This window comes from Oenanthe melanoleuca, chromosome 4, assembly GCF_029582105.1.
Source record: "Oenanthe melanoleuca isolate GR-GAL-2019-014 chromosome 4, OMel1.0, whole genome shotgun sequence".
NCBI lineage: Eukaryota > Metazoa > Chordata > Aves > Passeriformes > Muscicapidae > Oenanthe > Oenanthe melanoleuca.
In genome coordinates, this window is record NC_079337.1 from 56,991,909 (window position 1) to 57,136,087 (window position 144,179).

At 39.7% G+C, this 144,179-nt stretch overlaps 2 protein-coding genes across 6 annotated transcripts; one reads left to right on the plus strand and one right to left on the minus strand.

The window, feature by feature from the left end:
• The first annotated feature begins 4,433 nt into the window (after positions 1–4,433).
• SLC2A9 (solute carrier family 2 member 9) lies at positions 4,434–102,854 on the plus strand. Of its 5 annotated transcripts, none has more exons than XM_056490361.1 (14): positions 4,434–4,600; positions 18,311–18,398; positions 22,613–22,698; positions 28,177–28,275; positions 32,437–32,597; positions 36,184–36,308; positions 37,426–37,571; positions 49,812–49,944; positions 57,608–57,795; positions 63,235–63,345; positions 71,381–71,482; positions 73,339–73,414; positions 89,057–89,184; positions 99,207–102,854. In XM_056490361.1, exons 3-14 carry the CDS (start codon positions 22,636–22,638, stop codon positions 99,462–99,464), a joined length of 1,590 nt encoding a protein of 529 aa, XP_056346336.1. In that variant the 5' UTR covers positions 4,434–4,600; positions 18,311–18,398; positions 22,613–22,635; the 3' UTR covers positions 99,465–102,854. The 5 variants fall into 5 exon arrangements, with proteins under 5 accessions (XP_056346336.1, XP_056346337.1, XP_056346338.1 ...); XM_056490364.1 differs by lacking the exon at positions 4,434–4,600 and adding an exon at positions 5,430–5,635; XM_056490362.1 differs by lacking the exon at positions 18,311–18,398.
• Positions 102,855–135,061: 32,207 nt separating this feature from the next.
• Positions 135,062–137,202, minus strand: DRD5 (dopamine receptor D5). Its single transcript, XM_056490366.1, has one exon. The coding sequence runs from the start codon at positions 137,167–137,169 to the stop codon at positions 135,712–135,714; it is 1,458 nt and encodes a 485-aa protein (XP_056346341.1). The 5' UTR covers positions 137,170–137,202; the 3' UTR covers positions 135,062–135,711.
• Positions 137,203–144,179: the final 6,977 nt, after the last annotated feature.

Here is a 144,179-nt window from a genome sequence, read left to right on the forward strand (position 1 = left end):
CTCAGAACAAACAGTATAAAAGAGGGTTGGCAATGATGAAGAGGAAAGACTGAAGACTTGTTGGGAAAATGAGTAAGAGAATAATTTTCAGCCTGAATTAAAACCTTTGTAAGTAGAATAATATATCTAAAAATCACCCTTGCTTTTTTTCCCATATATTCGTGTATTTTACAAGCTGGGATTATAAACTGAGCATTCTGAGCAAGGTAAGAGTGTATGTGTGCCAGGGGGAGGTAGGTGGTTTGTGCCATCTTCATTTTGTGCCCTCTTCACCTGTGTGTAAATAGAGTATGTATGTATATATATCTATATATCTATATATCTATATATCTATCTATATATCTATATATCTATATATATATCTGTTGCATAGATTGTGATCTGTTTGAAGCTTGTATGACAAGATTCCTTATGAGATGACTAAATACTATCTTCTTATAGGACTTTGATTTCTCCATATATATGTGTTTGTCTTTAATTTTATTGGGTTAATTTATTGGATTTGCATATTTTTTTTAACATACCTACTACAATTATCTTGGTACACTTCACATTCCAGGTCTTTCTTCTATTTGTATGTCCATCTTCACATCTGTTAATCCATTAATCTGTTCAAATAACTCAGGATAGAGCTTCTAGGTAAAAAAAAAACCAACATTGTGGAGCAATAGTAAACTTCTTTTTAAATTTATTTTATTCTATTTTATTTATAAAATACCTTAAAACTGTGAAAAGTTTATGTTCCTGCCTACAGAACACAGACAACTTCCAGGAAGAATCTTTTCCATTGGATTTCTTTTTAATTACTATCCCTGCTGAATAACTGATATTACAGCTGTTTGAATAAGCCATAAGAACCCCAGAACTGCCATCCTTTGAGACAGATAATTAACCACAATTTATTCTTGAATAAAACTTAACATTTGCCATAAAATCCCAGAGGCATATTTGTATTCCACAAAATCTTAGTTCATCACATGACACAAAATGGAGCATATTTATTATCATAGTCTGCTCCAGTACTGCTACCTCTCACATTAGCATGTATTTAGTAGGATCAGAGAGGACTGTTAGAAAGGAATTTCTCATGCAAGACTAAACTCTGCTTTAGGGATAGATATGCTTCCTGAGAAGAAGGAAAAACCACAAACAATGTAAATACTAATAGGAGCAGGGATATCTGTCAAATGGATGTTTTGTTACAAAATAATGGATATAGCTTGTCCTTTTTATATTCTCAATTAAGTATTTGTGCATAGTTACATGGCTGTTGAAATAGAAACCAAATTAATTTTAAAGGCCAGGTCTTCTATTGTTCAAAGTATAAATATTATACACTGAAAAAAGGTTTGGGCTTTTACTTATCTTTCCAGTTATCTTCTTCTCCTTGGTCTGTGCTCCAGGATCAAGTATGGCGTGTTCTGGTTCAGCCCAAGGTCCAGACATATACAGAAAAAGATTCCCTGTGGAAAGTAAGAGCATGTGGCTGGGCTGCAAATATATTTGAGTGAATATTGAAGCCCATGAAATTTCTTCATTTCATCAAAGTTTTTTCTCTGAATCAAGTTCTTGTGCGTTTCCACAGAGAATTCATTCTGGTACAGGACTCATCAAGTACATGAGCACGCTGTCCCTGGAGATCAGAGATTAATCACTGAGTTAAATACCTGAGTTTTTTCAGCTGTGGCTTGTCCTTTCAGGATATATCTAAGCTCAGATTAATTTAACCAACGTGGGTTTAGCAGCCCTTGATCCTTACCCTACTGGCTCAACATTTTCACCATAATGTCTTGTCAATAGGAAAATTCCTTCAGACTTATTTCAGTGCAGTCTGTCCCCAGCCTATTTTTCCAATCTGCAGCTACCCCTGCAGTGCCTGTAGGAGCACAGTGGTGAGACTGCTGCACCCACACAGTACAAACCCCCAGCCCAGTGTGAGGTCTCAGGTCTGGTTCTGTCCTGTGCCCTGCCCCACGTGCAGCTCTGGGGCCATGGGGCTGCTGTGCCTAACACTGCTTTTTGTCTCTGAGCCAGCTTGGAGACTCTCCACTCTAATCTCCTGTAAATCCGGCTCCAGGGTGGAATGATGATCACTTGGTGGCTGCAGATTAACAGGATTATATGGTGGTTTATTTGGCATATTAGGTTAAATTCAACACAAGACTTGTATGGAATTAGAACATTCAAAACTGATTTTATGAAGTCAAGCCAGATTTTATTTTAAACTTAATTGTGTGAACTGGATAGCCCTAAACACACTACACAACCCTGTATTTTTCTGCTGTTTCTGCAGTAGCCATAGTGCTCAGTTTGGGGTGAGGTGATAGAAACAGTGTAAGTAGGAATGTGCTCTGAGCACACTGAAAAGTTCTCTATGCCTCAATGCAGCCTCTAGGAGCAGACCTGACAAAAAGAGACAGCCTTGGACATGAGCTGGAGGAGCAGCTTCAGTAACCTCTTCAGTGACTTTCAAAGGCTTGCCCACCCCAGGACACAGGCTGTTGGCTGCTCTTGTGTGGCTGAAGGGCTCAGGGCTGTATCACTCTGCAAAAGTCTCACTAAAAGAAGTTTTCCTTTAACTCTGTGTGTGAGAGTGACTCCAAGGCTCTGAACCTGGCTCAGTGTGGAGTGCCATGAACAGTTATGTCACAGCCTCAAGCTCTCCTCTGGCTATGCTTTTCCCCCTAGAGAACCTCCTCTTCATCACTGCACACTCTACCACTCCAGGACAGGCTGTGGAAGTGCCTTTCCAAGTCTCTACTTGTCCAAAGCTGATCTATAGGAACTAGAGGAATGGGGTTGAACCTCCTTATGCTGAGTATGAGACTGAAGCAGAGTTTCCCACTTCCTGATGCTGTTACAGGGGATTATAGTGGCATTGCTCGTAACGTTAACACCTTAATTTTGGGGGGGAAAAACAAACAGGTGTTAGTGTGTTCCCACAAAGAATGGCAGCTGGTATTGTCCTCACAGCAGGTTTCTGAGCTGTAAATCTCAGAAGCTATGTGTATGTCGTGGTTACAAGAGACAAACTCAGCAGCAAGTTACAAGAGACAAACTCTGTGACTCACTGTCCATGGTATATGTTTGTCTTTATAATGTTTGCATAGTCCTGAGATGAAAACTCCTCAGCAAACTTCTCGTGGCTCAGCCACAGTCTTGAAAACTAGCACAACTGTTTAGTATTTTCTGAAATACCATACTGATGCTTTAGAATTATTCCCTACTATGCTGGTCAGAAAGTTCCAGGAGAATAAGATGGAAGTGTATTGCAAGACTGACTATCTGGGACTTGCCCTTTCTTCTTTTGTTTGTTTTTCTCACATTATTTTCCTCACCCCAAGTGCAGTGAACTCCCTGTGAAGAAGCTCTTTATCTGTTGGACAGTGAAGCAGAATGCCAAACCTGGGGGTTGTAGTCACTACTGTGTAAATATTTAATATCAGTGATAATGGTTCTTTGGGAATAAAGGGTGTATCACCCATAATTGTTACTGGCATTGCTATTATGGTCTCCTGGATCCAAGCCAGGAGGTCTGGCAGATGCCAGAGGGAGCACACTTAGACCCTTAAGTGAGGCACTAATGTAAATACAACAGTGTGTCCTCTGTCAGTGCCTATTCAAGCACTGTGTGGTCCCTTTGACTGGATGGTGCTGAGTCTGAGGAAGTTGCTGTGATTATTGTGAACCCAAGGCTGAATTCAAGTAAAGTTCAGGCAGAGAATTCACTACAATTATTTTATTTTTATTATTTTGAATTTACTAAATTTATGAGTATCCATGTGACTAAAGCTTAAAAATGCAGAATTTCTTTGGTGTGTCAATTCTTTAAATATTCAGCTTGTGTGTTCTTCAGAATGCTGTGTAAGGTAAGATCAAATGAAAAGCAGCAAGTACAGAACTGGGTATTTCAATTAATAATAATTCTGTACTAATGTATTAATTCCTTATTTAAAATGCCTGTTCTTTTTTTCTTAGCTCAAAGGCCTCTTAAGACCAGTGTTATTGTCTTTCTAACGCTTTTGGTGCAGTGAAACAGACTGTCTGACATGAAAACAAATTAAATTAAGCAAAAAAAATGCTTGTTTTCTCTGAGGAATTACCTCACTAATTTTTCTTCTTTCAACTTTGTTCTAGTACAATTAATAGCATAATATTAAGGCAACAGATTATCTTATCTGCTGTGCATTTCTTCCCCCATCAGCTGACTTTGTTCCTTACATACTACTCAGTTTCTTCCCTCCTGAGGAACTTAAGGAAGGCTAAGAACTTATCATCCCAGTGCAGGGAGGGAATGTGCAGGACATAGTAGGAGCTTTCCTGGGGAGCAGAGAGGTGTGTCTGGTGATTGCCCACAGGAGGGACAGAGTGAGCCCTGAGCAGTCCCTACCCCACTGGGAGGGCAGTCACGCCTCCCCCGCCCCCATCAGCCTTGCACTGACTGAAATTCCACTCGTGGGCAGAGGGGCTGGCTGCCCAGAGCCCTTTCTGCTCCCTGGGAGGGAAGGAAGAGGTTCTTCTCTTTGTCATCCTTTCTCCTGGGTGCCAGCACAGCAGAGGATGCCCAGCAACCCCCTGGCTCTTTACTGATTCACAAAAGGTTTGTTTTTATGGGGAATCTTCTGACTGAGAGGAGCCTGTGCATGTAATGTCACAGCTTTTATCTTCTAGAGGAGATATTCTGTAACCATGGCATTCCTTGGAGGCAAAAAAATTCTTTAGTGCTTTCTTTAATTGATGTAAGTATGGATTAATCATATGCTAACTTGGCAAGTGGCTTTATTAAAAATAATTTCTGTCTTCAGGCAGTAGAGTTCATTGTAAAAAATAGCAATAGTTTCCTTATAAAAAGGAAACAAAAAGTCATGGGGAGTTTCAGTTTCATGGCACAAATTCTGAGTTGCAAACTTGGGGTCTGACATAAGTATTCTAACCAATATATAAGGGGACAATCTTGCAATCATCAGATCCAAAGAATAGGTATTGTGGTTTCTTAGAGTGTGCAGTAACTTATGTGAAAACTCAGAACAGATTGATGGGGATTCTTGTATCCTTGTTTGTTTGTATTTAAGAGAGATGATCAAAGATTTATGCTAATGGGAATTTTTTCACTCAATCTTATGGGATCTACTCTGAGTCTAAATACAGTTTGAGAACTGTGAAGGATATTTTCCTTGCACCATATCCTTCTTTACAAATTAAATCAAGGCATTCCTTACTCAGACAAAGGTCCTAATTCTGTTTTACATATGTTACTTATGGTGAGGCAATTCAGGGGGAAAAGATTTACAGTGATCTCCTGAAAACACTGAAAAGTAGGCTCAAGTTGAGGTTGTGATCCTGTATTTATTTTTATCCATTATCTTTTTGAGTCCAAAGGTAGAAGAAAGTCATTCACAGAGAGCACCCTTTGCTTAGGCACAGTGTGAAAGTCAAGCAAAGATCACAGACTGCCTCAAGTCTGTCAAGCACATCAGAGGAACAAACCCATCTCTTTATAATAACCTTCAATAAGAACTGATTTGGAGTTAATTTTCACTTGAAGATTTTTGAGAAGAATAGATATATGCCAATACCCAACACCTGTAAAATATTTTCCTCCTGCAGGCACTTTTTGGATCATCTGTCCTCGGAGGTAGGAGACAATAACTGGCAGTACCACAGACTTTCTTACCTGCTTGCTTTGAATTTTGTTTCTGTGTTTCTGTTCTAATAGTTCTAATGTTCTATCATCTGACTGGTTGTCCCCAGTCTTTTGGAGTGCAACATAATGCCTAAATCACCACAATTCTTTACTTGGAAATTCCACTTCTGCTAAGTCATAGAGTTCAAAACTCTAAGGCTGAAAAATTCAAGTTAGGCAGGTCAAGAACCTGGTTTGACAGTGGATACTTCCCTCTTGTACTGGTAGGCTCTCCTAGTGAGTGTATTTCATGCTAATCATAAGAGGATGGATCAAAATGAATACAAACTGTGTGTAAAACCCAAATCCTTTCTTCTCAAATACCTGTGATAGTTGGTCTGACTCGCTCATCCCACTGTCAGGGAAGTGGACATCCAGCTGATGCCAGGGTCTGCTTGCTCCAGAAGCAACCTGATCCTTCCCAGGCTCCCAGCCCAGACAGGACTGATTCTCTCTCTCACTAACCTCATATTTCTCATTCTTCCCTTCCTCTGCTCCTCATGTGAGGAAGGGTTTTGCTCCTCTGCCTGAAGATGAGATCTGCTCTTTGTTGCTCAGTCATAGTGCTGAGAGGGCAGGGGTAGAAGATGAGGAAGCTAATGGGAAAAAGTCTGCTTCTCAGTTCTCATAATCTGGGGTATGTGCTGTGGTGGTGGTGTAGTGGGTTTGTTTTTTGTTCTGTTTCGTTTTCCAGAGCATTCTAAAAGCATTCCAAGCTTTCTAATGTCACATCCTAAACACTTGGTTCTCTCTCTGTTCTTCAGGGATGTGTGTTTCCCAGTGTGTCTCATGTTCTAGAAACAAAAAGTCAAGTTATAGGTTCAATATTTTTTATGTATGTATAGGTACAGCAAATCACTGAAGGCTAATCTACAGTCATTTTTCATAGTAAAAAAGGGCTGATAAGAAACTACTTATTTCTGCTGCTAGTCTATAGCCCAAATTGCTTAAATGCAGTTAATCTCTATTTCTGGATTTCCAGTCAGACAAAACTAGTCCATGAATAAAGAGGAAGAAAATGAACAATTAAGGGAACAAGGGGTTTTCCCTCTTTTCTCCACTGCAGAGGGACCCTACCAAGGGCTATGGACCTCTCATGACTTTGTTTTAGCAGAAAGTTGTTCCTCATTCCTAAACTGTGTGTTACAGTGGAGGGGGAAATTAAGCTTTTGGCTCTTACTAGAATATTACTAGGAAGAGATTTTATGAACAAACATCATAGACAATGGGTAGAAGGAAAAGTAGCAGAGATTTGTTTAGAAAGGGAGTTGTCAAATCACCTTTCTCTAATTGCAAAAGGATTTTGAGGTGTGCTACAAAGTTTAGGGAAGATGTTTATTACTGTTCCATAACTTTATTAGTGCTTCTTAATTTACAAATTGGCAAGAGTCTCTTGCAGTCATACAATGATACATTTTAATTTAAGTTTAAAAGGAAGAACAATTAGGTAATATTGGAAGCTACCAGATTTCCAGCCAAAAAAAAAACCCCTTCAGATTCTGCAATAGGAAGCTATTCCAGTACAAATCTTGATTGCAAGCTGTTTTTAAAAGGATTTAAAAAAACCCTATTTGAGCTCTTGAGCAAGTGAAGCAGATAGAACGAGATCATAGCAGAGTGCCAGGAAAATTTGAAGGGAGTGGTATCAACTCTTGGACTTGGACAAATGGCTTGGAGTCATTCTCCACTGCTACAGAAACTGAGTTATTTCATTTAATGCAAAAACTCCTATCAGTAACTTCGTAGAAGAGAAACTAGTTAAATATTTTGTCTGCCCAGATGTCAGTATTTCAAGGCAATACCTGCAAAAATGAAAGAACATGTTGTAGAGAACAGGACAACCTGTAAGTCACAGCCAGATTCCTCCCTCTTTGGATTTTTGAAAAAAAAAGTTAAGTGATCTAAAGCTGTGGGATCTTCCCACAGATCTCCACAGTCTCCACAGTTGCTTGCAGTTGTCATGTTATCATCTAGATATTCATTGCTTTCATATCTACAAGATCCCTCATTTGAGCTACAAGTATTTCCTTGGGAATCTGGGTAGAAGAATTTGTATCAGTAGTTCAGATCACTTCAGCTTAGAGGCAACAGTGAATTAGGATAGGTTTGGATGGTCAGTGTCCAAATGCAGTCAGAATCTTCTCCATGTTTGCTTTCACTTAAGGCTTACCACAAAAGAAGTGTATCCAAGTTATCCAAGGAGTAAGATCCAAGAAGTAAAAACACATGTAATCTGCTGTCTCTAAAATCTGTGGTCAGTCAGAGACTGACAAACAAGACACAAACAAGTCTTGATTTGGCCAGAGGGCTGTGGCTTCCGTGTAACTATGTGTGCAGGCATGAGTCAGAGGAAGATGTACATGAAAATGTGGTGCAATCTAACCTCTGATCTGAGAGATTATCTTGTCCTTGACTTATCCTGCCCACAAAGAATACTAGACCTTGATCAGCTGATGTAGGTCAGGACAGAAGTCACTAAATGAGCTCTGAATGCCACAGGGCCTGTACAGAGTCTTTGGCTGTTGTATCTGCTGTGGATTTTCAGGTAAAGGATCAGTAAAGTAACGTCCCCATAAAGAGATAAGGAACAGCATAGTGTGTGTTCATTCCAGCAGGAACTGAATTACTTACACACAGATAAAGGAGTTGAAGAGTTAAATCTAGGGTTTCAAACAAAATTGAGGCTGGGTTAATTACAGACACCAGGATATTGGGGCAGTGCTTTGCACCTGGAGGGAAACAAATATTAATCAAAATGATTGAGAGACAAATCAGGCCACAGGGATGGGGGGCATGAGGCAGAACTGGGCCTCAAACACTATGTTATAGTCTTGCAGAAATAGGAGGAAAGGCAAGATGGGGAGGGCAGCTTAAGGAGTTTCATGAATTAATTTCATGCTTTAACTAAATCATTCGATGGGTAGGCAGGAAATTATAGTAACAGAAGAATAGGAGAATGAATAGAGAAGATCACAAAAGTTTTCCAAATTTCTTTTTCAAGAAAATCTCTTATATCTGAAGAATATACCTTGCTGCCCTGAGGTCTGTTGAGAGCATACAAACTACAGCTGACACCAGCATTTAACCATTTCAAGCAGTTAGATATATTCAAGATGTTCCATGAAAATAGCATATATGTTTGTAGTGTATAAGCTTATGTGTCCACTCTATGCAGCTTTGATGTCAGGTCCTGTAGAGAGAAAAGTTACTATGGTACATCATTGTTTTCCTTCCTTTGAGACAGTAAGAATTCATACATGAATTGTGTGCCTACAATTCAAACATGAAATGTTTGCCTACCTTATTCTGGCACACCAGCTGTGGCTCACAGGCTGGGGAGAAGCTGCAAGCCTCTTTTGCAACAGCAATTACACAAGACAGTTTTTTAGTGTTCCTGCTTCCCTAGGTAATGTTTTTTGCAGTCTCATGAAAAAATCAGGCAAGTTTCCAGCTTAATTAACTGCATGTGAATTGATTTTTTGAAGGTGAAATATCAAACAGAGTCTGTACTAACTAGGGCAACACCATCATGAGTTTCAGTTTACACAAATTCATGGTGTTTCCCTTTTTTATGGTAATTCTTCTCTCAACATCTGTTAAAATCTCGAGTACAAAGTTGGAAGAACTGAATGCAGTGGCATTGTTATCATGTTTGCTTGCAGATTATTAGCTCGCTTTCACACAGCTGATAAAACAGTAATGGTTCTATTTAAATGTCATACCGTATGTTAATAATCAGTTATTAAACTACTGGTGGATATTTGCTCTCAGTACTTCTGCAGAACACCATCTGATGCCTATTAAACTGTTTAGTCTGAAGCTTAAATGCCACACAGCAGATTCTTTCAGGGACAGGATTAATTATGTTGTCTTCATCTCACTAATTGATACACGACGTATTATGGAACAACAACAAACAGTTTTAGAATTAACCATCTATGGAGCAGACCTCACAGTTGCATTTCAGGCAGTTTTATGTTCACAATTTAGCTGTCAGGAGGGTGAGGAGAAGAAGAAGAGAAAATGTGCATAAGACCAGAGAAGGATTTTACTATACCTACTGCTAAAAGCTCTCAACAATTCCTAAAAGAGACATCTATTTCTGCTGCTACAGTTACCTACCTGGCTGACCTCTTGTTTTTGACCAGACCTAGTCTCACTAATCACTCTATTTAATAAAATAAATGAAGGGAAAAAAGTTAATGAGTTTGCCTATTTCCCTTGTGCCCCTCCATAGTGAGATTAGTGAGTCATGGTATTGCAGCAGTTTGTGGGGCTCCAGGGCACACTCAACACTCATGACATGCACAAACCTTTGCTGAGCAATGCCAGTAAACAAAAACCACTCTGAAAGCCTGATGTGCACACTCTACTCTTGGAGAGGGGTTGGGCAGGGGGAAAAAGGGAGCAGGCATGCCAGACACTGGTATGTAACACCCTGATGGGTTGTATTCCTCAGCCACAAAACCAGGCAAGCACAATATCTATACACAATTTCTTTCTCCAGGACTTGAGTCATGGATGGTCAGAAACCTGGGCCCCTTTCCTCCAAAGACACTACAAACCTGTTGTATGACAACTGAAGTAGAAAGAGTATAAGGAGTCATCAAATAAGATGGGATTGAAGGGGAAAGAACTTTAAATTAACCTTTTCTGAGAAGGAAATAAACACCTGAGCAAGGAATTTTTTTTCAGGAATCTTGAGAGGATTAAAAATAAGCAGAAAAAAAGAAATTAATTAAATATAGTCCCAAAGGCAAACTAATAACTCAGAGCAGTCTGGTAGAAGTGCAGTCTAGATTGTGACCGACTGCCTCTGCTCTTCACTTCTTGTTCTCAGCCTCTTGCTCTGAGAGTATTTACATTGAGGACTCCAGCAACAATAGACTGCCTCTGGAGGCTGGAGTGCTCCATTTTATTGATAATTCTCCTTTGCTATTTCTGATGCCCTGCTGTTTCCTGTTCTGGAGTATCTGGCTCCAGCTCAGGTTTGTCTCAGCACTGAGTAGCCTTGGAGCATGTGAACTGGATGTCTTGTAAAGTTTAGGAAAATGAGAACTATTTTAGTGACTAATATAGATACAGCCTGTGAGGTGTAATTGCCTAATGCAGCACAATAGGAGTGTGCCCAGGGAACCAAGGCAATAATGTAGGAATGTGCAGGTAAAACTGCGCAACTTCACTTAGGAAAGGTGATGGCTGATAGGTCTCACAACACAAGAACTAGGGAAATTCCAGATGAGTAATCAAAAAAGAAGTTAAAATTGACAACCTGATGTATGAGCCCTGTCAAACTCTGCCTCAGGAAGCTGGAACAAACAATATAAATAAATTAGGCAAGTGACACAGAAGAATGGAAGGTGAATCCAAATACATACTCTAATTTAGGAAGTTGTTAAGAAACCAATTACCAGAATCTGGACTCATTAACTTTCTTTGTTTCTCATTGCTTGAGTAGCCAGTCCTAGCCATTATAAGAATTTGACTACAGGGCTGGACCAAAGGTAGCACTGGAAAGTTTTATGGAAGTGAGATTCTTCGTGTAATTGTCTATACCTTGCTAAGGTTCTGCAAGGAAAGGACAACTCAGGAAAAACATCCATAACTTGTGTCCCTCTCTGCATCTGCTGTGAGAGTAGAGGCCCATTACAGGTTCTACTGCTGGTCACAGTGTGAAACAGTATCAGAATAAGGACTCCTTTATTGAGATAAATTTTATTGTTTTTCTTGGTTTTTCTGCTTTAGAGAACTCAACTATCAGCTTTCTAAGACTATTCACCCTGGTTTCAGGGTCTTTCAAAAAAATACGTGTGAGTTCATTTCTGTGTATTTATTAAGGGTTTTTCTACATTAATGGGCATGTAAACCAATTTTTTATCTGCCACTTAATGCACAAAGTGACTTTCTACAGCTCTTTGTAAACAGCCTTAGATTTGATTGTCCCTAGTACACTTCTATGTGAACTTTCTCCTCACCTTTGCCCTCCTTTTCAAAACAACTCAATGATAGGTTGAGCAATACAATTCTCAGGTAGCCATGTTATTGTTGTTGTGTTGTTCTTTCATTCAGTGGAATTAATTTGACACAGAAGTAGCTCAATTCAGCAGTATAAGCAAGCTCCAATTTAGCATGGTGCTTTAGCACTTGCATAACTTGTTTGTGTGCTTAGATAGCACTGACTTGCATCCTATACTGGTCTGGAACACTGAATGACCTTTCAAGTAACAAGGCCACAGGAAGTCCTTAAAACTCTGATTTTTATTACAACCATAAACGGGAGGTAAGGGGATCTATAACCAAAACTCTGCTGTGCAGCTACCAGTAATTTCAGTAATGGCTTGTGAAATAAGATGATTACTTTGAACATTCTTCTAAATGGCTTAATGTGCACTACCTATAGATTCCTGTTTCTGCTCTCAGGTTAATGTTTTATTAATTGACAACATAAGTCTTAACATGAAAATAATGCCCCTTGAACCAACAGCAAAGGGGAATGCAATAACATAGTGTAGTTACAGGATTTTTTTGCTATACATGGCATGATTCATGCACTTGGACATAATTCAGTCACATCACACCCTGTTCATATAATTGGCAATAAAACTAGAAACAATCTCACTGTTAGTGACTTGCCTTATGTTGGTGTTCTTGCTTTCACATTCTAGTTTACAGTAAACTACAGTAAATTACAGTAAATTACAGTAGCTTGTTCAATTTTCAGAACTTTAATAACAAGATTGGGCAGAGGTCAACTCCAACTGAACTTTAAAGCCAGTACTTAAGTATGAAGAGACCAAAAGGTTGCTGCAATGAGAAATGCTTGAGTACAACTGAGGCAGAAAAGCTGGAATACAGTAGCTGTCAGTAGCAATGGAAACAGAGGATATTGGGCTATATAGGATGTTACATTAATTTATAACTTGGGATTTCGTGTTGTCTAAGAAGCTGCACATACATCAGTCTGGATACTTGTGCAGTTCCAGAGTAGGTTATCACAGAATCATTCACTTTGGAAAAGATCTAAGAGTGATAAGGTCCCTCCTGAGCCTCCTTTTCTCCAGGCTAAACAGCCCCTCTTCCCTCAGCTGCTCCTCTCAAGAGGAGCTCCTGCCCCTTCATCAGCTCCTTTGCCCTTTTCTGAACTTGCTCCAGCACCTCCATGTCCTTCCTGAACTGAGGGGCCTGGAACTGAACACAGGATTCCATGTGGGATCTCACCAGTGCTGAGTACAGGGGGATGCTCCCTGCTCTAGCCCTACTCTTTCTCCATAGGAAAGTCTGGCCCCAAAATGATGGTTTTCTGTCAGTGTCCTTTTATTTCATAAAATGAGAAAAAGAGTATCTCATTCACTCGAAATTACAGTGACATTAATTTCATTTCTAACATCTTCCTAGGATATGCTGTTCTGCTTACAAAATTATTTCTATGAATGATTGGACAACCTAAATAATTAGGTGGTTAAAAAGTATTACCATCCTAAGCAAAGCTCAACAATGAAGTTTACTGCAGAAGAATTGTTTTACAATTCGACTGCAATGGAAGCAAAGATGATCTTTTATGGACAATTCCTTTTGCTGTCACTAGTGCTCACCAGCTGAGAGAGTCCTGCTTTTGACAAACAAAGACAAACTGCTCTAAACTTCTGCAGTATCTTCTACCTCCCTGTCTAGACATCACAGTTCAAATGACTGGCTTTCAGAGCAGAAAAACATGGAACAGAAACACTGCTCTAAGCATTTTTTGTTGTCAAAGAGTAAACACACCTCAGATCTATTAAGAATTTACTGTTAACTGTGAGCCTGTTTCTATAATGGAGGTTTTAAGAGTCTTGCTATTAGTCCAGATGTACTTATTACAGAGAAAGGGAGAACAACAATGCCTCAGCAATGTTGCACACACTGCCCAGATCCTGCTCCTCTCCCTTCCATCACACTCATCCATCCCCTGCTCCTCCCAAGGCTGATGGTTTCACCCTGGTGGGGGGTGGGTTATGACAACTCACCTTCACCTCCAAGACCTTTGGGATTTTTTTTGTGCAAGTCCACAGCATCTGAATTTATGATACAATTGTGTCTTTTATGCAAGTTTGATACTATTTCTTTGACAATTTCTTTGACTTCCAGTGGCCTGGTAGCAGTGATCAGGCTCAGCCTGACCTGCCCTGGTGACGAGGCAGGTCTGGGGCTCAGGTGTGAACTGAAGTCACCAGATCAGGGGCAGACACAGCCCTGTCACCAACAGGCAGGTCCACATGACGAGACAGGTGTGAGTTAGCCAGGCCCATAGTCAGGGTAAAGGTCTGGATCAGTTTTCCTGGGCTGGGGACAGTGGCTGAGAACCCCAGGGTGAGTGAGGGAAGGGCAGGGGAGTCCCCCTGCTCCGGGAGGTTTCCTCACGGCTGCCTGCCATGAGCTGCTGAAAATGGTAATAACTAACAGACTTTGATCCCAATGTCTTTTGAAATGCAAAGCAGGCACTTCAGCCACCAGCCTTCCCAGAGTTTCATAAGCCTTGGCAATCTAAGGGAGTTTCGTATCTTTACGTTCATGCAATTGAAACTTACTGAGTGTGACGAAGCATTTTTTGTACCATTTTTTAAACTGCAACAAAAGACATTTAAATGCCTCTGGAAATCAGAGCTAAATTTTGAGAGTGGAGGGAGGACCTACCTTACTAGCCTTTTTATTATTCCCCAGCTCCTCAAAGTGGAAAAAAAACACATATGTCCAAAACATGCAGAATTTCACCATATTTATATATCAAGAGTTAATTACACAAATTAAGGTACATACATTGAAGACTATATTTGTATTACATTATCCACCTGTACTTTTAGAGGGGAATACTTTGATAATATCTCTTAACCTTCAGGAGGATAAATGGTGAACCGCTGCTTGCCAGGATTCATGAATCTGAAATGGGAGAATAATTTGTAACACAAATATCTCTGATTATTTTTAGTCCCTAGATGAAGAAAAATGAAACTTCAAATCTAAAACTACAGCTAGACAAATGAAAAGGGTTTTGTAACTTGAAGCAAAGCTGGGATTGGGGTTATTTAAAATAGCTGGACTGGTTGGATAGGGCAAAGTTTGGCAAAGTTTATTTTCCTAGCTTGATTTCCAGGACTGACTTCCACAAGAAAGTAACATGAGTATGTATTTCTACCCTGGCCTTGCTCTGCATCCTTTTTAGGCACATTCAGCCTTGTGAGGAATGTGTGTACTCCAGGCTCAAGAAGTGCTGCTGCTCTCAGGGGACTGAGCCTTGCAACTCCAGATTTGAGCAAGCCAGTGACTGGCTGAGTTTGCAGTGCATGCAAAGGCATTTTGATTTTTCCCTCTCCTCAGAGATCAAGAGTGATGTCAAAGGCTAGAAGTTATTTCATCAATGAGGATGATCCTTGAGTCAGAAAGCAGAGCTTGGTCTGTAGGGTTAGAAATTCAAGTGATTTTTCCAAAAGATCACCAGTTCTCTGAAGATTTCAACAGAAGTAGTAAACTATTCCTGAGTGTAATAACACTGCTCAGATGTATTGGCCTCAGGAATGCTGAAATATTCTTTGATGTTCAACCAAAAGGAACATAGGTGCTTACTCTGCTTTCAGGTTTGAGTCTAAATTTCCTATCCTAGGACAGTCTCATTTTGTGGCATCATCCTTCTTTGTAACACAAATTACTTTACAAGTGTTTCCTTTCCCCCTGCAGTGAACATGTGCAAAGCTGCAGCTCTGGTCTTACCTCAGGGCATGACCTCACAACATAAAAGCCTTCACTTGTCAATATTTAATTCAACATTCACTAAATGGTACATAGATGCTAGGCTGATTTCACTGGAAATAACTTTGCAAAGGTTTAACTAGCTTTACTCTACATGGAGGGTAATGTTGGAAATAACCCTAACATAATAAAAACATTAAACTCATGGCTCATAAGATTTTTCCTAAATGATGACATACCAGACTTGCATACATAAGAAAAAATAGTTAAGACAACACTAATGACCAACACAGCAAAGGGTAATTATTAACCACTTTTGCTTGCAAAATAGCTGGAAAATACTTTCCTGTAGCTGATCCAATGAACTGTCATATAAAATCAGCAAAAAATATTTTAAAATATTCAGGACTCTTGTTCTGTTCCCCCCAGGTCTGTTTGATGTCCTTGTACAAAAGCATAAGTATTTGGAACTTTGAGGTTTTTAAGATGAAAGAACTACTAAATAAAAATGGTCAGTGTCCTGGCTTTTCTCTCAAAACTGAGGTTTTAGCAGTGCAGGAAGCACTGCATTTCCATCAAGGAAAGGACATGCAGCCATAGAAAGACACCAAATTCCAGTTTTGGTGGTTTGACTAAGTGGGCAGCTAGATATTTTCTCTTCCACTGCCAAAGTATTTATGTATATGGTTAATTTTCCTGTGGAATTAGCTTAAAACTAAACTGCATGCTATTCCTTTGCTAGATCAGAACATTTTTGTAGACCCAAAATCTTAGCATCAGTCTGAGCCTGCATTTCCAAATCTGCATACAAACCAACCACATCTTTATGTGTGAATGAGCACTCACACACATAGTTACAGACACTGTACACTCTCTGGTTATCACATTTTCTCTAGCATTTGTGTTTCCAACATCCTAACAATGAAAAAAAGCATTGTGAACACTAAAATGTAACAGCCTTCTGCTTGAATAGTCACTTTGTAAGCTTTTAACATAGGCTTGCTTGTAACATTCTAATTTTTCTGTTTTGTTTATGATTTCTTTCTTGTGTGGTATCTAACAAAGAAGTTCATATTTTGGTTGTGCTGTTTCTTGGTCATGTCGGTGTAAGTTGCCCTTGAGATGGTTTCTTTGGATTCTTGCTCAAGATGAGACAGGGCAAACATAAACCTGAATCTATAGTTTGGGAAATCTTTGGATCAAATAGGTAGTTTGTTTAGTCTGAATTAGTCTTATGATAGAATGAGCAGCCCTTCCATGACCATTGAATTAATGCTCTTTGAGCATGCATGTGTGTCCAAAGCATACATAACTGTGTAAAACTTGTAAAGCAGTGCCAGCTTTACAGCCATTCTTGCTTATTTTCCTGTCCTTATGCTGATCAAGGGTCATGCTGAGCAACAAGTCCTTTCCAGTAGTGGCAGATGCTACTAGGATGTAGAGTATCTTGGGTTTAGTTTTCATAACCTAATCACCTTGGATTAATTATAAAGCTGTAAAAGTTTCCATTAAAATATAGATTATTTGAAATTAAAATTAAAGGTATACAAGTCTAGAAGGTATCATCTCTCACTTGTAGCTAAGATATAAGATTTGGTTGAAACTCACCTGTCTGCTCCCTCATTTTCACCCCAGAGAATGAATATCCTGTTTTCTTTTAGCCACCATGTTTCATAGAGCTGAAGTACAAGACTATTTCCTGTTAATTGCAAGATATTGGATTCCAATAGACACTTTTGCATAAAATATGATAGGGGATCTTAAGGAGAACTTCCTTCCTGTTGCTCAAAAGTGGTGTTTTCATTGATTAGCATCTTGTAACTGGAGAAGGATGCCTATGTTAAGCTGAAGTAAATCTGATGCTAAAAGCTTTTGAGAACCTCAGCAAGGTTTATGTAAGAAGGTCAGAGGTGATCTGCAGGAGCTGCCAGAACATACAAACCAAGTTCCACATGCTCAATAATCCCACTTTCACCAAAAGAACAAGGTTACTTCAAATCCCAGCCAGAGTTTAGTTTCAGCCAACTCACCTCTGTACACCTGCTTCTCTACCTAACATGTCTTGGATAACATCTGAAAATTTAGGAATAATCCAACTAAATTACCTATCAAGGTCCTTAGAAAAATGCTGATTAGACTGATTTAACATACCTTGACTTTTCCAAGAGTGCAACACGTGTACCAGCAGGGAAAAGCCAGGTAGCAGGTAGCACCTTTTCACAATGGAGTGTTCTTATCTCTCTTATCTTTGGGATGTAAGGAATTTATAACAAAGTCAGAACTGCTACACCCTTGTCCTGATCCATATTCTGTTCAATTTTTAAACTAACACTGATATGGAGCTCCTCTATGGCAGAAAGCCAGAAGAGCAGACAAGGTAAATCTTTTTGTTAACTACTGAGAGGTTAATTACTGTACAGTGTGTTCTGTTACAGTACTGCCCCAGCCTTCTACAGTCTTGTAAAGGGGTGACTCCTCCCAGGTACCACACACCATTCACAGTGAAAAGCTATGAGTATTGGCCCAAGACATCAATGTCAAAAGCCATTACAGCACGTGGAATGCTGTGGGTGTTCTTCAGCATAGTCACTTGTAATCAAGTAAAAGTATAAAAATGCAAGTCCAACCCTTAGGCACTTTCATTTCAAATGTCTAATGGTTCAAATATAGGAAGCAAAGGTTTTTCATGGTTTGTGGTACCTGAAACAAAGACCTCTTGTAGGGTATCACAGCCATACAAGGCAGTTTGTTTTCTATTGGGCAAAAAAGAGACATTGCATGAATTCCAGCTGCAACGTCATACTATTCTTTGTTTCTACTGTTAATTATTTATTACTTCAGAAATGGTATAAAAGAGTTCAATCTGGCTTTACATTTAGTTCAATGACTTAGTTGTCCCTATTTTAGAGAAGAAGGCAACAGCAGCAATTCTGAAGAGGGTTGCTTCTGAACTGCACTGGACTTCACTGGAAGTGAAGAATATTTCAGACCAGTGGTGAGTAGCATCTAGAAGTGGGACTTGACACTTTGCTGTGAATTTGACAGAGTTCTCAAGGGATTGGCTTGGGGAGTGAAGAATAGATTTCTCTTGCTATAAACCAATGTTTTGAAATTTATAAATAAATAATTTCCTGTGCTAGCCAAGTACTCAGCTTCTATGTAACTGACACTCTAACTGTAACTCTGAAATCTGTCTTCATCTCTTAGTGTAACATATTTCTATGGAAAACAGCTTTAATTTTCACCAGAATTCTTTAGAAGAAAATCCACCAAAACTCAGCAACAACCCACAAACAACACTTCATTTTGAGGTAGAAACTTAATCTTTCCACTTGTCAGTATAAGAGATCAGATTGTGACTTGTATGAAATATTGAAATGCAAATATAACAATTCATCATTTTGCAAAGGCACTTTAGGATGGATAGTACAGATACAGGAAAAAAAGACATATGTGTTTTTTTCCACTATTTTAACTAATTACTTACGAGACAGGTAATTCTGGGAGCTGATGTGTCTACAGTATTTGAGAATAACTTTTTCTAAATAGTTCAGTACCATTCCTCGTCAATGAGATTTTAATATTGGGACTGCAGACATTTTTTATAAACAGTGCAGGAAACATTGACTTGTGCATTCTCACTAGAACCAGAATAGATCTAGATTAACAAAACTGCTTGAGAAAAAAATAATCTCTTCAGTTCTTAATGGAGTTCCATTGCACCTATTTTAACCAGATGGTTATTTCACTTACTAGGATCTAATACATAAACTGTTCCTGCTTTGGGAATACAGAGACTCAAAAGGCGTTCTTCACATTCAGTGCTCTAATTAATCAATCTTTTAATTAATCATTGGTGGATTTCTTTTATGTGAGTGTGTACGTGTGCTTTACAGTACCAGGAGGAGGAGCACATTCATTGCAGTACACACCAAAAACTAGGGGCAGAGGCATCTGTCTTGAAGCACAGGCAAGTCCCCAGCTTACATCTCTTACACTGCAGGAACAGCTCTGTTTTGGAAAGGCACAGGCACTCAGCCATAGAAAACTTCTGCTATAGCTGACTAGAAAAAAAGATAGCAGCACACAAGCTATGGAATAAGACTGAAAGGCGAAAATTTTCTCCACCTTGCTCTTTTGCCAGAGTTGTTTTAGTTGTAGGCAATTTTGCCTCCCAAAGGCAAAAATTATTAGATGTCAGTCTATCATGGACAACAAGACTCACTGAGTCTCTTTGGGTTATTTTTACAGCAGTGTGTTTTCCAGACTTTGCCATTCACACCTTATTGTGGTAGTGTCTTTTTTGCTGCTTCTTTTTCCTGCTTCTAAAAGAAAGCAATTCTGTGCTATGGTTGAGAGAAGTGTGTCCTGAGGGGTAAAAAGCCCTTTTCAATCCTGAGATGTTGTACTAGTTTAAAATTACAAGTGAATTTTGTCAGCTGGAGGCTGCTCTTCCACATTTCTCTTGTCCATAGCAGTGCAATGTTGACACAGACATTACTTTCCTATGGAGATAGTATAATTTGAGAATAGTGGAGATAGGGAAGCTGTGCATGCCCATCATGAGGAACTTATGACAGGAGGAGCTTTTATATCTGAGATAAACTGCCTGAAGCTTGTTTGTGTTTTTCTTTGGGTGGAGTGGCTGGGGCCTTGCTGCTAGTCCATGCTCATCTGATGAAGATGGTAAATGGATCCTCACTGGCCACAGCCTTATGCTCAGACTGACAGCAATAATTGGTCTAGTCCAGGTTTTAGACACTTCTTAGTCTGGCTTGGTCTTGTTGGGTTTTTTCAACATCTGTGTTCTTTAACTCAGCTTTTCTGAGGTGGTCATCTCCTTGGTGATTTCATCATCTGACTTGGCAAATATGGCTGTTTAGAGTCTTAGTTCACCTGAACTGCACCCTTTGCATATTTGTTTTTCTGCACGCGATAGCTTTCCAAAAGCTTTCCTTTTTCCTGACTTGCAGTCAGTAAATGAAAGTCGAATGTTCAACAGAAGATCAAAATTAAACCTGGATTACAGCAGGTTTATTCATACCTCTCCCTAGTCAGTTTGCTGTGCCAGTCATAATGTTCCTTTTTGGTGAACTGCTGAGCCTTCCTTGCCAAGGCTAACAATTCATAGGACTCAGATGGATTCCATGTCCTACCAGTGAACTCAACCCATACATGCTAAATAAACTGTTGGATTAGTAGATAAACAAGCTGTAGCTGAAATGGAAGATGTCCCCTGGCCTGACATAAGTGAGCCTTTCCTGATTTGTGAGTTGCCTCCTTATTAACTGGACAAGCTATGGAGCAGAAAAATCTAATCTGCTGTGACAAAGAAAAAATAATGAATTAATATCTTTGGGTTGACATCTTTAGCAACTTTAGCTGGTACTAGCAGTATGAACTTCAGAGGGAAGGAATACTTTTCCACACTATCTATTAAAATGTTTCAGTACGTTGTAAACAACAGCATCAGAGCAAACATAAGCTTTTCATTCCCCTAAGTGGATCATCACTTCCTTAGATTTTGTTGCACTCTGCAATCTGAAGATCAGGTTTCTGCTTGTTGAAATCATGTCTCCTCCCTGCACACGAGTCAATAAGATGCAAAAATAACATTGACAAATCCATGCAGGATTTCAGTGACTTCTACTCCATCCCCAGTTCAGATTTCTTATTTTTTGCATCAACTAGAATGCCTGTTCTGGATATAGTAGCATTCCTTTTGCTACAGTCAACTTGTTATCTTAAAAAAGTAAAAGAGCATTACCTGAGATATAGGAAGAATAGCTCAATCTTAACACTTACACTGAGGTGCATTGCTAGCAATTAAACTTTCCAGACACAACAGAAGTATCTTAAAATGTTTTGAAGATGTTCTGAAATAAATTCAGCCACATAAAAATAAGTTCAGTGAGGGAAGGCAGACACAAGTTATCCCTGCTAGTGGCTTGGCTGTGAGGTTATGTCTCCTTAGATGCTTAGCAGATTGTTTCTGACTTTGTTGTTTCTGTTTCAGTGCTATGACCCATATACTCTTTATCTTGACAGCTCTTAAATTCCAGTTTGATGATGCTTTGTTTGTGCTCTGTCAGAACCTTCATTAATTTAATTATCTACTTTTATCCATATATGAAATCTGTATGGGATGTGGGAGCCTCAGTGAACAGGTCATGATGTTATTTTTCATATACTTGTTAAATGTGGCATGGGACAGGAGAACTGTTTGATGAGACTAAACCTCTCTCCTATAAAATGAAATACATTTCCATGAAAGCCCTTTTTGAAGAACAATTTGGCAGGAATTGTCCTAAAGCCCCTTGAAGCAGAGGAATAGGAGTTTGTTTGCAGGTTGTTGGTATTGATTGCACTGGTAAGTAGAGAGAGAAGAAGGTAACTTTCTGGCATTAGTGCTTCTAGGTTGTTGTTCTGTCTCTGGTTTCTCTTACTTAAAAGCACAGACTGAGTGCTTGGGACCATCTGATATAATGGCCCCTGTACTGCCAATGTCTCACAGAAGTGATTTCATCCTAAAAACCTCCTGTAAGTGTGATGGGCTCAACAACCCAGTGTGCTGCTTCACCAAACCTCCTGTTACCCCCCACGTCTCATAGATCACTGTCTTGTAGACTCCTGTCTGAAAGACAACTTGTGTGCAGGACTGGATCTATCATTACCATAATGGCCACACAGGCAAAAATCTTGAAATGTGCTGTCATCTCAAGATGTTGAAGCAGAATAACACAGTAATCCATGTTCCAAATTAACTGAACAAACTGGTAGACTGCCCAAGACCATACAATGAGGCTCACGTAAACAACAGCATCAGATCCTCTCTGAAACACCAGAAATAGTTTTGTTACTTAATAAATTAAGATTAAAATACCCTTTAACATTATTTAAGTACATATGGTGATGTAAAGCCAAGAATTTGCTTGATAGAACAGTAAATAAATGGACTCCTCCTTTGCAAATGCACAATGACCTAGCTAGTATAAGGTCTAATAATCATTAGAATCACACCAACAATTAATCCAAATGCCCTGGCTGGAAGCAAGCCATAGTAATGTAGTTCCACCTGATTGACTAAACTTCTTTTGTAGTTGCTGTGGGTCTGATGTTCCTCCTCTAATAGTGACAACATGTCTACTAAAGAGCCTGTAACTTTTCTCTCCTGAACAGTAACACAATTTTCCCTCTTTTCTTCTTCAGCTATTATTTAGCAAGGTAACAGAATGGAGAACAAACAGCAAAGCAACGGCATGACGAAAGAAAATAGTGCAGTAAAGAAAAAAATGGTGAGTGAATTCATAAAATCATCTGTCAAGGCATTTGTTTGCTATTTGGAGACTGGAGGTAGAAAATTATTATGAAATAATTATTTTGGACCTATATGAATAGTTACCTTTATTTTTTTTTTTTTTTTGAGTAGCATATGTTTAATTTCTGTAACTAACCAACAGTGATTGGAAACAGTCAAAAATTCTGTGTTAAGGTGAGAAATTATGTGCATATTAATCACATGTAGCCATGGTATTTGTATTTGAGTATGAACTGAACAATTTTCACTGCTATTTAACATGAAACAAAACAAAACACAGGTGTCTAATTAATCTCAAATACAGCCTATATATTCCAGGGGCTTGATTCTCCTAACTTGACTGATCACAACAATTCAGAGATTATAAGTGTTGTCCAGATCTTCTACCAACATGTACAATAATTGTAGACATTAATGAGTAACATTGGCTTCCTATTCAAGCACCAGTCATCTGGATCTGGACCAATGACACTCCAAAGTTGCTGCATCACAAACTGCTTTCCAGCCTCTATTGCTCCATTACTTACTGTATCTTTGAGAGCTCTGAGCTAGTTCTGGGGTATGTAGCATATCAGGAGTGAAAACAGCTCAGATTTACACCAATATCAGCTACAGTCACTTGGGGACAATTCCCAGATGCACTTAGTACTCATCATTGCCAACTAGAAGGTGTCATTTAACTCTTAGCAGTTCAAAATTCCATGATTGCAAGTATATACCTTCAAATATAATAGCTGAAAGCTTTTATCTTCCCCAGGTGGCATGTCTAATCCCCATTCTTAGCACAGCAGTAGTGTGGCATGTCAGATCTAAACCTCCTAAGGCTGTGGAAACATCCTTAACATCTTGATTGGCTACGAGCCTTGTGGTACCTTCACTTTCCAGCCTCGGCAACAGGGGAATAGCCTTCCCCGCCTTAGTGTCGAGTCTAGCTCCCAGACAGGCTGCCCAGGTGTCCAGCCGGGACCCCGCAGGGGTCCCTGAAAGCCGTGGAGCCCCAGCCCCAGTGGCAGGCGCTGGCGGGGCTGCGGTGATACCGCGGCATTCCTGCCCAGCCTCGCTGCTGGGTGAGTCCCTGAGCAGGGACAGGGCCCGAGCAGCCCCAGCACGGCCGAGGGAGGGCACGCTCAGGTGTGAGCTCCTGCTCCCCATCGCTCCAGTGCTGCCCGAAAACCGGGCACCGGCTCTGTCCCCTCCCGGGAGACAGGGGCAGGAGCAGGGGCAGTGTCGGGGGCAGTGACAGGGACAGTGAAAGGGACAGAGACACGGGCACGGGCAGGCAGAGACAGGGCAGGGACGGGGGCTGTGTCAGGGGCAGTGATAGGGGCAGGAGCTGTGTCAGGGGCAATAGCTATGCCAGGGGCAGTGACAGAGACAGGGGCTGTGTCAGGGGCAGTGACAGGGGCGGGGGCTGTGACAGGGACAGGGGCTGTGTCAGGGGCAGTGACAGGGGCAGGGGCAGTGACAGGGACAGTGGCCACGCCAGGGGCAGTGACAGGGGCTGTGTCAGGAGCAGTGACAGGGGCAGTGGCCATGCCAGGGGCAGTGACAGGGCAGGGGCAGGGGCAGGGGCAGGAGCTGTGACAGTGGCCACGCCAGGGGCAGTGACAGGGGCTGTGTTAGGGGCAGTGACAGGGGCAGTGGCCATGCCAGGGGCAGTGACAGGGCAGGGGCAGGGGCAGGGACGCGCCGCCGCCCCCCGCCCGCCCCCGCGCTGCCCCGCGCTGCCCCGGCGATGCGCGGCCGCTGTGCCCGTGCGGAGGCGGCATGGCCGGAGCGGCGCAGCCCGAGGCGCACACGCTGGTGCAGCGGGGAGCGGAGCGCGGCGGCCGCGCCCGCCGGGGCGTAAGTACCGCGGGGCAGATTCAGCTTTCCAGCTTTCCCAGCCGCGGCATCGCCCGCAGCCCGCACCGCGGAGCGGCAGCCAGCCCGGGGCGGCGGGCGGGGAGCTCGGCCTGCGCTGCCCACAACTCGGGAGGATTAACGGGAGAGGGGGCGATCCCCATCCTGTCTGCCGGGGTGCGGAGGGTGGTGCGCGGAGGCTGCGGGAGCCGGGGTAACATCCCCGGGGGCTCCCCCAAAGCCGGGCGGAGCTGGTCGCACAGCCCTTCCCCGCTCGGAAAGTTGTGGGTACCGGGGCAGGGTAGGCCGGTGGTGGGCAGAGCTAACTCATGGCAGCGGCCGAGCCGGGACCCCAGGACGGGCGGGGGCAGCGCGGGGCCGGTGCGGGGCCGGTGCGGGGCCGGTGCGTGCCCGGCTGTTGCGCGGCCGCCGCCGCGGGTGAAGCGCTGCCGGCAGAGCGGAGCGAGGCGAGGGCTGCTGCTGCTTCCTCGCTGCTCGCCAGGACCACCCGTGCTGGCAAGCTCTCAGGGCAAGGGCAGAGCCAGGGAGAGAGGGACGGAGGTTTCCATTCATCGCCCGCAGCCCCGGGGGCAGATGCCGGAGGGCGCTGGGTCCGCGGGCACTTGGGTCTCAATGAGGTGTCCCCAGTATGGTGCTCCAGGGAACAGCTTTCCTGTGTCGATTCTGTTGAACAGAATTCAATATCTACTTTAAAAGATTAAACTTCCTTGTGCATGCATTCAATGTTTACCACTAACAATTGTGCTTAATTTTAGTCTGAGGAGAGGGCTATAACTAACCAAAGTACAATGCTCTAAACTGTGCTTTGAAAACTGAAATGCAAACTGTCATGCAGTAAAAAAAAAAAAAAAAAAAAAAAAAAAAAAAAAAAAAAAAAAAAAAAAGAAAGACTATTTGAGACTTATGGCAGCCAGCACAAATATTTCACTGCATACTGAACAAGAACTGGAGTTACGAAAAGCATCTGCAGACCACAGTGCCCTGGGATCTGTGATTAGACAGAAAATGTGGGCTTTCACTAGTACGCAGTCCTGGGTACCTGCAGGTCTTTCTGCGAGCTGACATGCAGCTCTCCTGACTGAGCACTTATTGCTGTGGTGACGGTCACACGCTCCTGCCCCCGGGCTGGCGGCAGCGACGCATGAGCGCAGGCACGGCCGTGAAGGCAGGGAGCACCTATGGAGGAGGCGTGGTTTTCTTGTTTCCTGGCCATTTTAAAAGACACTATGGGTTGTGTTTATCTTTCCTTTTACTAATGTTGCCACAGGGTAAATTTTTTTTGAGCAACAGTTTGATTTTTTTGTTGTTTTTGCATTCTTGCTTCATTTTGCTTTTGTCTTTATCTGGTATTGCTGAAACCTGAGCAAATATTTAAAATACTGAACAAGGAGACAGGTCATGGAGAAGTTGAAGTTCTCATTCCAAGTTCCAAAATCTCCGAACTGAGTGAGTCTTCTGCAGCAGCCTGTATACTTAAAAACTTCATAGTATTGAATAAATTTCTAAATTCAGCTATTACAGTGTGAGGTTTTCTAGGTGCTTCTGTGTTTTGCCCTGAATGATCTTCCAGTTAGCCTCACATGCATATAATTTGCCTGTACTGAAAGTTTTGTGCATTCATTGGCATTTTTAATGACCGTTAGGTTATATGTTCCAAATATTTTCACTTGCAGGATTTTTCTGACATGTCTAACGTTGTTGCAGTAGAGCCCTTTAGAAATACTGCATCAAGATTACTGCATAACACTTGGGAACTCACACTTATTGTTTATGAACCCTTTGGGAGCAGCCTGGTAGAACACTAGAAATATTTTTCCCAGCATCATTCATTCAGAGTAGTAGCAATTTCTTCTAAGTGCAGGAATGCTTCCGTATAGCACATAAATAATAAGCACCTAATATGAGGTGTTATCATCAGAAGTTAAATAAATCCTTATGTCAAATTTCTACATTTTGTTAACAAAGTAATGGCACAAACTCTGTGTGTGTGTGGCAGGCTCATTTTAAGAAGCTGGCTAATAATAATAAATTGTGTTTGGCTTATGTAATGATCTCAGCAGGATACATTTCTTATACAAGTCTTTTCACCCCCTGCCCACTTCCTCCTGACCTGACCAAAAACAGGCTGGTTAATGAACTGTGTAATCTCTTAAAAGGTTCCCACATCATGTGGAAGAAGTTAAAAACACTCAGCCATCCTGCAGGGTGCATTTTGAATGCTCATTATTGGCAGCTGTGAGCGTGGCAGACCCCACAGGTTCTGGGTCGTACACTGATCCCCACCCTGGCACCTGGGTGTCTCATCCCTTCTCCACAGGTCACAGAGTCCATGCCAGCAGTGTGGCACAGGAGCTCTGCACATGCCAGCATCCCCAGTGTGTTCACAGCCCTGCTGTGCCTGCAAGGCTGGTGGAGCTCGTTCCAGTCCACTGCCACTGCAGCTGTGCCATGAGCCAGCTACACCAACCTCCTTCAGGCTCAGGAGCTGCGTTTTCCAAAGCCAGCACACAGCTTTGTGCAGTTGACAGAATGCATTCACTCATTAACCTGCTGTGGTGTGGTGGGTGATACAGCAGAAGCTGAGTTTCCCAGGCCTGCTTAAGCTGGTCTTATTCCTTTTGAAAGGACTGAGGCTTCAGTGAGCGGGGAGGCTGGACGTAAATAGCAGTGAGCTGTGCCCAAAATACTATATTCTTGTCATAGCTGTTTTAAAAATTGAAAGCACATTAAAATACATCCATTTTAACATATTCAGAGTTGTCTTTCATTACCTACACAATGGCATCTGCAATTGACCTGTCACCAAAACACTGACTTCAGTGTCTCAGGAATGGCTGGCAATGGTCCCTTCTGCCGCATTCTGTAATCCTGCAGGAGAAGTGAGTGGCAGAAAGTAATACTAGGGAAGCTGGAAAGGAATGCAAATGCAAAATCTCTCAAATCAAAGCAGTTCTACCTTGTATTCAACAGCTGATGTGAAAGCAAAAATTCCAGAGTTGGCATAAAAAGAGTATGAGGAGGATGAGGGGGGGAGACCTGAAGAGGGAGAAGTACAGGTGTGCCACTGGGAAAAGGGCACTGGAGAGTGTGTGCAACAACTTACTGTTGCAAACTTGCATTTGGCTGACAAAACCTAGTAGCCATAATTTTAATTTTTTTGGTCACAATTTCACACCATCTCATGAGTTTTCATCCAAGTCAGATCTACCCACAGACCTGTGTATGACATATATGCTATACCTTACTTCACTGTGCTACTGATACACTGTCAACAATTTCCTTTGCTGAGATTATGCTTCTCCAGCATTTTACTTTTTTGGTGTGGGAGCTACTAGAATGCTTGCAGCAGAACTCTGTGAGGTTGAAAGAAGTTCAAATGTTCACTTATGCCTCCATAGATGTTAAGTGACATGCTGTCACTTCAAATGTAATGTTTCTCAGATTGAGCAAGAGAAAGTGTTTCAGGCTACTACTCTGCAGCAAGGACATCTGCCTGCAGGAGCTATGCAAGATAGCTAAGGAGACTTTAAAACCTGAGGTACATTAATTTTGAGAGTATTAACAATGGCTGCATCTTTTCTTTGTTTTCCAGAATTGGTCTGGAAGTCTTATTCTAGCCTCCTTAACTGGTGCTTTTGGGTCGTCTTTTCTTTATGGTTACAATCTGTCGGTGGTGAATGCTCCTGCAGTGGTAAGTGATTGATGAAAGTGGAATTTAAATCAGTAGAGGGCAGCCTTGTCCTACTGTTGTGCTCCTCAGCATCCTGCCTTTATAGCCCTGATTACATAGTAGAAGGGGATTAAATCTCTTGTAGTAACATTCCTTTGCCCAAAACTTTCTTTCTGCTTTCCATGAGGTTTTCATATGAATTCAGGGACTGTCAGAGAGTTAAATGCTGCTGTGGAGGGTAATGGGTGCACACGGTTTGCTTCTCATTCTCCCAGGTCCAAGCTAATCCTGAATCTTCTTGCACACTTTTATGTGATAAACTCAAGGTTAAATAAATTGGATGTAAGCATGACATATCCAAACATGACTTTGCCTTACAGCCATCAGAGGATAAACACAGCTTAGAAAAAATCAGCAAGAAGCCATGGTATTGATTGTCCTGATGGAAAAATCCTTCCTGCACTGCCTTAGGGCTGTCAACAGAGTAGTGAGAACAATTTGTAAACTTTGAAGTACCATTTCATAAATGGACTGTCCGGGTAGTCTGAGCTTTTCTGTCACTTTCTGCAGGAGTAAAGGAAAGAAGAATGATGGGATGAGCTCCTTGGCAGCACTCACAAAGTTCTCTTTGAACCATGTAATGGATTACAGTGGTATGGGTGGGAAGGTTAAAAATGCAACCCCATGACAAATGCTAAATTCCAGGTTTTGTACTTAATAACACTTCCAGGATTGTCTGGTTTTGCTTGAAATCTTTAGTGTGACTTTTGGGCTAAAACTGGGCACCATGCTGATGGCTTTGGTCCTACCATTACAGGCACGCATGAAGTCTTTCTTGGTTTCAGTGTTTGATTGAGAACTTTGTATCTCTCTTATTCATGTTAAGCCATACATTAGCTAGGGCTAAGGAGTAGTCCTACTGACAAGGAAGTGGTGTAGTTCAAGAATAAAATACCACTCTATCCTCTGGCTCTCTCTCTAGCTCCAGCATTAATGTGTGTCTTCCACTTGCCTACGACAGACCACTTTCCTGTCCCTATCCCTGGAATGTGGTGGTCAGATTGAAGGGAAGAGCATAGGCTGAGGTCACAGCCAGGGTGGGAACAGTGAGCCACATCAAAGCTGTGCTTCTTGCAGCACAAGAAAAGGAACCTTTGCCCCATCTGTTTTCACCTGTGTTACTACATCAGCCTGCTGCAAGGTGACCCTTTGGGAATACTGATATGAGACGACTGGGAAACACCAAAGCAGAGTATCTTGTAGCTGTAGATAAAAGCAGCCTTGTAAGAGGTTGACTGGGAGTGCAGTAGTTCCTACAAGTTGTAAGCTAATCTCTAAACTTGGTAGGATGAATAACTTCTTGTGGTAACATGCAGCTTACAGCCAACATTGTCAGATTGTCCTTCTCTCTGTAGGATGCTGGGTATCTTCTGCCCATTTACTTCAGTAAAATTCCTCTTGATGCTGAAGTTCTCCAGCCTTAGAGAAGGACTGTATAATCCTTTGAGAAGTAGGGAAAAAAGGCATGATGATGAAAGTTCACTAAATCACAGGATGTTTCTAGGATTCTCAAACTGAGTATGTCATCAGGATGTCAGCAGGAGCTGACAGAGTGAAGGAAGTTAATTTAAGACTGAAGTGTTGAAGAACTATTTGTAAATTTTTGTGTCCATTTTCCTTCAGTGCCACAAATTGTGTCAGCTCATCAAACCACAGGGGAATTCTCCAATAGTTCTCACTGGTGGGCTTTACTTTAATAAAGTAAAACTTTTAGTTTTAGTTTACTAACTTTAGTTAGTCTAACTTCCTGATTGTTGCAAGAGGGAAATAAGCTGCACATACTCTGTTCAGAGCTAAAATTGCTTCCCACTCAGTTGCCTGTAGTTCTGTGGGAAAGAGCATGGCCCATCACAGGTATGATTCCCTGAGAAACCCAGAATTACAAGTTTCCATGGGCTTGTTCAAAGAGTTACCAGAATTTATTAAAAACCTATGGGAGCACTTGGCAGTAGGAAGGCAAAAGATTTAATTGGATACAAGATGAAGCTGTCTTTTTCTGAGCTGGATTTCTGCAGTTCATGTCATGGACTGATGGTGGGCAATGCCTGTGAGACAATGATGTGCTCTGTGCCCTGCACGGGATCAAAGTGCCTGTGGCTGTGCCTTGAGCCCTGCAGGAGGCTGCAGCCCTGAGCTCCTGTGCACAGACTGCAGCCTGCTGGGGCAGCTGCTTCAGTGGCTGTCACTGTGTGTGAACCACCCCTGTAACTGTGGTAAGGCAAGGAAAATATCTCTCTTGTTTTTAAAATACACCCATTAGATTCATATATATAAAATTTATATATTCCTTATATTCCTCTTCTCTTTCTCATCCCAGCACTACTATCATATTGAACTGAGGCAGTTGATAAAAAAAAGATACTGATATCAGTCAGCCACCATTTTTTGTAGGTTTTGTTTAGGGGCTAAAGCTTTTGTATACAGTTTTATTCCTTTAGTGTTATTGAGACATCTGATCAAAATCCCAAAGGAGCTTCTGCACAGAATTCAATGGATTCAAATCCAATGGATTTGTCTACTGGGTTTGTTTTGTTTTGTGTGCATCTTCTGAAAACCTCTGTGTAGGTTATAGCTTCATATTTATTGGCAATGTGAGTCCAGAGAGAGGTGCTAGTACATGTCAGAACATCCATCTATCTATTACTAGTGAGTGTTTTAGTTTGTACTTTCTTTTCATGAATATTTGCTCTGCTGATAAAATTAGTCATAACACAAGGGGAGAGTAATTTACATATTATTTTTAGCCATTATCATTAAGAAGAAATGCTAATAGTGTTCTAAAAGTGTTTTCTCTTAATATTCATTTCTATCAGAAATTAATTTCAAATAGACTAGATGTCTGAATCTAAATATAATCTGAGTATCGGCATTAAAGAACAAAGATCTTGATTTAATGGCAAATTCATTTGGAATCTTACTGTAAGACCTCTAAATAATTCAAGTACCAAATTGACTTTTTTATTTTTATTTTTATTTTTATTTTTATTTTTATTTTTATTTTTATTTTTATTTTTATTTTTATTTTTATTTTTATTTTTATTTTTATTTTTATTTTCTTTTAATTATTTTATATGTTTTTTCCCGTGTATGTTTAGAAACATTTAAGATAGGATGGGAGAAATAACCCTGTTCTCCTTTTAATTCAGGACACAAGAAGTTTACTAGAAATTTGATAGATGGAAGACAGGAAATTGTATATTTTACCTTCACCTTTCTTAGATATTTTATAGATGGAGAGGTGATGATTCAAACTAAAAGCCCTCAAAGAGAATATTTCATGTGTCCAAGGCCAGACTTTCGGTAAAGTTTGAAGTTCCTGGCTTGAACAAGGAAAATGTAGTGGCTTTTTATGCTGGGTCCTGTCCCAGGGTAATTTAGGAGCTGATACATTCTGAAGAAAATTGGAGAAAAACTGGGAAGAAGTGCCAAGATTAAACTTTTGATACTGTAGAGCTTGAGAGCTTTTCCCAAGTGTGTTGTGTCCTTCTGCTGGAGTGACTGCAACTTCCTGGTGCTGTGTCCTTGACAGAGCATCAGGCACACGGTGGCATTTCCTTGGTTTTGAAAAGGGAGCAGCATAAAAACAAGGAAGCTTGACTAAATAGAAAGTAAATAGGTGATGTCTCTGCAGGCAATACAGAGACTGTGTTAAAATGCTATCCTGGAGCTATGACATCTTTAACTTTTAAAAAGATGAAGAACTTAGTCTAATTAAACATTAGGAAGCTGTTAGAAGGCATCCTTTAAAAGCCTGTAGTTGTGCCCATGTGAGGAAAGCAGAGGAATAGTATAAATTTTGGCATGTTAAAGATTAAAGAGTGATCTCGTCCTGGACATTCTTGTCTACCTGTGGGTTTTTTCCCCCACCTGGTTTGGTACTGCCTTGTAGTTCTATGCATATATGCTTGGACTGATTCAGTTTGATTGCAGTTGTGTCTATAAATGAGGCCCCATTTTTTGGAGGAGGGAGACAGAAGAACAAGAGTAATTCCTGCAAGAAAGCTGCTGGGGATTTCTGAGTTTTTAATTCTGTTTCTCTCACTTGTATTCTGAAGTGCGTGGTTTTTTGTTGGTTTAGGTTGGGGGGTTTTTTGCATATTTTTATGATGTATTTTCTTCCAGTTTATCAAGAAGTTTTACAATGAAACTTGGGAGAGGAGATATGGGTTCTCAGTGGATGAGGGCACGCTGACGCTCCTCTGGTCCGTAACCGTTTCTATTTTTGCCATCGGTGGCCTTGTGGGTGCCATTATTGTCACCCCAATTGTGAAGTTCTTTGGAAGGTAAGTTTGCAATTTTTAAAGTAGCTTCCCATTTAGTCTCTCTAGAAGGTTTTACTTTTATTAGAAAAATAAAAAACAAAAAACAACAATAACAAATTTTTAAATTCCAAAAACTTCCTGTGCACCATTGGAGTCACAGAAACTTTGCTCTGAATGGGCAGTGGGCTGAGATGTCAATGACTGTGACTTGTCAACTGTGCCAAAGGAAAATGCCATAAAATGGAAATGATTTCACAAAGGACTGGCAGAACCTTGTTTCATGAGTCTGCTGAGTACCTTACTGTAAACAAAGCTACCAGCATATCTCAATTGTTTATTAACATCATTTGCTGTCATATGGTGATAAAAATTTACCCTTTTTTCAATTCTTGGGTCAACTTGAAATAGAGTTTGAAGAACTGGACTAGGATGAAGTTCATGCATGGTCTTCCCCAAGGAGGGGGTATGCCATCCATTCTGCACAATGCAGTACTTGACCAAGTCTTGACCATGGAGAATATGAGTATTTTAGGAATGTTTGTATTGGTGTGTGTTTACATTTTTTACTGCAGGTACTGTCAAAGTTTTGTGACATAAAATCTTCCAAATAGAATTTTAAAGGTAATTTTTAATTTATCTATATTTAGAAGGGCATAAAAAAATCCCCACCATTATAGCATTCATTATAACTGCTTATTTGGACTTTCTTAATTGTAAATTCAATATTTTTGATTATCTTTTGGTCAGTTAAATCACAGGAGAACATCATAACGGAGGCTCAAATATCAGTGTAAATCTCCAGTGTTCTTACTTTCCTGTTTTATATTTTCACTGTTTCTATTAGATTGTACTTTCCTAGGTCTATTTTTATCCTAACTATTCTCCTAACTTGTCCATATGTAATTTTTCATCTCAAAGGGTATATTTTCAAGTTCTTCCATTTCATGCTTACAGCAGGTCAGTTTTCTTAGCTGTTACCCATTCTTCATGAATCTATTTTGTCACTTCAGCACTCAATTTTCAATTTTTAAATATTTTCCATAGTTACATTATTTTTTTCTGTGTTTTCAATTTCTTCTGCCAAATCATACATTTGGCTTTAACATACTTGTTAGAAATATGAAACTTTGCCTGACTCAGACTGATTAATTCTCAAAATATTGCTGAGAAAAGGGAAGTAAAAATGGGTTCACTAGAATTTTCAGTGAAGAGTAGAAGAGCGTTGTGTGCAGGTTTGTGAAAATGGTGGCTGGTCTCTGTCACAGATACACCACTTCTACTGGAGCTGGTCAGGTTTCCAGGGCAGACCTTTACACTTGCAGACTCTGCCCCTGTTTATGATGTTTATCTCCATTAAGCCATGAAAACAGCTCTGTTACAGGCACAGTGGGTGAGTGCTGGAGCACAGATGGGAAGGGGCTGTGTGGATAAAGGCTGCTCAGCAAAGAATGGTTCTCAAGTTTGCTGTTCACCCTGCAGTGTGGTTGTCTGGTCTAGGAACCCAGACTGACATGTCATTATGGTAATTGAGGAGCACATAGTGAAATGTTGGCAGAACAATAAAATACTTTGCTGTTAAATTGCTCAAGTGTAGGTTGGAGGGTTGTGTGTATGATGAAGCTGAGCTCCATATACACTGACACAGAATAATGAGCTAAGGGGGATTAAAAGCTCTAGTCAGAAATAATGTATGACTTCAAAAGAACAATTTTGAATCATATTGCTGTAAGGTTAAAAACATAAATTCCAAATTATTGGATTCCTAGGCCCTATTTACTTCAAGAGACATGTAATTTTTTGAAAGGGAACCTTAATCCACATAAACATAATTCCCAAGATGTGACTTTGACACTTCATAATTTAAATTCTCCTCTTCCAATGAAGAGGGTCTGCTGTTGTTTATCCTTAGCACCCAGGCCAAAATGCTCAAGGGATTCTTTAGGTCACTTCTAGGGAGACATATTAGTCTGAGCATCACAACAGGCTCCTCTCCTTCTCCTTGATACCACAGCCAGTGGTCACACTCAGTGTCTTCAGTGAAAGGAGAGTGCAAAGGGATGGAGCCAGTGTGCAGCAGTTCCTCTGTGCCACTCCTTGCTCCTCACTCCTCCTGTGCTCCAGTGTGGGTGCCCATGGACCACAGTCCCTCTGGAATGTCCCTGCTCAGTCTGGATCACCCTCTCCTCCACTGACCTTGTCACACTCCATCTCCCACAGAAGCCACTCCTGCAGCCCCAGCACTTCCAAAACCTTGCCACAGACACTTTTTCTCAAAAGATGTGTATTTTATAGCTTTTATTTAAATTAAAGGAGAAAAAAGCAATATCTTCAGGTGAATGTATAATGTTTGTTTGACCTGAATGAATATTTTCTTTCCATTTTTGTCATTATTTGTATCACTTCAGCCATCTCAGAATCCATCTGAAAAATCTATTCCAAATAGTACAGTCATCACTCTGATGGTTAGTTGTACAGATTTGAAAAGAATTTAACCTCATTTTTCAATCTTCAAGCCGTGCTATTCAGTCAGTACTTAAAACCCACTAGAAAGCAGGAAGAGTAATTAAAAATACAAGTGTTAAAAATATTTCCCTTCAAAAAGGTGCACATCTGTTGTGACAAGATGGGTGACTTTTTTCAAAGGGTGTGAAATTTCCAGTTGATACTTACATGCTGAAAGAAATTAGAACTGGTGGGAGAGTTTGTGTTTTTCTCTACAAAGGAAAGGACCAGCCTTCCTGGTCACTCCTTTTTAACTGATCCCTCAAACTTGAGCAAAAAGTTCTGAAAGATGAAAACTAAAATGAATTATGCTGTTGGCAAATTAGAAATTTAGATGTTTTGGAAATTTTAAAATATGTTTTTGTGATTTTATTTGTACTTTTTAACAAAGTAATAGTTTGCAGTAAAGAGCATTTATTTTATTTGAAAAAGACTAATGTTTTATTTAACTATTATAGAATAAAATAATTTTAAAAGATGGGAAAAAATATGTAAACCTACATTTTGGTTAATTCCAACAATTTTTTAAAAAGTGTTTATTTTTATTACTTGAATGAGCCCAAATGCTTTTTGTAACTCTACAACTAGGAAGTAATTTTCCTCAATGTATGGTATTAATACTGAGAATTTAAGGATGAATTTTATTGATATAGATGATGTCACAGTTAGAAAGTTCTTGAAATGTCAAAAACTGTATGTAACATTAAAGTGCCTGTAGTTATATCAGCTTATTGCTATTTGAAGTATGTTCTTTGGGTTCTCCGTACAGACATCAATCCAGTGTGTGCTTATTTATATTCATGTACAGAGCCTCAGGTCTGGTACTTGGGTTTTTAGGATGCATAAGCTGGCTCCTTGCTGTGCTTCTGAAGTACAGCTCTTTAGTTATCTATGTTATGTTTTCATTTAAACTGTGGTATAGGTGTGAAACTGTATCCATGTGGGTATAGTGCTGTTTTTGGGAACACCACACACCTAAGAGGCAGTGTTTATTAGGCACTTTTAATTTATAGATATTTAAGAATAATAGCTTAGTGTGCATCTGGTACAGCTAGATCTGACTGCCATGATGCTGGTTTCCACCTAAACCATCTGTGCCTTTCAGGAAATGCACCTTGGTGCTCAATAACGTGTTTGCAGTGGCAGCTGCGCTGTTGATGTCCCTGTCCCTGCTGGCAGGGTCCTTTGAAATGCTGATCCTGGGCCGTGTTATCATGGGTGTCGATGCAGGTAAGCTTTGGTCACACCCTGAAATGCTTGTGCTGTGCACACACTTCCTCCCCTTCCTTGGCTCCTTCCTTCCTTTGCTTTACACCAAAGAGGTGCTCCAGGGGCTAGCTGCAGCCACACTGATTTCACTGGGACAGAATGGCACACGGTGGGCTGGAGGATCTGACTTGGAGGAGACTCTGGAATGGATGCTCCCCTCTGCTAACAATGCTGGTTGTTTCCCACCTTTCCTCTTCCAGCCCTGTAGAGGGTATTTAAATTCCATGAAAACCCCTTGACTAGGAGAGTGTGTTCTGTTATCAACACTGCTTTTTGCTGTGCTTAGAGGTTGTTGGATCCCATGCTGATACCTGCAGGACTAGGGAAGGTTTGGTACCTCACCAGCTGTTCCTAGCAATATGGTCTTCCCAGTTTGAAAGTAAACCATGGAGGCACTGCAGCACCAGAATAATGGTGCAGATAGAAGGAAAGGTTTCTGCTAATTTTGATCTCAGATTACCATCAAGCAACCAAATTTCTGGAGCTATGCAAACATTGCCATTGTACTGACCAGGGTCATGCATTTGTTTATTCTGTTCCTGGCTTTAAGCAGCACTCTTAGTTTTATTTTATGCCTATTGTGAAGAGTTCATTGCAGCTATAATCTTGTATTGAGAGGAACATCTGTTAATAGTGTTTACAGTAAAACCACTTCATCTGAAAATGTTTGCTCTGTCTGACTGATGCACTGGGCTTTCTTTCCCTTACCCACACCAGTGTTAACATCACTTTGCTTGCTTTGGGATGAGCAAATTTAAAACATAAAATCTGTTCTGCTGGAGATTCTCATCTCTGAGTAACCTTTGGTGCTCCACATCAATAAGCAGCCTACACACATCTCTGTAGATCTGTAACAGATAATGAATCCCATAGTTATTAAATGGTGTGAGAGTAATTAGACATGCAGGGAAAATAATGCATGTTATGTATGGATAGATATAATTCTGTTCCTTGCAAATTTTTATGCCACCCTTGTGAGCAGATTATCACTCAGGCTCCTTTCAATAGAAATTTGTTACATACCTGACATAATAAAAATGTTATGACTTAATATATGGGTTTTGTTCTTCCTTTGTAGGCATTTCCTTAAGTGCCCTCCCCATGTATTTGAGTGAAATATCTCCTAAGGAAATCCGTGGTTCATTGGGTCAGGTCACAGCGATTTTCATTTGTATTGGTGTTTTCACTGGTCAAGTTCTGGGGCTGCCAGAAATATTTGGGCAAGTAAGTATTTAACAGACCTTTTCTATCAAAGAACACAAGCATGCTCTAAGTGTCATATTTTCATATTTTGACTGGACTCTCTACAAAAGTGGAAAGCAGAAATATTTCTTTTTCATTTTGAAGCACTTTGTAAAGTAGTTTGCTCCATGCCTTCCAAAAGCACGTACTGAAAGCATGACTAAGTTTGGTGGATGTGGCTGGCAGCTCCAACAGCTTCAGTGGCTCATGTGTGTCCATATGCAGATCTTCTTCTCCCCCTTTCTCCATCTACATCTATTTTTGCTGGTTTCCAGTTTCTTTGGACACCATGTAAATGCTTAAGAGTTTTTATATTTTTGATCTCTAATTTTTCAATGTGAGATAGAGTTGAAAAAGGCTTGGATAGAGTTATTATGAGAACCTGAATAGAAAGACTCTTGCTTAGTGATTTTAGTGTTCCTTTTAGTGCAATCCTTACTTGTCCTGATTTTAGACTAAGTGGTAGAAGAGCACAGTTAACACACACCTTTATGGAAAGATTACCCAAGAGGTTGTCTTGCTGTCATGGGCTGAGATTAACTTGGTGGCCACTGGATGTCATCATTACTCTGAATAAATGAACTCGTTTTGTTCAAGCTGGCAATTGGAAATACAGAATCACACAATGGGTAAGGTTGGAAGGAACCACAGTGGACACCTGATCTGACCAGGTGCTTTCCATTCAGAGATGAATCTTCAAAGCAAGAGGAAAGGTGTGGAGGAAAGGTCTGCAGCAATCCTCTCACATTGAAACTTGAACACAGAATCCCTTCTGACAACCAGGAAAAGTAGTAAAGAGTTGGAAAATGAGAGGAGCTTGTCCTTTTCTGTCCATTCAAAGGCAACTCCTTTGTAAATACATGATACCATCCTCCCTGACACTTTTATTTTTGCCTGACCAGCTTTCTTATTCTGCCCATTTATTCTGTTCAGCTCTTCTGAAGGTTAATGATTTGATTCAATTTACCCTTTATCGAAGGATAGATTTCTCCCCTGCCTGTCCAAAGCAACAGATTTTAGGAAAAAACTTAAAACAGCTTTTATTTTGTGGCTTCTGCAGATGTCCCTTCTCTTGCCTGGGAATCAAGTCTATTACAAATGAATGTAGGAAATTTCAAGAGGAGAATTTGATTGCTTAGAATATGGGAGCCCTTGTGTAGCAGGAGGTTTTTTTTAATTAGGGTTTTTGAAACATGCATACACTTTCAAAGGTGAATTTTATTCCTTGATTTCAGCTCATTCTTGCTGGTTTTGTTTCTCTTCTTGCCTTCCTTTCTTCACCATTGCTGCCGCTAGCAGATTATGGAGGGAGTGTTTCTGCTCTACAACCTGCCTTAGTGTGAAGTTAATTAATATCACACCATTAAAGACAGACATTAATTTATGCAAGAAGAAATATGCTTTATCTGTGGAATTAGTTTTTTCAAGATGGGTAACATCAGCATGTAAAAGAAGCAAAGTTTTGGCTGATGTGAATTACAATGCTGTCAGCCAATTTATTGGAGGCAGCTTGAATATGTTGGGCATGTGGGTGGGTTTTTTCTATTAATTTCTCTTGGTTTCAGTCAAGCCAGGATTTTTTTCCCTAGCTTTATGGAGGTCCCATTGAAACTCCTTCAGTGGGAGGTAGTTTTTATTTTGCTGCTCTGTAGTTGCTTTTTTCTTATTAGAATTTGTTGTGAGTAATACTAGTTAGAAATACTTGTCTTCTGTCATGGTTTCATTAATTTTCTGCTGAGATCTGCCATGTGTCTATTTGTAAATTGAGCAAATATCTAAGAGGTTATTAACCATAGTATCTAAGCAGTGATGGTTTTGAAGAAAGGAGGCACAAAAACAGATGAGTGTCTTGCTGGAAGAGACTGAAAAAGGGATGGGCATGAGAAGGGCTGTCAGCATGGGTGAGAGGAGGTAACAGCAACATTGCTTTGTGGTCAACAGAGGAAAGGGAGAAGAACTGACTGCACCTTGTTAACATGAGAAAGGGAATAGAGTGCCTTAATCTCAAAGACAATGTGTCTACAAGAATGAATTTTTATACATATTGTGTGAATAATTGCATGCTGAGATTCATCAGAGTGATGTTTGGAACAGACTCCTGGCTGAAGTAGCTTGAGCAGAAAATTTAAATTTCAAATTGGAGCTTGGTACATTTATGTGGATGATATGAGGTTGTTGCCTTCAGTGGTTCTGTGGAAGTTTCTCCACAGAAAAGGAAAGTGTTTATGTTGGCTGTGGGGCACAGTGTTAACAAGCATTTATTAACAACCTAAGTGATGATTTCCTCTGTTATCAAATGCAAAAGTATCTCTTAAATGTGACATTGCTATAAAAATAGCTCTAAAGCAATGTGTATTACTTAAATTCAAAAGTCCTTACTGCTTTTTGTATCAAGTAGGTTAAGCAGCCCTAAATCGATTTTTTATCAATCCTTTGTTTGTCAAGGTTGGTCGAGGTGCAGCAGGAGGCACATGGCAGCCCCAGGTGCATGCTGAGGGGCAGTGGTCAGCTCTGGCTTAAGGCTGGATGGATGTTTCCTATCCCTTTAGTTTTCCCAAGCTTTCCACTGGAAGTGCTGAGGATTGACAATCTTCTCATTTCCTTCTAATACCTCTTCATGCCAGTTCTGTCAACTTATTCTCATGATTCTTTTGATCAACTGTTATTTATTCCTTAGTACTGTTCTGTTCCTTTTTTTTTTTTCCCACCACCTTCTACAGTGTACTTCCTCTCTCCTCCCCCATCACTTGTGATCTTTGTGTTTCAGGTTAAACTTCTCCTCCACTAGCAGCACAAGCTCTTTAATCTCTGTAAACTCTGTAAGCTGTTCTCTCAAATAATTCTTGGTTTAAATTTGAACCCAGGAGAACAATAACCCAGATGAAACAATACTTAAAAAAATAGAATCATATTAAATGTTTCCTGTTTTTCCTGAAAATATTTTGTCTGAGATATTGCAGAAATGCATTTAATTCTTTTCTGTGCCATATTGACATGAACTGGACAAATACGACTATGTTAAATTTTTAAGTTATGGTATAAAAGAGCAAAGGCAACAAAAAAATTTGCAATCTGATAAAGATTGTAGCACCTGAATATAGGCAACTTTTTTATCCTGAATATATAGAATTTTATTTTATTTGACCCCAAAGGTACTAATTTTAGAATGTATTTCCTCAATATGTAATGCTTACCAAGAGTGATTATTTGAAGGAAAAGCTGCAGTTGTGACAACAGTCTTCTGCTGCAGTGACTTGATCTTACTTGCTTTCCACAGTCCTAATTGCCTCCCATCCAACAAATCACAGAAATGCTTTTTATTCAAGATTCTGATTCTTATAGGGCATAACCTATGAGAAAACCTGTCTGCAATGTCTCCACTGGGGTTTGGGAAATTCCACCATGGAAAAGTGGGCTGATCAGAGTACAGAGCAGGATGACTTCATGTGCTGGTGACCTGCTCCTCCCAGCACCCCAGCTGCTGAGAGCTGCATGCTCATTTTCTCGTGCTGGCATCTTGTGTTCTGTGAGCCAGAGCCCTTGATTCTTCAGGAAGCCCTGGCATCTGTAGTGACAGCTTGGTGCAGGCCCCCAGGTGTGCAATGATGTTATCTGCTGTAATATAGGCACTGAATTATTGCTACTGGCTACATGGTTATTTAATTCAGGCCATTTTCAGTTGTACAGCTTGTGCAGCTTTCCATGTATCTGACTGAAAGAAAAAAAAAAAAACAGATAATAAGGTAAGGACAAACTATCTTAGACCTGTCACTTCTTCAAACACTGCCCTTCAGGTATTTCCATTCTCTCTGTTTCTGTGATTCTGCAATTGAATCACCCAGCCTATTTTTCCTGACAGATTGCTCCTGCAAAGCAAAGGCCAGTGCACTGTCAACTTCAGTTTTGAAAGTTCAAATTTATACTTACTATCTAGGGGGAATATTGTCTGGCCTGATTCTGGCATATTCCATGAAATTTAAGCTATCTCTCTAGCTAACTCATCTAGTTCCTCCTTCATGGAATGTCCTCCACAGGTTTTTCTTACCATGGTAATGTCTTCTAAATATTGTAAACTGTCAGACTGTCTATTCTACAGCTTCATTTTGTTTAATGAAGGTGGGCTTTAATCTTTCCTTAGAATTTAGAGGATTTTTACTTCAAATACATTTGCAGTAGCCACAATGTTCTTATTTTTAATATACATTAAGCTTAGGTATCTCTTTCATCTGCTTATTTTTTTTACACAAATGAGCTGAGGAATAGTTATGATAAAATTAAAAACTTCTGTTGATGCTGTGTTAAACTCTGATTTTCTTTAGCAGATCTCTTAAAATGATGCATTTGATGTGACAGATAACTGTGTATATAGGAAAGTTTATATAGGAATTTTTCATTTTGCTCTACCAAGGTCTTTTAGAAGTATTCCTTCACTTGCTCGAAAACAGACAGTGATGGAATAGGTTGTACAGCCTGTGCAGTTGAAGGTTGTTCTGAAAATAAGCTTTGATTTTACATGTCAAAGCTTCATTATCAGAGTGATTTTTCTTTTGTTTTACTTTTTTTTTAACTGATCCTTCTTTCTAAGACTCTTGACTCAGATTCAAGGATTCCTTAAAAACTGTCTCAAATAAAAATTATAGATGAGTAGAGAAAGCAATTCCAAATCATTCTAGGAATCTGAAGCCTGCAGGTAGACACCAATGGCAAAATGGTCTGTTGGAGATGCTCTTGAATGAATCTGACACATAAGCATGATAAGAAGACCAGTTTCTTAATATTTTTCTGTGACATCTTTTGTTCTGTATGTTTATCTTCTCCTTGAGCCATGATAGTGACTACAGGTAAAGATACTCTTCTTTAAAATACAAGTGAGAATGTCAGAGTATAGAACAGAGAGCTCTTGTGGCAATAAGAGACAGGTGAACTCTTGCAGCTTCATGCAGCAAGAAATTAAATTCATGAAAATTAAAGCAGCTTCTGCCTTATGCTGTCTACAGAATATAACAAGGCATTTGTACTTTCCATCAGAATAGGACAAATGCCTCCACCAGTTTAACATTTTCCAGGATCACTCAAAATCCTAAAGTGTCCTGTTTGTAATAATTTCAAACATCTGGCTGTGTAGAATAAATAATCTATAACATCTTCATTCTGCCTAGTTATATTCTAAAATATAGTCAACTGAAGCAAAGACTAGTTTGGAAGCCAGTAATTAGTGGTGTAGCCCAGAGTTCCAGTCCTCTTCAGTATCTTCATTAATGGCCTGTATGATGGTGGAGCAGTTTGCATTTGTAGAAACATGCAGCTTTGTGGAATCTATTTTATTATATAAATTGCTAGTTCTTAATGAGTTCTTAAGTACAAAGGTTAGTGTAGGACTTGGGAAAAGTAACACAGGAATTTTTCTCATCAGCTCTGGTTACCAGTTGTGGGGGTTTTTGGACAGCAAGAGCAAGAGTTTGAGGATGTGGTCTCACAGACTCCTGGAAACCATTCTGCTACTAAGCCAGGCTTGCAAAAGGTGACTCCAAGTTACCTTGGTCTCTGCCAATTCACTGGACTGCTGAGCTTGTACAGTAATTCTTAAAAACACAGAAGAAAAACTGCCTTACATTCGTGTAGTAAAGTGCAAAACTGAATGAAAAGCTAAAGCCTTCCCTGAGGAAGTTTTAAAACTTCTGCTAAGGATACAGGAGACACTTTGGGGCTCATAAGTGGCTGCTCAAATCCTTAAGGGAATGATATAGGAATAACTCAGAGAAACACCCTCACAAAGAAAGGAATTTCTCAATAGGAGGAAGGGAGAGAGGGAGAGGAAGAGAGAGAGGAAGAGAGAGAGAGGAAGAGAGGAAGAGAGAGAGAGAGAGAGAGAGAGAGAGAAAGGAAAGAAAGAAAGAAAGAAAGAAAGAAAGAAAGAAAGAAAGAAAGAAAGAAAGAAAGAAAGAAAGAAAGAGAAAGAACGAAAGAGAGAAAGAAGCCAAAAATACTTCAGTGCTCATTCAGATAGTCACTAATTTCTGCAGGTGTTTGATGTCTGCCTGCACTTCCTGCTAACTGCTACCAGACATGCCAATTAAGAACTGCTTGAGGCAGTGATTTGAAAGAGGGCAATCCTTTTTCAGATAGTCTCAGTTCTTTCCTTTTCTAGCAACGGAACTTTTCTGTTCTTTTCTTACAGTAACACATAATGCAGAAAATCTCTTACTGCTGAAGCAATTTCCAAGTCTTTTACCAATACACAAGCACTTCAATACAAGCTGTGAGTTGCCAATCAGGGTCATGAAGGTCAACTCACCCAAGGGTTGGTTGATGCAGTCAGGGGAAGCTGCTGTGCAGGCAGCAGGCACAGCCTTGGTGGTGCTGATAAAAGTACAGAAATGGTGCCAGGACCCTCTGGAGTGTTGCATATTCATAGTTCAGTAGGATCCATGGGAAGAGGTCTACTCTGTTATACCAGCCCTGCTGGGAGAATGTGGTGCATGTTGATGTATTTCTGAAGGAGACATTAAGTGAGGTACTTTGGTTATATCTAGTGTGGATCAGCTGAGATTATGTATTTACTGGAGATTATAAATCAACTTTTTATTGGTTCCTGAGACAGACACAATAGTATTTACTCATCCCTCTTCTGTACAGAACTCATTAAGTAATGCATGGGAAAACAGCTGTGTGTCTTCATATTTGCAAATGAGTTTCAGCCCATTAAAGTTGTGCTGTGAGGCTTCAATTCCCAAAGTTTTAACAACATATGGTTGATGGGCCATATGTAATATTGAAATGTTGCAGTTTTGCATTTGGGAAGGAGAACATCTTACAGGAGAGGAGTTGTCTGAAAGTAGAAGTGTGGTTATGGAAACAAGAGCTCTATGGAGGTAGATATATAATTTAGATTCAACAATGAACAAAAGACTTAATGGCAGAGCATCTAATGTTGGAATGAAAGATTATCATCAGTGAGAATTTCTGATCATAGACAGTGAAACACTGCTCATCTGACTCTTGAGAAGATTTCTATGTAGCTGTTCTCTGCTTGCTTAGGCCAGTTGGAAAAGCAGTAGACAAGCTTTTCTGGAAAGATATCCTTCAACAGATGTGAAGGAAATAAAAGCATCAAACACCATGGAGGCTGGTAGCAGTTGCTTATAATTTTCTTCTTATCCACTGAAACATAGCTAACACATGTATCTAAACTTTGTGCATTTGTTTATACTAATATTTAAAATATGACTTTCTACTACTTTGACTTAAAATGTGAGTTTGTCACTTACTGTAGCTGACCCAATAACAAATATATCTGTCTGTAAAACTCATCTTTCCCTGTGTAAGTTGGACTCTGCTTCAGGTGTTTAGGAGTAAGTGAACATTTCAGATTTGCCTGTTTCCTTAGTGCTTGACTATATGATAATATTTAAAAATCTGTTATTAAGCAATAAATCTAAAACAATTTGACCTGTGAGTTCCTTCCAAGTGTGTTTCACACACTGGGGAGACAACCACCACTTAAACATTTTCAAAGGTTCCTAACCTTCAAGATTAACATTTTGATTTTACTTTCTATTATACATTGTAAAACCACCCATTATTGCAAATTCATGTCCTAATATGTAAATTTGTCCTTTACAAATTAGGCATTAATGCCATGATAAGTTGGTCAAGCACTGTAGGATAGCATGCAGTCATCATATTGAGTAGGAGGATGTGTTTCTACTCTTGGTTGTCTTTGCTTTTGAAACTGCTGGCAAAAGGAAAAAAATGGGAGGTATATTCTTGATTAGAATTTTGAGGGTTTTTTAATACTTGAAGTAAATGTCAAATTAAAATGAATTGTTTTTTTTTTTAAATCCAACCCAGATTTGTTGTCATTAAAGAATTGTTAAGATTAAATATTCAACCATTTCAGTTTTTTTTTTAAAACAGCAAACATGCTTTAGGTATTTTTATGTTTATTTTTCTCTTAGCCTTGATTTACCTTAGCCTAACTTTCATAACTTCAGTTTGGCAAAATATAATCACATAAAAAAAGATTTGCAACTAATGCAATTTCTAGATGCCATGGAGCACTTTTCTTCATCTCCTACTGCAGTCCCAAAAGGATGCAGGTTTTGGAGTTCTGTGTTGCATCTGCCAGTCCCAGGGACATCTGAGGCACCCAAGGGCATCAGAGTGATAGCATGTTCTCATGTTTGAAAAACTGAGTCTTATCCTCCCCAATTATTTTAATTTACTATTTTTATATTTTGTTATTTATGGATGCTAACCTGAGTCTAAATGCATCACTGAAAGGAAGTTCTGTCAGAAAGTCTGCCTAGCTCCAGCATACCTCTCATATTTCTTCCTAAAGAAGCTCAGTTATATATGCTGGCTGCTGATAATAATCCTACGTGAAAGCTTCCCATTTCCCATTGCTTTTCTCTGAAATTTTTACTTCTCTCAGAGCTGAATAAGAAATGAAGACATATTAGATGGCATATAAGTGTGGAGTAAGAAGATAGTTGTTACTCCAATAAAAATTGGACCAAAAAAACCGTCTGGGGGCCTTGTAGCAGATACTTTAATTCTCCCTCTCAACATGTACATGATCTAACATGCCATTTAGTGAAGAGAAAATCATGGGACTCAGACACCAGACACTTTTAAAGCTGTTTTAAGTTCTCATCCAAAGGCCATTTACTCAGTAACAAAAATCTCCTGCTGATTTCTGTGAATTTTACATCAGACTTGTACAGCCTTAAGTCTGGTGACTCTCTGTATTGTGATTATTACCTGGGAAGATACTGATACTTGAGTAATCTTCTTGTCAGAATTATAGCTGTAGTAGTGACCTGTAAAAATACACACCTGGGTGCAGAACAGAGGTGAAATACACATATTATCTGAGTTGCCCCTGCTTTAAACAGGAAGGTAAGCAATCTGTAACTCTGCTATTGAAATACACATTTTGACAAATTGGGTTACAGAAATGGTCATACAAAGAGAAAATTGTGTCCAGCAGGGATATAACTGTGAGATTAGCATCCTCTGCAGCCAGAGGAGGATGTAGAGCAGTGTTTGCAGAGGTACAAAGAAGGTAAGGGGAAAGCAGTTGTCCTGCATCTTGCCTAAGTAGCTGCTCTGAAGCCTGAGATGTAGAAGTTCTCTTTTCTCAGATTCCTCATGATCATCACCACTGTGCCATACCCTTGACTAAAGGAAGAAAAGACAGTCCTAATTCTAAGAAATTAGTTCCATCTCAGTGCTTTATCAGTCCTTGGCCCCAGGCCAGCATGGTTGTCCTTTACTTTGAAGAGTGTTTTATGTGGTATGGTAGCAGTTTAACAGAGAAATGCTGAATTTGTGCAGTATTCTGGGCTTTGCATGCCTAAGTAAGTTTACCCAGTCTGTTCTAAGTATGGATACTTTTTTCTTTTTTGAGGGGCAAATGGATTTCTGATATGTGCTTTTTGTGCCAGATCTCTACAAGAAAGGACAAAATTCAATTGCTTGAATATAAGCACATAGTATTATCTTGATGCCCTAAGGTACCTTAGATGTCCCTGTGGGACTGGCAGATGTGACACAGAATATCACAGAGACCTGCATTCTTCTGAAGCTGCAGCAGCAGGCTGAGGCAAGATGCTTCAGGGCATCTAAAAATGAGACTAGAGAAATTTCTTTCTCTAGTCTGTGCTTCTCTGCTTCTGTGAAATTAGTTAGAGACAAACAGAGAGAGTGGAGCCTGTCACAGTTGCATATTTCCTTACTCAGTCTTTTTGATCCTATTATCAATCTCATACTGGGATATTTAATTTACACTAAATCTTTCAAAAAATGGGTGCCCAGCTCCAGGGCACTACAGCTCTGCTTCCCACCTCTGTTGCATGACCCTGTTAACAATTCTGTTCTCCCTTTAAAATTTATCTATGTGTTGAGAGTGTCTTCATATTGTATTAAACTCTTCCTAATTGCTGAGAACATTAAATGTAACTGGTGCTTCAATAGATTATTGAGTTTGATAGGGATAGTTCAGCTGGCCTGTTGACATTTCCCCACACCAATTTCTTTTCTGCCTTTTGATGGTTACAATAAATTCCATTTTCTGCATTTTAGGTGAGAATTTTCTGACATGGTAGCATTTTCTTTTCTGTATTTCAGTGCACCATAATCGTGTCTCATTTGCAGCTGATAAATCCATGCTACACTTTATCTCCCTCCCTTCCTCCCAATCTTCTGTCTCTGCAGCTTTGCACTTTATTACATCAACCTTTGAATGAGTCTGTGATTGTCAAACTTGCTCTACTGTTTAACTGTCTTTCGTAAATACATCAAAGCCAGATTTTTCATGCTCCAGCCTAAGCAAATATCCATAATGTGACAGTTTAAAATGAAAATTTTACCATCCTGACATGTTATTTGTAGCAATTCTGTGCGGGTGATGAAATCAGGTCCCCTGTAATTAAAACATTTAATGCTCCTTTAAGTTTTTCCTGAAATAAAATGGGATGCAGTTGTTTTCATTTCTCCCAGCAGTGCCTGTATGCTTCTCCTTACTGCTGATAATTGAGGCAAAGTGTTTTAAGTGTCTTCTAAGCCAGCTACACTGTCTTTCAACTTCAGCTTATTACTGCTTCTGAGCACTGTCCCAGTATATGTCCTGCTCTATTCCTTCTTAAAAAGGATATGAAATCTTCCTTTTCCCTGTTTCTCTTAGTTCTGTTTATAGGGTCTCGCTCAGCCTGATTTCCAGCAATTTCCATGAATCCTTTAAATTTATATTAGTCCTACTATTTCTTTTCTGTGGCAGGCAGAAAGAGCCAAGATTGATTAATGTAAATTAAGAGAAAAGCAAGTAGAACTCACACTGCATAACATTGAATAGACATGATATCTTTTGAAATGGATGGAGAAGTTTCCATTGGCTTCAGTGACTTCCTGATTAGTTTATGTTAAAATGGCAAGCGGGAGCATATTTATGAGTATTTATGAGTTTACCTTAAAGTTTTAGAAGTTAGCATAATAAAAAGTAAAACAGAAATGTTTAATGGAGGAAATAAAGGAAACTCGGTGTCTTATCTGGCAAAAATAAAGGGATTTTCATTATAGTAACAGGGTTTGCTATTTATTGTGAAGGGTAAGTTCAGAGTCTTGTTCATAACTTTTTCAAAATAACAATTGCAAGAAGAGTTATTTGAGATAAATGTGACCAACTTATAAACCATACACTCTAGGAGACTTTGAAAGGAGTGTAAGCTTATTCTATGGAAGTCTCCATAGGTAGGCAGAATTCTGGTAATAAGAGTATATAAAGAATACTTTTTTCCTTTAAGCAGCATCCTTGACATTGTGGAAAAAGTCTACAGAAAATATGACATGCTGATCAAGAGTAAGATTTTTATCTGGAAGTATTGTCAAAAATTCTAACACTCTATACATTTTTTATATGGTACAGAGCAAAGAGGTTTATATTACAGGAAATTATTCCAGGCAGATATGGAATGAAGGTGACAAGTTATACTGCCTGTTTTCCTTAGTTACTCTTTACAAACCAGTACCCACTTTGATTATGTGATTATTGATTGGTTTTAAAGTCTTAACCTTAGTTTTCTAGTTTTTAAAATACGATCCAGGCTTATTTGTCTACAAACAGTACTAATAACTTTAGGTTCATCTACATTGCATGAAGTTTTTCATTCAAGGGGAAAAACAGAAAAAAGGAATGAAGAATTAGGGTCTTGAAACCTTCATGTTAATGCAGGCTCTTAGGGAGATCAATTACCTCAAACTTTAAATTGTTTGGAAAAACACTTTCTCAAGTCGTTTTCCCATACTAGGAGAAATTTTTAAAAACACCTCTGTCACCTAAATGAGCAAGTGAAGAGTTAGGTTAGGAGACACCCCACCCATTATTTCTGGGAGTTATTTGGTTATCTTGAGCCTCATTTCACGTTTGAGGTGTGGATTACATCCCATACCATGCAGAACATGGTGCTCTAGGCCTTGCTGAAGTGAAAGAATGTAAAATAAAGACTGTCAATGGAAAGTAGTTTGGGGATTTGGCCCTTGAGTAAGCTGATCTGAGAGGGAAGTGCTCAAACCTCTTTCTAAGCTCAGGAGGAACACACCACTCTGGTGGTGGACACAGTACTTGGAATGATGAAAAATTAAAGTGTTTTCTATCAGAGCTATTTTTCTTGCAAGGCTCACTATGGGAGAGTATTACTGACTCCTGTTTGCATCTGTTTGCAGGAATCTCGGTGGCCTTTCCTGTTTGGAGCAATCATTGTTCCCTCCTTGATACAAGCCGTGGTTCTGCCTTTTCTTCCCGAAAGTCCTCGGTACCTCCTACTAGAAAAGCAAAACAGGAGCAAGGCAGAAAAAGGTATGACATGTTACCTTCTTGTAATAAAGGGTGTTTATTGTAGGGATTCAGGTTGGAGATACCTGATTCTGGTACCACACTAAAAGCAGAGTATTCTCATAGGTGAGATTCTCTTGGCAATCATTTTTCTCCCCTTTTTTGTTTATCTCTGTATGTGTAAATATGGCTGTAGCTTTGAAGTTTTTATAAATTAAATTCTCCAGCAAGGTAACTTATATAACATTACACATGGTGATACAGAACTAACCAAATCTGCTGCTGTTGTGTGCCAGACACTCTGTGCAGGGTTCATTTGGAAGTGAAAGGTTATTTCAGTCATCAGGACTTTCCTTTATCTACATTCTTTGCACTTTGACTAATAAAAACACTTATTCTATTGCTGCTTTTTTTTCACAGTAGTCAGTGTGTTTGACTCTGTGTTCTGTAACTCAATAACCTTTGTAGATCTAATAAAAACCCCCTACATCTGTTTAACTGAAAAATTCCAGTGCTTCCATATTGCTTCAGCTTCACAGACAGTGAATATTTTGTCCTTACTTTACGTTCTAGATATAAAACAATTCACTTGTGTAATCACAGTTGCTGTATTCTCCACCCCAGTAAATTTACTATGATCCCAATATGGCTGAGAGAATGCTAAAAATTTGGTTTAGCTTATTATAAAGACATATTAAAAACAGGTGTGTACAAAAAAGGAGTCTGATTATAATAACAAAATACCAAACATAACTGCTTTACAAATTACTCTTAAAAACTTTGAATACAACATTTAACATTTTCAGTCATGAGCTAGTTACTTGCAAAATTACTTTTAAAAGGTATTAACACCTGAAATACAAATTTAATAATGTTTTAGCATGAAATTAATGCAACTGTATCCAGTTTCTTCTATTTTGAAACTAAAAAAGACCACCCAGCACCCAGCAGGGCAGCAGGACCCAGCTCAGGTTGGCTCTTGGGTGGAAATTTCTGCAGCGCCATGGCTGGGCAGGGAAGAAATGCTTTTGGGTGCCAAGTTTAATCTGGCTCATTTCTGCCTGATAAAACTGTAGATATATTTCCAGAGCTATGGCTGGCAGAGTCTGCATCTGCAATGCTGTTGCATAATGTCACACTTGCTACGAGGAACTATTGAAAATCCTGCTTCAGTACCTGGAGACCTCAACACTGACAGTGAAACGGGACCTCTCATAGGTAGAGTTTAAAAATTATAAAACATGACACTAAAATAATACCACCTGCCTTGAAATTCACACCATTTACTGTTGCTGGTGTTGTGCCTACTGCACTCTGGGACATTTTCAGCATACATGTTCTGAAAATAATTCAAAATCTAATCCAGAGGCATTGGAGGTAGGTTTTGGAGTAGAGGGCATCAGGAGAGCAGTTGCCTGGGGAAATGAGCTTTAGCCACTGGCTTGCTGCTTACAAGGAGATGGTTTTCATGAGCTACTCTAAGAACTATAAATTGAGATACTCTGAGAAAAAAGAGACAACTGATATAAAAAGCTTTTCAAAGTAACTGTATACAAATATATGCTTTTGGATTTTATTAATTCTACAAGAAAAGACCCAATTCTGGAGTATGTTGTAGTGTAACACAGTGTAACTGGTTTTGAGTGTAATCTACAGTGGAATTCAAAAAAGAGGAGAGTGAATCAACAATCAAGACAAATTATCTGGATACTCGCATTATCAGCAGAAATGAGGGAGGAAAAATCTAAGTATTAAGGAGACTGGGGAGTTGTGATTTATTAAAATTCCCTCCTGCTTGTAATTCTTATAATGACAAAGCAGAATTCTTCATTTTAATGATGACTACAGTAATGCTTCTAAATGATTTGCCTCTTAGCTTAAATCTACATATTAATATTGGAAATTTGCAACTCTTTCTACTGACTAAATCCCTTTTCTTTCCTGTAATGGATCAAGGCTATTCATGCAAATATATATTTCACTCTGGATTATACCTTGCCAGACAGATATAAAACTATTATTTGCAAAAGGTCTGCTGGATTTAAAGCAGATGACTGTTAGTCTTTATAAAATACTCTAAAGTATGCATGTATGTCAAAGCTCCTAAAATGGAGCTGACTGCATTAATCTTCCTAATTGTTTTAGAGCAATAATATCCAGTGAGATAATGTAGGTCATTGAGTTTCCACAAAGTTTTGCCCCTGCTTTCTTCCCTGCCTTTTCATTTCTGTCTCAGGAGATAACCACTGTATAACTACCAAAACACAAGCAGTGTAAATCTCTTTTCTGGCAGTTGTCTTTAAGGGGCAAATAAGAGACTGGGAGAAGGGGAAGGAGGAATATGTGTTGTGTAAACAGTGAAAAATGAAGGAATGAGGGTAGAGGGCTAGACAGACATCATGTGCTAGCCTGAGCCACACCAGCATGAGAGAAGCTGTTCTTTGGGGCACAGGGGCAGGGATGGCTGAGTGAGGTGTCCTGAGCCCAGCAGCAGGGCTTTCCCAGGCCCTGCTCTCCCTTCCAGCAGTGCAGGCAGAGCACACTGTGCTGAGCCCTCCTCCGGCCGCTCGGACACACGGACACCGTGCCTGACCTGCTGCTGTCTGCTGCCAAAAACAGCCCTGACACATGAGCTTGGCTCCCTTCCTGGAGGTCAGCAACCTGTATCCTACCCGCTGAGACCCAAAGGAACTGAGCTATCTCTCATATTCCTGTCTCACTCCTGATCCATGTGTTCTGGGGAGAGAACTGTCCACTGTAGACCTGCTTTGCCCAAGAAACTAAGTCTGGTAATGGAACAAGGGCAGAACCATCCCAGCTCCTCTCCCAGGTCCCTAAACTAATATTCTTTTCATTTGATAAGAACAAAAGGGAAGAAATTGCCTAGCATTTAACTGGTGTGATCCTTCTTCTTAATCAAGACTAGACAGCAGAGGACAAATAGGTATTTAAGTGTTTGAAGAGAAGGACTTTGGATGGAGATTGTGGAAATGAAAAGTGACAGGGATAGAAACAGGAACAAAAAGAAAAACCTGCTGCTATAATTATATCAGTTTACCATCCAAGTCCTAGGACAGTAAGACAGGGATTTCACATTAGCTGTCTATTAGTTGCATGCCAAGTGTACCCCTGATCTGTGAGTATCACACTGATGTAAAATAAATAAAACCAGTAGTAGCAATAAAATGGAATATTTTTTAAAACTATAAACAGTGGTTATAAACACTTTCAGTGGGAGAGTTGAGGTGTCATGTTTGAAGTGCACTGTTACAAGGAGGAACCTTGCATTTTCTATGCAGCTACAGTAGCAGGTCATGTAAACCAATAATGGAATTCAGCTGGTATCCCAGCTTGCCAGAGAACAAGAATAGTGTTATGTCTTAAGGGTCCAACAACTTGGATAAAATGTCACAGCAACATCTGTTGGTGACATACAAAATCTCTTTATCTAGTACGTGCAGTCATACATTGAAAGTCCCATGGCTGTGAAAGAATAATTACAATAAGTATAACAAGAAGTACAGATTTAAATTTTTAGAAAGATGAATTAGGTTTGATAACTTTTCATGTGACAAAGACCAAGGCCACTCCTGATTTGAAAAAAAGCAGGTAACCAAATTTTTACAAAGCCCTTCAGGGGGCCCACATGGACTGGAGAGGGGTTAAACCCAAAGTTACAGCAGGAACAAGTTACTGCAAATCCAGTGATTAAAATAAGTTGTTATGACTGACACCAAGCATGTATATGGTATGTTTTTGTTTCTCTGTGAGTTTTGTACGTCTGTAGGAATTATAAACTATTCTTTCTGGAAAGGAAGAGATAGCCATGACTACTACACTTGCTGGCTTATGGTAAAGGCTTCATCTCAGATGCTTGCCTGCCAAAAGCTGGAGTGATTGTGGTGTGTCTGATTTGTTTTTAAACTTTTCTTAAATCTCCTGTCTTTTAGAAAGGATATTGGGTCATTGGACCTTTAATACAACTCTGTTTACCAATTCATGTATTATTTTAGGGTGACATGTATTTGCTTTGCTTTACCTGTACATCTTGGCTAGTTTCAGGTGAACCTGAACAGGCCTATTGATGTGTGTAAAACCACACATACAAACAGGTAAAGATGTAACCCTTAACTGGATAATAACTCAAAAAAGATCTGTGTGTTCTTTACTTAGAAGAAGAGAGAGGTGACATGTGGGAAAAGCCTAAAGTCATTTGCCTGCAGTTATATTTCCTGAGATTTTTTCTTAAATTTTGCTATGCTGCATTCTGGTAGATAATCAATATATTTCTAGATTTAAATAGCATTATTATACTTATATCTCTTCTAGGAAGATACACCTTAATTATTATTCTGGATATCCAGTACTCTAATAAAATTAGTTTATATGAAAATAACTGTTAGTTAATTTTGTAAGTTATTTCTGTATTGACATGGAGTTATTACAGGGAAATTTCCACTGTTTTCAACAGTGGCCAAAGAAGATGCTGTTTAAGCAGAACTTAGACAAAGATGTGTGAGACAGTGTGACACTGGATTTATATAAAAAATCATCAGGGAAGTGAATGTGTCCATGGGAAACAGATGATAATAATACTCCTGCAGCTTGTTTTAAATTTAACCACTTCTGTCATTTTGTGCCCCATCTTGGCTGGTGCTGGCTTTATACTGTAAATCAGTCAATAGAATTTTGATCTTTTAAAATTTCTTCTCAAAGTTTACATGCTAATTCTGTTGATAGCAACTGCTTTCTTTGCACTGTCCTGGAAGTCCTGTAGAGAAAAAAGAATTAGTAATTCCCCAAGTAGCTGAGATGTTGAGTGTCCATCTTCAGATGTTTCACCCTTACTTAGGTGAGATGAATAAAAACTGGTGGTGTAAATGGAAGAGTTTCTTGACTTCTTTCCCCTTGACTGGAACCATCCAGTTCTTTTCCTATTTATGAAGGCAGTACTTCAACTTATGAAGGCTGAGCTTTTATAACCTTCTGATCCAAGGGAATTAAATAGGAATCTGGAAAGTTTTAGAAGTTTCTAGAACTGCAACTCCTTAGAGTTTTAGGTGTCACATAAAAATAAGGCTTCCCTATAGAGAGAAGCAGCCAGTCACAGAGGGAAATGAGTCATTGCAGAAAGGAGAGGAACAACTGCTGTGCTTCCCAATGCCAGTAATGCCAGGATTTAGAATGTAAAATTAATAAACTGAACACCACACATTGAAAGACTTTTGAGTTTTCCTATGTCCCTGCTAATGCAGAATTTATTTCCACATTATTTAGATATAAAATTGTGATTCTTACGGTACTGAAAAGCTGGTAATGGAAGAAAATTATAGATGTTGAGTAGCAGGAAAATGTTTTTCCAAGAAGTTGGGTGATGTCTATTCAAAACTATGCATGTATAGCCTGGGAATTTCTTAGTATTTCTTGATTTGTTGATAATTCTAAGTATTCATCAAAGTTGCCCAGTGGCATTTACATCTCTTTACCTAATTCCATGAAGGAAAGAAAATAAATCGGGTGTCTATGTTTTTCCTGCCTTGTACTTGACAGTTTTGGTAATTGCAGTTTTTTAGTTCCTGCAATTTAAGTCCTGGTCCCTCCAGAAATGCAGCAATCTCCCTTGTGCAGAAAAGACAGATTGCTATCTTTTTACTTGGCTGCACCTAGATTTTTGATTTGTGTGCCCTAAAGTAATGCTGAGGATTCTAAGGACAGGAAAAATAAAGAAAATTGTGCACTGACCTAATTTACACTGATAAACCAGATGCTTAAAAATATGAGAGAATCCTTCCATGGAAGGCTATGGTGATATATGTTGTTTCTCTTCAATTTTGCCTGAATTTTTCTTCATCACCATTCTAGTAGTACTGAAGAAAGTGTAATTTCAGCATGAAACACTAATTTGAACATACTGTAGGCATACATTTTTCTAATTTGATATTTCTTATCACTGTCTTTAAATAAATCACACTCATTAAAATGAGTGTTTAGTATGTTATTTGTTAAAAATGGGCAACAACAAAGGAAAAAATTGAACAGTTTAAAGTTTTCATTCTGAGGTCTCAATTTGTTAATTCATTTCTGATTGTACAGCCTGTGTGAAAAGATAAATCTCATGCTTTTACTGAGAGATTTAAAAATTCTGACCTCTCCTCTCACAAGGGAGGAGCTGGTTATCAGAATATATGAATGTTATGAATTGACTCAACACCCAGAGGTGGTTCATCCCTTTAAAAAATGATCCTTCTTGTTAAGCAGGATCATATGGGGCCCATTAAAATGCATTAGAAGTGCTAAGTGCCTCAGAAAAACTTGGCCCAGAGCTCAAGTTAGACCCCTGCTCTGCCAGACCAGAAGCCAGGCAGAATGTGCAGCCTTGTGCATTCTCCAAAGTGTCAGAGAGGGATGCTCTGGGGGGGCCACCAGTTCATTCGTGTGACCTGTCCCTCACAACAATGAAATGCCACTAATTGGCCTTTTCACCTACTGGGTAAAGATAAAATTTTGTAACTTCAAAATCTAAACAGACTCTGGATGTATTAACCATGACTAGTCAGTATTTCTAGTTTTCTTGACCATCAAAGTGCTTCTTATGATCCAAAGTTGTGTAAAAATACTGAAATATGTGGTCATTTGTTTATAGGCAGTGTTACGCAAAGCTGCGGATAAGAAAAATTGATTTGGCTTTTAGGTGAACTGAACAAACTTATTCATTTTATAAAAATAACAATTTTATGTGACCTGCTGTGTAAAGGATTCTTTTGAGTGTTAGCATCCTACTGAGTCACAAAGCCTTGTTGCAGGGGTGTGTGTAATGTCATTGTTTCTCTGCAGTCACTCTGAGATGATGAGCATTTTAAACATCTCTCAGAATGCCAACCCCTGGGGTATGCTCATTAGATTGTGACTGAAGTATCACCTGCATAGACAGTATCTGTCAAACCAGGCTGGTGGAGGCACATCATGTCCAGTTGGAGGTATCTCAGAGGATGTGTGAAGTGGCAAGCCTGTATGATTCACAGTGCAAGGATATTGCAGTAAGCTATAGTGTGCAATACTAAATGGTGTCTTGCTTACATTGGCCATGTAAATTTGCTCCCATGATTCCAGCATTGGCAAATATAAAGTCTTGAACTGCTCTGGGTAATTATTTTTGATATTAATCTCCTTGACAAAGTGAATTCTTGCCTTGCCTATATGCTAGTAAAAACAAGAGGTAATGTGAAGAGGAGTAGCTATTTCTTTCCAATATCTGCCTTTTCTTGGTTTACCAGGCTTACATGCATTTTTACATCTCACTACTTCTCTATCCAATCTATCTCCAGCAATAAAGCCAGCTATACTGTTAGGCTGCAAAAGTAGCCAAATCAAATAATGTTCTGAATATTTTCAAGTCACAAGGGGTTTTCACTCTTCACTGAACCTGATGCTGTATTGTATATGAAATAATATAAGAGATCATGTAGGGAGCAAACAATTTATGGTTTTGTTTCAGTTTCTGAGCCCAACAGCAGAAATTAACCAAATCACACCCAGAGCAGAATGATACTGTTGGCAGAAGAATAATTAAGTTGCAGCCCGTGTATTCCTCGTGTTTGTGTCAAACATTTCCATTTGAAAGAACAAGACAGTTATAAATGCACACGGTGCAAGTGTCTGGGCTGAAGCCCATGTGCTCTGTTTGCAGCATTTCAGAGGTTCCTCGGGAAGGGTGACGTGTCTCAGGAGCTAGAGGAGGTGCTGGCGGAGTCCCGGGTGCAGAGGAACACCAGGCTGGCGTCGGTGGCGGAGCTGCTGCGGACGCGCGCGGTGCGCTGGCAGATCCTGACCGTGGTCGTCACCATGGGCTGCTACCAGCTCTGCGGGCTCAATGCTGTGAGTGTCCTTCCAGCAGGCCTCTCCTGGGGCTCCTTTCCCTCATGGCAGGGTTTGGGTTACACCTGTAACGTGGATGGTGCTGGGTCTGAGACAGAGACACAGCGCTCTGTGATCCATGTGACAAAAAGCACTCTATTGTTCTCAGCTTCACCTTAATACCCTTCTTAATATTCCTCATCATAACTTGTGATTGATCTAAAGTTCAGGCTGCCCAGCTCTCTGGCCAACAGTTTCTGCAGGAGCCCATTGGGTCAAACCCCTCTCTGGTTCTGAATCTTATCCTATCCCTTCTCTGGAGGAATGTCTATCCCACCAGGCTGCTTTTCCCATATATGGCTGAATCAGTTGCCCAGTACAAGCCAGCTTGTACTGTGACAATACCAGTTACCAGCTTCTGTGAGTTCCCTTTTTTGGCTGTTTCTTATTAGGAGTGATTCTGTGAGAGCAGCGTGTGGGAAGATCCACAGAGATCTGTATTGTTTGGGGGCTTTTAAAACAAAAAAGATTCAAGAAAGCCATGTTCTGTTAACTTTAAAGGAATACATGAAAAGGTAGAAGAGATCAGCAAAGAGCAAGCAGCTTTCACTTCTGATACTCATATTCTCTGTTTCTGAGTATGCCCCATGCTTATTCAGGGCTTTTCCAGTAGACATTTCAGCTTGGATTCATTCAGTTCAGTACTTACAGAAGTCAGCAAAACTTCCTACAAGTGATTTTAAAAGGTCACACTGCATATTTGATTTTTTTTGTTGCTTCAATATTCCTGTCTTGGAAAGTGAAACAAAAGAGGGAAAAGACATAAAACAGCAAATCCTGTTGACCATTAGCATGTCTGAGGCTAATGGATATCAGAAGTCTCCTTCACCATCTATCTGAGCCTATATGAGAAGGTCACAGGACAGTTTAGGCTGGACGATCCCCCCACCTGATCCAAGCCCTTATTAGAGCAGGAATGACTTCAGGTTTGTCTCAGGCTGCTGAGGGCCTTGTGCATTTGAGTTTTAAACATATTCAAGGGTGGAGAGTGCATAACCTTCCTGGGCAACTCTGCCAGGTGTTTATACCACTTACACTGTGAAAAGTGTTTTCTTTATACCCAGTCAGAACTATCCTTGCTGCAGTTTGTGGTATATGGCTTAGATGCTTTATGCTGCAAAAAAAAATTTCTCATGAAGCACCTCTAAGGAAAAGGGTTTTTTGTTATAGCTCAAAGGCATTACTTGCTTATATATATATATGAAAAGCATTATTCTCACTGCTGCAAGGAACTCTCGCTGAGCTCTGCAGATTTTCCAGCTAGATTTTGCCCCCAGGGCTAATAAGTCCATGTGCTTTTTTATCTATGAACACTAACTCAGGCTTATCTCAGGTATCTCTATAGCTTTAAGACTCCAAATCAAACTAATTTGTCCTAGACCATTTAAAAGATTAATGCAATTGGAACTCTGGTATCTAAAAGCTTTTTGCAAAATATTAGGAGGGAGTTAGAGGGGTTTTTGATCCTGTGGGGTAAACTATAATAATGCTTGCATAGGTGGTGTTCTCTTCTAATGGTAGGATTTCAGTGTTAATGGCAGGTTATTTTATTCCTCATTGTAGATACATTTTTGAGGGAAAAAAACCCAGAATTATCTTGTCATCCAGTCTTTTTAAGGTTTATCAACACATAAGGGGAAAAAAAGACACTTATAGTAATAAACAGACTGTTCAAATAATGGAGCACATTGCCCGAATAAAAAAGTCCCAGCTAAATTTTCTGGGGAAATGGAAGAGTTTTGTGACTTTGAGGATACTTAATAGTTGATAGAAATTGTCCAGTCCATTGTCTGTGGCAGAAAAAAAGCCACACTCTCATGGTTTAAGTGAGGGTATGGTAGGAAAGTCAGACATGTCCAGTCCAAAATGCCAGAGTTATTTAAAAGTGTCATTGAATGGCAACTTTCTGAAAATATGCCTCAGAAAAACTGTCTTTTTCAGGAAACAAGTGTGTTGAGTCAGTTATTTCAAGCCTTCCTTTTTAATTATTATTTTGTTTCTCCTCTTATGCAATGTCACCAAACATGAAAAAAAAAAATTTATAAAAAATTATGATCTGAAATGGATCATTTAAACGGTTGTTAGAGTCAGTAAAACCAAGAAAATTTAAAAAGAGGTCAAGAGAAATTAGCTGGACCACTTGATTAAGAGACTAGGCTTCGAAAACTTCTCTTGCTTGGCTTTCCTGGCTGATGCTGCTCAAGTCACCAAGCTCCAAGGTGAGAGCACAGGTCCAGGGGTGACAGATGCTGAACCTGGGTCTTGGTTTGCCTGAGAGCATCTGAACCAACCTGCTGGCTGTGAGCCAGCACCAGGAAGGTTTTGCTGGCAGGGAAGGCTCCTTCTAACTCATTTACTTTGTCTGTGGTGCCCTGTTAGTCAGTCTGGTCTTTTCCACAACTACCATCTGGACAGGGCATATGGGCATGTTGGGATTCCTTCAGGCGAGACTCTCAGGTGCTTCTCCAGGGACATTGCCAACTGGCAGATTTCTGTAATCATCCTCCTGGAACCTGGGAACACTTGCTTCTTTTTAAGGATTTTACTTCAAATAAAAATGTGTTTTGCTTAAAAGAGTACATTTGTTTATTACCACATGGAATAGAAATCGTGGTGACACTCCAATCATCTTAGTGTTTCCAATTATAACAAAATACCAGACAGCCTGACATAAACTGACATAAATAAATGATTTATTAGTCTCTCTTACTCTGTTAACATTTATCTGATACATATAAGCCATAATAAATTTATTTATCCCCCATGTTTTATCTCAGAAGTCACGAAACTACAGTGAAGTTTTCACTGGTGAAGGTTATATTTTTTTATGTCAAGGAATAAACTGTACAAGTCATTCCTATAGTGGGATCCCTAGGCTTCTGTAAGGTCTGTTCTTCAGCCTATATTTTGGGTGCAAAGAAATTATTCTGGGATGGATCTGTGGGACAATGCTTGTTTTCAATGTGCAAAAGATGTGCCATGATGTGTTCTTCACGGTGGTGTGGAGAGCATCAGGCAGTGTAGGAAGGGGTGAGATCCACTGTGCCACAACCTGTGCCTCTGCTATTGTCCATTTAATTTTTGAGCCTTCTGCACCATTTTCCACAGCTCTTTCATTAAAAAAATGTTTAGCCTAACCATTAGCTAATTTTCTTAGCTGATGAAGTCATTAGCTAACAAAAACCACATTAGACAAATAACTTCAGTGAAATTAGAAAAGTGGTCATTAGCCTAGTGAGTATGCCCAGCAAATTTGCCTGTTTTTTCTCTCCTTAATGGTACACAGGCTGAAAACCTTTCAATTTTTTCTTGAAAGCTGTAGACTCTGTTAATTTTTATCCTATTTTTTTTTTTTGTATTGCTACAGAGAGTAATAAGTTTGTGAATCTCATTCTGGTTTTGCTCTGCCAGATTTTTAGTCTTACTATCAGTGGTCAGTAGTTGGTCAGTCATCCTCTTCTGTGAAACCACTTGCAAAACATCTTCTGTTCTTGTTGCATTCTAGCAAATTTCATTCACCAGTTAACTGCTCTAAGTGGCTCTTTGGCCTCTTTCTTCTCTTTTAAATTGTGCAAACCTGCAATAGCTCTGTCATTTTAGAAGATCTGCTATACAAAACTGGTATCAAGGATGAAATTCCTAAATTCCATGTTTTCTAACTTTACTGCACTAAATCAATCTTGTAACTTGTAGTATGAGGAAGAGAAATATTTTGTCACAGTTTTTGTGCTACTTTGTTCTGCTTATATACTATATAAGTATATGGGAAGTGAATACATTGCCAGAGTACTGGGTCCCCCCAAAATTGTGAGTGGGCATAAACATTTCAGAGAGAGCTGGGAACTGACCCTTGGTTTTGTTTGTCTGTGCTCTGTGTCAGCAGGGCAGTGCATCATTAACTCCAGCATGTGCTGCACAAGGGCAGATTACTTCATGTAGAGAAGTTTGTTGCTTTCATTTCTTTTCACTGCATCTGCTCTGCTAAAAGCTGTGTGCCAGCAGTAGGCATAAGTCTTCAGTCAGTTTCTCTTTATCTGTAAGGTGATAAGGTGACTTTTTACTCCTTGCTGTGTTATTTTACTTGGGGTTTATGTAATATGATTTGGATTTTCTTCTTTGCCCTGGAACAAACAACTTTGCTGGAGGGCTAGTTGGGAATTTAGAATTACTCTTTTTTTTAATTTTGGTGGTTTGTTTTTTTTTTCATAAAACTGCTGAGTTAGTTTCTTGACAAACAGCTGTAGCAAGTGCATAATATACTGGCAGGTAACAGGGTTTTCCTTGTGCAATCATAGCACTTCCATCCATCAGACAAGCCTTGTATTTAGCAGTGTTTGCCCTGCTAGGGCTTGTACCAATTGAGAGCACATGGGAAAAAATATCACTGCTACTTCAAGGTTTAGTGCCATCTTTATCTAGAGCTTTGAGTTTTGTTATCACAGATAAATTACCTGTGGTTTAGAACTTTATTTTGTTTTGGTAATCAGTTATTTCAACTATTTTTCATTTCATTCTACTAAATCAATTATCTTTTTGACTCCTCTTCTTGCATGCTTTTGGCAGCCAAAAATCTCTGGCTAGTTCTTCCTTCTCACCTTGAGTCAAACATAAATATATGGTTTTTGAACATGGTTGGTGTGAATAGAACTCTGATGCTTGCCAGACTTGTTATTTTAGAATATTGCCACTATATATTCTCTGCCTGGATATTGCCACTGCTGGATATGGCTTTATTGACTAAACATGACTGACTTCCTCTAAGTCACACAACCTGTATTTCTGTCCATTAGTGACAGCTACTTAGAGTCTATGATTAATTTCATCTTAAAAACAGCATTTTACTTTTCCCCAAGCAACTCTAATCTTAAAAGTATCTTTTCTTTTTGTGGACAATAAAGACAGACTGGGGGGATGGCTTGGCTGCAGATGTCCACACTCCAGTAAGGTTAAGGTAGAATTAACAACTCAGACCTTCTGTCCAAAAATGAGCAGCTGCTTCAGTGCCTACAACATCTCTTTCTTTTCTCTCCTCTGTTGTTACATGTTATTGAAGTATTCCATAAAGCTACATCAACCTGCTTGGTAATCCACACAAAACCTATTTGTATCCTGTTGCTCAAGCTTAAAGTGAGTTTTTTTTATTTACTCCTAAAGTGAATTAAGCTAAATTGAGTTGAAGCTGTTTGTGATTCTGCCTGGGTGTTCAAGTGGAACTACAGCAGCACTGTGCCTAATCCACCTGGAATTTGCACTTTTCCTACATCTGTTGTCCTGTTTGGCCCTCGGTGATTTGGGAATGCTCAGAGTTTTAACAAGTCTCACCTTGAGCAGATTAGATGGTTGAACAGAATACTGATATGTTGTAGTGATTAATAACCCATTTTATTCTCTCTGATGCAGATCTGGTACTACACAAACAACATCTTTAGTGAATCTGGGATCGATCGTGAAACAATCCCTTATGTTACACTAAGCACTGGTGCTGTTGAGACTCTGGCTGCTGTTTTTTCTGTAAGTATGGCTATAAAAATCCATTAGCATGCTTGATATTTAAATATTATTAGAATTTATTTTCTTATGCAGCTTAAAATAGAAAAAGAATAGTATGTTGATTAAGTGTAATGGTTGATAATGCAATTCAAAGTATTATTTCTAATTTTAATTTTAAACTAAATTATTTTCTTGGAGTATTTTTTAAGATGCTCTTTAATTTTAAACCATATAAAAGGAACAGAAAAAGTTGGCATGTCCTGCAGTTCTTTGTATATATGGAGATGAAGAAGACAAAGATAGCAAGGGCTAAAGTATATTAAGTGGTAACTCATAAATTATTTCACCTGATAGAACAACCATAGCTGGTAGCAGTTTATTCACACAGAGTCTTCTCATGTGCCTGCTGGGCAGCAGCAGCATTGCTGGGGAAGGCTCAGGCACAGCTGCAGGTGTTCAGTGTGGCTGGAGCAGCAAAGGCAGCCTGCTGGAACAGGGAGTCCCACGGGGTGCTCAATTCTGCTGCCTCACTCAGGACAAACAGCATCCTTTCCCAATAGGAGCTCCAGAGCAGGAACTTTGTTCTGCTCTGAATGTAGAGGAAGTTGATTGAAAAACTCATCCATGAAGATTTTTTTCTTTCCTATTTCAAAATGGAAATGTTGACTTGGGAAAAAAACACACTAAATGAGCAAACTGAAACTCCTGAGTTTTAGTAGGTGATTACACAATTAATTGCTAAAGGAAAAACAATTATGTTTGCATTGCAATAAATAAGAAGTAATGGGAGAAGTCTGAGGAATGGAAAGTTGAAAACAAGCAAGTAGTCATTTCTTTGTTAGAATTTTTTCTTCATATATTCTATACCAACTGTATTTGAACAATACTGAACATAGTAGCAAGATTTTTAAATTCAGAAGAATGGTTTTGGAAAAAGAGTCCTTTTCAGTGGCAGAGTAACTGCTTGTGACCTACAAAATGTTAAACTAAATCAAACTATCAGATATGTTTCTTATAGTCTAGGACATAAGGACTCTACAGGGTCACAAATATTTTCTTCTGATAATGCTTTGTGAATTTCCACATATCTGTTTTTGGATTTTTTTTTAAGTTTTTTTTTTAATTAAGGAGACTGATTTTATGATTCATTTTAATAGGTGGAAATAGAGAAATATGAAAGTGCCTACCTCTTATAGTTTCTTCTTTGTGATACTGCACACATGCTTCTTTGTTTAAGATATATGGAAAAATAAGTGATAATTCTACCACTGATTTAAGTGAAGAATACGCCTCTTTTATGTGAAAACAGATGATAATTACATGGAGATGATTCCATGATATTAAAGCCATTCTATAAATAGGGTCTGTTATCTTTCCAATTCCTTCTGTGCTGTCAGTTTGTGGGGCTTATTCAGAGCACACACTTCATACATAAGGAGGTGGATGGGTGTGCTTTGGCTCCTGATATGTGTGGTAACTTTTTGTACTCAAGAAGAGGTTTTTTTTTAATACTTTTTCTGTTAATGCTACCTGCTGTGCTTCTGGAAATGCTGATGTACCAATTTCTCAGTTCGAGACACACTGCTTTTTAGCCTTAATTTTGTTTCCTTAATCTTCATAAAGGTTTCACTGCTGTTTTTTAAGGGAACAACAACATGAATTTAGTTTTTCAGTTGAAGGTTTTGCAGCTTATTTATTCAAGTAATTTCCCATCAAGTTTTCATGCCTAGCATTGAGGACAGGGGATTCCTCCCCTTCCCAACCTCTCCCAGGGTCTTCTTTTGACATTTTTTAAAAAATATATTTCACAGCCTTAAATGTTAAGCCATGTGTATGCCTTTTGTACTACTCAGGGAAGAAACAGAAGAAAGCAAGACCAGAACTTAATTTTCCTGGTATTTTTTAATACGTTGTGTTTGCAAGCAGGAACTAGATTTTACTCACAATAAACTCCAGGATTTCAGTAAAGGTAATCAGTTACAGAGGTATAGTTTCTTTCCTATTAAATGAAATAGAGTTGGAAATTCCCACTAGAAATCATGTACCATCTGTGAAGATTATGCATAAATTGGGTGGTCATGAGACTGAGGCTCAGTAAGAATATTTGGGTATTGATGACCTCCATTGATGAGACCACTACGAATGCCAAAGGAGAACAGTGAAACAGAGATTTATTTCATGGAGAAGCAAAATAAAATATAGGAGATAAAATACTGAAACTGTAAAAAATTTTGAAAGTCTCCCTTCAATGAGTCTCTTGGGAGCAGCAGCACAACGAAATAGTAGTAATGTTGATGTAGTCCATGAGGAAAGACAATTAGTATTCCATCATTTTCTTAGGCTCTCTCTTGCCTCAGATCCCTTGATATGCCCACTTGTTGCATGCTTCACCTACAGCTCCATTTCTCTTCCTCTCCAGCAAAAGCCATATTAACAAGACATTGAAAGGTGAAACACACATCATAATTTTCCTTTGATTCACATAATTTGGCTGCAACTTCTGCTTCCACCAACACTTGCTAATTTACTTTATGGTTATGTGTGCTGTGGCATTGCATACCTGGTGCTCTGGCTTCTCTCTAGGGAGACAATAAAAACTTTCTGTATGTTTTTTGGTTAATGATAGAGAATTCCACCCATGGTACTAAACACAGATTTGGAGGACTAGCTAGAAAATTACTTTTTAGTGGGGTGCCCATTAATTTCAGTTTGTTTCTGAAGTTTTATGTCCTCTGGAATGAAATTTACTACTCATACACATGTCACAGCAGTAAGTTACCTAACCTGATGCAATTCTTTGAAGCAGGATAGAATATATCTAAATAATTCCCTGTTTATTAGAAGTCTGTTCTATAATTTCTAAAGTAAGGGCATACCACAGACTTAGCTATTCTTCAGTAAGTTTAATTACTATTGCTATTTTCTAATTTTTAATAATTCAGGTTAATTTAGTTGCTGTCTTACTCTTAGTGGGCAAATAGAACAATTTTCCAGTGCCTTTCTTTAGCACAGCAGCAGGGAAGGGAGACAGAAGTAAATGTCTGAAAAGATTCTTTCCCTGTTCCATGAATAGAAGATTCCTTCCCTGCTCCCCTGCCAGCATAGAATAAAAGGGAATGTTATTCAAATTAAGCATCCCACATCCAATTTTGCCATCTGTGGCACCGAATTTGGTTTTCTTATAATGTTCACAGGAAGAGTCTAGATGTGACTATATAGAGAAGACTGTGCCCTAAGTATTTCCCATAGGATGATGCATGAAGGTGTTACTAAAAGCCTGTGACAGAGACAAGCTGTGTGAAGCCTGGAACAAGTTAAAATAATTGCAGTACTAGACCATAAAAGAATGTGGGAAATCCTTTGCAGTATCACACAGAAATCAGAGAAGCCAGCCTTCTTTAGCAAGATGACTTTAATCTGCTTTAAGATGTCACAAGGAAGGGCTCTTAGACTCGTTCTTTGGTTTTTTTACTGTTAATAGAGCACAATAAAGAAGGAAATATTCCCTGCTCAGGGCATGGCACATCTTAAATAAAGGGTATTCCAGGCACATCCGTAGGTGTTCTCATCTCCAACACATTTCCTCCATGGTTTCCACTGGATGATGCAAGGTATCTCCTCTGAAACTCTGCATCCACTGTGGTCAGAAAAGAAAGAAATGTGTTCCAGTCACAGCCAGTCTTAGCCAGTGAAAAAAAAATGGGGTGACAAATACTAGAATCTTGAGCATTCCTAGGAAGTTATTTTAGAATCTAATTTCTAGTAAGACTTAATGCAGTCCCACATGATGTTGTTCACACTAAGTCAGAATCAGCCTTCACATACCCAAAATTCCCTGTTGGATGTAAGTAGAAAGGGTGAGAATGGGGCAAACACGGCATTTCCCCCCCTTTCTCCCCTCACCCTGACAAGTTGTTGCTCAAGGATTACCAGAATTTGAAGGCAATATCTTGGTCTGTAGTAGCCCAGATAGAGACAGCAGTAGAAAAGAGACTGGGCAGGCAGCATCTCAGATCATGTGCTTGTCAGAGGCTTTTGGGCATATTTTCTCTGCAGGCTGGACTGCAGAGAGAGGCTGTGTTACTGCACACTGCCTTAGCCCACAAGTGATCAACAGGATTGCTTTTAGATAAAGACACTATAGCTTTTTAATTTTTTTAGCACACTTGGACTTTTGAATAGATGAGAACTGCTTGTTTTGGAGTAAGTGTGTAGTGCGTTCCAAAAGAAAAAGTCTCCTCATGGAGGTTTGCCTTTCAACACCACTTCTAAGACCCAAGGTGTACATGGTTAAAGGCTGCATTTATGTAGCAAAAATTCTTTTGTAGGATGTATTCAGAAATTGAAGTTTTAAAGATATATCTCCTGCTGCTGAGAATTAAAAGCATTGGGTTTGAGTAATCCTTTTATCAATCTGTTCAGCATGATCTACATTGGGGCATTCAAATACTGTCATTAGAAAATAAGGCATCAGCCACAATAAGCTGTCACAGATCAAGGCTGAGATCTAGTCTGGCTTTTATAGCATAAACATGATAGCTTAATGCTTTTAACAACTAAATCATCACTAGTAGGAGCCTTGCTTCAGAAATACCTTCAGTTTTCTGAAGGGACAGAATAGGAATGAGAAAATGAGTGGTTTTGTGCTGCCCCAGGGGCTATTGCCAAGCACTGCTGAGGCAAAAGGGGCTGGCTGAGAGAAGTTCTTGCATGGGCTATGCCTTGGCCATGCTGGTCTTGGCAGGTATCGAGTATGGAAAGCATCTTCAGTGAATAGAAAATTTCACTGCCCAGTGAAGCTGATTAAGCATGCCTTACTGCAAAATACTTCAGACTGAGCTTAGAACTACAGCAATAAATTCCATGCTATACTGAGAGTAAGCTTGACAGGCACCTGCAGAAGTTGTACAAGACCTTATCCTGTCATGGCTCTAGTACAGGTGCAGGCAAATGGATGTGAGAGGCTTGCAGACAGATTTACTTAAGGCTTGTTCTTATGTAGTCAAAGTTGATGCTAGGCCTCTAAATTCCAGTTTAGGTACTTAAATACAACAGCCCCTTTTTCTATTTTAAAGTGAATAATTCATACAGCAGACGAATGCATCAAAATATGAATCAAACCCCCCCAGTTTATAATTCTCAGTCTGCTGTTCCTCTCCTTTTCCTGGGTACAAGATATTACACATCTCATCATAAAGTGATATAAATGAGGTTATCCATTTTAATCCTGATATTTAAAATGGAAATAACACAGTGTTAGCTTGCCATGTAAAGTTTGAATCTAGTCACAGAGTCTCACTCCGACCTTTATCCAAAATACATGAGAAAGAAAGTGTGGCTATTCTTGACATTAACTTATACAGCAAACTTCTCCACAGAGCTGAGACATCAAGAAACCTGATAGGATTTGCTTAGTATAATTTAAGGCCAAGATATAAGTAGGGAATAGTATGCAATGACCTCCTATTTGGGCTGCAGGACTTGTTTGCACATTCATTTTATCCAAGGAAGCTTGTCTGATCTATTTTATCACACTCCGCTTTCATTATGTCAGCCCTGGTATCTGCAGCTGACTCAAGCAAAAAGGTTGACATTTGCTTCTTTAACTTTATTCACAAGTCTTTCCTGACAGACAGAAGTAAGTTGTGGTGAACTGTTAATGTAGTTGGTATATCAGTTGCCTTTTTACCACGAAACATTTGTGTTGAGAGAATTTTGGTTGCTATATTTTTTTGCACATTTTCAGTAATTTCATCTCTGTTAACCATCATGACTGGGTATAGGTTTCTACAAATGCATGTTTATGATCACACAGAAGCAAGTGTCAGCCTACACAGCCCAGCACATAACTCAGGTGTTATCACAGAAAACAGCTGCAATGTTCTTCAGTTGGCTGTACTTGAGCATACACTGGATTTCTTGTTATTTCATTTATTCTTCTGCACAGTATATTTTGACTTGCTAGAGATCTTCAATAGGTAACAGTTACCAGTGCATAGCAGTGGAGCATTCAGAACTATAAATACTTGGAAAGTGGTGAATCATCTTCCACTTCTTATGAGTCATAAGGCTCTAAGTGGGTTTTGCAAGAGAACAAGTTTTGAATTTGTATAATCATAACTAAAAAATTAAGGTTGTGTGTTTACAGCCTCAAAACCAGCATTACTTTCACCAGGGAAACTTGCTGTTATGGAAGACCAAGTCCAAACTGTCCTTCGTTACTGGAATTAGTTTTGCTTTGAGTTTTACAAGTGAAAAGTATATAACACTTTTTTTTCCATATTTTGCACGAGAGGCATCTATGATTTTTTTCCGTCTAAGAGAAGCATCATCCCTGACCCTGTTTTAATACAAAACCCCTACCTGTGTAACACCAAGATTGCTTGATCCTGACCATTAATCCAGCATTGAAAAAAATAAGAGAAATTACACACTATGTAAAATTACATGTGCAGCATTTATTGCTGAACATGTAATCCACTCCAAATTACATGTGAAACATCTATTGCAGAAGTCTCTTGCAATAGTTGTAGAAGATGGGTCTTACAAGCCTATCAAATAATTTTTTAGTCCTCAAAGCCATTAAAGTTGTCTCTTGGTTCAGTGTCAGTGTGGTCACATGTGTTTGCATGATGGGTTTATTCATCATAATGGGAAATAGCTGCCATCTTGTAAAGGTTTTGACAGTGGAACAGTAGCAGTTTTTGGAACATTTGGACCTCATAAGATCTTACTAATATCAGTGCAGGTCTTTCTAAAATTCCAAATCCTCTGGGAATTGTCCAAGTTAGTATATTTCACCATTCAAAGAAATAAAGAATGCAAAATCTTGTCACAAAGCTGCTTTCAGTGATCTGCAGCATCATCAAGCATATCTCTGGTGGGGAAGTTCAGCCCAGGGTGCAACATCAACGTGTGTTTAGGACAGACAAGCCTGTCCTAAAATCTCCTGGTGAGCCCCAGACTGAGGGAGAACCACTTGCCTCTCAAGGCAACTCATCCATGGGTGTCTTTGTACTTTGCTTTAACACATTTTATCTAGATGCTCCCCATGGAGTGATGTGTGTTGTTTCCCAGAATTAAAGGTATTACTCCAGATTTGTAATTGCCCGTTTTACTTTTTTTCTCAAAAGATGTGCAGAAGATGGAATTCAGTCTCCAGTAAATAATGATACAGCAAACAGTTTTGTGATTTTCACTTTAACTTATTTGAAGTGGTGCATTTTAATCTTCATGAAATCCTTTTATTTTTCTCATAAGAAAGCCTAGTGTATAGTAGCTACCAAGATGAAAAGTACATCAGCTGTTATGACAAAGGATGTATTAGCCTATTTTAATGAGTCAGACTAACAGAGTTTCAAGTTACAGCTTTTTAAGAAATTCTTCATTGTGTTTTTCTCTAGCAGATAAATATTCAGATTTTGTGACTTATATTCAGATGTCAAATATAAATTCAAAATGGGTGTAACTGCACAAGTATCAGTGTTAAAATCACTTGTCTGAGCAGTTTTCTGCTGCATGGATTTCTTTCGTTTGGATATTCTAATTACACTGCTTATCCAAAATAACAACTAAATGCTTATTCTATATTTGAGGGGAAAAAAAAAAAAACCCAACGAAATTTAAAATAAATTTTGAGTTAATAAATTAAGTAATTTGATTTAAATCTCAAATTTTAAATGTTTTAAGCTAAATTCAGAGATATGTTGAAATTACAAAACAAAATGCAAAAGCAAGAGACTGTATTTAGTTTCAACAGACTGACATTTAAAAATTATTTATTGTAAAAACATTATCATAGAAATTTAGTGCATATTTGTAAGCAATTCAAACAATGAACAATTTTTTCAGTGCTCTCAGATAAGGATACAATGCTGACCAGCTTTTTCCAACATGCTAAATTTTGTAAATATATTTATGAGCACAATTATGAACATCAAAGCTTATGAATAGTGTAAAATCAACCCTCATGGTTTTAGTCTAGATCTTCATATTTACTAGGAGAACATATTTAGTGTTTTCTCAAGAGAGTCAAATGGCTGTTTTTGTGTTCCAGGGCTTGGTGATCGAGCGGCTCGGCCGCAGACCTCTGCTCATTGGGGGGTTTGGGCTGATGGTCGTGTTCTTCGCAGTGCTCACCGTCTCCCTGACCTTGCAGGTAACACCAGGGGCACTGCCCATCTTTCCTCTCTCTAATTTAAACATGCTTGATACTGGTTTGTCTCAACATTCCTGCATAAGCCAATCGTTTTAATCAGCTTGGCATGAGGAGTGAAAGGTCACTGACAGTAATTGTTGGATCTGTTTGCTTCAAAGTTTTGGCATCAAAAAGCTACAGGGACTTTCTCACATTCTCACATTCAGACTCCTTAATTCAAAGATTTATGCATATCATGAACTATCATGGAGACATTATTACCCATAGCTGAATAAACAGTTTATCCATATTCTGTGGGTGTATCTTTGTTTGTAATTCGCTCTCTCTGAGATTTCCTTCATACTTTATATGTTATTCTTATTTAGATTAGGAATTTTTTTTAGTGAAAAATTTCCATGTTTGATGTTTCTTTCAAGTTACTTTTCTGGTATTTGTATAGGCAATATAAAGACATCCTTTGGAAAACATTTGGCCCTATAAGAAAGAAGGGAATAGACTTTTTAGTAAGGCCTGCTATGATGGGACAATGAGTAATAATTTTAAACTAAACCAGGGTCAATGTAGATTAGATATAAGGAAGAAGTGTTTTGGAATGAGGGTGGTGAAGTGTTGAACATGTTGTCCAGAAAAATGGCCTATGCCCCATCTCTGGAAACATTCAAGAGTAGGTTGAGCAGGGCCCTGAATAAACTGATTTAGTTGAAGATTGCAGGGGGATTGGAGCTAGATGAGCTTTAAAGGTCTCTTTCAATCAATGTTTCTATGATAATATGGTTCTAAGTTATCAGATGTTATTAGCACTCAATTCCACAGGTGTTTCAAATTATCAGAGGAGGATCTATTAAACCAGTTTAAACTCTGGCCCTGAATAATTTTCATTGTTTGGCTTCCATCTGTGTAATTATGTGTTTAGTTTATGTTCCTAAGCACTCTAGAGAAGTAAAACTGACATTTGCAATGGCATGGGGTTGGGTGGTGTTTTATCAAGGTGTTTTCCTGCTGGTTTTGATTCATTTGTGGCACCATTAATCCAACTTCCAAATCTTGTTTCTTGTGTGAAGGGAGTCAGCATGAATGTATGAATGGTTTCCACATAACTGGGGAAACAACCCAGACTGGAACAGAAAAAGCATCAGAAAATGGGGACTTTTCCTTAACACTGGAAAAAAATAATTACTTTCTTTAGAAAGAATATTTTTACAGTGCCACTCAAGGTAGTGATAGTACACTTACATGTATCTTAACAAACTTTTTAAAAAGATCATTCACACTTTGCTGTGGGAAAACCCTGCCTGTTGGAGAGAGAAAGAAATGGGCAGCCATGGATTTTTCTCAACTATTAGTATTAGAATCAAGCATTCACATATGTGATTAAGAAACAGTGTCCTGAAAACTCCACAGGAATTGTTCTTTGTATTTCAGCTTCCTGACATTTAGAGGTCTCAGTAGAGAAAAACTTAGAAGTAGAGGAAAGAACTAGGGCCACCCTAGATGCTCTTTTTAAACATGACTTTTTAAACCTGAGGTGGATGGAGGTGCTGAATGTGTTCAGTGCTCCAGGCTGGCTAGAACTTTAGCAAAAGAAGTTGTGATTTTTTTTTTTTTTTTTAGAGTTCTGGCTCTGTGGTACATAGCTTGTCTAGTGTTTCTCTACAGGGATTTCACAGAGACCAAGGCCTTTAAATACAAATCATCTAACAAGATCCTACAGAAATGCTGTGATTTTCTAAAGTAACCCAGACTAAATTCTGAAATAGATCAAGAATCATGGAAAACATTACCTATTGTCTGCAAGTTTTTAGAAATATTTGTGATATGTACAATATGTTTAAAATGAATGTGTTTTATCTACCCAGAGCACTGTACACTGGCTTCCTTACCTCAGCATATTTTGTATCCTTGCAATCATTGCATCGTTCTGCATTGGACCAGGTATGTCTATATCTATTTTTTCATGTTTCTTTGTACATCTAAGGACAGGTATTTTTGCACTGGCATTATGTTAGCTAATCACTTGGACTTCAGCAGTAAACCAGAAAGTGAGACATTTGTTCCCTTGAGCTTTTGGTGGTTTTTATGCACTATTTTTTACCTCTTTCTCTTTGTAAGGAGTTTGACATTAAACATTAATCAGCTGTTTACACATCTTTACCACTGAAGTGATTTAATTGATTGATTGTGGTTTATTTGGGGAAGAGTTGCTGATGTTTGATGTGACTAATTAAATACTGCTGTAATTCTGTGGATCCTCTTTTGAAAAGCTGAGAGAAAATATGATGTTTTAGAGAAAAATGGGGAGAGGACCAAGATATTTCTTTTACCTTTGTTTCTGGGAAAAGGGTTTGAAATTTCTGTGCAAAATACTGTGAAAATACTGAAAAAAATAGCAATCCCTCTGTCTTTCTGTTAAGGACAAATCTCAGGTTCAGCTAAGTCCACTGTACTGCTGGCCTATGTTACTTAGACTGTTGGGGGAGTGGGTGTTAAAGAATTCTGTGGAACAGCACTTTCCTTGAATTTTGAATAGGAATGTCAAATGTTGACTTGAAACTCCTTTAAAACTTCCCTTCTGGTGTTTTCTGTGGCTCAGAGGGCTTAAGTGCAGCTACTTGCAACATCTACCATCAGGAATTTTTAAAATCTCTGTTGAAAAAAACTGAAGGTTTTTCCCTATTACAGATATGTTCCAGATCAATATGTTCTTACATGTTATACCTCTAGCATATTAAGGTTAACCCTCTGATTTTCTTCTTCACCTCATCATTCTTCAAAATGGATTCTAGTGTTCTTCATTTAGATTCTTTCTCTTCACTGATGTTATTCAGGATTTATGTTGTACTTCACAATCTTTTTGGAACAAAGTGTCTGCAGATACATCCAGGACAATCAGCTATTGTTATAAATTACTTGCTTTCTACAGAAGTTCATTAAAATTAAAGCTTCTGTTGTGTTTTTCACTGTGCTCAGTGCTGTTAAAGCCAAAGAACATTAGCGGTGTACCAGCAGCTACCTAGTTGGCTTCTCTACCTTTCCTCTGTGTGTTCAAACATTTGTCATCTCTGACAACAGTGGGAATATCTGAATGCCACTTAACATTGAATTTGTTTTAATGAAAATGTTGGTAATTGACTCTTCAGCTGTTGAGAAGAAGTTATGAAGAATCATATTCTGATACCTCTGCAAATCAATAGCAATATTTAAGCTGACTTTGATGGGGCTGATTTATCTTCAATGAAACTTCTCTGTTCTCTTTAGAGGAGCTTAGGAGATCTGAACCAGTGTAGTAAAATAGTAAAGGTAGTACTTTTACCCAGGCAACTTACATTATTAGCAATGTATTAAGATAATTGAATAAGAAGAAAGCATACATATATTTTTCTGAACAAAGAAATTATTACCAAGAAGCCCACTTTGCATCCATTAATTTTTGTATTACAAGGCACAGCTCAATAATTGAGTGCAGATACTGTGTCAAGTTTTGTCCCCCTTTTCTTGTGCAGGAAAGACTTGGATAGCCTGTGACAAGTCCATTGGAGAGCCACCATGTCAGTGTCAGGAGAGCTGTGAGAAGGGCCTGGGTGACCTGGGCTTGTCCAGCCTGAAAAGGGACAGCTTTGGGGACCTAAGAGCAGTGCCACTTCCTATGAGAAGGGTGTGCCAATAGCAGAGCCACTCTGCTGCTGCATGGTGAGGTGCTTGAGAGGTGGAATGCAGGTGTTAAAAAAGAAAGATGCAGAGAGACTGTAAGGAAAAGCTTTTTACTTCTGGGCAGTCAAGGAGGCTACGAAGGATACTGAGTCCTTAATTACTACATAAAGATCAAAACTGAGTAGTTTGTACTTCTGCTTTTCTCCATCACAGTGATTGTAGGGAAGTGTCCAGAACAGAATACAAGCAGGGCAAGTAGGTGAGACATTTTTAGAGAATCAGTGCAGATTTTTTTTCCAGCTTAGGGTCTTTCTAAGGCAGAGCTTCTAACATTTTCATAATCTCCCATGGGTTTGCTACATCTCTGTCTGAAACAGCAGAATTTTAGTAGTCTTTAGCAAAGAAAACTACATCTACCACTTTTCATGAGCACATCCTTTGTGTGATACCCTCTAGGTCCTGCAGAAACAGAGCAACTGATCCTTGTCCTCCTTTCCAACTTCCCTGTGATCTTGCAAACTTTTACCTGATCAACACACATATTTCTGGAATGAACAGCTATTTCTCATTGCTACCTTTTATGACACACCTTTAGCAGGAAAATTTTGCACTTTGTGTTCTTTTGTAGCACTCAGATGGTTTAATGAGGTAAGACTGACATTCAGGAATAACCTTCCCACCTTTGTGGTAGTAAAAGGGGTTTTCCCCAAGAAAATGAAGATATATTCTTTATTATAAAGCTGCATATTTTTTATACTTTTAGACTTTTGTAGAAGTTTTGCCATTCATTTGTATTGGTTAAACTGGCACAGCATACAGGTATGTTCATGCACGTGTGTGTTTTGGTACTTCATCATTTTTGTCAAAATACAAACAGTAGAAAGCTTTCACTTTCTAAAAATTAGAGGGCCTCTTATGCTTGATACAGTCAATCTGTGATCTGAAAGAAAATTGTTTATTGCTCTTAGATTAGGGAGCCATGCTGGTCCAGACAGTTACTTCATTGTGCCTATTTGGTTAATTTTACACAAGTTAAGATATTTTATTCTATAAAATAGATATTTAAGATATTTATATTCCATATAAATATAGAATGGATTTCAAATGAAGAATTGCCATCCAGCAAACAGTAAAAAGAAAAAAACTGAGGGGATTGGTCCTGATGCCTAAGGAGACAAAAAGAAAAAAGCTTAAAGTCAGCTGAGAAAACAAATGAAAGAAAAAAGTAAAAGAACATTTTCAGGATCTGCAGAGAGCATTTGTGCTTTCAGGTTATGCATCATGAGCAAATGCAGTGATTTGTAATGCCTTTACAGAACAGGTACATAATGTGCAGCTTCTTGGAAATTTGGATAGTGATAGACAGGTTTAGGTACATGTGAAATGTTTTCCTTCTTTAGCTTTGCCTTAGTTAATATTTAAGAAAAAAGGAAAACTAAGATTTATTCCCACTTTCTCAGTTAAACCTGTGTCTGCCTTGTCATGGACTGAACACTCCTGTTCAGCAGTGCCTGCAGAATAAATCTCTTTAAGGAAAAATGGTCTAAAATCTGACTTAATCTGAAAAAGAGAAGGTTCTGCTTATTTTTAGCTGTTTTCTTGAATTCCCCATTCACCCATTGTACCTTTACAACAGTTGCTGTGCCAGCAAGTGATTTTTTTATTTTTCTGGGAGAATTGGAAAATGTACGTTGCGGTTTTGGAAAACCTGCTGCAGATTGTCCCCGTTTACCCACCAGCAAAATATTTTAAAAAAACAACCAAACACCCAAAAACTGACACATAATATGTTCCATTCTGTTTCCTGATTTGTCTGCAAGGATGATAACCCCAGTAGTCAGTGAGTCCTGTCATGCATTTTTGGATGAGGGGCTTGCAGGTTTTGGTTTTGAAGTTTTTCTGACTCACATAAAACAACTACATGTTTATCCTTTGAACCAGAGAATGGCTTTTCTGCCATCTGTCAAGATGTGTTAGATAGTGGAACATGTGGAGGAAAAAAGGGATCAGCCGATTAATTGGGGATTGCAAAAACATTGGCATGAACTTCAAGATAATCTTCCTAGTGAAAATAGGTGTAACAAAAAGATAGTCAGGATCTTGAGAACTTGGAAACCTGGCATAAATCATTTCCATGCATTATCTTTGCATGCAGTGATTTATTGGTATTTCTTCTTAGAAGCCTATTCTGTTTAGGTGTGACACCTTTCTATCCAGTTTTGATAAGTTGAGGAAAGGGGCAGGAAACCATGGTGGCTAAGGTGATGTGTGATGCCTGTCTTTAAATGCAAGGATGAGAGGAGATGTGAGGAGGTAGACTCTTTTGATAAAATACCTAGCTTTGAAACAATCTTTTACTGTCTTGTTTCTGAAACTGAATAAGAATTGCTGCTTTCAAATCTCTGCAGATTTTCTGGCTCTGGAAACATGGTGCACTGAAGCACTGGATTTATTTTACCACTGGAAATAAGTAGAAATAACCCCAGATCCCAGTTGTGGCAGTAAGATCTATAAAAAGTGTTCATGTAGCACAAGTGTGCTGCCCACCCTTTGCCCACTGCACCTGGGAGGGAGATCAGCCACATGTGTGCACAGAAAGGCAAGTGTTAATGCTCCTTCTTTCAAAGAGCTCCTCAGAGCCCTTTGGAAAGAAAAGAAAAATTACCTTTTACTACAGCAACAGTAATACTCATAGAAATTCCAAAAATCTGAGGAGTTGACTTTATATCCATTGCCTGATCATGATAACTCAAGCCATCTTTATGTTGGAAATTTGTGTTATTTTGATAGCACTTCAAGTTTGAGAAAACTTATTTTATTGCAATCTTTTGAATTTTGCCCATTTCTAAGAATGGGACATATGTGCTTGCCTGACCTGGAGAGAAAAAGAGGCTTAGAATCAGAACAGGGTGAGGATTTAAGGATGTCAGAAAAATGCCAGTTAACTAAGGAAAAATATAAAAATATTATCTCTAAGTATTACATGGAAGTGATAGCTGACTCTATTTTATCTAAGTAATTTGAAAAATTGTTTTATATGAACCTCTGTATGCACATTCTTTTATATGTTTTCTTAAAGACCTAATACATCACATTGTCATGCATAGTCTCACTGTACTGTAATGTGAAAAATGCTCATTGTGTTATCAGGCTTCATATCATCGTTTTTGAGATGACTTAGAGCTGAATGTTGGAGCACAAAACTGCTCAGGCAGCAAAGAAGGGCTGCAAAAGAAGGACTACCATGAAGGTGAAGAAAATAGATTTATATATTAAAAGGTCCAGAATAACTTCCTAGTGTCTCACAAAAAAGGCTGAGAATTAAATACTGCCTGAAACAACTGAGGGTTGTATTTGAACCAGATGATCTAATATGATCCTGGATTCCTTTATCTTCAAATTTTGTGTTCTTTATTTATCTCTAAGAGTGGTGTTTTATCCTCTGTATAAAGTCTTACCTTGTTTCTACCTGTCTGAAACCCTCCACCCCACCTAAATTGCAAAGATGCACATCTTTGTGGCCAGAGGGATTTTCTAACTGGTCACTGGAATAAAATGCAGCCCCTGACTTCATTTCTGTCAATAGCTTCTATTTTTAAATGGCACTAGAGAGAAGAAAGCAGGAGTCTCTGGCTAAGTCATACACAGTGGCTTCAGGCACTCTGGCTTTACAGACTTATGTAATGTCTTAGAAGTAGTTATTCTCCTCTTTAATCCTGTAAGATTTCTGTGGATGAGTAGCATTTCTCCACAGAAGTCCTGCTGAGTTCAGTGCAGCACAGATAAGGATGAATTTACTGTGATCAAACATGAGTCTGTGTGATTTTACTTAAATTCCTGCTTTTAAAATAGGTTTCTATTTAGTATGCATAAGGATGACAAAATCAGATCAGTGGTATGTTTTCAGTCACACTCTGATTACAGGAAAGGGAAATCAGTAAAATTCAAACTCAGATGAATTTGAAAAAAATAGTAATTTTATGGTAGCAAGATCTTAATCTTTCAGTTGTTACTTTTTATAGCAATTGCATTTTCAGATGCAGCTGAGAAATATCAACAAACCAGACCATTCCAGAAAAATGTTTCACTTATGCTTGTCTCTTTTTTGAGAGTTTTATGATATTTGTCATGGCTTATGGAATGTGAGTGGAGTCGTCCCTAGCACAGCTGAATACAATGAATACAATTGAATACAATTTTAAATTGACATTATGAGGTAAACAAAAGAAAACTCAGAGGAAATCATTGCTGTGCCCTGAGGTGTATCAAAGATATTTTGGTATTTAAAGTTTAAATCAGCCCATGCTCTTACTCTGAATGCCACTGTGCAGCTGTATTGACAGCAGAGCTGTTGTCACAAGAGGGTCACCTTGAGAGTCACGAGGTTTGTTCAGCCTGAAATGCCACGAGGGAAGAAAATAAAAATCAGCTCTTGGATGTGAAAGAACCAAAGGTGTGACAGCACACATGTAGACATAAAAGCACTCCAGTGAAAGGCAGCATCAGTATTATTGCCTGAAATAGGCATTTACAGAAGCTTTGTGTGATGTTTTAGCTTCTCCACTTAGAGTGGGATGTAAGAACTTCTGACACTCATGGCCTCCCACAGAGGCATTATTCCAGTCCACTTTGAGAAAGAGGTTGAGCTTGCTTGAGTGCAAAAAAAACCAACCAATCTCTGTACCAAAAAGTGTGTGCAGTTAAAAGAAACAAATAAACCCATGTTGTTCTATATTTTGTCAAAAAGATGTAGATTTGAAAAGTTAGGTTAATTTTCAATTTTTTTTTTAATTCTATAAACTTGAAGCCTTTACAGTCTTTACAGCATATAGGCATTCTTTGATAATGCCAAGTAGTTTCTGCATTGGATATGGAGAGTATTTGTGAAGAAATAGCCTTTAGTTTCCCCAGGGATTTGGGAAAATGCTTGGTTTGTTGATAGCTGTAAGGCTTTTGTGGGCACAGCAGCAGAATTAATACATGCTGCATAAATATCAGTTAAATACTCCAAATGTGAGTTATGGTTCAGTTCAGTAACAGCCTGGGGACAGTCCCAGCTGAAGATTTTCTGAGCCCCTGGCCCCATGCCCTGCCCTGCTGTGGCACTCCTTGCTGTGGGCTGCCATCCATCCAAACCAGTATCCCAGGACTGGTGTTCTGCCCTCCAGCTGCAGCCAGCACAGCCTGCCCTGGCAAGGCCAAGCGGTTGAGAATTTATCTTTTGGTAGCCTTTGAGTGAACAAACTGATTTTTTAGGCTGTTATGAAATAACACTAGAATTCCTTTCAATATTCATTGATTCTATTTTTTTTTTTTTTTTTTTTTTTTTTTTTTTTTTTTGTGGAGGGAGGACAACATGCCCTTTGAATATATGAAATAAAATGTCATTCAACATATATTTTGGGATTAATACCTGTTTTACGTTTTGTTTGAATTCTTCTCTCTTAAAGAGCAGCATAGAGAAAATGTGTAGCTTTTAACAGTTCTGTAGCAAAAGTGATTTCAATTCTTTATAATTAGTGGCATTTCTAAAGAAAAATGAACCCCTAGTATTTGAAAGGTAATTGTATCTGTTGAATAAAGGAATTGCTGGAGGTGACACCTGGAGTTCTCAGCAGCAGGAAAACTTATGAACTTTATCCTGCTAACAATAGATTTTAAAAATTAGCTTAATTGAAGCTTTCAAAATGTGAATGCTTTGACACTTGACAGCACTCCTCCTACCTCAGCTAGCAGCTTTTCCTGAATGATCATTAATTAGTTGCTGATGGCTCCCAACTCCAACCCTGAAGAAATTTACTGCTGCAAAAATGCACTCATGTGTTTTAGAGGTTCATGTAACCATGAAAAAAAAACATTTATTGAAAAGCTGTGTAAGTGACCTAGGTACATTATTCAGATTAATAGGGATTGGATATGGAATGGCTAGATAAAAAAAATATATACTGTTTTTTCTGTGAACTTGTATAAAATAGTTATACTTGCAAAAGTGCAAACAAATATACAGAACAATAGATGTAGAATTAATGAATGTAAGGCAAAAAAAAATATTTTATTTTCCTTATGCCTAGGCACAATGCAGAGCAAAGGGAAATTTTCTGTTCATCTCATCTATTTCTGACTAATCTCCAAGGCTAAGATCTAAATGCAAAAGTTTTTTAATTCAATGTTGCAATGAGCACTGCTCTAGAGTCCAGACAGTGTTTCTTGGTAGCCAACATACTGTGTAGAAAGATGAATAAACCAGTAACAGACCTTCAGATGAAAAAAAATAAGTCAGAAGGAGAACTGCATGAACAAGGGCAGTCAGTGTCAGTTGGACCAAGCAAGCAGTCAAAGCAGTTCTTTCCTTTAAACCTCCAGTTGTTATCTGTCCTACCACAGAAACTTCACTTTTTTGGAAACACTGAGTTATGGCTTATGTGACCTTTTTCTGAGTTTCATCAGAAAAGGCTTGTATTGTTCATCACAGCAAGACCCTTACTGTCTTAGTTGGTACTTCTAGTCCAAGTGCATCTTCTGAGTCCTTCTTCCTTTTCCTCTCTGTTTGTTAGCCAGCAAATACTGCTATTTGTTATATTTGTTTTGGTTATTGGCCACAGTAAAGAAATTTATTTTTGTTACTGTCTTACATTCATTAGTTCTACAACTACTGCTCCTCATACCTTGTCCAGCATCCTGTAGCAGCAACCAATTTCTTTCATTACTGGCATTTGACGCCATGTGTCCTAAAAACTTGAACAGTTTCCAGAAATCATAAACAGTGAAGACATGGCCTGTTACCCATCTTAAACAGGAGAATGACAGGGAGAACTCCTCAGTCCCAGCTTATCTGAAAATTTGGCCCACTATTTTTACTATTAGCATCCTTCAGGATGAACACAGCCATTCAATTGCATAATTGTGCACTGCTAGCATGAATAATTTGTTTGTTAAAATACACTACCTTTCAAGATTGCTTTAGCTTGCAGGTTCCAAACCAGCAGCATTTTGTGCTAAAGGTTTGACAACTTGAATTCCTGACAGGAAGTCATGTCTGATGGCTTTCTATTTCTTTCAGAAGATTATCATAGAAGTAATAAGCTTAGAATAGATAGGAGTTGGGTTTTTTTCTTCTTTTCAGTCCCCATACAGTGATGTAATTGTATGACTGTTTCTCTTACCTAGGACTGAACACAATTGTGTCTTTAATCTGAGTATTTCCACACTACTTCCATCTGTATAGTGGATGAACATACAAGGGACACTTCTGTGCTTTTATTAAACTAAAAACTCTCTCATCACTGTTCTCATCATTGAGATAATTGGTTTTAACAGCTTAATTTGAACAGAAGTGCTTAATCATCATTGTTACTGAGAATAATTATAAATTTAATTCTACTATATAGACTCATAATCATAGTTCAGTAAAAAAATTTTTCTTCACATTCAAATAGAACAGAAAGTTGGGCTATAATTAGGGTTGTGATGTTATAAAGTAAATCTGAATATATGGCAGAAATGTTTAAAAGACTATTAACTATTTATATAGTTATAAGTTTAGTGTAATTTTTTAATTGCATTTTATGCTTTGGTAGCTATGCAGCATTATAATTGTGAAACAAAAAGAAATGTTGCCAAGAACCAGAGGAGAAATTTAATATTCATGTTCAGTTTTTACAAACAAAAGCCAAGACAAAATAAATAAATAAATAAATAAAAGATCAAACAGCAATAATAGCAAAAAAGAAAAAAAAAAAGCCAAACCAAAAAATCAGCAAGTACCCCAATAGACCAAAATTGTTAACAAATAACAAAAAGATAATTCATTTTGTTCAGAATTTGTCAGAATGGCTGACATACTGCTGGTTTGTCTTACAATAAAAGAGGCAAAAAATTTAAATATTAAATTAAATTAATAAATTAAAATGAATTCAAAATTAAATATATTCCTCATGTTTACAGCCAACAGTTCTGTTGCAAAGTGAATTGTAATAACTCATCTAAGGAATATTTTCTTAAAAGTACTGAACTTATTTGGATTCATCAGTTGTATGATAAATATTTAGTTGAACAAATTTTCAGAGAAAAATGATTCAGTCAGTAAAGGATTGCTCATAAAATTCTGCTTGTGTGCACTGACTTACAGAAGTAAAAATTATAGGAAAATATACTAATTAATATTCAAGAGGGGGAGAATTTCACTGAAGAGGAAATTATCAGATGGTTCAGATAAGAGTATTGTTTCTTTTTTGTATGGAATATCTGCTGTAGAACTAGTTACCTAAATAAACCTAGAAATAATTTTATATGATTTATTATATTTTAGTAATAGCCTTGTTGTTGTATGTCAACCATTTTAGTGTAACTTACCTGAGAACCAAGAAATAACATTTTAACTACTGAGAACAGAGTGAATCAATATTTTTGTTCTGCACCATTGCCCAGTTGGTTTGTTTTATTTACCCTGAATGATATGGTTGCCTTGCACCAGCAAAGTACAGAATACCTCCAGAACAGCCTTTCTAAATGCTGTTGGAATGGCAGGTTTTATATAGATGCTAAACCAAAGGCCAATTAATCAATGCAAAAACTCTTTCACTGCATTAAAAAGTAGTTCTTTAATAATTGTAAATACTATTTATTATAATATCAGAGTTTGTAAGGTTTTGTATTATTTGTGTGTTTTATTTTGGTCTTATAGTTTGCACTTTTTGTTTACCATAGACAGACTGCTTTAAATTTTTTAATTTTTTTTTTTTCTCAAGTGGCCTTTAATCTTAGGCAGAAAACATTCAAATGGCACAAATTAATGTGGTTAATGAACTATACCATTTTCCACAAACAAAGTGCCTGTTTTACTTAACTATCCTGCAGAGAAGAGCTGCAGACAGCTAGAAAAGTCTGTAGCATGAAGCTGTGACTCAGTACACCCCTGTCACACCTTCTGTTCCCAGTTCTCTCAGCAGGATTAGCTGGGAGTACAGCTGTCATATCTGACTGTAATGTCATATTTGGTGAGGTATTATTCAATCAAATACAAAGTGCAAGTTAAAATAATCTAACAGGTGACAGAACACCTTTATAAAGATTGAGCTATCTTTTTGCAAAAGTCTTATTTTATCTGTAGACCTACAGAAATGGAAGAAACTCAGTAGCTGCATTGCATCTCTCCCTAGCAGTATTCCTGAAATGTATTTTCCCAAAATATATTTTCCCATGGGTTTTGTTGCACATTTTGGGGGGTTCTGTTCACTGGTTAGGTGGGGGTTTGTTTGCTTGTTTGTTTGTCTGTTTGGGGTTTTTAAATAACTAAAGTCTGGGTAGAAATTAGCAGCCTTTTGCTCTCTCACTGAAGAATGTCAGGGTTTTTTTCCAGCAGTTGTCTTCCAGGAGTTTTGTCTCCCTTCCACTGCTTCTCTCCCAGAGGTGCTGTCTAGAGGGTCCTTAAACTGCAAATAGCAAAACCTTTCATTGAGACAGTACTTTGTCCCCCAGCCCTATTAGGATATATCAGTCTGCCCTACATGCCATGCCTGGCAGACAAAGCAATTTTTCTTGACCATCTCTGGAGCTTCACAGACTTCTTTCCCCCCCAAAAACAGAATATTTGTGCAAGGTAGTTGTCTGTTTTCTCAAAGCATCTCCCTTTGAACACTCCCTGTCTCAAAGCATGGACTTGGAAAATCTGGGAGCTCCTGCCCTAGTCAGCCTTGCAGGATTCCCAGGCTCCCCCTTGAATGGGCAGATTTTGGGGAGCTGAGACCTGCAGGAGTGCCTAGGCTGGGTGATCCTTCTGGTGGGCTGGAAACCCTCTGGCTGCTGTGGGGCCACTGCCTGAACACACAAGGGTTTGGCTTGGGTGGGTATCAAAGCATGAGCTGCTACTCAGGGAGACTTCCTTTCTCTTCAATGGCTCTTAGGACACAAAATTTCACCTTTAGAGGTGATTTACCACTGTAATAAATCTCCCTGATCTGTATTAGGCATTTATTCTTGTAACAGTCTCATTTCATAAATCATATAAATAGCCATAACATAAATTCCCAGTTAAGTACTGGATAAAAACAGCATGAGGAGTTCAGCATTTTCCTTTCTTTCTCATGTTTTCTGAATTCAGGTTTTTGCACTGACTCATGTAACTTCTGCTAAGCAATATTTCTTCAAACTGCTCACTGAACAAACAGTAAATATGTGCACCTAATTTTTCTTGAGCAAACACATTAATACTTGTGTAAATTTTAATATATATTTGAAAATCTATAGCTTGGATAACAAGAATATTTTTTTCTGTTCTAACATTCCAATTTCATGCATAAAAGAGTATTGGATTGAGAGTCTGGATTTTTACCAGCACATGATATTGATTCTATGTGTAACTGGACTCATTACAGAGTTAAATTAGTAAAGAATGCAGAAACAGAAGTATTTATGCAAGTCTAATTGTGTCATGTGGGTTTAATATAATTTTTATTAAACTAGAAGTCCTGCAGTAAGAAATTTGTAGTTTCCAATAGAAGTAGAATCCTAGCAGAAGATTCCTAGTAGAATCTTTCTCTACTAGCACTGGAGCATGTTAAGAGGTTTTCTATTATGTTCACTGCAATGCTGAAAAGAACAAAGTATTAGAAATTAATCACTGTAATTATCTGGTCAATGCATTACCTCTTTAAATTAATGTTTGGAAGTTACCTTGTTAAAAAACTCCTACAGGAAATACTAATATACATTTTTTTGTTATATGATCAGTGCTAAAATATAGCTGTTTCACTGAAAATTTTATGGAAAGCCTTCCAAGGGAAAAGACAATGCCAGGTTCATCCTCCATGAGAAAAATCATCAGGTAGCTTTTTGGTAAATTATTTCAGCCACATTCAAATACGTGTTAAAGTTGCAAAACTAGGGCAAAGTGTTTAAAAGACTATTCCAAAGATACAGTGGTTTGCTTGGATTGCTTTTGTCAGTAGTTCCCAAGCCTCCATGCTTGCACACAGGCTAGTACAGACCCATCTGGCCTAATGCTTGTGTAGGGCACCTTGCAGAGACTGACTGAGAAGTGGTTGAAAGGTGCCACAGTGTTGTGATCTCTGCTCAGATCCCATTTAAATAGTCAAAGCACAATACAGCTTCCTTCAGCCCAGGCACTTAGATGTGTATCCCAAAGAACAGTGAGTTCCAGAAAAAAGGGAGTCCTTGGGCACATCTCAGGCACCTTGAAATGACTGAGAATGGAATCCTGGGGCCACAGGTTCAGCTGATCCCAGGTGCCTTCACTGGCTGTGACTTTAAGGCTTTACAGTTTTGCTTCAGCTCTCCCAAATTTCTTTTTCACTCCACTCAGTTGCAAAGTATGTTTTTCACATGGTGTGGCCCTTGGAAGGCATTCACATGCTCTCCTCTTCATCCTCATAAGGCCAAGCCTGTGCTCTCCCAGGCACACAGCAGTAGACAGCAGAGACCTGGCTTCATTCCATTTCTTGTGTGCCCAGACCTGACCTGACTTTCACATAACTCATGTACCACTTTTCACTTTTCAGGCCCCTTGGTTCCTCCTCTGTTAAGCCATCCTTCTAAGAAGCTGACTTTCTCTGTTTTGTGAGGCTGTGGATATACTTCTCTAGACCATGAGAAAGCTGGGAGGTCTGTCTGTGCCACCCTTCCCATTCCTCCACAGAATTTTTTAAAGTTAGCGATAGTTGATATGTTCTTAGAAATTAAATTGGAATTTCAAGGAATATGTTCCAAGTGCCCATGCATTTTTATTTCCATTATACTTACTCTTTCTGATAGGTTTCTGTCCTTTTGTACTGTTTTTATTTGCCTCTGGCTTTTTTCTCTCTTGTACAATATGTATTTTTCCAAATGCTGCTTTTCCAAATACTGTTTCCAACAGCATATTTTATTATACTGACAAGAACAGCAACACCTCTGTAGATTGTCCTACAGCAAAGGCATGACAGAATAAATGATCATAAATATGTCATCTTACATGATTTCTGTGTTTCCAGCCCTTCAGTTCCTCTCTCCAAGGGTCAAGTGTCCTGGCAAACTGCTGCCTCAAATGGCATTTAAGACCCAAACCAGATGCTGACAGAACAGATGTGATTGTTGCCATTTGAACTCAAATCCCAGGGGTATGATAGAATGGCCACTGGAAGCCATCAAGCATTGAGAGAGCCCATGTTACTTGAATTTTATTAAGTTGTGGTTCAGATACTTATTCTACATGTTCAAACTGCTGCTGGGAGAGGTTACTTCTTTTAGTCACAGAATTCTGATACTGCCTATGTCTTGTGGAAGGATGCAAAGCTGTAGTTTGGATGGCTTAAACTCTCCATATCTCAGTTTCCTATTTAGAAAGTAGGAGTAAATAAATTTATTTATTCTCTACTTCTTCTGGTGTAATTTAGACTGGCATCTTTGGCACAGAAGGTTCAGCTGAAGGCTTTGCTACCACTTTAGATATGCTCTGACAGAAAGTCACTCTAGCTCATGATGGAGAGTAGCTGTTTGCTGCATCACATTGCCTTTCTATTATGCACATATTCATGGCTTCTGCATCTGGAAGAACATCTGTCAACGTGTCATCTGCATGTCATGTTTGCAAGTCTCTCTCTCACTGCTCACAGGAGCTTCTGGTGCCTGTGCTTCAGCTCAGGGCCATGGAGCACAAGGGGCTGCATGAGGATGCATCCCTATAATGCACTTAGAGATGTATTCACAAATGTCCAGGGGTAAAGGTAGTGCAAAGGATTAGCACATAGACCGAGGACAGATGTGAAGGAGAAGACCCAGTGGATGGAAAGTCTGTAGGAGTGTTTTCTTACCAATTTATAAATCTTTCAGAGGACAGTATTGCTATAGAGGTTTTTAAAAGTAAATGTATCTCTAAATATGGTTTTGGTTGTTTACCCTATCTTGTTAAAATGCTTAAAGCAGAGGAAGGATTTACATAGTCTTCCACAGTGTATACGGGTTTTGCCTACAAAGCTGAATGGTGAGGCAGGTAATAGCAGCACACTTCAGGACCTAGAGGCAGAAACTGGTAGGAGCAGAATACTGGTGTTACTAGTTGCACAGTTCTTCAAACTTTAATGAAATAATTCTGCTAGTAGATGTATGTCTGATGTGTAACATTAACTCAATTATGTAGCTGATCAGCAAATAAAATCCAAGTTTTATTCTCTAAAAATAGAAATATTTCTATTGAAATATCCAGTGGGAATGAAGGAAGCCAAAGATCATAAACTGAGACTTTCTGCTACTAGACAGCTACTCCCTGGGGGCTAGGCCAGCAATATGCCAGTGCTGTACAAAATAGTCCACTGCCTAAGTGGAAGGAAACATGAGTCACAAATGTGGTATTCAAAATTGTTATTATGAAGGTCAGAGTCTTTGACTGATGGGAGAAGTAGACCTTGCCAGAAGTGCCAGCAGTGTCTGGTAAGGGAATGTATTAAATAAGTATCAATGACAAGTATACTCATAGGGAAGCAAAAGTTTTGTCCTTTTTATTGATGAAATAAATTGGGTAATAATTAGAAAAAAAATAGAAGTTTGTCTCTTTGGAGCCATCTTTCCAGCTGTTAAGATCTAAAAGTATTTTGGAGTATCTCTGAATTTTCAGAATTTCAAGCATTTTAGTAGAAACAATCATTCTTACTTTTAATAAACAGCTCAACAAGTGATGCTCTGGAAGCTGTTGTGTGGATTCACTGCTCTGTTACCTGCTTGTCACTCCTGAAAAGAATGTGAAACAGGAGATGTGGTGGCATGAAAAAAGAAGTGTCACTTCTTTAAAACACAGTTTTGACAAATCTGTTTCAGAGGGCCCTGCAGAGAGCTGCAGAGCAGTGCTAGTCACAGGTGCTCATCACGAGGCTTGTTCATCTCTGCTGATGGGTGGGGACTTTACTAAAACCACTGTCTTTTTGGACCCTGTTTCAGGTGGGATTCCCTTTGTCCTCACTGGAGAGTTTTTCCAGCAGTCACAGAGGCCAGCAGCATTCATGATAGCTGGGACAGTCAACTGGCTCTCCAACTTCGCAGTGGGACTGCTCTTCCCTTTCATCCAGGTACTCAACACCCCTGACAGCTCACATGCTGTGATATTGCTGCTGTACTGGGACATATGAGGTTTGAGAAGAGATTTCAGTAATACTGAATGCCCTATTATTGAAGTGGATGACATTCCCACCATGTTTGTGATGCAGATCAGTTGTGATATCCACATGTCTCCATGCTGAAATGTGTTGGAAAAAAGTTGTCCTGAAGTAGAAAAAATATGGTAACCATGGACAACCCTCTGTGGGAAGTTCCCCAGAGGAGTGTTCAAGCTATGCCAGCTGGTGATTTTGTCTGGGTTCAGTCACTGATGGTGATTGTCACTGCCTTTTTCTTCAGCCTTTAGGAGAGCCATCATCTGGTTTACCCTATGCTTTGAGAATCCATGTTTGTCTCATGGGAAAATAGATGCTCTCTGCACCTCCCTCCACAGGCTTGATTTCATGGCTCTTTTTTTCCTCTTCTGTCAGGCTATTGTCTTCTTTAGCTGGTTCCTTCTTGCTGCAGCTTAATTGCTGTCCCAACTTCTCCAGGCTCTCATAAACTTTGTTTTTAGTGGATTGCTTGGCTGCACTATCACATGGAGGACACTTCCATCAAAAGCTGGCTGAGAACTGAGGGGTTGTACTTTAACAAGATAAGTTTATTTTAAAAAAAAAAATTCAAAAAGAAAATTAAAGTTCAGCAGAGAACAACATTCTCCTGCTCTGATTCCTTAGAGCACTTTAACACTATTGATGTGTCATAGTATGGCAAAAAGGCTTCAAGCAGCTTCTAATTAGAAAACAAGCTGAGGTTCTTTTCTTGCTCATTAACCTCTCCCAGAGATTGTCTGCACTCTCTGGAGCTCACACTGAAGCTGGTGCTTTATCTCAGGAGTTGAAATACAGCTGATCATGGCCTGACTGCCCATTTCCAAACTCTTAAAAGAGGCATCTTGCTCCACTGATAACAGTTTAAAAGTGAAGATGGCTATTACAAAATAAAGAATTTCTAGGTTTTGGGTTTTTAAACACACCAGAGGAAAATAATAGAGGCAGAGGAAAGGCACAGGGAGAGCAAACCCTTCTGGATACTTGCACCTCACACCCAGGAGAGGGATTCTGGACAGGTCTTCAAATCATCACCAAGGAGGAGATTTGAGTAATGAGAGTTGCTCCTGTGTGTGCTTTCTTCCAACTGAAAATTATTTGATCCTGCAATGCCACATGCCTGACTATTCGCAGATACAGTAAAATGATCATATAGAACTACTTTTACTATGTGGTGCTGTTTTAAATTATCTCTATGAGGTACTTCATGGGAGAACTTGAAAGCCTTATAAAGTCTGACCCATGATCTAAGTTTGACACAATTTAAAATTTCTTCTCACAGGGACAAGTCTCTAGCAGTTTTGATTACTCATATCACCTTCAAAATTCATCATGATTATAAAGTCTGATCTTTCCAAACTCTATATATTTACTAAATTAACTACAATTACACTGCTATGTCTTAAGAACTTCATTTCATGCTAATTGGAATTGATGAGTAGGTAGGACATGATTCCTATGATAGGACAACAAAAGGACATAGAGATACAATTCCTTTTCCACTGAGGTGTTAGAACATCTACCAAATGATGGAAAGAATGAGACAATTCCCCTGAGGTTTTGAAGACCTAGTCCATGGGGCAGCCCCAAGTCACCCAGCAATGGATGCTTCTGTGTGGTTAATAGCTTTTTCTTCCAGAAGGTGAGCAGTGACTGTTGCAGTAGCATTGACCTTCCCTTCCAGCCCAGCTGGCCAGGCACTTCTGTTTCCACCACTTTTATTTGGGTTAGGGTTTGTTGGTTTTATTGGTTGTTTTGTTGTTGTTAGTTTGGTTTGGTTTTTGGGGGTTTTTTGTTTTGGTGTTGTTTTTGTTGTTGTTGTTGGTCGGTTGGTTTGGGGTTTTATTTTGGTTTTTTGGTTTTATTTTTCTTGCGGGGAGGGGATTTGGTTTTGTTGGTGGCTTGTTGTTTTGTTTTTTTTTTATTATCTAGGGGCAGTTAGAGAATAATCACATTTCTCCAAAATTGCAGTTTCTCCCTCCTGCACAAAACTGGGGACTACCCTGAGCTCTGCTTAGGTGTCAGATTTGAATTTATGCAACTCAGGACACTCCCTACTCGTTCTGCTAATGTTACCTGACAGATCACCTGGTGAAAACTGTTTGAAAAGGCCCTCAGTAAATTCAAATTAAAAAGCACACTACATTCTCTAATTTTCCACATGCATATTAAAGGTGTTTTGAATGATTTAATATGCATCCTTATGAAGTTTGCTGTAGCCTTGTGGAATTTATCATTAAGTGTCATAAAAATATCCAGTTGTGTGATTACAAAATTATCCAGTTTAGTTTTAATGAAGATAAATTATATTTCCATCTTGAAGGGTTTTTTTGGATTTTTTTTCTTCTTTTAAAGAAAAGATAAATATAAAAGAGAAAAGCTTAGAGTTTGCACCTAAAGATGAAAGCAGTGTTACTCAGACTTTGATTTTTAAGCTTTTTCACAAGATCAAACTAGAACATCTCCTCTTTCCCAAGCTTTAACTTTTTTCCTATTTCAGTCAACCTTATTCTCAAAATTCAGTTTATGAGTCATCACTTTCTTCACATAAAGGCAATATCTCCTTCTTAGCTCATTTTATAAACCTAAACCAGGAAAAAATCTTTAAGATACCTTCACAGGATGAATGCATAATCCTGTCTGTGTATTTAAATACTAACCTGATTGCTTGAGAAACAGCAGTCAATTTTCTTGATCCTTGCTGTGCTTCTACAAACTTAACCCAAACATTTGGGAAACAAATCTGGTGAGTTTACAGTTCCTAAAAAAATCAACCAGCAGTTAATTTTCCAAATGTCACCAATTAACTAATTTGAATTACTAGATTTTTGCCCTTCAACTATCTGTATATAATCAAAGAATGGCTTAAGTCATATATTAAAATATATGGATGAGATTGAAAAGCCAGTATACAAATCAATTTTTGACAAATTGAAAAAAATAATTGAATGTGGCTTCTCTTCCAGGCCTCATCACTATCTATTTGAGGTGCTGAAATGTGAACAGAGACACAGTAAATCAGAAATTAGGATGTATATGTGTGTGTGGAAATGGGTGCAATGAGCTGAAGCAGGCACAGGGAACAACAAACCAGCAGAAAAGTGTAATCTAAAAGGCTGGAAAACTTCTGGTGCCACAGCAATATTAGGGATAGACTTCAGTAATCCAACGGTGTAGCAGGACCTTAAGTTACTTGTTATCTAGAAAAATTTTCTGTTTACTTTTTGTAATGTTTGGCATAAATACAAAGAATTACTAAAGATCAATAATTAACAAATAATTTCCCAACACTCTATTTTCATTACATGCTGATGCATTTTACTTTCATATTTCACGTTGTGATATTAATTGTTATGAGGCACTTAAAGATTAAATGGTAAATTAGTAATATACTGTAGGAAAACATAGCAGATTCTCCAGAAGTTTTCTGTCATAATAATTTCTCTTTCTAGAAGACTGTCTTTTTTTGATGTCAAAGTCACATTGAACATTCAGTACATATTCAAGAAACATTTAAATTGCTATGTATTTTATATTTTTAATTTTCAAGAACAGCTCATTTTCACACTTTCCTCCTAATACAAAAGTTTCCAGTAACTGGGGAATGCAGAGGAATCTCCCATTATGATTAGAGATCTGCTGTATGAAAAACTGATTTTACTCTTAGCTGGGGTTTGACCAAAATATTCTCCCTGGATCTGTGATCCAAAAGGAGCTCAGTATCATGTATAATAAAAGTGCTACAAGCTTGATACAAGCCTCAGTTCAAATTGCTCACTAGTACAATGCCAAGACTTGTATGTGTGTTTATTTCCCTCCTTTTAGAAATTAATTAATTTGTTCCTGTGAAGTAGTACTTCTGAGACATTATACTGGATTCTGGAGGTTCTCTTTTAATTCCACTTTATTTCTTCCTTAGTTTTACACTAGAGATTTTCACTCTCATGTCTCAAGATTCATTTACTCAGCAAGATTGTCTTTTGGTTGTCCTTGTTATTTCCTTACTGTGTATCTGTTGACTTTTTCTATTACTCAGCCCAAGGATTTCAATAACAGGTGTGCACAAAAAGTTATGCATAGTTTCCCTCAGCCAAGCTATTTTTAGCTTCTTCAAATACATTGGATGTTTCATGAAATGACAGTGTCCCTGTATTAGGGGAAATGGTTAAAGTTCCCCTCAAAAATGAGAAAATGAAATGTGGGCTATCAGAGGGTTAGATGTGCTTGTCTTAATTAGAAGCAACCCACTTCAGGGATACAATATAAGGATCTGTTACACTTTTATGAGGAGATAGTGTGTGTGAGGGTCATGGTTGAAATTGCAGTTCTTTTCTAAAAATGACTCTATTTTTTACTTAGAAATTATGTTTCATACATTGTACTTCTTCATTGTCCTGCACTTTCAGCAGAACCTTAAATTATGTCTGGAACAGAAGAAGGACAAAGGGTAAAGGACACAAGCCCTTATCCATTAGTTTCACTGCTTTATATCAATTTGAAGCAAAGTGAAGTCAAATGTCTACATGAATAACAGTTTTTCTGCTGATCAATTTTATAAGACATTGAACCATTATCACCTGACCTCACCTCTTCAAAAGCCAGTTTGACCCACATCTGATGACACTAATCTTCATGGCAGCTTCCAAATGCAAGGACCCATTGCTGGTGCCAAGGGCTGTGACTTTGCAAGTTGAGAATTTAGAGTCACATTTGGCATTTGCTGGAAAGAGCCAGAAGTTTTGTCATAAAAATATTAATGTGTTGTGTTTGTTAAATTGATTCAGAATTTGTTCATTTGCTCATTTGTTTTGTATCTGCCCTAGATACAAATGCCCTATCATTTGCTCGTTTGCTGTATCTGCCCTTCAGTATCTATTTTCCTGTTTCAAATATCACAGTCCTTCTTAGAATTTAACCTTTGCTGCAGTGTGTTAAGTCAGTAAGCAACCATTGTTAAATAGCACATAATGATCCTCTCAACTACTTTTAGATTCCTCCAGAGTATGGTGCTCACAGCATGCAAGCTATTAACAGGAACACTCTTCTCAGCTAGATTACTTCAAGAGTAGCAAATTGTGCAGGCTTTTAATTAAAATAAGAATCCTGATCATTTCAATAGATTCTCTATTTGTTTCAGTTTCCTTTTTACCTTTAAAAAAATGAGCTCTTTTGCGCATTCATTTTGGGCACTTTAAGTCAGTTCATGATGCTAAAAATAAAGTGTTCTTTACTATTATTTAAAAGGAGATGAGGGAAATCCTGTACATTTTCTCTAATTTGTATAGCAGCCCCTCACAAGCTGGGGCTGTGTTTGTTCATCTCTTTGCTTAAGAAAACGTGGCAAAGCTGCACCTACTTATTCACACACCTCACTTCTGCAGCTCTATCTCATCCTCAATGTCAGGCCTGATTGCTTGCCATGCCTGGGATGTGATTTGGGGGAATTGATGGAGTACTTCAACTTTGATTCTTTTTTGTGGTAATTGCATGCGTGGCTTAGGTAAATCACTTCTTGCTTTTCCTTTTTCTTTTTTCCCCCCCACAAATACAAAGCCTTGATCATCTGCAGAAAAGAGAAGACAAAAATGAGTAATTCAGGATTCAGCTGGCCAGAATTTACAGAAATGCTATTTTTCAAATGGCCTCCTTAGAAAGCTGGTATTAAAACAGAAAGTGGTGCATTTAAAAGTTTATTTTTAACTAATAAATATCATGTGTAGCAATAGCCCTCACCAGCCTCAAAAAATCCAATGTAAATCCTGCTTTGAAGAGGTTTTATTAGTCTGCTGACTTAGTAGGTGCTTCCCTCAGGAGATTGCATCACTAAGTGTGCCTGCTGCTCTTTTGCCATCTCCTGCAGCCCTGGCAGGGCAGGTGACCCCCAGTGACCCCAGGGAGCCTGGCCCCTTCCAGGACCCTCACCTGTGCATCTGCCCTGCTCTGAATGGATGTCTCTGTCAGGACACAGATATTGCCTGAGACTGTTGCTCTTTAGGAAACCACCTGAAACTCTGCTCACCTTTCAACCTTGGGTGCTCCTGCAGGAGGTTATGCTCAAGGAAGTGCTAAGGGAAAGCAGCTGCCAAACACAGACTGTTGTAGAGCTTTGTTCTGATTTCCCTCTGACCTTTGGGTTTCTAACTGTGCACATAAAAGCCTGGCTTCAGGTATTGCTAAGGAAATATGTTCCTAGCTCTGCAAGGCTGCCTGGTTGGAGCAGGAGAAGCAGCTTTGTGAAGGATGCAGGCAGTGGGAAGAGACCAGCACCAGTGGATGTGTCCATGGGATGTGGATGGGGCTGCCCTGGTGCTTCCTGCATGACCAGCACTGCTCCTGCTGCTGCTGCTTGGAGCAGTGTGAGGCACTAACCTGTCCTTTTGTCAGGAAATGCAGAACTACAGAAACCTCACACTTTCCTTGAATTTATTGTCTCTATTTGCTCAGAACTTCCATTGAGAACTGATTTGCTTTTACTTCTTCCTCTGACATTCCCTTCCTCTTTTAACTGCCCCTTCTAGCTCTTCAGAGGTGGTACATTTTGCTAAAAAGTCATTTTACTTTTCTGGTGGATACAAGTATTCAATTCTTTGTACACTGGGGCTTCTGCTCCATGTAGTAGGTGAAATACTGTCACAAAGCTCAGAAAAAGGAGTTACCTTTTCAATTTTATCATATATGTTGTCATTATTCTTCTCTCATTGACAATGCACAAGTCAATGAAGACTCCTGAAGCCATCCATGTCTGTAGACCCCAATACCCAGAGAGAGATCTGTGCTTTGATCAAAGACTTTAACTGAAGTAAGTTCTTCCTCAGCTTTTTACTCCCACCCCAGCCCAGGACAAGCAATATTCTGTGGTTTTACTTCTACAGTAGGAGCAGGCTCATCTCTAGCACATTGGAAAGAGCAAAGCAAGAGAAGCTACAGGTTAGTTAGGATTAATGTGGTGATTACATAGTAAGTGAGGTATACAGGTTTCATGGACATAATATAAATAATATCCAGTATAAATGAAAGAAAGTACAGTAATCTCATAGAATAAAGATCCTGTTTCCTGCCAGTCTGTCTATCAGTATTATCTATTCTGTAGTAGCCATTGTCCAATAGTTCAGCATTTATTGTTTTTTCACCACATCATCTCACCTTCTAGATTCCCTGATGGGCACATCAGGTATGTTTGGGCCAATCTATTGCTTGTTGCACCCCTCAGATCTTTCCTCCAGCACCAGGCAATTCAAAATACATCAGAAACAGATAAAAAAGAATTAAACATCTAGGCTGAACTATATCCCACCTATGTCCCACTAAAGGTTTTTACTGAGTTGGGATTTTTAATTTAACATTTTCCTCCCCTTTTATCCTGCATTTCTGTCCTATAACCTTTATCAGTGTGCAGTACATATAGAAGGTTTCATGCTTATAATGAGTAATTTGGTTAGCATGTGATGTTCTGTACTAAATGCAGGTTTGGCTGATATAAATTGAATTCTGGATGAGTTATAAAAGGTTTATGACTGAGGGGTTTTCTTTGCTGTGAGTGTAAAATAATAACCAGCTTTAAGGAAACATTATAACTGAAGAATGGTTGGTGACAAAAGGGCATTTTGTGGTCACCTTGCAGCCTTGCAAAAACCCTACAAAATCCACTTGCAGGATCTATAACAAAATTTAATTTTTAGCTTATTCTCTGTGAATCTTCAGTTGGAGGTCCTTGAGGGTTACATCTTAAGGGATTGCAGAAATTAGGAAGAGTATGATTATTACAGATAAATATAAATACATTAGGTAAAATAATTGTAGGTAAAACATGCACTCATGAGTTTAGTCCAATTAGAAGAGGTTTAAAAAGACATGAATCAAAGATAATAAGCACTAATGTATTTAGCTCATGGACAGCAAGAAATAAAGAGGAATTAGAAAGGTGGGACAAAGTTGTGGCTGCACCACTAAGAGACACAAGTAACTTATTACATTTGGTTGCATGTTTATTCATACAAGGTATTAATGGTTCATGTTCATCATGGAGAATATTTAATTCAGTGAAATTTTTTAAAGTGAAAAACATGATTCTGGGTTGAAACTCTACCATTCAGCTGAACAATTACAAATTCAGATTATCCAGATGTAAAATTTAAATTCTTTGCTTGACAGGATGATTTATAAGGCACTGCAAAATCTCCTATTTACTATATCCTTTTGCTTCTGCCTCTGCAAAAACTTGAAAGTTCTATTTGTTACATGCCAGAATATTTTACCCCATGTTACCCATGCTGTTTGACTTATTGTCAGCTTGCTCAGGACTTCATGCTTCTAGGATTTAAAGAAAAAGCATTGATGATCTATAGAGTCCACAGCCAATATCAGACAATGCCCTTGCTAGCTTTGCCTGTTACAGGCACAATTAGAAGCACTGAACTAGGTAATGAATTATCCACAAAACAAAGAACATTGTGACTAGGCAAGTTGGAAATCAGCCATGATATTAAAAAGCAGCTTCAGAAGAAGGTTTTTTTGCATTTTTTTCTTTCTTGTTCCACGCAGGAATTAATGTTCTTCTTGCACACCACACATGATGAGCAAGTGAAACATAAAAATAGTGCTAAGAATTGCATACACCTTGAGCACCCAAAGCAGGGAGTCAAAGCAGCCTGCAGTGTAGGACTGGTGTGATTAATGATGGTGAGAGTATATTGCAAAAATGTGCAAAATGAAGGTTGCCTGGCTCTTACTTGTTTCAGCTACATACCTTTAATGGCAGCTATAAATATGTAGGTTTAGGAAGACAGGTCTGCTTCCCCTGTCCTGAGTGGTTTTCCCTGGGATGACCTCAGCCTTGCAGCACTGAGGTGATGTGCAATGAGTCTGACTCTCCTTGTTTTGCTGCTCATGACTCATGGAAGGCACCACAGGAAAGTTGCCTTATTTTTGGAGTTGGAGATATCCTTTATGGTTTAATCCAGCTTGTTAATAAAAGCAATTAGAAAAATATGGGTACCATATTTTGGTATCCAAAATACTGGATGTTTGAGAGTGTTAATCAGTAGAGGAGGAAGGGCAGTTTCCCTGGAGCCATAATATCAAGCCTCTTCCAAGTTCAACGAAGCTCAGATAGCAATATGATAATTATCAAATGTTTTTTCACAACTGTACTGTTGAAAGGTAAATGCTAGCTGCAAGAAATACCTTTCAGTGAAGTACAATTCCTACTGGCTGGTTGGAGCCTTTATAATTGATTTATAAGTTAACTTCTTTACATCTACTCTGTTTCTGCAGTGAAGTAAAATCCATAACATTCAAATATGGTCTGTACTTTACATTCCCTTAACTAACTCTAACACTTCCTAGCATGAAAAGAAATGCATTTTATGGATTTTTTTTTCCTGCTGTGAACTCCTGTAACCATAGAGTGATAACAAATGTGTGCTATTTGGGGTTTTTCCTCAGTTACTTTGCAAAACTCAGAGCCTGTAAGTGCTGTGAGGAAGAAGCCCCTGGCTATGGCAGTTTTTCCATGGGTTTGTAGAGGTGCACAGCCTTGGTTCCTGTGCCTGGGAGCTGGGAGGCAGAACAGCCCAGTGAAACATCTGCCTCATTCCAGGAGCCCGGGGCAGTGCCAGGCTCAGCTGAGCACAGGGCAGGGTTTCTGCTGCCACCTGCTCTCCCCACCCTGCCTCAGCTCAGCCTGGGCTCTCCCAGCCCTGCCCAGCTGCAGCTCTCTGTGCCTTTGCCAGGAACCTGCTCTGCTCTCCACAGGCCACAGGCAGTGCTGGGAGACCCAAAATTTCATGCATTTTTATGAACCTCAGTACTCCATCTAGCAATGAGTGCCAGCATGTATTGTACATGTATGTACACCCTACTCTTTCTTTCAAATCATTCCTGCCTTTCTTCTGGTTTTTTTCTCTTTTGTAATGACCATTTCTTTTGTTTTCTATTCACAGGCTGGCTTACAGACCTACTGCTTCCTAGTGTTTGCTGGCATCTGCTTTGCAGGAGCGACCTACCTGTTTTTTGTCCTGCCTGAAACGAAAAATAAGACATTTCATGAGATCAGCCAAGCATTTGCCAAAAGGAATAAAGTAACTTTAGAAATGCAAGAGATGAACCACTACCCAGGGGAGGAGAAATCAAGGGAAGAACAAGAATCAAACTTCACATCTTCAGTGGACAATGGGGAAACCAAAAAAGGGATTGTGTAAACCCAGGATGCTCTTTCAGGGGATGGGGGAAAGCGTGCTCTTTTCATTTATAGCAGTGCACAACTTGTATATTCTAGAAGTCAAGAACTGCTTCCCCCTTGCAAGTGTTCTGAGTGAGTATGGGTGAATTCATTAGCAGCTGGGGTAATGGTGAGACAATGAGGGGCAGGAGGAGCAGCAACTGATAAAACAAATGAGATGGAGTTCCCTTTCCTGTGAGTGGGATGGGGAACACAGACTTGGAGATGTGGAGAGGCAGTGGGGAGCCAGGGTTTTGATCAGCAGCTGGCTGAGCACCCCCATGTGCTCACAGGGAGGTGTGCATCTCTCCCCAGGAGGAGGAGGAGGCAGGGACAAGGGGGGAGATCCAGTGGGGGTCTGCTGAGAAGCAAACCTGAAATGGCACCAGAAGGTGTTTCTCCATGTTTCCCAAGATGTCATTCAAGCTGCCCATGAGAGCTGACATGACACTTCCCTGACTCCCATTCCTTTTCTAGCTGTTTTGATTTTCAGTTGTGTTTTTTGCAAGGTCTCCCACCTTCCTGCAAATGGGCAGCTCTGGGTCCTGATGAGTTTACTTGTCTCACTTGCAAATCCTAATAATAGAGCTGTCTCTAGTTTCTGGGTTTGCTGGCACTGCTTTTCTCTGAAGATATGTATTTACATAATTTTATTTTTTAATTATAAACTTAGAAGCTTTAATATGAGAACTAAACCTCATGGTGAAGTGAGAGAACTCTGATGGTATGTGTAGGACACAGTATTGAAGCAAAAATTCAAACATGAAGTGTTCCAAGCATTGGGATTTTTAAATTGTTTTGTTTGTTTATTGCTTTTCCTTTCAAATTCCATTTTAAGCAAGTCTTAGGAGCCCAAATTTCCCTGAGACCTGATAACTTCTTAGCACTCAGATTTATGCATAGAAATTTGGGCGCCTACTTCTTACATAAACACTAATTTTTATTTGGGCATTGGAGCCTGAAGCACCAGGCCTAGTTCACATTAATAAGTTTCTAAACTGTCTAAAGCTTTGTAAAACTGCTTGACTTTATGAGAGAAAGACTCAGCAGGCTTTCAGTGGTTCAGTGAACAATTAATGGGATTTTCTTCACAATGAACATCATCTTTACAGTTTGTAATTTTGATAACATTTTTCTTGATTCCTCTAGGTACCTGGATGTTGAGGGGTAATAAGAATTTTAAAGTTAAATAGCTGTTTCATGTGAAAAGTCATTAAGTCTTTGAGCTGCTCTCAGTTAGGAGTAAGGCACAAGAAAAAAGTGCAGCATGTAAGTCAACTACTTCCACAAGTTACATTTACTGATCTAGAAATTAATGCATTTGGAACATTTTTTTGTGAGAAAATTTGCATATCTATTCATATATGTATGCATATATGAATATATATATATTCCAAGTATAGATACATATTAATATTCAATGGCTTAATATTAGTGGCTTCAAGGTGGGAGAGGGCAGATAGAGATTGGATATTAAAAAGAAATCCTTTACTGTGAGGGTGATGAGGCACTGGAAGAGGTTGCCCAGAGAAGTTGTGGCTGCCCCATCCCCAGAATTGTTCAAATCCAGATTGGATGGGGCTTTGAGCAACCTGGTCTGGGTTGGTGTCCTTGCCCATTGTGGGGGACTGGACCAAGATGATCTTTAATGTGCCTTCCAATCCAGGCTGTTCTATGATTCTGTGATTTATATTCCTATACATATACACACACAATGGATAATTATTTTCCAGTATCTGGGGGGGAGGGGTGGGGGTGTTTGTATTTTTCCAAGTGAGAAGCTGTTTTTTGTTTTGTTCTACACTGTAAATGACACTGTAAATTAAAATCAGAGATCCTAATATTCAGCTGTTACTACTAATTTATGTATATAGTTTTATACTGTGATTTATTTTTGTGTGGCATATTTACTACAGACATTGTAAGCTGACCTAATAAGGCAATTTCATTACTAGGTAATTGACAAAAAATTAATGGGTGCTTTTATGCCAGACTTTATATCAGGTTTTTTTTTACTGGGTTAGAGGTACAGCAGTAAGAGAATGAAATATATATGAGAAAGAGAAGTAAGAATGAAAAATTAAAAATGTATGGGTTTGGTGCTACTATTAAGAAAAAGAGTCAAGCAGGATTATACCAACTGAGTTATAATGGAAGCTAATCAAATACTGGAGAAAACTGAAGAAAAAAATATTTTATTTGCCATTTGTAAAATTATATAAAGTATATATAAATTATATAAAATTATATACAGCAAATTAAAATATTACCTTTCAGTGCCTTTAGTTCCCTATTCCAAGAGTTACATGAGGCTTGCTGTGGGAATGGCTATGTAAACATTGAATGTGAATGCCAGCCCTACAGAAAATCATCTGAAAAATTTCTTTCCTTTTTGCCTGCAGGGCAAGACAGTCAAATTCAGATCCTTTCCTTTAGACTGGGAATTATCTTACTTTGTAGTTAGGGCTACTAACATGGTATGATGAGATGTGCTTTGAGCCAAGGTGGCAAGATTGGAAACCAATATTATTAGAATGAGAAGAATTTAACACATCGTGATGTTCATTTATGTCCATTATAGACACTGTTGAAAATGTTACCATTGGAAAACTTCAACTAAATGTTGTGCAGACCTGATACAATGTTTGTATCAGAAATCAGAACTTCTGCAACAAAATAAATTTATTTTACATTTGCGTTTGGAGCCCAGCTTTGAACGCATAGGTAGCAGTCTTGACAGAATTTCCTGTCAGCTCGGGGTCCTTGTGCAGCATTAACAGGAGGGGCCATGTTTTCATTTGTGCCATCCCATTTGCCCCCCTCTTGTCCTACCTGAGAAAGGCACACACTTTCTGTGTGGCTGCAAAGAGCTGCTACAAGCTGGGTACAGTGTGGGATGGGGGTTCCACATCTCCCCAGATTTTTGTTGCCATCCATGTTCAAAGTAATTCCAGGCCAAGCTATGCTTTGTTCACTGGCCAGGGAAGTGTCCTCTGCCTTAGGCTGTGGAAGTTTGAGGTGTGCCAATACTTCATTAACTTGCTTGTCTCTGACCCTAATGAGAGTTTTGTGTTGCTCTTGTTCCATGAAATATTTTTCTATGGTTGTGCTGCAACAATTTCTCCAGCAATGAGAGGACAATATGGAAAATATCAGCAATTTATAGTTTATTTTTTCTTGTTGAATGTATCAAATTGTCTACAGCCTGTGTGTTTGTCAGCAAGTGTTGTGTGGTGCCACATTCCCTTTTTCTGTCTGACACTGGGGTGAGGCACAGTGAGCTGGTGTTTGTATGGGTGCCACAAGTCTGTGTGATCAAATATGTCCATGCACAGTGATTGCAAAATAAACCTTTGGAATAAAATTAAAATGATGTGGATTTTGTTCTGGGTAAATCTGAACCTCCACAGGTGCAAGTGTTTCAGCTCCCCAGGGGTTTTGTATGTCCCAGGACAAGACTTCAGTCCTGTGTCTGGATGACCCAAGTCATTGTGAACTCCACAGCTGGTGGTTGGGGATTATGGGAAGAAAATGGTCCCCTGTACACTTTTTGAAGCATTATTTATATTTTGTGTCTCAAGTCAGATTCCACACTTCATTCTTTTATATGTTATACTGCACTTGAGAAATAAAAATGCAGATAATGGTGTGAAGAAAATTATTAAAACTGGCTAGTGGTAGTAAGAATTGTTTATAAGAATTGTTGATACTGGTGAGGATTTTTGCAGAAAGTTGTCATTTGCAATGGATGAGTTTGAGTTGCTACAGCTCTGCTTTCTGATGAGAAATTCAGTCAAGTGACTATTTCTGCTACGAGGATATGCAAAAACTGAAATATGTATAAAAAATGGAATTTCATACTTCAGGGTTTGAAGCCAATTTTCACTCCACAAGGATCTGCTTTCTAGAGGGGGAAGATGTGAGTAATAATCCATATGGGATAATTTCCATCTTCAGAGTAAAATTAAAAATTTAAAAAGAAAAAAAAGCACTCCAAAACCAACTCTTTGAGATTTGCTTTCTTTCATTTGACTATTTTTATGTGCTTTTACTTACAGACATCACCATATAAACTATTGGAGCTCAGATCACCTCACACAGCAGGAAGAACAAATCCAAGTAAAGCATTCTTAGGAAATGCCTGTGGACTTTTCCTTCCAGGCTAACTCCAGTAAACAGAGTTCAGATAAAATCTAAAATCCTGAAATACACAGGCCCAAACTGGAGCAGGTTTCTAAGGTAAACATTTCTGCAGCTAAAACATTCAGGTTTGAGTCCATAGTTAATTCTCTCTACAAGTGATTTTATTTGAAAGTGAGCTCTGTAGAAAGGTGAATTTCATGGCAAGTGCTTGTTACTTGGACTCCTAATCAAGTTATCACAGCTCAGTAAGCAATCATGCATAACCTGAGTCACTAGAGCCCTCTTCCTTGCAGGCTGAGCTGCATTAACCTTGCTTTTGCCATGACCTAAGAGGAACGTGGGCCATGGATAATTGACCTGGTTTTTGAGACGTTCCTGCTAAAGCAGTTAAACTCCTTTAAACTTGGATTCTGAATTTAAAAATAAGAAAGTACTTAAGAAAAGCTTGCAGGAGACATTTACACAGCAAACAGTGAAGTCAACAGGAATCTTCCCAGTGGTTTCAACAACATAAGTGTACCCAGAAAAGAATGATACAAGTACAGGGATTCTAACCTCAGGAAACCCTGCACATTTTTATCTTTAGATAGTAAACCAGTGGCTTGTTTTCTCAGTCTAGGGAAATTATGGTATAATTCAGAGGCTGCAAAAGCACTGATCTGAGGAATTTCTTCAGAATTTGGGAGTGAGGGTGGGTTGGTCAGTTGGTTACTTGGTTGGTTGGGTGGTTGAAGATTTGTTGGAGGGTTTTTTTAAGAGAACACTTTTAGTCTGGCTCATACACCAAAGCAGAGTACCAAGAATGAGACTTCTGGAGCTGTTGGTTGTTTTAAGATTATTCCCAAAAGGTATAAAGCCAAATATAACTCTGTCAGACCCTTGAAACACAATCCATTAAGAGCATGATCTTGCAGATGTGGGAGGTAATTTGTCTGCAGCTGTGTAAGGTGCTATGCAGAGACATTGATTTTTGTTTCATTTTCTCTTGGTCCTCTCAGTTTAAAAAGTCAGTCAAGCTAAATGCAATGCTCACCTCTACATTTGTTCCACCTTTGTTTCTGACTTGTTCCACCCAATTATACAAAAATTTTTACAGTTCACACTTGAAAATCAGAAAGCAATAGTTACTTAAGAAAAGAAAACATGCCAAAGATAACAAAAGTGATAAATACAATTTTCTCTACAGGCTGATATTTTCTAAGAGGAATTCAAGAATTAATCCTTTAAATCCAAATTTCAGATAATTTCATCTCTTTGAATTAAAATTTACTGTCTTTGTATATGCCTATGTGTTTATAGAGAGAGACTTTTATTTTATCCCATGGAAAAAGTTCAGCAGCTTTAATTGTTATACACAAAATTGGACCATTTGGATACTATATCAAGTTGTGAACTGGACAGGTCAGACACACTGGGACTCAGATATTGCACTAACAAACTTGGCTAAAGTTTACATGATCTTAGGTTTGGAAAAGTTGTTTAGCAAGGCTATCTCCTTTTGGCCAGCCTTAGATTTTTCATTTTCCACTTTTCTAAACTGCTAGGGAGAGACTTATATGCTAATTTTCTAAATTTACTCTGATCATGAAAGGACAACATCAAAACTCTTTTCATCCAACTAGAGAACAATTTGCATGGAAGACCCTCAAGAAGAAGCATGCAGCATGGACAAGCTAAATATGCTCTTCCAGAATCCAGTGATGCATTTTGTACACCAGAATCTCTTTCAGTGGGGAGGCCTCATTGCCACCCCTCCCTTCTTTTCCCTCCTCTGTTCCCACCTTCCCCTGACCTGGGCTGTGCTTTGCCCCTCTAGGTGTGCCAGCACATCTTTAGAAACAGCATTTTCACCAGCTGAGAGGTGAAAGAGACCCAGGAGGCAGAAAGGAGGGGGATCAAGGAGCTCAGTGGGATCAAAGGCAACCATGGCTCTTGCAGATAAGTACAGCTGCAATTTTAAAATTTTTATGGACTTTAGAGAGCCCATGGACAATGCAACCACAAGGAAGGTGGAACAAACTCAGGAGCTGGAGACTGGGCAGTTGCTGACAGATGAAATCTGTGTCTGAGAAACCACCCAAGTTGTTGAGCATTGCTGCTGTTGATTTAATTAGTATAAAACATTAGTTGAGGTGTCACTCTGACATAACAGTAAAACCAGTGCTCATTTTGCAATAGTAATCATAGGGAAAAAAGGCTAAAGGGATAACAGTGGTCATCACAAGAAAAATCTAATATTACAAATTAAGTTTTTTAATGGAGTATCAGTTAAGAGTAAACATGGCCAAGAAAGACAGATGGCTTATTTTTCAGTACATGACACATATTCAATGAGCAATTAAATATTAATTAAAAGGTAATAGAAAAGTTCAGAAATGCATAACCAAAGCTGTAGAAATCATTAGCACAAATTAGAATTAATGAATTTTTATAGTAGATATTTAAATTTATGGTAACTTTCATATTTAGGTTAGGCACCAGAAATAAAGAAAAGCTATAGCTAATAACTGCTAAGAAATTTCTCTAAGGAGCTGAATTGCCTATAATTGGACATTAGATCACATTCTCACCTTCTTTTGAGATGAACAGTTAAATAATGGAACACAAGCTGGTGCTTTTCTGGATCATTCCTCAGGTTGCAGTGAGCACTATTTCCTGACCCAAAATACAACAGAAGTGGGGAAACCCCAGCACTAACAAATAAATAAATAAACAAACAAATAAATAAGACTTGAGGAAGGTGGAGATAGAGGAAGGAAAAGAAGGGAGGGGTGGCAATGAGGCCTCCCCACTGAAAGAGATTCTGGTGTACAAAATGCATCACTGGATTCTGGAAGAGTGTATTTAGCTTGGCCAGCCTGAGCACTGTTCTGCTGCATGCTGCTTCTTGAGGGTCTTCCATACAAATTGTTCTCTAGCTGGATGAAAAGAGCTTTGATGTTTTCCTTTGATGCCTCAGAGTAAATTTAAGCAAATTAGCATATAAAGTCTCACATTGTTTCACAAAAACCCAAAACCCAAGCTCCAAGTTGTTTCCACACCAGGGAGCTTTCATAATACCCTAGTGATAACCATTGGGAGATTATGTCCTCAACTTTTTTAGCTCTTTTAAGAGCTTTGCTACATTTTATTAACTCAGATTTTGCACAGCTGTTACTTGGTAGAAGTTTCAACCTCTTCTCGTTGTTCACAGCCCTGGCTAATAAGCATGAGAAATGAATGTTAGCAAGACAGAAAAAAATATTCTAACAATTCAGCAATAGTAGGAGGAGAATCAGCATGTCTGACAAGCTTGTGTGCTAGCTATGAACCATGACAGCTGGCTCTGATTATTTTAAATTGTAAAAACTTAATAATGAAGTTTTCTAAATATTCTCTAACTGTTTACTAAGTGGGGTCAGCTTTGTACTCCAAAGTACCAACTTGAAGAGCTGGAGTCCAAAGGGAGTAGGTGACGTTGGCACTCGGGGTGTGGGTGGTGCTGAAGAGATGATCACTCTGGAATTCAAAATTGTTCCCAGCTCTAAGACAATTTTGGGTTTAAATTTAGAAGTGACAGAAAATCGTAACACATCATACATGCTTTCACTGTCATTAAGTTACTCAATACTACTTAAAAATCAGATTTTGAAGGCAAAGACATTTCTTTTATCTTTCAAATGAAAGACATTGACAATGCTTTCTTCTGCACACAATATTAGATCATGGACACTTATTTGATGGCCACTTTTGAGCAGTTATACCACGAACAGCTTCACAAGGTGAGCAATAGAAAACTCTTTCCATCTTCACTTAATGCATTGCCTTTAGTCTCATACTTCAGAATCAAAAGAAAAATGCCAAAATAGTCAAATATTAAAGCCATTCTCTCCTCACCACAGTTCTTGGAAAGGTTTTACATTTAAATATCCCAGGTGGGATGTGAGGTAGGCAATGCTTGCAATTTAACCCTTCCCTGTCATCACAGGCCAGGATTTCACTCAAAAATCTTTACACAGCACTGAATATTCACATAAATACTTTTGGTGATGAGAAAATGATTGATAAGCAACACAAATGGCAGGTAGTCAATAAGGTTAAAAATCAGCAGGGCTGGGTCCTTGTTGAGTAAACAGCAGATATTACCAATCTCCCCAGTCTGTGGTCCTACACCTAAGAAAAGTGAAATTAAAACCATCCTACAAGTTGCTTTCTGCTTTGAGAATGTGCTCAGCAGGAATTAGTACAATGGCCAGATTTGCCCTGGGCACTTATCTGTAATTTTCTCTCTGACCTACATGCACAACTCCAGCAGCCTATGACCTGCCCTCCCCAGAGCTGACTGGGTTTGACCAGGCTCCTACACAGTGCCACTGCTGGCAGCAGGTCACAGATCCATTCCCTCTCCCTCAGCCTGGCAGAAGTGCTTGATTTAGTCCTTTCACAGTTACTTAAAGGACAAAAATCTTACAGTTTATTGAGATGATACATGATAAATGCCTAATCTGCTCTATGACATTTTGTGCTTCATATTTATGAAACTCAATAGTTGCTTTATTTTGTAAGTTTTGGTGTCCTCTTTGTATATATGGGATTTTGTAGCAAAAAATTCCACCCTTGCCTCTTCCCAAGCTTTAGAAACCTGGGAAATCAAGTTCTCTTGCGTTAGAAAAAAACCAAAAAATAATCTTGCATAGTATTTATTTAATAAATCATCAAATAACATTTTCACAACCCTCTTCAAAGTCTATGCTTCTGTCAGCTGGACAATAGCTAGGGGGCTATCAGAGAAAAAGGAAGCAGCAGCATAAAAGCAAATGTCACAGAAGTTCACCAAGGTGCTGAAGCTGGAAGAATTCTGCTTCCTGCAGCTGCTGCAGTCCTGGGAGGAGCCAGCTCACCTGCAGGACAGCCCTGGGGGCTGTGGGCTCCTTCCACAGCATGAGGAGCAGCACCACTCTCCCTCACTGCATTCTGCTTATGTTTCCAACAGCTTCTCAGAAAAAAAGCAAACTCTGAAGAGGTTGTGAGAAGCAGAACTAGCAGCTAAATGCCAGGCTCTGCCAGCTGACCCTTCAACCTAAGGGGCATCCTTAGCACATTAGATTTAACACACAGCAGAAGTGCCTACAAACATTTCTAGTCCAAGGAAAAATCACTGCTTGGAAAAAAAATGTTGTGTTATACCCAAAAGTTGGGTTTTCGTCAGGTATGATATCCCAGTGCCAATGACACTGCAATCATTTGCCAGTTTGGTTAGACCTCACTGACTTGGTGGAGCAAGTAGAGTTCTGTCACTGTGGTGACTAATGACTCTGCACCAGATGTATCCCATTGCAAAACAGAAGGAAAAACATACAGTAGACAGCTAGATATTACTCAGTTATTCCTTGTATACATTCAGCAGAGTATGAAGAATGCTCACAGATTTTAAATATCTTCCGTTATGATGATAGTTGATCTTTTAAAATAATGATTTTCAGATAATTGCTCTTTCCAAATATTTCTTCTGCAATGAATTCAAATAATAGTTAAGCACAGAGAAACAAGCACCTCAGACCCAAGAGGACTCTTGCTTATGGGTCAATAGTGCAGCTATGTGATTCATTGCCAAAATGACATGTGCAGAGTTCTTTTTATTCAAAACAAGGAGTGTATACAAAAATATCCTTTCATTTTAATAATTGTATTCAGTTACTAAATCCATTCCCAGAATAATAGAAATCATATGCAGCATATGGGAATAATTACATATGTATTTTCATGCAGAGTTCTTTATATTTAGATGATTATATATATATATATATATATATATACAAGTACATATAAAACATGACTTTGTGCTGTACAACATTAAAGATTTTTTTTTTTCTATTTCCAATTGCAGTAATTCAGCAAGCTGTATCTCCTTGCACATGTGGATCACGTTTGTCTTTATTAAATTGCACACACTGAAGCACTTCTCCAGACCAGTTCACAGATTTATAAATTATTTATGTATCTGTCAAGAGTTTAGTGATTTGCTTTCTTTAGTTAGAAAGGAGAAGTTCTAGAAATCATCACTGGAATAGTTCTAGTCCTTCAAATAGAAATGCAACTGTACAATTAGTGAAGAGAGATTCCAGGTCCCTGCTGCTTTGGCTTTCTCTGCATTCACTCCCTGTTATTGATGCAAAGTCTGTGATATCTGTGTACTTCTGTGAGAGCTGTCTGTGCAAATCCAGGCCAAATAACAACAACAAATAACAATAGGCAAATCATAATTCTTGCAGAACTTAGAGCAGCTTAAAAAACCACTAAAACTAAGTTTTTGTGAGTTATTTTCAGTCAAGTCCTACACAGAGCATACTCAGAAATTCTCACACAGCTTAACTAGCAGCTTTGAATGCCTCATGAATTTTTATGATCTTGTTAATACTGAAATAGTGGAGTCCTTTCTATATTGCTTGGTTTATATTGGCAGTAGAAAATGGGGAGTTATATTAATCTATTTATGCCTGCATCTTTTTATGTATTCTAGCAAAATGTGCATAGAAAATAACATGTGTGATAACATAGATTCAGAGGTTTTGGGTCTTGACAGCTAGAGCCTGAGTTTATACGTGACAAGATGGCTCAGGTACAGTAAAACATTTTTAAATTTAATCTCCCAAGCAAAATCCATTGTTTTTGCACAAACTGGAATTGCTCTCCTTATCTGAATTTTCCAAAAAACTTTAAAGCTGCTTAGTGGGTGCTCTCAGCCTGCCTGACCAGGTCAAAATCCTGGCTTTTAAAGAGAGTTTTCAGGGCACTGCTGAAGATACAGAGGGTAAAAATCACATTATTCAGCCTACATGTTGACTCCAAAATGACACCAAGGCATTGAGAACATCCTTTTTCTTATTCTCAGCTGCTTCTTTTAAGCACAATTCTCACAGCACATTTGCTCCCCACATAGTTCCAGCCCACTCCTCATACTGTCCATCTAATCCATTGTTTTCTACTTTCTATCAGTTTTTCTACTTTCTATGAGTGTACATCAGTGGTGCAAACAGCATTTTTCAGTCTGTGATCCTGCAGGCTTGTGATGAGAATTGTGATTTACACATTTTCACTCCCACTTCAAGCCTACCTCCTGTGTGTTTGAGCCACTGCTCAAGGTCCATAAGGAGGTGCAGCTCAGTCCTGCAGGTCACAAACCAAAGCTGTGCTGCTGAGAAATGAAGCCAATCCACAGAATCCAACAGTTATGGAATCATTTAGGTTAGAAAACACCTCTAAGACACCAAGTCCCACTCTGAACCCAGCATGGTCAGTTCTACACTAAACCTTTGACAACCCTTTGGAGCAGGCTGCCCAGGGAAGAAGCTGAGCCTCATCTCAGGGATTTTGAGGAAGAAGGTTTTTGTGGTGCTGACAGACACCAGCCTCTGGAGAAAGACTGAAGGAACTGGGGCTCAGCACAGAGAAATCCACCACACAGAGAAATAACAAGTACATAAGAGCTTGCTGCAGAAATGGAAGACAAACTCTGCTCTTGCTGGATTCAACAAGAACTAGAGGGATGCAATTGCAATTTCTTTTTTTATACCAGCAAGGTCAGCGTGACAGTGGAGTAGATGTCTGTGGGAGCTGGGGAAGATTTTTGTCTGGTTGTGCTGAGGAACAAATTGCAGAAAGGTGACTTAGTTGAGTAAATCCCTCTCTAACAAGGCACTAGGCTAGTTCCATGGTTCTCCCATGGCCTTTTGCAGCAGTTCTCTGGAGCTCAAAGATTCAAACTTCTGGACTGAATCATTGGCAACCTGATACAAGGCAGGATAAAACCTTTATCACAACAAGACTATGAACAGCCAGAAACCACACAGTGAGCAGTAATGCAATGTAATGTAATTTATCTTACTCTATAAGTGCCCTGGATCCCCCAACCCTGGCTGGAGTGAGAAATGTGGAGACACAGGTGTTTCTAATTCCACGTGGAATAAGCTGTGCTTCAGCTCCCTTCATTCCTTTCTCTTTTTCCACACTATAATCAAAGCCTTTCAGTGCAATTTTCTTAACTGACAGAATACAAGAGATAATTGTTGAATCTTTGAGTTACTTCACCCAGAAAAGCCTCTCTCCTCTTAATCCATATATTTCTGTCTCCAGCAGAAGCATGCTGTACAGATGAGAGGGTTTTTATTTGCTCAGAATTTATTTTACCCTGAAATTTTTTACAGTACAGCAGAGAAAAAAATCACAACCATACGGAGTGTATCACTTGTAGATAATAGCTCTGCAAAATGGGACTACCTTCTCTCATCCATACATTATCCACAGAGCCAGGGTTTAACTGTGATCCTCCTGGAAAAAGTCCAACAAAAGAAATCAACAGGATTCAGGAAAAGTTTTAAATAGCATCTAAAATTCAAAATGCTACACATATCACTCTGGAAAGTCTCTAGTGATGACACCTGAGCATCACAATATAGAAATGCCACAGCACTCAGTTACACTATGTTTTAAAGCCATGTGGCAAAAAAATAAAATAAAGTTGCTGCTAAATAATTTTATTCTCTTGGCTCAACTTTAGTGGAAGGAATGATTTCTGTTGAAATTCTGGAGCAGCAGACTCCAGTTTGTGTCATCTGGATGGAACCAGTGGCTGGTGTAAATGTGCTCCTCGTTAAGGATGTTTTAATGTTAAATGAACAAGCTCTACCAAAACTCATTGAGAACTTTCCAGATGCTTTGCTGGGTATTGGAACTTGGAAGGCACAAGTTAATCTTCCCAAATGGCTCACAAGGATATGCACTCACACAATACCATGTTGAAAATAAACAGAAAACGGAGTCTCTTCAATATATACTCCAATTCCCAACATCTGCTCCACAATAAACCTACACTGCACAGTTGCTGAATATTTGTCCTTTCATCAGCAGAGGCAATCAGCTTTGGATAGCTGACTATCTACTTCCAGTTGCATAATGCTTTACCTTAAATAGCTCTCTTGCAAGACAGACAGCCTATGAAGTACATTTTAAAGATCAGCTGTCTACAGCATCAACACCACGGTGGCCATGGTTATAATGTTTGCCTCGGGGAGAGCTGTGCCCCATGACCGACCTCAGCACCTCAGCTGGGCTGTGGCAATGGCTAACACCACACAACAAGCAATGGAACTGAACTCCTACAACAGTGAAGGGTGAAATGTGCCTGCAGGGAGGCTGGGAAAACCCAGGAAGGCTGGAAGGGGAAGCTGGCCATGCCAGTCACAGCCAGAGGATAAACCCAATGCAGCACAGGCTGCAGTGGCAGCAGTGGCTCGAGGCAGACTCTGCATGGCCCTGGCCCCACAGCACCCCACCAGGACACACAGGCAGGGCACAGGAGACCTCTCACATCCCCAGCTTGCCTTTTGGTGGGTAAACTTCAGCACAATCATCTCTCAGGCTCTAGAAGCCCCTGATGCAGGGATATTATTACATGCTCAATTGGAAATGACATTCAAAGGCAGGACCCCCTTCAGTGGCAGTGACCCTTGGGGTGGAAGGAGCCTTCTCTCTCTGCCATGTCTTTCCACTGTCACTGCTATTAAAGGCATTTTGTGGTGCAACAGTAGCAAATCCACACTACATGGTCCACGTCTCATCCTGGGCAGTTACCTATCTAAAACATCTGAATGACTGAAGAACTAGAGAAAAAAACCCCAACCAAAACTGCTTTGACTGTACAAAGAAAATAGAGGACACCTAAAATCAGGGCACTGGCCTGAGTTTTATGGCTCATAAAGTCTAAAAGCATTCTTCTAACAAGATAAAAAAAATAAGGATGAGTTTTAAAATTGTTCCCTCCCATCCAGAGCCCAAATCCCACAGTTGGACTCATTTCCTGTGCTCAATTCATCCTATGCTTACAGAACAACACCTGTGACTGGAAATACTTCATTAGTTGGATTTTTTCTTTTGTAAAATATTAGTGATAAAAGACAGGCTTTACAAGAGACCTTGAAAAACATATGAGCAATAACAGAGGTGGTTAGATTTTGATATGAAATGAGTATGGCAAGTTGGGCCATGAACATCTTTAAAAAGGGCTACTCTGTCAGCACCTCAGCAATGGGAAAAGGTCTGCAAGCAGAGATGGTTTGAAATCTGTCTCTTCTAAATTATTCAAAATAGTTTTTAAATGTTATGGTTTGAGTTGGTCTTTAAGGAAGCAAATTCAAGTGCCAGTTTTTTGTAGCAAAGTTCCTGCAGTTATCAAATCTGCCTCATTCAAATTTCTGCCCAACTGCTCAGTAATCTAATAATCACCTTCCAATTTTACAGGTTACACAAATTACTTTTAAATAGAAAGATATGACAGACAGGGAGAGAAATGAACCTGAGAATTATCTAAATTATTCTTTCCCTGCCTATCTTGACACTGCCTAGCTTTTGAGAGATACCAGGGTTGCTGGAGTCACACCATTAATCACTCTATGCCAGGAATATCAGGCTGGAGAGCTGATAAATGTGTGCAGTTTGCAGAAAGATTAAAGAAAAGTAAGCACTACCTGGATGCCATAGTGATAAGTGAATGATAGAACTACAATGCTTCCCACCAAAATATTGCCCCAGCTGTAACCAGGGCTGGATGCAGAGCTTTGTTTCCACAGTCACATAATTAAGTTCTAGATCAATAATTTAAAAAATAAAAAGAAAAAAAGCCATTAAAATAGTATTTTCCTGAAGTAAAAATGATCCTCTAAGTTCTGGTGAGACTCCAGATGCTATTGTGCCTACGTAAGTTTGCATATATTGGCCCTGGGTGTATATCACTATAAGGGTGATAAAGTCCTGGTGATAAAGAAGAAATGAAAATTTTATGCTGAGATGTGAAAAATTGAAACTTTTCTGATGACAAAGGATTTTCATAGGGGGAAAAGACTTACAGGCTTTCCAAGGCACTGAGAGACAAACACAAAGGCTGCCCTTGGTCCTGGCCCTGCTTGCCCCTTGCCTGCTGCTCAAACTGTGTCCTAGGGAGTCCTTCTCTCCTCTGGCTGTAGGGGAAACAAGAAAATGAGCCCCACCAGGTGAAAATGAGCCCTTTTTTTTTCTAAAACTGCCTCACAAAGGGATAGACATTGTGTGGTAAGTGTAGGCCACCACAAAGCCAAAAAGGGGCAAGCCTTCTTCAGTGATCTGTGTGAAATTGGTGTTAAAAGATCAAACCTGCACAGAGCAGCTGATTAATTACAGCCATGGCCATGCTTGAGCAGACATGTAGGAACCCCCAATCCCATCCCATCCCATCCCAATTCTAGCAGGAGCTTTATCCATGGCCTGACAGCTCAGCCCAGACCCAGTGAGATGAGCTGGCAGAGAGAACCCCAACTCCAGCCTCTCCTCCCATGCTCCTGAGTAACCAGGTCTAGTGGAATCTATCCCTGACCATGGGAGTAGATGACTTTCAAGGTTCCTTCCAATCAAAACATTTCTATGATTCTGGTTTTTTTTTCCATATACAGTTTTCTTCAAATAAGTATAGATTTATTCAGATGCCTTTTTTTTTTTCTTCCTGGATCTTTTTGTTGATTCTTAATTAAGCTCTGCTGATTCAGTTGAAAGGAGATACTAAATTGTAATGGTAATTACTGCCATTGCAAGCACAGATGATCAAACTATTCAGTGCACAAGACTTCTGGTTTTCAGGAAAAACCATCCCCATCTACTGATGGCATTTATCTAAATGTGCTTTTAAAGCAATTTGGCAATGGAATAATTAGTATTGTTTCCACAACTATCAAAATCCCTTTTCTACTGTCAGGTGATTTTCAGTGAGCACCAATGAATAAGCAAGAATGAAATAAGTAAATATTTGAGTGATGTAGGTTTGAATACGTGGACACATCTTTATTAATATAAAGTTGAAATTTTTGGGATCAGGTCTCATGAGCCTGTGTTTGGTTCCTTTTCTTTCCCTCCTCTGACACCACAGAATATGTCTTGTAAATTTTTTCTAGTAATCTCTCCAAAGTTGTAAAAGATCATAGAAACAGAGAATGGTGTGGGTTGGAAAGTACTTTCAAGATCATCTAATTCCAACCCCCTGCCACGTGCAGGGACACCTTTCACTCATCCAGGTTCCTCAAAGCCCCATCCAACCTGGCCTTGAACACTTCCAGAGATGGGGCATCCACAGATTTGCTGGGCAACCTGTGCCAGTGCCTCACCACTCTCTCAAAAATTTCTTCCCAATATCTGATGTAAACATTACCTCCTTCAGCTTAAAATCATTCCCCTTTGTCCTATCACTGTATCTGTAATCTGTTTTAAGGTGTTCCTGGGAGCAAGTGAATTTAAGTCCTGACACCCACACAGCACTACACCAAACTCCAGGTCTCTGGTCCTATATGCTGTTCCTGGAAAGCCAACATTCAAATATTTCAGAGCTGGAGACTTTTTTAAAATTAAGGTAGCCATTGGATTAGTGTACACAGAGGCTTTGAACCACCTGGAATAAACTGATATCCTGGTATTTCCAAGCTAATTCAGATGTAAGAGCCAGGTATCTGGAACTGATTTCATTGTAACATTACAGCTGCCAGAAAAAAACCCATATTTTTCTATCCTTTCATAAAGTACCTTATAGAATGTAATCAATGTGCACTATGGTCCACAATTTATTGCCTACAAAGGCTTGAATTTAACTCCCAAAGCACAGGCTGCTACTATACAATATAACACTAGTAATTTCTGGAATCATTCTCCTGTCCTTTAGGATTAAATTCAATGTTAGCAAATTCCCCACATGCCTCAAAACAAAAACTGTGTAAAAGATGGCAAATGCTGCAGATTGGCCCAAGTCCATTACTAAAATAATAAACAAAGGCAAAATTTATTGTGTATTGGAAACTGGTGTTCAGATCATTTCAGAAAGGAAACTACTGTTGTGTACAAATGTCTCTCTTAATGTATATCTCTCTTTCCACTCTAGCAGAGTAGCAGGTTATGTTTAAACTCTAGAGGACACCATCACCTTGCTCCTCTTGTTGGTAAGGATATTAGCCACTAAATTTGTTCCTAAACAAGTCATAATATACGATATATGATATGATATGATATGATATGATATGATATGATATGATATGATATGATATGATATGATATGATATGATATGATATGATATGATATATGATATGATATATGATATGATACGATATGATATGATACGATATATTTATCAATCTTGTCCAAAGCCTTACATTCATGAAGGTCTGCACATAAGTCCCATTTAACTGTCTAAGTTGCACCTTCCTTGCAGAGCAGGATTTGTGTTTCAATCGAAATTCTGATAGCTGATGTTCACACCAGCTGCCTCCTGCCACACCTCACTGCACTCTGCTCCTCCAGAGTCTTGCAGAAAAGCTGTGGTGGGACCTCTGCCTCTGCTGCCTCTGCTGCTGGCTGCACAGCCCCCATGCACACACCTTCCTGCAAATCCCTCCTGGGTCAGCTGGCAACAGAGGGGCACAGGGGAATAGCACTCATCTCAGTGAGATGGTCCAGAAATAATAATGTTCCTTGTGTTCTCTGACAGGTGAGCCTAGGCCTGTAAATCAGAAGGGAGCATGCCCAGACACACTCTAAATTTACAGCTGTCTAGCACAGAATCACTGCAGATGTGCCTGGCTGCTCACCAGCAGCCTCCCAAAAACTTCCCAGGCCATGTCTGGGAGTTGAGACAAGCCAAGGACCATTCCTGATAAACAGCTTCTCATTTTTCTGTCATTCCTTACAGGAGATCAATGTGATGAGTTCATTATTATAGATACTTGGTCAACTTTCCCCACTTTTTGGAGAACATGTTTGTGTGTAACATCATCATATCTCTCAGAAAAATGTTATGCAATGTTTTCTGGGGTTTTTTTGGTATTTTTGGTTTTTTTTAATATGAAGCAGGAAAACAGAAAAAAAAAATCCAGGTTCACACTCATCAATGCTTTCTTATTTGCTGGTCCCTAAAATTTATCCACTGGCTACAGATCCCTGTATGACACAAAGCTCACTGAGAGGAAAATTGCTTTTCATAGACACTTCCATTTACCTTCTGAAATAACAGCTGATGCCCAGTGACCAGACACAGAGCGAAGCCAGTTGTCCAAGCACAGTGCTGCAGTTTGAGGGTGAGGAGAGCCTCCCTTCTGTTCTCCACGTTTTTCATACTGAACTCAAGCTCCCTAAAAGACAACTGCCTTAATTCTTTGTGATTGTTAAATGGCAGGAGATGACTCACTTAGAACTAGCAAAAAAAAAAGAACAAAAAAAACCAAAAAAACACAAAACAAAACAAAACAAAACAAAAAAAAAAAAAAAATGCCAAAGTTCCCAAGTTCAGCAGTCCAAAAAAGACTTTCAATTTGACAAGCATGAGTGGAAGGAGCTTTTCACCAGACACTGAACTGCACCTCTGCTTAGCTCAGGAGCAGCAAAGCACAGGTCAGGCGAGTGAAATACACAATGGAGAGCAAAGCAGAGAACTGACAAGGCATTTGCATTCACAGAAGAAAAAGAGAGGAATCATTCTGACATAAATCTAAAAAACCAAATGAGTACTTTGTTTTTAACAGGAATAAAAGAGGGGTGGTACACAATTCAGTCTGCTCCCTAGGAGTAAGGCTGTTGCCATTCTCCAGAGTATCTCCAATGGTGCATAAATCAAAATCCTGAAAGCAAAATGAGATGATTCATCTCTCAGATGGGCATCTGTCTTGCTGAGAGCAATGCAGAGTAACCAGTTCCATTCCTGAAGAAGGTATTCTGAGGAAACAGAATAAGCAAACTATCACCTGTTGGAGGTATTGTCTGGTGACAGTGAAGTTTTCTACATCTTGTAGGTTGTGGTATCTTCCCAAGTCCTTAATCAAATTATTACATTCATATATTTCTGAAAGCCATGATGTGGAATGATAACCTTTCCAACAACATTTTCTGATTTGATTTCAACACCTAGTAAAGAAAAATCAACTTTTCTAGAAAGGTAAGTTTGCATTCCTGGAGGAGGTTACATTAGTGCTCACCTACATTTTGGACAGAAACAAACACAGCTTTAAAACAGAAATGCATCACAGCATCAGTCACTGGCTGCATACAGTGGGCATGAACATTCTATTGCATGAGAAGCCCCAAAGAAGAAGGTGTGGAAGAATATGGGAAGTTATCTGTAATATCCTAAAACAAGCTAACAGGTAAAAAGTTGTAACTAGAACTCTGTAATAAATATAGTTTATTGGCTCTCTGGGAATTTTTGTCTTCACTTACTAATCCATCTTCCATTGCGACCATCGTTAACATTTTAAAATGTCAGCAGCTTTCAAAGAACCACTGTGTCTTTCAAAGTGAGTAGCTTAAAAAAAAACCATCTTTCCCAAAGTTCATTAGTAATGCACTGCTGTTGCAGTAGTTGATGCTTCATGCTGATGAGGTGGAAGCATTGTGAACTAGCATGTTTTTATTTTATCTTAGATTAGAGGAACCATTCCAGGAAGGCTCACTGCAAGGCCGCCCAAGCTAGAGAAGTCCAGCTGAGGGACTCTCTGCCCTTCCTGCTGCAGACATAGCAGTGAACAAGAGACCAAGGACAAAGAACCTTCAGACAGCTTCACTAAATAATTTTGCATGGATGAGAACAGCTAGAACAGAGTGAGTGAATGACATGATGACAACTAGATACACTGATGTATTTTTTTCCCCAAAACCATAAAAATATAGGGAAGGATATAGGGAAGGCCAGCAAAACGTGCACAAACAGGAATCTAGTGAGCCTTCTTTTAGCCTCTCCACAAGCCCAAGCTGAAAATTCATGCAGTTGTACACAGCCAAGTGGCATTTTGTAAAACAGAGTGGAGAGAAAAAACCTATTTATGAGGTATATGTCTTCTGTGAATTGCCTGTTATGGAGCAGGCTTACCTAGTAAGGTGAGCCATGAATTTATGTTTTCTGCATCCTTGGCAGAGCAACATGTACTGCAGGGGCATTTTAATGGCTTTAAACTAAAAGAGAGGAGGTTTAAATTAGATACTAAGAATAAATTCAGCAACAATTCCATACCTCTCAGCCATGGCTTGCTTCATTCTGAAGATCAAAAACCTCAAACACAGCTGCAAAAATTTGCATCATATAGAGATTTCCTGATGGCCAGCAGCTGAGTATAAAACATACATGCAGGAAAGCCACACCTGAGCTGCTAAGCTCTAAGCCCCCTGAAGGACTTTGTGCCTCCAGGTGAGGGAACACAGCCTGGCCTCCAGGCTGAAATACAAAGGAACAGGTGTCTGGCTTCCATACTGTGGGAGGACTCCCTAAAAGGGACACACAAAAAGCCCACGGCATGTGGAAGGGAGCTGTCCAGAGCTGGTGCCAAACACATGTCCTTGGATTGAACCCTGGACCTCAATGCTGAGCTGTAAAATGGGTGATGAGATTTCAGGCTTTGGGGTCCAGAGGTTGAGATCTGCTGGGAACATGTCAAAGAGCTTTACTGAGCTCTTGCTGTCTCTCACCTGGCATAAAGAAACCTGGTTAAAGCACAGCAAGAAGACCTGGATTTATTGCTTTACTTTTGTGTGAGACAAGATGTTCAAATTTCAACTTCGCAGGAGAAATTTAGACAAAGCTGCTAAACATTTCTACAACATTGCTTAGGCTTCTGGGGACATGTCCCAGGTGTCTTCTTGATCTTTATCTCTTCAAACTAAAGGAAAAAATGTGTCTTTCTAGCCCTGACTAGGAATTTCTGTGTTGCCAGCTCTTCAGCTCAGATCATGACTCAAACCTGACAATCATGAGACAGAAAAATCACCTTCTAGACTAGGGGAAGCTAGGATGGAGAAAAAATTATCAAATTTCATCACTAGTTTCTCTACCTTTCTATTTCACCTTCCTTTCCCACATAGCTGTGATAACTGTTAATGTGTTTCCTTGCTAATAACACAGAGGGTGAGTTTACTTTTATTCTCTTCAAAAGAAAATTACAGTAATTTTCAATTACTCACTTGATTAGTTTCCTTCTTAGTTTCTTACCTCCAGTGTGTGAACATCCTCTCCAATGTCCCCCTGTCTTCCTCCATACCCTTCCTTGCCTGCCAGTGAGCCCCAGGCAATAACAGCAAATCCTTCAGCTGAGGGCCACGCTCTGCTCCCTCCCATTCCTCCCTCCAGCTCCTCTCTGGCCTTGGGCATATCCCTAATTTACACTGATCCCCCAAGCCACAGCCAGTCCTTTGCTGTCCCAAACAGCAGCTGTACCTGCAGCCAGAGGACCAAGGTCAGCATGATGGCACTCATGTAAAATTACCAGTGTTCACCCACAAGCCTCAACTGCAGCATGGCATCCTGCAATCACTTCATTTCTCAGAAGTTCCTGCCATGGAACATGATCTTTTTCATCTGTAGAAACTTGAAAAAATAGACATGAATGAAAAAATGATGAGTTTTCTATCCTGGCTCGTGCTTCTATTTTTTTATTTTGTTTTTTAGAACCAGTGTGGGATTTACCAGATACATATACATATATACAGATACGTGTATATACATATATATACACACATATATATATACAAGGTGCATAGTCCACTCTTTGTTTGCACTTCACTGTGAAGCTTCATGACTGCACAAGGTGTCTGACTGTTCTCACCTGGTCTCCTCTGCCCCTGGTACTGCACTAAAACAAGTGATTTACCTCCTCTACTGTTCTGTAAACTCACCCACAATGATGGCTACAGAGTGACCAACAGGCAAGGGGAAAACAATGGTATCATCAGGGGATTAGTAAAAATAGAAAGACAAACACTACCTGGAAATGTGCCTACTTTTGTCAGTCTCTGTCATTTTTATCTGAATTGGAAAGAAAATTTTGAAAATAATTTTTACTTTGATTTGAAGTGGGTATCTGAAAAATAGCTTCTAAATAAGAACAAATGTAGCTTAATAGAGTGGTGAGTCAAATTGGTGAAAGAAATAGAGAAGATTTCTTTTTGTAACACAATGATAATTCCACTGGCATTAAATATCTCTCAATGTATGATTGGAGGTAATAGTCAGACAAATGTCTGCATCACTAAAGACATAATAATGACCCATAAATTTGGGGCATATTCAAAAACTTGAATTTCAGCAGATCATCCATGCAAACAGCAAATTTTTCAAATCAGCCTTCCTTCATCCTGTTCTTCCCACCTACAAAAGACACCATTTGTCAGCTCTTCCCTTTCTCAGTTTCTTTTTCCTCTTTTTAAGGCAAGTTTCCAGTTCTGGCAGGCTGCTGGGCTAAGATTAGCTACACTGTGGTGTGAGCAGGGAAGTGACAGGGGCCATTATTGCCCACAAAGAACCAGCCCAGAGCAGGTCCCAGAAGCTCCTGGTAAAACACTGCCCTGCCCAGCCCAGTGACAGCTGCCTGTGCCTGAGGATGGGGCTGTGGGGGCTCTGCAAGCCCCACTGATTTCATACAGCTCCCTGGGCTTGGCACCATCACACCCAGCTGCAATTGCCCCTCACAGTCTTGTCTTTAAATTGTGTTTTTTTGTGGGTGAGGAAAAGAGCTAGGAGAAACATAATACTGCTGATGGAATGTCCTAACAATCTGTCAATCAATTGGAAAAATCCAAATTACTTTAGATGCACCTGAGTGAAATATTTTTACTTGAATCCTCACACTTCAGCGTCTTGTTTGGAGTCCGAGTTATTGTGATTTGGGCTGGGAAGGGGGAGGAGAGCATCTAGACTCATCAGATCTCAGCTGTCAGCTGCACCTCCAAATCTGTGGATACGTGACAAGTTCACTTTTGTCATACGTCACCAGCTTTAGAACCAGATTTGTCCTAAGAAGGATATGGAAATTAAAAACCCACTCGGTTATAAAACTAGTCAGCTACTCCTACTAGAGCAGGATGCTGCAGTTACTCTTTTGTTGTTGTAGCTACCTCCAAATTTTACCACTGAAATAAATAGTGTTCCCCCTTTCAGCCGTGGGCAGGCAACAGCAGCTGTCCTTCGCAGGGAGCCGCACGCGAGTGGCTCCTGCTCTCCTCACCCCACCAGCACCGTCTGCAGCACCCTCTGCCACCAAAAACCAGTGCTCTCCTTCCTCAGCCTAAAGCTGCTTGCCCTGCAGCTGTCATCCTCCAGGCAAGGAAGCAACCCTGAAGAAGGTTTTTTAATGGCATGTGATCTGCACAGCACCGACTCGAATCGTAAATGATGTATGGGGATGCTAAATAAAACTTGCTGTTTTCTTTTATCCAGCCTTTCACCCCCTAGATGTATAATTTTAAAAATAGAATCAATGTTTTCCCAGATCTGCACAGGCCAAGGTAGTTACTATCAAAATTTCCGTAAGATTGAGAGAAAGGACAATTCATGGAGAAAGAACAATTCTCTGTTCAATGTTTTTGAGTTGCATCAGTGAGTCAAACTCTGTCTGAACCATATTCCCTGCTTCTCTTTTTTTTTTTTTTTTTGCTTTGTTTCTCTTCCTGCAGCTTTGTTATCAGCTAATGATTCCTAATAATCTAGTGCAAATTTACACCTGTGCTTTTACTGAGATTACACATTATACACTAAGATGGTGTAAAAGTGCCATAATTCACCTCCAAACACAAGCCTGCAGCATGCACAAGATACTTTACATAAACTAGGGAGGTAGAATTGTAGTAGGGCACAGGTGCTGCATAACAACTCATTAACAACTCCATGGTAAAGTATAGCTGAAAAGTTTGGAACTATATATTTTAAAAGCACAGAATACACTAGACTGGGAGGGTTTGGTCTCTTTGCCATGTGATATAAGAAATAGGGAAGCATAAGATGAAACAGAAAGGCAGTAAATCAAAAGCTGTTAACAGGAACTAATTCTTCAGTTTGACATCCTCAGATTTGAAACTGAAACTGTAGTGAACTTTTAAACCAAGTTGTGCATTTACAAAATATTCAGTGATAGTTACAACTGCAGAGGAATCACTGCTCCTCAGGGTTACAAGCACAGCACCATTTGTAGCAGGTGGTGGTATCATCTCTTCTCCATGACAAGCAGAGACTTTCAGGCACACACTCGATGCTTCACTAGATACAGAACAAAAATTTATAATATACAATGGCAACAAACACCAGGGATGGAGTATAAAACATCATGCCTCAGATACAAGTATTTTAAGCAGAATTTAACAAGGAGCAGCTATAGAAAAGGAAATGTCTTCCTTTTGATTTACAATATTTGAAAGGGTTAGACAAACCATGAACTTACAGTTCTTTTTGTCTGGGATTTCAGTCCAAGATCTTCCTGAAGACATCAGCAGCCTCCCTCCCCAGCCCAGGAAAGAATTATTGGCTCATTCTCAAATGCCTTCAATAGCAGACTGGCAGACAGGACATAAACTTAGTTAACTCTGGAAGAAGTTAAAAGTAACACTTCACCACACCCACGTTAGGGCTTATTAAAAGTTTGACGAGTGACATTTAAGTCACTTTTTAGTGCTTTTCCTCTACCTCTCTCTACAGGAAGAACTTCATGCCGTGGGAATACAACAATTTATCTTATATAGGTCACTCAATGGACTTAATTGATCCTGTAATCACTAACCATGTCTGGATTTCAACCAGAGGCCAAATACAGAGATATTTTGTATAATCCACCTTCTTAGGTATTTTGTGTTGCTATATGAATTATTGGCTAAGAGGTGGGAGTGGGAGGAAGCAGCTGAGGCTGAAATGAAGCCAGAAAGAAATCCAATTACTGCTTGCTAAGCCTACAATATTTTTTGTTGGGCTGCTTTTTTTTTTCACTTTAACTTTTTAAGCGTAGGTTTGTCAGCCTGGACATCTCATCTTTCCTTCTAATCAAATTCAGAGTTTTACCAGCAGGGAGGAAATTAAGCCAGTGGTGTGCAAAACATGGGCTGCATAGCACAGTAGTCAAGAGGGTAAAAAAGCATTGCAATTTCCATTTAACTCTCAGTTTTGGAAAATCAAAAATGAATGGAAGTTATGAGATGGGAGTGCCAGACAATTATTTATATTGAGGACTTTAGATCTTAACTGGGCCTTTAAACAGGTGGGAGCTGTAACTGGGCTAAGCTTGCAAAGGAGATTATTTACACCAGAACCCACTGAGCTCTGCCCACTGAGAGAGAAGAGCTGGATTGAGAATTGCTGCCAAAATTAGTCTGGGCAGGAGCTGCCCCCAAGCCTGTCCTTGAAGGAAGGAGATACACAGGTGTAGCCAGCTCATGAAAAGCCAGTCTTGGAGAGTTGGGACCACAAACTGTTAAGTCTTTGTGTAGCTATTCACTTTGTCTTATATTTCATCCTTCTTTCCTGCATCCTTTCTTTTCTGGCCATACTATGTGGCTCATCCTGTAGGGAAGACAAAAAGGGAGCACATGGGAAGACATTTCCACTGTTCAGAGCCTTGATGTCCAATTGAGTTCACAGTGCAGGCAGGTAGTGCAGGTCCCATCTCCTCCAACAGAGCCAGTCACTTCACTGAAGAAATTAGAGCAGCAGGAACTTCAGAACCTGACACAAGTACCCATGAGACCTCCAAGGGCTCAGGAAAGTGTGCTCCTCTTTCCTTAAAGGAGAGAAGGTTCTTAAAAAGGATGCATTCTGACTCCAGTACTGGACAGAACAGCCCTGATGGATCTCTAATGTTCCATCCTCACTTCAGTCACAGGTCAGTTCCAGATAAGCCAGAAACCCAGTTCCACTCTGGCCTGAGATCATCACTGCTTGCCAGCTAGAAGGAATGCACAGAGAGGTGTTTTCACATGACCTGGAAGCTACTGACTTGAACACAGAATGAGACGTGCAGAATTAAGTCTCCTCTCAATCTGGAGTTCCTTCACAAGGAAAAAGAATTTGTGAAGGATAATTCCTAGCAGAGAATCCTCTGTAGCTGTTGAAGATGAAAGAAGAAAATTCAATTTGAACATCAATAGGCTGCAGAAATCTGTAGTATCTGAATCCAGACTTTTGAATCTCAAGCAAGAAGCCTGAGACTGAAACCGATGCAGACAGATAAATTTTGATAAAAATTGGACTAACTAAAGTGCCACATCCCAAATCCTCCAGAAATAAAGAAGTGAAACCAGTCACCAATTGGCTGATCATGCAATGTGCTTCTGTGATGCTTGGGGTTCTGGAAAGCAGAAGTGCTGCAGAAAAATAGAGTTCCCAAGAAGAAGTCATCTTGGAAGGAAGAAGAGATCACAGAGAGAGAAAAGATGAGGTCTTGGCTAGAGGAAAGATGTGGAAAGTATGTTTCTTCCAGCTACTGATTAGCAGCCCCTAAGGAGATTATTTGACACTTTCAGAACAGTTTATCACATCTGATGAAGTAGAAAAAAACATTTCTTCCTGTACCAAACAACTGTCTCTAGTGTTTCAGCTAATATGCTTGGAAAGAGAGTAGAGGGAGAGGGAGAAGGAAAGAGAGAGGAAGAGGAGACACAAATTTAGAATGCCAGTCACCCCTTTTAAATCAGCTTCACCACTGAATGATCTGTCCTAGTAGATTAAAGTTATAAAGTTTGTATTGCTGCCATCGCTGTGTTCATTCCATTTGCTTTTATACACAAGCCACTGAAGCATACTATCTTTTAAAAAAGCAACTGAAAGTCAGCTGTGCCTCTTTGAGTCACAAAATAAACCTCTCAGCCCAGAAATGTGAAGTTAAGGGCATCTCTTAGGTTCCCCAAGGCTGCCTGGATGCTGTGCAAAGGGGCACTGATCTAACACAAGCTGTTCTTTGGCCAGCTCAAGCTGGGGAGCAAATCACATTGGATGGTCCTCATTTTACATCCATTGGTCCCAGTGCCTAAAAATCCTGCTCCAGGCTGCTTTAAAAACCCCTGCACATGAATCAGTGCAGCAGTATGTGGGAGGCAGTGGTTTGCTTCAGCTTACTGTGAGAGAATTAAAGCAGATGCTGAACCAGGTGATGCTCACAAGTGAGAAGGAATGATCCTGCCCAATCCGAATTTACAGTCATCCACTTTGTACATACACACTTATGCTGCATTTAAAATCTTGGCCAGCTGGGACCCAGATTCATCTGCAATATTTACAGGTATACTTGGGTAAATACATCTGCAACCTAGAAGGTATTAAAGTTCTTACATTTTCATTTACATGGAATTTAGGTGCCTAAGGGCAGGACAACAGTTTTGAAAAAAATCTTGCTTCCACACCTAGATGATTTTCAAGGAATATTGTCTCCATATACCTAAAGCTGTGCCATCACATACATCTCACTGGTCCTCATTTTTGCTGAGACATCTTCCCACCAGCTCTGGCACCTGCAGACCAGGTGTTCCTGCACTGCTCCCACTTGATTTACTGAGCACACTCAGAACCTGACATTTGGCTTGACTCAGAAACAGTAAGGAGAGTTGTTTGTGATGTGTATCACACTCTAGTGGTAAAGAGATCCTGCTGAAAACAGATTAAGCTTCTGTAACCTCCAAGGAGACCTGCTGAGAGCAGGGTGAGCAGGGCACTGTCTCCTCCTCTCAAAGCTGGGGCACTCCTGGGGCACAGTTCCAGGAGGAGTTCAGATTTGAGATATTGAGCTTTACCTGGTGCAGGTCTTTGTGCTAACATGGGAACATATTCAAGCAGAGGTATCATCATCTCTCTTTCAAACAGTACATAAGCAAAACATTTAAATTTTGGAGTTTGCTCTGCAGATCTCTGCAGACTGTAACTATCACCTGGATATCCTGAAATAAGCCACTAAAAGATTGAAAAAAAAAAAAAAGACATTCTGCAAAGATGTAAAATAGCATGAGCACTGCTACCTTATATACTAAAATTTTCTTATTAGATATTACATGATATATAAATATTTATGTATGAAGTTAGGCTTTCTGTCTCTTAGGCCCATTTCCAGCTGTCCCATGACTGTACAAAACTATCTTTATTCAATGGGCAAAAATAGTAGATCTTGGTACCTCTATTTTTGAAAAAATACTGCTAATACTTTCATTTAGCAGAAAGTAGAGCCCCCACATCTCTTGTACTTACACGTCAGCAGATTTAGGCTTGAGTCACTAAGAGTCACCTCTGTGTCATCATGTTACAAGTCACCACAGATCAGCTTTTCACAATGAATATATGCATTTTATACATAGCACCAGATTTTGACTCTTCCTTATGCACCTTAATTGTACAGATTAAAGAAATCACAGCACTGTCATACTGAGAGCATTGTACCTGAGATTTCAAATAGGCACCTTCAGAAAGTTTCTGGAAGACAGACTTGTTTCCAGCAGTCCAGCAGAAGCCTCTAAAATGCCCTCCCACAGTACAGTGAGAACAGCACCAAGCAGCACAGCAAAGCTCTCTCTGCTCTCCCCTCCTGGAGACGGTATTCCTTGCAGGATAATGTAGGGTGCTGCTGTGGAGGTTATTTTCCAAGCTGTACCACAATGGAAGAAGTGTGGCAGCTCTTTATCAGTAGATGAAGCACACAGCAGACAGACACTTGAGGTGAATGTGTTCAATGATAAAGTGCAATGGCACTACTGATGCTATTCAGAAGTGGCAGGAGGGGATGGCACAGAGCAGGACAGTCTGAGGATCCTGGCAGGGGGACAGGACTCTCAGTCCTTCTCTGTTGGCTTCCCCAGGTAAATCTCACCCATCTTTGCATGGCCCTGAGTCCCACGAGCCCTTAGGGACAGTCTCTGGCCTGGCCCCATTCTGAGCCCTTCCCTTTCATATCCTTCCTCCAAAACCTGCTGACCCCACTATCATCCCTGCCTCAGCCACCAGGCACCATATCAGTTCTTCCTGGTCCCTTACATTCTTCAACCACCACCAGATTTATGGATTGGTGGACTCCCAGCTGGTTTCTCTAATTCCTTCTTAAATTCTCTCCCTCCCTTCTACCTAACTACTTTCCTTCCTATGCTCAGGCAGAGCTCTGCTAGTGCCAGGAATTTCAGTCCTGCCATTTCTTCCAGTGCTGCTGAGATGATCCTGGAATTTACAGTTTTATATCTCTTTTGACCTATCTGCAAATACTATTTTTTAAGAGAATGGCACTATTTGAATTATCAAAGTAATTGTTCAATACAGAAAATTGTTCTACCTAAGAAGACATTTAACATTCAGACACTGTCTTACCTCAATTGAATGTTTGGAGATTATGCAAAACATTTTATCTTCTGATGAAGCAGAAGTTCTTTGCACACTGTGAAGAAGTTTGCATCTTTTTTACTGATCCAGAAAGACAAAAGCCTTGTTAAATACCCATTGTTGAGAGACCTCCAGAGGTACTTCTAAATCATCTTCTTTTCTTGCTGTCTCAGAATGCTTACAGGTAAAGATTGATTAGCAAATCTTTATAAAACCGCTGTGAATACAAAAGAGTTGAAAGAAATTTGCACTGGGATATTTTATCTGGGAAGACTATGTACTACTATTTTATTCTTGTAATGACAGATAATAAAATGTTGAGATCTGACTTGCTTCTTCTGGATGAATTTGTACATTTTGCATTCAAAGAGAGAAAAATATGTCTAATTACCCTAGAAATATGTTTTAATAGTTTTTTATTATATATAAAAGAACCTATGCACACAAGTATATAAAATCAAATGCATAACTCTCCACAATGAAAATATTTAGCCTTTACTTCTAGAAAAGTGAAAAAAATAAAACTTTTGTGGAAAAAACTCCATTACATCTATGTCTAATACTGATCCATTCTCACTTTGTATTCTCAAGCAAAATCTCCAAGAGCTTATTAAAAAATCCATTTACTCGTGCTCTAAATTATGGTTTTGGTGAATAATCGTGTCTTGAGAAAGGAAATGCTGCTTGGGAAAAAAACACAATCAACAGTAACAAAAACAACAAGACCTATAAGACTCCCTTTGGGCAGAGAAATAATGTAATTTAAGTGTAGCTTGAGGTGGTTCCAGATGTGGTGACAAGAAGGTACCTGAGCAGCAAGCTCCATGCCAGGAGCTACTGCTCACCAAAGGAGAGTAATTATATTAAGTCACCAGAGAAAGCAAAAGGTCAGGGCCAAAGGCTAGAAACTTAGATTTTGAATCTTACTGAAAACATTTCAGATTGGAAAAATGAGGTCAGAGGGTAAAAGCAAGCACACTGAACTTCCTGATTAATATTTGATTAATGGGACATTTTCAAAACTGCATCAGGTGAGCTGCAGACCAGACTTCTCCAATTCCTCAGAAGCAACCAAGCTCAGGCTGTGGTCAAGACTCATCTCTGCTGTGCAGCTACCAGGGGCTCTGGAAATGCTGTATGAATTTAGGATTGGATTTCTGCAGCTCAATATTGGGTGCCTGAGCTATGACCTACATGCAGCTGAAAGCCACAAAACACCAAACCCCGAGCAGCTCTGACAGCCACATCCGTTCCAGCCACAGCTCTGCTGGAGAGGCCACACCAAGCAGATCTCACTTATTCAGAGCACAACTTCAGAAAAGAAAATGTGGCTTTTCTTTTATTTAGCAACCTAAAAACATCTGTTGTTTAAAAAGTTCAGATTTCCTATGCATCACATGCAGATGTTGAGCACCCACCTTGGGTGCCAGGGCTCTACCAAGGACCAGTTTGTGCTGGAGGGTGAGGTTCCTGTGTGCCAGGAGGGGCTCCCTGCAGTCCCCTGCACTGCCTGGCTGACACCAGGCTGATTTCCTGAAAACTGAACCCATCTGCACATGCTTTTGCCATTTCTTTCCTTGTTTGCAGACCTCCCTCCTACTGTGAATCAGTAGATTAATAGTAGAAGGTTCAGAGCTTTCCAGCTGCTTCTGGTTGCAATGAGGGCACAGTTCTCAATACAAACAAGTATTTGCTGTTAACTGCAGGGAAGAATTCACAGGAAGAATTTTTTTTTCACAGACTGAAATTTTTAATTTTATATGGTTACTGCATAGTATTTTATAAATCACATAAATGTGACTGTGATGGCTATGATATAAAGATTAAGTCCATAAATAACTCCTCCTTAAATAACTGCTTACTATAAATATTATTGGCTGTTATACCCATTTGCAACTAAGAATGGATTTCGACATATAACAATATAAAATCATCTTGTAAATTTTCCATTTAACTCGACTATCCTGGGAGAGATAGCAAGTTCTCTGAAAAAAACAATCCATCATCTGCTTCAGATGATGTTATTTATATTTCCACTCTTGACACACCTAATGCTATTACTGTTCACTACCATCTACTGCAACAATACCACTGCAACAATAAACAAAAGGCTGAAGAAAGAGACATATCTTTGATGCCCCATTAACAGGAATATCCTCATTTATAGTTTGTTTTGTGCATATCATTGGTTTTAAACTGTAAGTATACCCTTATCTTTAAAAACAGTTTAAATTTGGAGGGTAAAATTCTGTCAATAAATACATAGTGCACTATACAGCTAACAAGGCTTTCAAAATGCTACAGTTGTTGCTGATCTATGACCAAAGTGGAGATTCTCTGTGTGGAGTTCATGAACCTTCTGAGAAGTTTGAAAAGTCTTCTAAAGTTTGAAAACAAACAAAAACATCTGAATAAAAAAAAAATCTGCATTGCAGCAGGTGAAATGATTTTTTCAGTGTGCCAACTTTAACATGGCTTCATCCACTATCAGAGAATACCAATGGAAATATTCATAAGAAGCAAGGAAAAATAATTTCATTGCTCTGTGAAATAAGCACACATTCATCCCTGAGGTCTTCTGCTGAATTAAATAGGCACTGAATATTTTAAAAGATCTTATGAATTCAATTAAACAGTAGTGAAGATGCCCTCACCTCCTTATTAAGAGTGGCAATTTTGGTACATAGAAACAGCTGAGGAACTTGTGACCTCTCAAAGCTCCAGTCTGATGCAGGCTCTGAACACTGCCTCCAGTCCTGCCAGCCTTGAATGCTGAGTTGATACATGATTGACTCCTAAATGGTGTAAAATTGTGCTTAGTGTCATTGCTACAAGAAGGCTTCCTAATTTTGAAGCTTTTTTTGTTACGTGTTACAAAAATCCAGGAATTCTCGGCAGGGAGCCTCCCTGCAGACAAACATCTGATGTGGCTGGCAAGAGTAAAAAAAACACAATGAAAGAGAAACAATAAAGTACCAGACTTACAAAAATTACTGCAGCAATTTTCTCCCTTTGGAAGTGTTTTATTTTTGTCCACCTCTCAGAAAGACACCTACCTTTCCTTAGCTTGAGGGGGGGGAAAAAAAACCACTGTACAACCCAACATCCATTGTTAAAGCCAGAGCTGTCAAAAGCTGTTTGAAGGTTTGAAAAGTGAAAGAGTTTAAATGGTGTTTGCAGAATTTTCCATAAAACACAATACTTTCGTGTTCTCCACGTCCCAGCTTCTAAAAATTAAGATATCTTCCCATGTTCTGTTCCTCCATAGAAGACAAAATGACTCGTCTGTAATTACACACAAAGATACACACAAAGACTACAAATACACTGACCCTCCTTAGGTATGGTGCTATCCAGGACTAACAGATCCAGCTGGCTAAGAGGTAATTTAAAAGTGAGACAAATTGCAAGGTAAGATTTCTAAAAATAATACAAAACTGAAACAAATCTATCTGGGACCTCGAAGATGAGCCACCACTCAGAACTAGATAAAGTCAATCTGTATCATACATTTAAAAAATTTAGGTTAAAAAAATAAAAAACAAAGAAAAAACCCACAAAACAAACAAACAAAAACATATGAGAGGCACAGAACCATCAGCAGAGTTCCAGAGAGACACCACAAGGATATGAGAATTATAAAAACCCACTTGCACTTCCAGTGAACTCCACTCTATGTATAGGCAGATGCATTAGTCCTTAAGAGGGAAATGTAAAAATGTAGGGCAGCAGTTTCATCTGAGAAAAACAAGTTAGAACAATCCTTTTGGGGATGCTTTCATTAAAATGGGCTGCCCCTTTTTATAGTTCAAGGCAAGATACACATTTCTTTTGAAAGTTTATCTTACTAATTCTGAATACTCTAGCTTTGTCAGTGGTAAGTAACAAGACATATTAAAATGCAACAAATTATCTCTATGAGTTAAGAAAATATTTTCTTTTAGATCCATAAGGTCAAGCTCTGCTTCCAGCAAAAGAAGTACCTTCTGTCTGTCTGCTGAAGCAGAAATGTTCCCTTTCTGATCCTCCTAGGCTTTGAAAGATGAAGCCCCCAACAGACACATATTTCAAGATGAGAGATTACATCATAGAGCTACCATCAGAAATCACTTACCAAATGAAGTCCTGAAATGAAAATTACTAATGGAAAGTGGCAACTTGGCCAGTTTTCTGTACTGCCCTAATGATGCTCACAAAATCTAGGGGCTGGCTAAAAAAAGGCCATCCTTCAGATCTAACATAGAGACTGTTTCTAGTATTCTGCACAAAGCTGTTACATAAACCCACCGATGGAGATGTCTTCTTGCATGCCAGAGCCAGCCCACTCACTTATTCCAGAAACCCGGGCAGGTGAAGCCCCAAAGAGGAGAACAGGGGCCAAGGTGATGCAGCTGCACCTTGTACACATCTGCCCCTGTGCCACACGTGCAGTGAGCTGGATCCAAGGGAGCTGTCCCACCCCTGCACAGGGATCACTGTGAAGCAGGAAGGACAAGGGGCAGTGGGGGACACCCTCTGTGCTGCTGCTGGAGCAGGGGAACCACGCAGCACCAGGCTGCACAGCTGCTGACACAGGTGCTCAGGGAAACATCATGATTTCCCTTCCCCATCTCCCCAGGCTGCTTCTGATTTAATGCAGACAAAACTGGATAAAATACAGGCATTGCCCTGGGAGCTGGAATTAGCACCAGGTACCTGCACCTCTTGCATCTGGATATCACTGGGTTTTTTGCACAAATCCAGCTTAAAATGCTGTACTGGTCTCAACATTTGAGTAGTAAATGGAAAATGCAAAAAATTAAATTCAGGTTGGGATAATTCATTTCTGCACTACCAGAAGCAGTTTCCCTTAATTTTCATTTGGGAAAATTATTTTATTCTGGGCAAGTTTATCTAAGCAGCAGGACTAGAACTGTGGTTAACTCTAACAAGATATGATTGCTTTAGCATAGGAACAGTAACATATTCACCCTTGATGTCAAGTTATTAGTAGATTTAACCCAGTTATGGGCACGTGATTTATTTTTCAAGCTTCCCTAAGACACAGTCACAATACCCTTCCCTAAGGACAGCTGTAAAGGGATATTACACTAAGATTTCATATCAACAGCAAAGAAAATGCTGAGGTAGTGTCAATCTTCAGTGACAAGCAATTGAAAAGGTAATCCAAGGTGATAGAACTAATTAGTATCAAAGACTAAATACATAAAACATTGCTTGCAGACCAGATTGCTGCAGAGATCACCACAAAGAAATTTCAATCACATACCTCCTTTCTTCTCTGACCCCATACCCCCAGGGGGTAGAAAATAACCCCTAAACCAGTATTAAGGTTTGACTTCCAAGCAGGATCAATACTAAGCCCAAAACATTCACAAGTTCCAGCATCTGGTTAAAGGATTTCCCTTGAACCATGCAGATTCCACTTTTCCTCTGCACATTTTACAGGGAACTTCTGCTCCCAGTTAGGCAGGATGGGGAGGCCCCAGGTCAGGGCTGTTAGGAGGGAGGGCTGCAGAATCCACACCTACCATTCAATTTAAATCTGCTCAGCTCATGGCACAGGCATTTCTAAAAGATAAATTAATTCAAGTGTTGTTCACTTTGTGAGCCAAAACCTGAAATAAATATTGGTGTTGTTTTTACTACCTTTGATCACTCGTTTTAGAAATAGCATCACTTTTGATTTCTGAGCTGAAAGCTTACAACTGTTTCTAATATTCCATTTGATGTAAATGATTCAATAGAAACAGAATCAAAAATACTCTCTTCAGTTTTAAAGATTGCTTTAAAATGTATAGTATAGCTGAAGTACTTACAGCACCTTTAAATTCCAGTTAATAAGTAACTAAAAATATACATTAACATAATTCTTTTCTTCTCTCAGTGTGAATGAGTTCTCTAGTGTCTGGACTAGGAAATTATGATTATTAATATAATTTTCAAACATAATTACTGTTTTTAGTCATACCCAACTTCTAACTCTTTCACCAAACTCTTTACATTAATAGCATTTTTTAAAAGTAAATTAAAGTGCAGAATTAAATGGAATGTTTTAATAGCTTATAGATATGTATACTTTACAGTCTTGGCTGCAGAAAGGGATAGCATCATAATACTAAAGAAAAAGAGGTAAAAATCTATTTGTAAGAGCCATATAAACAAGTTCATCTAAGTCAAGAATTCCTATGAGCCTCACTTATATTCAAAAACTGTATTTTCTATACAGACTCTTTGCTTTTAAAATGATAGGGTTAAGTAGTTAGTCATTCTAACTATTCATGCAGAAATGTTAGTTGGAATACTTGTTGTAAACCTTACAGGGCAACAAATGAAAGATAATAAATCCTTGATCAGTATAACTTTTATTTATTCATCCAGGAACAGAGGATATCATAGGCAACAACGCCGCCTAGGAGAACAAGGATTTCACATAAACTGTTTTGGCAGAAACACGCATTTAAATAATCATCCAAATCACCACCTCACTATCTCTATCTTTAAAATAAAATCAAAACTAAACAAACAAAAAAAAATGTAGGAAAATAAACATAAGATCTGAACAAACAAACAGCCCAGAATTTTTTATTTAATGTCTATGCCAGCCACATCTGTCCCTGATTTTAGAAGTCATAATACTTAGCAGTGACAATGGCATCTTTAATTTGCAAACACGTTATAAACATGAACTGACTGCAATTATACCACAATACCCCACCACAGCTAATCAACAGGACTGCCTGGTCCACCCTCAGCCTGGGGAAGGGCTGATTGAAGTTTGTGCTGCCAGCCCACTGTATGACAGTGTCTACATCCTGCAAAGTACTACCCACAGAAGTGCATTTAGCATAAACTGACTGACCAAATCACAGCACATCGTCAAGCAGGTTTCTCCACTCAGTGCTAGAACTATATTTTATAATCCAAGAAGAACTGACCAGACCAGGACACAATTTAATGTAAACCATTTGGAGTGAAAGGTGTTATCTTGCCTAGTGAAATCTCCCCCTCACAGTCCAGCTCACAGGCAGAGTCAGTGGCAACCTCGTGGTCAGGGGAGATCTGGGACATCCTATCAAAAGGGTCCTCACGATTTTCCTCACAGTCAACCACATTTGGGATCATGTTAACATAAGCAGTCACTATCTCCTTATGGTAAAGGGTGTCCTGGTTGTAAGAGATAAGCTCATTGCTTATATTAACAGTCTCCACCGCAGTGCCAGAGCAAAACTGACCACATCCCAGGAGGTTGGAGAAAACCTTTCTAAAGTCAGCATTGAAGGCATAGATGATGGGGTTGAGAGAAGAGTTAGCCCAACCAAACCAGACAAAGATATTAAAGGTGGTCTCACTGACGCAGGGGAGGCCAGCGTGGGGGTCACTGGGTGGGCTCTCACAGAAGGGAACCATGCAGTTCAGGATGAAGAACGGCAACCAGCAACAGACAAAGACACCCATGATGACAGAGAGCGTCTTCAACACCTTGGTTTCTTTCCTGATGGAGGACTTGAGGCTTGTGTGATGGTGGCAGTCGACGTGGCTGCTCCGGCAGCTCTGTGCATGCTCGGCTGCCCTCTCCAAGGAAGAGATCCGACGAATCTGCACCTGGGCAATGCGGTAGATTCGAGTGTAGGTAACTATCATGATAGCCACCGGGATATAAAAACTGATCAAGGAGGAGGAAATAGCATAAGTCCTGTTGAGGCTGGAGTCACAGCTCTCCGATGGTCCAGGGAGGGTATCATTGCTGCCAGAGGTCCCATCAGAGGGTCCCACTGCTGCCAATGCCACCCATGTGGTGCTCATATCTTCTGCCCAGGTGGTGACAGCACCTGCTGCTGCCCAGGCAGTGCCAAATCCGTCTCCAATATCAGCAGTGGCAACAACATCCCCACCTTTGTGCCAGTTGAGCTGGACAGGGATGAAGGAGATGAGCACGGACAGCGCCCACGCCACGCTGATCATCACCAGAGCCAAGCGCTGGGTCATCTTCCTCTCGTAGCGGAAAGGGCTGGAGATCGCCCAGTACCTGTCCACGCTGATGACACACAGGTTGAGGATGGAGGCCGTGGAGCACATGATATCAAAGGCCACCCAGACGTTGCAGAAAGCCCCAAAGGGCCAGTACCCAGCCACCTCTGCCACAGCCTTCCAGGGCATGACCAGCAGGGCCACCAGTAGGTCCGAGACAGCCAGGGACACGATGAAGATGTTGGTGACCTTGCTCCGCAGGTGCCGGTAGCGCACGATGGCCGCGCACACCAGCACGTTCCCAAAGAGCGTCCAGAGGATGAGCAGGGCCAGCAGGCTGCCCGCCGCCACCTGCGCCGCGCCGGGGGCGCCCGCCGGGCTCCGCGCCTCGCCGGGGGGCCCCGCGGCCGGGGGCAGCGGGCTCCGGCCGCCCCGCAGCATCGCTGGCGGCTCCCGCCGGCGGCGGGGCGGCTCCGGCCGGGACGCGCCGAGCAGCCAGCGCCGCCCCGCCGCCCGGCCCCATGGGGCCGCTGCCCCCCCGCCGCCGCCCCCGCCGCACGGCCCCGCCGCCCGCTCAGCGCGCTCCGCGCTCCGCGCCTCGCCGCTCCCGCCGCGCCAGCCCCGCCGCTCCCTGTCCCGCGCTCCGGGGCTCCGCCTGGGCTCCCCGCCCCGCCGCTCAGCGCAAGTACCTCCGCTCGGGATCCCCGCCCCGCGGCTCGGCGCGGATCCCCCTGCTCGAGGTCTCCGCCCCGCGGCTCCTTCCAGGGGTTCCCGCTCCGCAGTTCGGCTCGTCCCCCTGCTCGGTCCCTGTCCCGCGGACCCGGTTTGGGTACCCGCCTCGCTGGCGCTCCCCGCTCCGCCGCTCAGCGCGCTCCTCTCTTTCTCCCTCGGGTTCCCCGCTCCGCTCAGCGCGGACCCTGCCCGTGGCACAGGCTCCTTGCCCGCTCCCTCTGGGCTCGCTCTCCGCGACTCCCGGTGGCTCCCAGCCGGGCTCCGCTCGCCCCGTGCCCGCCCGGGCTCCCAGCGGTGCTGCCCGCCCGCCCCCGCCGCCCTGTGAGCATGCTCGGCCCGCAGGATCGCCCCGTCCGGCCGGCGGCACCGCGCTCCGGGGACGGGGCGGGACGGGACGGGACGGAAAGGCGCAGCGGGGACAGCCGCCCTGCCCGCTCCCTCCCTCCCTCCGAAACCGAGTCACCCTCGCAATTCCCGGTGCCGACACCGGCTCCGTGCGGCGGGTTTGCGCAGCCCGACAGGAGAGCGCGGTCCCACGGCGGGGAGAGGGGAAAATGACCCCCGGCATCCCCGGGGGAAGAGGGACTGCCCAGGACCGGTGCGGACACAGCTCGGCCGGCCCCTCGCTGGGAGCGAACGGGTCTGAAAGGTGCGCTGTGGGGAGCGGGACGGGCTGGGTGTCTTCTATGGGAAATAGAGTGTGCCTCCGTACTTGTGCCAATGGCTTCTACTAGGTGGCTGAGATGTGTTACGGGCAGAAAGCCCGAAAATCCGATTCTGTCTCTTTCCAGCTCTATGGGATGAATCATTCCTCTCAGTAGGGCTCCAGCAGAACTAGAAATGGACTGTGACCGTGAGCGTTGCAGGTGTTAATGCTCTTGGACCCACCGTGTGCTAATGTCATGCTTGAGTTTCTTCAGAGAACCTCTTAGTTATTTTTATTCAAAATATAATTGATTTAGTTCCTCCAAAACTTAATTTCTTTTTAAAACGTTGCCAGAGATCAAACCCATTCTTGATTCAGCAGCCTGTTTTGGCACTGAAAGGGCTGAAGAACTGGCACTTGCCAGGGGCCTTCCAGCTGCTACTCCAGGCGGGTCGGGGAGGACAAGAATCACTATACCTTGCTGGATCTGCAGTGACATGAAGGAAGATTAAGTTCTAGAGTAACTAAATACAGAGGGAAAAGGAAAAAAAAAAAAAACAAATTCTGAAACCTTTTAGGTAATTTTATAAAATTGTCACAAGAAAACTGAAGCTTCACTTTAGCTATCGCTTAAGAAATTGGTGCTACTTTTCCACATTTAAGCAGAGTTATATTTAATATTGGAGGAAGAATTTAGCTTTTGTCACCACTGAATTCTAAACAGTGTGACTAAAGCTCTGATGCTGAGGCAATGTGTTGCTTGCACAAACTCTGCTTCCCTAAGCAATGCCTCCTACAATTTCTCTAAACGGAAAAGTGGATTGCACAAGTATTTGTGCATGTGCCTGTTGAAGCTGCTAGTCATGGGGATATTTTGTGCCAAAAAGCAATGATCCTCATTGCTTGTTTAGCTGATATTCATTGCTTCAGAAGCCTAGAGGTGTATGCATATGTTTGTAACGTGGTATCTGTGTGTATTCACATGTGTGCTGCCAGTACTCAGGAGCTATTTAAATAGACACACATCTAGGTATATGTCTTAATAACAAAAGTAGCCCAATAAAACAGCCTGCTCATATCTCAGCAGCCCCTTGCCCACACTGGTAGCTTGGTACAAATCAGAGGTGCAGATGTGTGTTATCTCCTGCCAGCTCTGCCGGGTGTGCTGGAGTCAGGACAGTCAGAGGAGGTGCAAGCAGATGAGAAAGATGCCTTAACCCATTGAAACAAAAATTGTAAGAGCTCACCTGTCAGATGTCTAAAGAATGAAGTTTTGCTGTGGTTTGTTCTTTACTGTGTGCAATAGATGGACCCAAAGTGGAGGATTTTCCAAAGTATCCCTCTGAATCCTGTAACTCAGAATTTAAAGGATATAATATCCTTTCCTATAGTATCTATTTAATCTTTAGTAATAATTCTTGGTTTCCAGCTGGTGTGAACTGATGTTGTTCACCAAAGCTCCCTGTGGATAAAAATCCAGCATTGATCTGGGGGAAGATTTGTCACCCAAAGCTGCACCTGTCAATCGGTGCATCAGTGATACAGTTTCCATTGTTGATCCAACATTTCATGCATGCATGTCCAAAACTTTCTTTCAAGGCAAAGGAAGACAAAGGAATGCATCAGGAGATCAGGAATGTTTTCAATGGTAGTAGAAAGAAATACAAGTGATTGGGTGGCATGTGAGACTAAAACCCCCATGCTGGCAGACTCAGTGAGTTGGGAAGAAGTGGAGCAGGAAGGAGTATCAGAACAAGTGCTTTGTGCTTTTCATTCATAATGGCATCAGGTCAGAGAAACAACCATTTAATGGGGACATTTATGGTGTGTTATAATATTCCCTTCACTGCCATCAAAATTTTTGAACCTAAGATAAAAACCTTTTGCATTTATAGGTTATTAGCATCCTTTTTTAACTTTCTGTAGGCAGTTTGCATATAAATCTCATTTTAAGAATAGTCCATTAAACCCACAGCTGTCACTTGCTGAGAGATTTGGGGTGGGGGTTTTTCCATCCTGAAATCATCTTTGTAATGTCTTTTGTGCTTTTCCTTCAGAGCTTTGCCTCATTTTTCTTTTTTTTATTCACCTGTTAAAATTGCAGTTCTCTCTCACAGCTGGCAGATTGGAAGTAATGGAATTTAACTGCCATTGCAATGGTTCTGAGCAAAAAAAAAATCTTTTCAGTTCCTGATTTTAGAAATGTATGTTTTACTAGCTCTTTCCCTTCATTGTCTCATCTTCTATTTCCATTTCAAAATACAAATACCCATTGTTCAGCCTAGTAATATTTATTTTAAAGTTTTCAATACTCATAAATGCACACATTCTCTCATCTGAGAGATACTTGATGTAAAGAGATAAAATAATTAATGCCAAAAGGAAATTAAAATACAGAGATACAGGTGCACTGCTGAAGTTTAGGCTGTAAAAGCATCCCATCAAAAACCTCCCATTACAGTAAGGATCTAAAACAGAGAAGAGGTAGTGGTAGAGGTGGAGGAGCCTGGAAATCACTCTACATTGGCCAGTTTACCAAAGTCACTGCACATGTTCTAAAGTGTAGAAGGATGCTCAAGTGGAGCTGTATTTAGGAGCATAGCTGAACATCTGCTTAAGGTTCAGTCAGTTTTACTCACTGACACTGACCGTCTTTATTGCACAGGTGCAGTATATATATGTGTACATATATATGTATATATAGCCATGTGAGAGTAAGGAGGAAGGAGGGAGATGACTGGTATCACCAATTTATGGAGTACAGAAAAATCCATGCAGACTGGGTTGGATTCTTCTGTTCATGCTTCAAACAAAAATAAATATGAGCAATTGGAAAATGATCAGAAATGCATTACAGGAATTACATCTGGGGAACTTCCTCAGCTGAGCAGAGGACAACAAGAGGGTTAGAACCAGCTGGTGATATCTGACAAGGGGAAAAGTCTTCTATAACAGATGACTTTTAATATTTCAGGTAAAGTTAGAAAAACTTTGGAGGCTAAAAACTGGATCTATGACAAATCAGGGTAGATGTGGGGTGCACATTTTTAACAGCAAGGATGAATAATGGCTGAAGCAATTGATTTTGTAATAGATTTGGCATCATTTGCAATCTGAAAGCCAAGGCTGAATGCATTTCTCTGAGGCTGTGTCTCAGCTCATCCCTCACTCTGTCTCAATTCCGAGGGTACCAAATAGTTCTCCGTAGTCCATGTTGTGGGAAAAGTAATTTTGGATGACTACTGTTACCCCCACTGGCCTTAAATCCCATTTAGGTTTTTGTTGATGTGATTAACCATATGTAACAGGGTCTGTAATGAGTGATCACTCAGGGGAATAATGAAATAATTGATGTTAACAGAAGAAATTTCCAGAGATTTTTTTTTTTATACCAAGCTTGATTTAATTTAAACCAATGGTAAAAGATAGAAGATGAATGCTATCCAAGGCTAAGACCAAAGGGAATCATATTTGTAAATATGATTCCTACTGTACTGTCTTAGTTCATTTTGGGGGTTTTGTCTTAAAAAATATTATATTTTATTTTTTGATATTTATAATCATATATTAAAAATAGTATCATTTTTTCTAATAAAGCAAGAGTTCACATGATTAAAAACTACTAAAGATCAGTCACATTTAAAACAAGATTAATAAAATGAGGAAAAACCCTCGTTTTTTTACAATTTGAGAATTTTATTTGTATTCCTGGGGTGTGCATGGCCATATCCCAGGGGAACAAGTGTCCTGAGAAAATAATCAAGATGAAAAAGGTGATTTTAATTTTTTAATGCTGAACGCTTGAAGATTTTTATTTTGTGTTTTGCCAACTATACCACCAAACTGCAAATAAAAATCAGGTGGGTTTAATTCCCCAAGAAGCTGCTGTAATTTTGTATCTGACTTCAGTAATGTAACAACTTGCCCTGTGGAATAATTTGAAAACAAATTTCTTTTCAGCATTCTGGTTTCTCTGTATCTCTAACCTACGGCACCTTAGAAGGATCTATTAATTTTTTATCGAATGTGTAAACTACAGGCTTTTTTTTTTAGTTAAATAATTTTTATTGGAACTTTTATCAACGACATCATTGATTAGTATTTTATCCTGTCCATTAATATAGCCTGAGATTATCTTTCACAAAATGATTAGGAAAACCAAATCCTCCATGGAATCAAGTAGTAGATTCAGTAATGAAATCAGACACTATTGTGAAGATTGTTAAGCCTGATAGAAAAGAGGGGGCTCAGAAAACAGAAGTCAGCAGCTGGGTGTCTGCCTCTCAAGGACCACAGATGATGTCTGCAGGGTCAGACAGTGACTCATGGAAGGGAATGGGGCTGGGAAGCAGGACACCCAAACCTCATCTGCTTCACTGGCACTGTGGGACAGCTGTATCCTTGCAGAAGAGCCTGTTGCAAATGCTACAGAAAACTGCAGAGCAAGGTAGTTTTACAAGTATGTCAACAGTTAGAGCTGATAGGGTTTTTAATGTGTACTTTTTAGAGTTGTATAAGACTCGCATTAGATTTCATAGTTCAGGATTTATTTGGGGAAGAATTCCAGTTTCAAATTTTTAAACATTAGTGGTAAGGATGAGCAACTTTGTTACTTTGAGATAAACAGCAATAAACCACTAATTTTACTTATTTCTGCCTTTCCCCTCCTTAAACTGTACTTAAAATAATATGCTCATGTAGAATCCTTCTGGTTTCTTCTCCAACACATGCAATGAGGGTCAAAAGAGGGTTGAAAACATTCTAATCTTCCACTCTAAGCCTGGTAAATATTTGATTGCAGAATAAATTAGAATAAAGACGTTATAATATCCTTGAAAATCCTGGCTAGCCACTCACTTCCTCCTCCAGAGTGGGATGGAGGAGAGAATCAGAACAGTAAAGGTAAGAAAACTTGTGGGTTGAGATAAAGACAATTTAACAGATAATGCACAAGGTGTGTGAGCAAGCAAAGTGAAACCAGGAATTACTCCACCACTTCCCGTGGGCAGGCAGGTGTTCAGCCATCCCTAGGAAAGTAGGGATCCATCACATAACAGACACTTGGGAAGACAAATGCCAACACTCAAAATGTGTGTCCCCTCCCTCACTGCTTCCTTCTTCTCCCCTCAGATTTAGGCTCAGCACGAAGCCATATGGTGTGGGATATAGTGTGGGATGTGGTGTGGGATGTGGTGTGGGATGTGGTGTGGGATATAGTGTGGGATGTGGTGTGGGATATAGTGTGGGATGTGGTGTGGGATGTGGTGTGGGATATAGTGTGGGATGTGGTGTGGGATAAGGTGTGGGATGTGGTGTGGGATGTGGTGTGGGATAAGGTGTGGGATGTGGTGTGGGATGTGGTGTGGGATGTGGTGTGGGATGTGGTGTGGGATATGGTGTGGGATGTGGTGTGGGATGTGGTGTGGGATGTGGTGTGGGATATAGTGTGGGATGTGGTGTGGGATGTGGTGTGGGATGTGGTGTGGGATATAGTGTGGGATATGGTGTGGGATGTGGTGTGGGATGTGGTGTGGGATGTGGTGTGGGATATAGTGTGGGATGTGGTGTGGGATAAGGTGTGGGATAAGGTGTGGGATATAGTGTGGGATGTGGTGTGGGATGTGGTGTGGGATGTGGTGTGGGATATAGTGTGGGATGTGGTGTGGGATGTGGTGTGGGATATAGTGTGGGATGTGGTGTGGGATGTGGTGTGGGATGTGGTGTGGGATATAGTGTGGGATGTGGTGTGGGATGTGGTGTGGGATGTGGTGTGTGGGATATAGTGTGGGATGTGGTGTGGGATAAGGTGTGGGATGTGGTGTGGGATGTGGTGTGGGATGTGGTGTGGGATGTGGTGTGGGATGTGGTGTGGGATGTCCCTGGGTCAGCTGGGGCCAGCTGTCCTGGCTGTGTCCCCTCCCAGCCCCTTGTGCACCCCTGGCATCCTCACTGGTGGGTGATGGACAGAAAAGGCCTTGGCTCTGTGCAAGTGCTGCTCAGCAGTATCTGAAACATCCCAGCACTGTTTCCAGCACAAATCCCAAACAGGCTCACACTAGCTGCCCTGAAGAAA

Bases quoted from the DNA above. Each gene is read 5' to 3' on its own strand.
- SLC2A9 (XM_056490360.1), top strand. From the start codon at position 24,489: ATGGCCGGAGCGGCGCAGCCCGAGGCGCACACGCTGGTGCAGCGGGGA. The intron at 63,346-71,380 runs GTAAGTATGGCT...TTTGTGTTCCAG, and splicing joins CTCTGGCTGCTGTTTTTTCT to GGCTTGGTGATCGAGCGGCT. The intron at 71,483-73,338 runs GTAACACCAGGG...TTATCTACCCAG, and splicing joins CCGTCTCCCTGACCTTGCAG to AGCACTGTACACTGGCTTCC.
- DRD5 (XM_056490366.1), bottom strand. From the start codon at position 137,169: ATGCTGCGGGGCGGCCGGAGCCCGCTGCCCCCGGCCGCGGGGCCCCCC.